This window comes from Enhydra lutris, unplaced genomic scaffold (assembly GCF_002288905.1).
Source record: "Enhydra lutris kenyoni isolate GAN:26980312 unplaced genomic scaffold, ASM228890v2 scaffoldscaffold5, whole genome shotgun sequence".
NCBI classification, from domain to species: Eukaryota; Metazoa; Chordata; class Mammalia; order Carnivora; family Mustelidae; genus Enhydra; species Enhydra lutris.
The window spans coordinates 50,212,436-50,356,614 of record NW_019154089.1 but is presented as its reverse complement, the minus strand read 5'-3'; the positions used below and the strand labels follow the sequence as shown (position 1 = coordinate 50,356,614).

Genomic DNA, 144,179 nt, shown 5'->3' with positions numbered 1-144,179 from the left:
CCCAGCCCCTGGCAAGGGTGGTGCAATTCTGTCTCAGGCAAAGACATTTGAGAATCACTACAACAGGCTCCTCCCCAAGAAGATCAGCAAGAACATCCAGCCAAGACCAAGCTCACTGATCAAGGAAAACAGCAGAATTCCAGAGGAGGGGAAAGCAAAACATAGAATTCATGGCTTTCTCCCCATGATTCTTTAGTCTTACAAAGTTTACTAAATTTTCTTAATTTTATTTTTTTCTTATTCTAATTTTTTAAAACTTTTCCTCTTTCTTCTTTTTATGTTTTTTAACTAGTTTATCTTAACAATAATTTCTTTAAAAAAAATCTTTTAAACCTTCATTATTATAGTCATATGTTATCCTCCATCGTATCTAACTTTATTTTTTATATACATATAGGGTTTTTTCTTCTCAAATATATTGGGATACAATTTCATCTAATAGATCAAAATATACCCTAAATCTAGCACCAGGCTTTGTTCTAGTCTCTGGCCTGAACAAATTATCTCCACTTTCTTTTTCTTTCTTTTTCCAACCAACATATCAATTACTTTTTTAGAATTTTTTTTAAAATTTTCATGTTTATAGTCATATTCCATCCCTTGTGTTTACCCTTATTTTTGTATATATATAAGTCTTTCTTTCTTTTAAAATTTGGGAAATAGTTTCCTCTAAGACACCAAAATACACCAAAAAATCAAGTGGGTGGCTCTGTTCTATTCACCAGTCTAATATATATATATATATATATATATATATTTTTTAATCTTTAAAAAAATTTTTTTAATTTTCTTTTTACCCCCTTTCTTCTCCCCCCGATTTGGGGTCTTTCCTGATTTGGTTAGCATACATTTTCCTGGGGTCTTTGCCACCCTTTTCATATTTTATCCTCTCATTCATATATTCTTATCTGGATAAAATGACAAAGCAGAAAAACTCACCACAAAAAAACAAAACAAAACAAAACAAAAAACAAGAAACAAGAGGCAGTATCAAAAGCTAGGGACCTAGTCAATACGGACATTGGTAATGTCAGATCTAGAGTTCAGAATGGTGATTCTCAAGGTGCTAGCTGGGTTCGAAAAAGGCATGGAAGATATTAGAGAAACCCTGTCTGGAGAAATAAAAGTCCTTTCTGGAGAAATAAAAGAACTAAAATCAAGCCAAGCTGAAAGCAAAAAAAAAGCTATTAATGAGGTGCAATCAAAAATGGAGGCTCTTACTGCTAGGATAAGTGAGGCAGAAGAGAGAATTAGTGATATAGAAGACCAAATGATGGAGAATAAAGAAGCTGAGCAAAAGAGAGACAAACAACTACTGGACCACAAGGGGAGAATTCAAGAGATAAGTGATACCATAATATGAAACAATATTAGAATAGTTGGGGTTCCAGAAGAAGAAGAAAGAGAAAGGGGGGCAGAAGGTATATTGGAGAGAATTATTGTAGAGAATTTGCCTAATGGCAAAGGGAACAAGCATCAAAATCCAGAAGGCAGAGAGAATGCCCCTTGAAATCAATAAAAATAGATCCACACCCCGTCATCTAATAATAAAACTTACAAGTCTTGGTGACAAAGAGAAAATCCTAAAAGCAACATGGTACAAGAAGTCTGTAACATAAAATGGTAAAAATATTAGATTGGCAGCAGACTTATCCACAGAGACCTGGCAGGCCAGAAAGAGCTGGCATGATATATTCAGAGCACTAAACGAGAAAAACATGCAGCCAAGCATATTATATCCAGTTAGGCTATCTTTGAAAATAGGAGAGATAAAAAGCTTCCAGGACAAACAAAAACTAAAAGAATCTGTAAACACCAAACCAGCCCTACAGGAAATATTAAAAGGGGTCCTCTAAGCAAAGAGAGAGCCTAAAAGTAGTAGGCAGGAAGGAACAGAGACAATATACAGTAACAGTCACCTTACAGGCAATACAATGGCACTAAAGTCATATCTTTCAATAGTTACCCTGAATGTGAATGGGCTAAATGCCCCAACCAAAAGACACAGGGTATCAGAATGGATAAAAAAAACAAAACCCATCAATATGCTATCTACAAGAAACTCATTTTAGACCCAAAGACATTTCCAGATTTAAAGTAAGGGGGTTGAAAACAATTTACCATGCTAATGGACATCAAAAGAAAGATGGGATGGCAATCCTTATATCAGATAAATTAGATTTTAAACCAAAGACTATAATAAGAGACGAAGGACACTATATCATACTCAAAGGGTCTGTCCAACAAGAAGATCTAATAATTTTAAATATCTGTGCCCCTAACATGGGAGCAGCCAACCATATAAACCAATTAATAACAAAATCAAAGAAACACATTGACAATAATACAATAATAGTAGGGGACTTTAACACCCCCCTCTGAAATGGACAGATCATCCAAGCAAAGGATTAATAAGGAAATAAAGGTCTTAAATGACACACTGTACCAGATGGACATCACAGATATATTCAGAACATTCCATCCTAAAGCAACAGAATACACATTCTTCTCTAGTGCACATGGAACATTCTCCAGAATAGATCACATCCCGGGTCACAAATCAGGTCTCAACTGGTACCAAAATATTGGGGTCATTCCCTAGCATACTGTCGGATCACAATGCTCTGAAGCTAGAACTCAAATCACAAGAGGAAAGTTGGAAAGAAGCCAAATACATGGAGGCTAAAGAGCATCCTACTGAAGAATGAATGGGTCAACCAGGAAATTAAAGAAGAATTGAAAAAATTCATGGAAACAAATGATAATGAAAACACAACTGTTCAAAATCTATGGAACACAGCAAAGGCAGTCCTGAGAGGAAAATATATAGCAATAAAGCCTTTCTCAAGAAACAAGAAAGGTCTCAAATACACAACACAACCCTACACCTAAAGGAGCTGGAGAAAGAACAGCAAAGAAAGCCTAAACTCAGCAGAAGAGGAAATCATAAAGATCAGAGCAGAAGTCAATGAAATAGAAACCAAAAAAACAATAGAACAAATCAATGCAACTAGGAGCTAGTTCTTTGAAAGAATTAATAAGATTGATAAACCCCTGGCCAGACTTATCAAAAAGAAAAAAAGGACCCAAATAAATAAAACCATGAATGAAAGAGGAGAGATAACAACCAACACCAACAAAATACAAACAATTATAAGAACATATTATGAGCAACTATATGCCAGCAAATGTGGAATCTGGAAAAAATGTATGCATTCCTAGAGACATATAAACTACCAAAACTGAACCAGGAAGAAATAGAAAACCTGAACAGATCCATAACCAGTAAGGAGATTGAAGCAGTCATCAAAAATATCCCAACAAATAAGAGCTCAGGGCCAGATGGCTTCCCGGGGGAATTCTACTAAACATTTAAAGAAGAATTAATTCCTGTTCTCCTGAAACTGTTCCAAAAAATAGAAATGGGATGAAAACTTCCAAACTCATTTTATGAGGCCAGCATTACCTTGATCCCAAAACCAGACAAAGACCTCATCAAAAAAGAGAATTACAGACCAATATCCTTGATGACCAGAGATGCAAAAATTCTCACCAAAATACTAGTCAAAGTATCCAACAGTACATTAAAAGGATTATCCACCACGACCAAGTGGGATTTATTCCAGGGCTGCAAGGCTGGTTCAACATCCACAAATCAATCAATGTGATACAACACATTAATAAAAGAAAGGACAAGAACCATATGATACTCTCAATAGATGCTGAAAAAGCATTTGACAAAGTACAGCATCCTTCCTTGATCAAAACTCTTCACAGTGTAGGGATAGAGTGTACATATCTCAATATCATCAAAGCCATCTATGAAAAACCCCAGCAAATATCATTCTCAATGGAGAAAAACTGAGAGCTTTTCCACTAAGGTCAGGAACACAGCAGGGATGTCCATTATCACCACTGCTATTCAACATAGTACTAGAAGTCCTAGCCTCAGCCATAGACAACAAAAAGAAATTAAAGGCATCCAAATCAACAAAGAAGAAGTTAAACTATCACTCTTTGCAGATGATATGATACTTTATGTGGAAAAGTAAAGACTCCACTCCAAAATTGCTGGAACTCATATAGGAATTCAGCAAAGTGTCAGGATATAAAATCAATGCACAGAAATCAGTTGCATTTCTATACACCAACAACAGGACAGAAGAAAGAGAAATTAAGGAGTCAATCCCATTTACAATTGCACCAAAACCATAAGATATGTAGATATAAACCTAACCAAAGAGGCTAAGAATCTATACTCAGAAAACTATAAAGTACTCATGAAAGAAATTGAGGAAGACACAAAGAAATGGAAAAATGTTCCATGTTCATGGATTAGAAGAACAAATACTATAAAAATGTCTATGCTATCTAAAACAATCTACATGTTTAATGCAATCCCTATCAAAATACCATCCATTTTTTTCAAAGAAATGGAACAAATAATCCTAAAATTTATATGGAACCAGAAAAGACCTCGAATAGCCAGAGGAATGTTGAAAAAGAAAGCCAAAGTTGGTGGCATCACAATTCCAGACTTCAAGCTCTGTTATAAACTGTCATCACCAAGACAGTATGGTACTGGCACAAAAACAGACACATAGATCAATGGAACAGAATAGAGAGTCCAGAAATAGACCCTCAACTCTATGGTCAACTAATCTTCGACAAAGCAGGAAAGAATGTCCAATGGAAAGAAGACAAATGGTGTTGGGAAAATTGGACAGCCACATGCAGAAAAATGGAACTGGACCATTTCTTTATACCACACACAAAAATAGACTCAAAATGGATGAAAGACCTCAATGTGAGAAAGGAATCCATCAAAATCCTTGAGAAGAACACAGGCAGCAACCTCTTCAACCTCAGTGGCAGCAACTTCTTCCTAGAAACATTGCAGAAGGCAAGGGAAGCAAGGGCAAAAATGAACTATTGGGACTTCATCAAGATCAAAAGCTTTTGCACAGCATAGGAAACAGTTAACAAAACCAAAAGACAACTGACAGAATGGGAGAAGAGATTTGCAAACGACATATCAGATAAAGGACTAGCATCCAAAATCTATAAAGAACTTATCAAACTCAATACCCAAAGAACAAATAATCCAATCAAGAAATGGGCAGAGGACATGAACAGACATTTTTGCAAAGAAAACATCCAGATGGCCAACAGACATATAAAAAAGTGCTCCACATCACTCAGTACCAGGGAAAAACAAATCAAAACCACAATGAGATACCACCTCACACCACTCAGAATTGCTAAAACCAGCAAGTCAGGAAATGACAGATGCTGGTGAGGATGCAGAGAAAGGGGAACCCTACTGCACTGTTGGTAGGAATGCAAGCTGGTGCAGCCACTCTGGAAAACAGCATGGAGAGTCCTCAAAAACTTGCAAATAGAGCTACCCTATGACCCAGCAATCACACTATTGGGTATTTACCCTAAAGTTACAAATGTAGTGACCCAAAGGGGAACGTGCACCTGAATGTATATAGCAGCAATGTCCACAATAGCCAAACTATGGAAAGAACCTAGATGCCCATCAACCGATGAATGGATAAAGAAGATGATATATATATATATATAATGGAATACTATGCAGCCATCAAAAGAAATGAAATCTTGCCATTTGCAATGACATGGATGGAACTAGAGGGTATTATGCTTGGCAAAATAAGTCAATCAGAGAAATAAAATTATCATATGATCATATCCTGATATGAGGAATTTGAGAGGCAAAGTGGGGGATTTGGGTCTAGGGAAGGAAAAAATGAAACAAGATGGGATTAGGAGGGAGACAAACCATAAGAGACTCTTAATCTCACAAAACAAACTGAAGGTTGCTGGGAAAGGGTGATTAGGTTATGGACATTGGGGAGGTTATGTGCTATGGTGATTGCTGTGAAATGTGTAAGCCTGAAGATTCACAGACCTGTACCCCTGGGGCTAATAATACATTATATGTTAATAGAAAAAAAATTTTTTTAAATAAAATAAATACACAAACAAAAAAAGTACTGTGAGGATTATACCATACAGAGAAGTGAAATCTATCACAATAATAAATCAAAGAAAGGTGTCAGGGAAAGGACATATATTGCCATAAATTTTCAAAATTTTATGGGAAGTTGCATAAAATCAACTTCATACCTCCCTATCTTACCCTTACACTTTCTTATTCTATTAAATCCCAATGACCTTAATCTTTGTCCTCATCATGACTTCCAATCCCTATTCTTTACCTGTACTAGCATTATTTCCTTTCTTTCCCACTCAGTAGGACCCTGTGGCCACACCATAGAATCACAGATGCTACAGTGCCAGGGGTAGAACATTATCCCCTACAAAACCTTCACCTCTTTCTTTTTTTTTTTTTTTTCTAGTTGAATTACTTGTACTTTTAAAATTTAAATTCAGTTTAGTTAACATATAGTGTATTATTAGTTTCAGACATAGAACTGAGTGATTCATCAGTTGCATATAACACCAGTGCTCCTTACATCAAGTGCCCTCCTTAATGCCTATCACACAGTTACTCCATCCCCCCACCCACTTCCCTCCAGCAACCCTCAGTTTGTTTCCTAGAGTTAAGAGTCTCTTGTGGTTTCCCTCCTTCTCTGTTTTTATCTTATTTTATTTTTTCTTTCCCTTCCCCTATGATCATCTCTTTTGTTTCTTAAACTCTACACATGAGTGAAATTATATGGTATTTGTCTTTCTCTGATTGACTTATTTTCCTTTGCATAATACCCTCTAGTTCCATCCACGTTGCTGCAAATGGCAAGATTTCATTCTTTTTGATGCCATAATAATATTCCATTGTGTATATATCTATAGATATCTATAGATATATATATATATCTGTCTATAGGTATATATGTCTATATCTATCTATGTATCTATATATAGATGCTTATCTATATATGTATTTATATATCTATGCATCTTTTATCTATATCTATATATAACACATCTTCCTTATCCATTCTTCTGTCAATGGACATCTGGGCTCTTTCCACAGTTTGGCTATTAGGGACATTGCTGCTATAAACATTGGGGTGCAGGTGCCCCTTCAAATCACTATTTTGTACCCTTTGGATAAATAAGTAGTGCAATTGCTGGGTTATTGAGCAAAACCCTTATACAGAAGGAGAATTCAGACCTCCAACTTATTTTCCTGCAATAGTCCTCTTACCATGATCCTCTATTTCCATGACTGATGTTGTTTGTCTCACCGAGCTTCATACTATGTGAACACCTGCATTCAATTTCTCCAGCTTCATCTTTTTTCACTCATTGCTGCAACTAATTGCTTAAGAAACTCATTAAGAACATCAAGGGCCTCTAGTGCCATTTTCTGCATCCAACCTTAGCCTGGCTTCCAGCATGGCTCCTCACTTTGTTCATATGTGTAATTCCTTGGTAGGATTCATAACTTCAATCTCAGAGACTTACCTTTTAGTTTTCCTATGTCTTCATTTGTCCATGGTAGACATTTGTAAAGCTTTTTTAATTTCTAATATTGGAACATCCATACACCTTCCTATGTTTGGGGAATTTCCCATTGTGGTAACAGACTTCTAAAATAGCCTTCAATATTCCTAGCCCCTGGTGTACACATACCTCCCAGTTTTTCAGATACTAATACTGCAAACTCCTAGTTATTTGAATACTGATTTCAGATGTAATTAAGTCCCCAAATCAGCTGACCTTAAAATAGTGAGATTATCCAGGTGAGCCTGACCTAATTACACCAGCCCTTTAAATCTGGGTCTGGAGATCAGAGACAGAATGTCAGAGAGATTTGAAACATAAAAGAGGGATTCAATGAGAGAGAAATTCTCCATTGCTGGCTTTGAAGTTGTGGGAAGGGTCACAGGGCAAAGAATACAGATAGTCTCTTATCCCTGAGAGTGACCCTTAGCTGACAGCAAGGAAACAGAGACCTTGGTACTACAACCACAAGGAACTAGATTTTTCTACAACCTCGTGAGTTTAGAGGAGGATCCTAAGCTTTAGATGAGAATGAAGTCTGACCAACACCTTGATTTGAGTTTAAGAAGACCCTAAGCAGAGAACTCAAGGCTTCTCACTTACAGAAATATGAGCTAATAAATGAGTGTTGTTTGTGGTAATTTTTAATGCATAACAAATTTGTGATTATTTATTATGCATCAGGAAAAAAAAAACAACCCTCTAATCAATAAATGTAGACATTTGGTTAAGGTTTTTTAAAAAACGAGAGGCCCAAAATGAAATAACTTGTGCTAAACCTCAGGTCACCCAACTGAGACTTCACTTTATTATAGTTTGGGTTCTCCTAGAAATGCAATCTAACTCAGTAAGTCAGGAATCACCTGATGAGCCCTCGTTAGGTAATCCGCCTGACGGAATCCTGCTGCTCCTTAAAGGAAAGTAACTTTGCAGTAACCAGCCTGCTCTCTGGCTTCATGTAACTTCTTTTTTCCTGCTCCTTTGTGCCCCTAAAAGTCTTTCATTTTTACTGCTCCCCAAAACTCTTTTCTATCTCCTGGACGGGAGGCTGCCCAATTTAAATCAATTTTTGTTCAAACTCTTAAAATGTTTAATATGCCTTGGTTTATCTTTCAACAGTTCTAGTATCAGAAGAGGGAACAGAGTAGACCCCAAGGGTCCCCAGGAGCCACAGAGCGACCAAACAGACATTACCTGTGGAGCCCTCGCTTCCTCCCTGCATCCGGAGGTGGTCTGGCTGGGACACCGGCCAGCGTCAGACTGGGTCCGACTTAGAAACTGGTCCAGGTCAAGCTGGGTCCAACTTGGGATCCAGACTGGGTTTGGGGTGAAACCAGGTCTGACTTAGAAACCAGACTGGAGAAGCTTAGGCTAAGCCCCATGCCTCCGAACTAAGAATTCTAGTTTGTGCTCTCCGACAAGTGCAATCTTAACTCGGTCAGTCAGGAATCACCTGATGAGGGCTAGTTGGGTAATCCGCCTGACAGAACCCTGCCGCTCCCTACAGGAAAGTCGCTTTGTAATAACCAACCTGCTTTCTGGCTTCATATAACTTCTTTGTTCCTGCTCCCTTCTGCCTCTAAAAGGCTTTGGTTTTGTACAGCTCCTCGGAGCTCCTTTCTGTCTGCTAGATGGGCTGCTGCCCATTCGAGCAGATTTTTGCTCAAATCTACTCTTAACATTTTTAATATGCCTCAGTTTATCTTTTAACCACCTTTCAGAGGCATTTGTGCCGTACCATTCTGGCTCCCCCAGTGGTGTTAGTGGCTGCTGCTGAAAATCGAGTCCCCCGTGTAGACATGGTGGCCATTCGGCCGGCCCGCTGATAACGAACACTAAGAGCCCACGTTCCCTAGTCTTCATCGTGCACAATCTGTGGCACTGAAACATGTGGATCTTTCTCTTCATTCACTTGTTCAACAAATTTTCACGGACCACACCAAACACTACTTTTTCCTAAGCATTGATAATAGAGTGGTTTAAAAACCGGCAGGGTCCGGGCCCTGTCCTCACAGACTGTGGGAGCTTAAAACGTGTCCCCAAATTGTTTACATTTCTCCCATCCAGCCCTAGAATATGAGTGGCCTTAGTAAGTCACTTCTAATGAATGGAATGCTGTCAAAATGCCCCCCGAAGAAAGCAGTGATAAACAGCCATACAGCTCCTCCATGGCTTGCTCTGGGACCCATGTTCTCAGAGCCCAGTCCCCGTGCTGTGAGGAAACCCAGGCCACAGTCTCATACAGATGTTCTGGCTGACAGTCCCAGCTGAGGTCTCAGCTGATAGCCGCTATCAACCACCAGACACCGGGGTTTTTGAGATGATTCCAACTCCCGTCCTTGTCTGCCTACAACTGAATGAGAGACTCAGTGATAATCACCCAGCTGAGTCTAGTCAACCCCCAGAACCACGAAAGATAATAAAAACAAAAGACCTTTCTTGCTTATCTTATGCCACAGAGGTTGAGATGGTTTGTTTTCCAGCTATAGATGAGTTTACAGACTAGTGAAGGAATGAGCAGATATTAAACAACTATCAAAAAATAAATAAAATTTAATTATAAGGGTACCTTGAAACTCTTTCACTTGCTCACGAAAACCTTATCTTACCCTAGCTCTTCTCTCCACTCTTCCTGGCTTCCCTGCCCTTCTGAATGACATCACTGTCCTGACGAAAACCAAGACTGAAAATCTGGGGGGCAGTCCTGACCCATTTTCTTCACACCCATACTCAGTCAGGTCTCCTATCCTGTTGATTCTATTTCCAAAAATGCCTCCTAGCTGGCTCTGTCTTTGCAATCTCACCACCACCAGGGCCCAGGGCAGGCCCTCGAAATCTTATCCCTGGTTTACTAACATGACTTCTCCAGTTCCTCATTTGCCTCCTACCGAGTCACTGCTGTCCCATCGGTTCTTAAAGTTCATCCCCTGTTTTTCTCCATAGAGAAATCTCTACTATCTCTTCACTGCTGGAAAAATACAGCACAAATGTCTCAGGCCCTTCGTGAGCTGCTGCGATCTATCCTATGCTCTGGCTTGGCTCCCCACACAGTTCTGTTACTGCACACTACACTCCAGATAATCTAGACTTCTCAATATACTCCCACCAAATCCCCTCTTTGATGTCACTGAGCTCTCTATCCCTCCACTGGATTTGGTTTTTGTTTTTGTTTTTTGTTTTTTTTTTCCTAACCCGTATGTCCAGAGTCTACCTCCTATGATCTTCCCAGGCTCCTACAGCAGGGATTGTCACTAGTCCTATGGCCATCTAACCATGACAGCGGTGTCTATGATGGTTTGCAGCCCACCGTCTCACACAACCACAGTGAGGAGTTATAACTGAACACAAGGCTAGCTAAACACTACGGTTCCCAGCCTTCTAATGCAGCTTGACCCAATCCCATGACTAAGTGCTGGCAAATGGAATGTAACGAGAAACAGCATGTGCCACATCTGGGTCATACCTTCAAAAGGAATATGCATGCACTCCACAGGCCCCCTCTTCCTCTTGCTGGCAGGGATGTGGTGAGAGCAAGATCCATGTCTTGGCCTTAGAGATGAAGCCACATGTTGAAAATGACAGAGATACCCCTGCAGCCCCAGACCTCCAGGCTCTATACAGAGAAATAAACCTCTATTTTGCTATGCTGTTGAATATTTGCGTTGGGTTGTGTTTGTTGTTGTTATTGTTGTTGTTCTAACATCAGCTTAATCTACGCCCTATCTATAGGATAGCTAATCTTTAGATTGAAGGTTTATTGTGGGGTAGGCACAGTGCGTTACATCATTTAGTCCTCACAATGATAATATGCAAGAAATAATATTAGAGATAAGGAAATTAAAGCTCAGAAAGGGTTTACCAGTTGCCCAAGGCCACGTGGTGAGTAGGTGATGGAGTTAAAACTCAAGCCTCAGTCAGTTGACTTCAGAAATGACACTTTTAATCACTACTTATCCCTTGGCTCTGATCCATAGGCTTAAGGGCACAGACAGACCCCACTGAGGTTTGCCAAGTGTCCCCATAAGCACTTAGCAACATGCTTTGCGTGTAATAGATACTCAACAAATGTTTGCTGGATGAATGATGGATTGGTTTTAGGAAAACGGGCTTTTTGAAAAGTTCCTAACTACAATAATAGGATTCAGTTAACTGTTTCTGGTTACCCGGCAGCCCAGCATATCCCTTTTTTATACAGAACACTCTCCCAGATGCTTAACGCCAGAGAATTTCCTCCCTGAAGAATACCGTATATCGAGGCACTTTGGGTCCATGTCTGTACCCGTCCTACGCAGAGGAGAGCCTGTAAGAGTATAACAGGCAGCTGGGGCAGCGTTCAGCTTGTGGCAATCCTCTGTATTTATTTACACAGCTGTTCTCCCCCTCGTTCGAGCTGAAGACTCTGGCCCAGAAATCAGAGATGGAAATAAAATTAGGGGGCTTTTTGAAGACTGCTGTGCAGTATCCTGCATCCTAGGCTCTCAGCAGGGATCTGGGGTCCAGGGACTTTCAAAGTCTTCCTTTGTGCTGGGTTAAGGGTACTAGTACAAAGTGAATAGTGCTGGGAGCTTCAGGCTGTGGGAGAGGTTATTAGAAAGTACTGACATCCTGCTGTGAGGCCTGAATATGTCCCCTTCCTCGGGGCTGTTATCTGGAGCTCTTCGGTAGAAAAGGAATAGAACAGAATGCCCGAACTGTCCTAGAGTTGCCTCCAGCCCTCCCCTGGGAAGACTTTGAGCGATGAACACAAATCAAGAGGAAACTGAAGAATAATTTTTTAAAGGATCTTTAAACAGCCAGTCTTTATTTTTTCAAGTGGGGGGTACTAAAAGACGAAATTAGAGCCAACTTTCTTTCTAATTAAGTTCCATGGACCTCCCAAAAGACAACACAGATGCTCTGATGAACATTAACAAGCTCTTAAGCGGAGTGTGTTTGAACTTGGTAGCACAAAGATAGAGAATGGTTTTTAAAACTAAAAAGAAGGAAAGAAAGACATGGACAGAAAATTCACACACACACACACACACACACACACACACACACACACACACACACACAAAGACCATAAAAGCCTGTTGTAATCCTGACTTGCATTAGTTCTTTAGGAGGTTATGCAATAAAGCTGAATTCCTTTTCATCAGCACATTCAAAAATAAATTCACTCTTCTCTTCTGATTCCAGTAATGACCTACACTTAACGATTATTCTTTCTCTTCCCGGGGGTACCTGCCATATTAAGATAGCAATACAAAAGTAAGTATTCTTTTGTTTCAGAGCATATGTTTGGGAATAAATCCCCTGACCTGGAATGCCACAGAGTCGTGTGTCCCAGGATGGAGCGGAGCGCACGAACTGGAGGGCTAAAGGGAATCTACCATAGAGGAACGTGTGGATTAGGAGGAGCTCCGTGTCCTTGAAGAGATAGGTTCCTCCAAAAGATGGGTCCATTTTAGCACAGCCAGATCTCATGGGGTAGTAGAACAGTTATAGGGTAAATAATTAGCCCTGAGTCATTCTAGCTTTAAGCTTAGCAAATCAGAAACGTTGCTGGGTCTTCCTTTCCTGGTTTTAGGATCTATACCAATAATCCCATAGACACTGTCAAGGTCTGGAAAACACCCCATGTAAAGGGAACTAGGTGCGCAGGTTGGCATCACTTTGGGGTTACTTAATTAGAGGTAAAAGAGTCAGACAGAGCCAAACTGGGTGCCAAGGAAGGTAGATGATGCTGTCCTAGAACAAGTCCCACTGGAGAAAATTGAGCTCGGTGTGAAATGGCAGCAGGAAGCCATTGACGTTTGAATTGAGGATTATTTGTCTGTGAGATGATATTAAAGATCATTTCTAAATCATTTCAATGAAGGAAAAAATAAATCAATGGAGAAATTTATCTTTATCATTTCTCTCATGTTTATGTAGGAGTGAGAGAATATTCCAAAATAAATAATGTAGGGGATCTGTCAAAGGCAAGAGAGGCTTTGCCTATGTCATCAGCCAAGCTAGAAGATGAAGGTGTCTATATCACTTCTTAACATCTCTGTTTATTATGTCTCTCGTCTTAAAAAGGGGGATAATAATTTACTCCTACCAGCATCAAATTATTGGAAGGGAAAGCTTCAGTTTCCTTTCCTATGGGGGTGGGGGTAACTTTTAAGGCCTCTTTCCAACCCCTTAATCACTCCTTCTTGTCCTCTGACAAATTTGGGAAGAATAAAATTGACCTTTTTGATTCATTCCTTCCTTTTTTTCCCTTTTTTTTTTTTTTGGAAGTGAGCAGACTATAACAGGGCATTGGTTCCAAAAGCTTGCCTGGACGACTCCCACCTCAAAAGGTTACCTCTGACGCAAGCTATCTGCCTAGCTCTGAAGTTCAGCTCACAAGCGTATTTGGAAGTATACTTAGCTATCCCACTCAGCCTTGGTCTCTTTATTTCTCATCTGCCTCTTTATCTCTTTTCTCAATTTGTTCAAAATGTGGACAGTGAAAAGTAATGCTATATAATGAGCTCCTGGGAAATCCCAACAAAATAATTAGATATTGGAATATTTAAGTTAATTTTAAAGTGTACGTGGAAAGAAGCAAAAATAACTGAGACAATTATGAAAAACAAGCATAGTAAAAATGAAAAGGGTTTTATATTATAAAGCTACCATAATTAAAACTGTGGTGTTAGCACATTGACTATGCAGACAGATCAATGGATCAGACCAGAAAGGCAAGAAATATGTGTGGAAATTTAGTAGTTATAAAGATGGCATTTTAAATCAATGAAGAAAAAGATCATTTAATAAGTTGTGTTGGGGTAGCCATATGGAAAAAAAATTAAGCTGGATCCTTTATGGAAGATAATTTCAGGTAGATTAAATATTTAAATTCAAAGAATGAAATAATAAAAATACAAGAAGAAATCATTACAGTCTTTTATAATCCTGCAGTGGGGAAAAATTTTCTAAGTACCATAAAAACCTGCTGTAAGCCACAAAAAGAAAGACTGATCATTACAATTTTATAAAAATCAGAATTTATGTATAACAAAATCCATAATAACCATAATCAAGAGATAAGTGACAAATTAGTCAAAATATTAGAAATTTAAGTCACAGAAGAAAAGCCAAAATTTCCTAACACATGCCTTTTATAAATCAACAAGAAAAGACTAACAAATCTAATGATTCTTAAATATATGAAAAATGCCCAGTATCATTAATTAAAAGAAAAATATAATAATTCTACAATGACTTATCATTGTTTTACCCATTAACTTGGCAAAATTAAAAATCTGCATAAAACAATGCATGGAGAACAAGCACTATCAATACAATATTGGTAGGAGTTAAAAACTGGCAATCCTCTACCAAGAATAATTTGATCATATCAGTTACAAATGTATATACACTTTTATCCAGAAATTCCTCTTCTAGAATTGTATTCTTTCAATATATTGTATATGTGTAAAATGACATATGCAAGGTATATTCACTGCAACACTGTTTATGGGAGCAAAAGATTGAAAACCATCTAATTATCCACTATTAGGGAACTGATTATATAAATTATGATAGATCTCATTAGAATATAACCTCTGTGAGCAAAAGAATTTGTTTTGTTCATTAATATATCAGAGTTTAGAAAAGTGCTTCACATATGTTTTCAATAAATATTTGTTGAGTATATACATACAATAGAATTCTAAGAAGTAAAGGAGAATGAAGAATTTTTTTAAATGTAGGTATGGAATGATGCCCAAAATATATAGTAAGAGAAAAATAGGAAGGGGAGAAGCAATGTGTATTATATACTATTTTGTGTGTGTATAGTACATGCATTTGTTTATATGTGCACAAATATTTCTATTTTGGGGTAGTCGATCTTTTCCTCATTTACTATGTCTTCAGCAACTTTACTGAGATATAATTGCTATATAATAATAAATATGTGGGGCTGTTGGGGTGGCTTAGTCAGCAGAACATGCCAGTCTTGATCTTAGGGTGGTGAGTTCAAGCCCCATGTTGTAGGTAGGGTTTACTCAAAAAATAAATTAAATTTAAAAAATAAATATGTGTACAAATAAACATCTTTATAAGGATACAAAGGAAACTAATGACATTGAATGCCTCTAGAGAGGGAAATGAACAATCAAGATTGGGTATGAGTAATGAAACTTTTTAAAATAAAAAGTTTTATGTCTTTACATTTTCAACCATATGAATATGTTGACTATTCAAAAGATTAAGTAAAATTGAAGATATGAAGACATAAGGGGTAGTTCACTATCTTGGTTGTGGTAATGGTTTCATGGGTGAATACATATGTCAAAATGTATCCAACTGTACATTCTTAATATGTAGAGTTTATTTTGTATCAATTGCTAACTCAGAAAACCTTCTAAAAATGGTACATGAAGAAAAGATTGAGTCTTCAGTAAATGGTTTTGGAATATTTGGCTACCATTTTAGGAAAACAGATTAAAAAGTTAGGTCCTTATACCTATTGACGTTAAAGGTAAAATAGGCAGTTATTTTACCAGCAATATGGATTTATTTGGGACGAGCAGAGGAATTACAATCCAAGACCTATAAGCAATGGCAAACCACAGGCAAGTCCAGAAGAAAGTTACTTTACTGAGAAAAGGCAAAGACAGGGAGGGGATGTGTTGAATGGAAGCCCATTAGAGGAAAGCCAAATCTAGGGTGGTGACAGTTTCTCATTGGCTGAACTCTGGTATTTTCTTATTGGCTGAGCTTGTTGCTGGGGGACTTTTTTTTTTTTTTTTTTTTGGTGACTCCTGCTGGAATAGGAAGGAAAGTAAGCCTCTTCTTGTTGGGGTCTGCAACTGACAGCAAGTGATAGAGTATGAGAGCTCCCTTTCTGGGCCTCCCAACTTTAAATGAGATCTCCTTTATTCCATTTCACACATCATACCAGACATAAAAACAAATTCCAATTGATTAAAGTGCTAGATAAAAAAGCAAAACAAAAACTGTATAAAAATGTTAGAAGAAAACATTGGAGAGTGAAGTACAGTACTTTTATACAACTTTGGAGTGGGGGAGGTCTTTCTAAGAAATACTCAGAACCTGGAAGCCATGGCAAAAAAAAAGTAACAATAGCAGACTGTACTATCTAAAATTTAAAACCTCAGAGGAGACAAGATGTTGTGAACAAAGATAATGTCATTGACAAAATCCCTAAGGTATCCAGTAGAAGATGATTACTCTTTCTCTTAAGTCATGTGGTGCTAAGAAGTGAGAAGTGTATGGAAAGAATGCTAAGACACAGATTCAGAGACATCAGAGGTCCTCCACCTTTCTGTGCCATTGTCCCCTTTGAAGTCTAATAATGTCCCTCCTCAAAATAAAGTAAAGAGTATAAGTACCTAAATAAAATGCAAAAGATTACAAAGGGAACCAATTACACTGAAATACAATTATATGTATTTGTGCTTCTTTACCAACAATAAAAAAGACATAGTGTCAGGTCTAATAACTATACAATTTTGAAATCGTGAGAAGCATAGATAACATTTTAAGATATCTGAAATCATTGTAGGGCAATGTGATAATATCTGTGATTACTATTGGTATCAAATAGGGTACAGGGTACAATTGATAAGAATGTGATTTTTTTGGCCCACATTCATAATTGAAGAAACTGCTGAATTTCAATTCAAAGTTAATGAAAATAAAGATGTAATTTTTTTTCCCATCCAAGTTCTCAGATCCCTGGGTTCTATCCCCAGAAGTCCCTTTAGAAGTCTCTTCAAACCCTAGGTTCAGAATTCCAGCGAAAGACCTTGACATAACTGCAAAAGATAAAGAAATGCAAAGTCTCGGTCAAGTGGTCTAGCTCCCCTGTGGTCACTGAAAGACTCCAGCTTGACTTGAATAGTAGATAAAGAAACTCAGCCCCTGGGAATTGAGTTATGTGACCACCCTACACTCTACCCAATAAATTCATGAGGGAGAGACTCTAAAGAGTACCTTGGAAGGGCAGTCAAGGGTTGAGAAGCCACGCTGTGATATCTGCCGTTTCAATATCATACCTGGCCAAAATTTCTGGTCAACGTGCAACAGTGATTAGCTGGAAATGCATAGCAGCAAACATTCCAAAATATTCCTTTGGGAAAGCAACCTTGAAATTATTTGGAGGACAAACTATTTGGATTCTATACTTGTGTTAAGTTGGTTTGTTGTTGTTGTTGTTGTTGTTGTTGTTTTGGGGGCAGGGGCAGGGGGGAGAAGAAGACAGAATCTCCAGCAGACTCCATGCCCAGCACAGAGGCTGGACACAGGGCTCCATCTCGCCACCCTGAGATCATGACCTGGGCGCTGCGATCAAGAGTCACACACTTACAGACTGAGCCATTTAAGCGCCCTGATACACCCGTGTTAAGTTTTTTTTTTTTTTTTTTTTTTTAAGATTTTATCTATTTGTCAGAGAGAGAGCACAACCCAGGGGGGAGCGGCAGGCAGAGCAGGCAGAGAGAGAAGCAGGCTCCCTGCTGAACGGGGAGCCCCAGTCAGGACTCAATTCCAGGATGCTGGGATCATGACCTGAGCCAAAGGCTGATGCTAACGACTGAGCCACCTAGGCATCCCTACTTGTGTTAAGCTTTAAAAGAATTTGTGATTATGTGATACTGTAAGTATATGTAATGTTTAGTATATTTAGTATATATATGTAATATTTAGTATATTTGACAACACTTCTGTTTTTTCCTCTCTTACCTTGCTGTCTCTCTTCCAATTCCTCCATATATTTTCTATCTCTAGACATTGGAGAGCCCTCAGGTCCAGTCCTTGATTATTTTTTCTCTAGTTACAGTCATACCCTTGGAGCTGACATCCATTCCTTTACTGTTGAAACGTACAATAGCTTTATACTATAGCTAGATGTTGATAATACCAAAGTTAATCTCAAACCAGATCTTTCCCCTGAATTCCTTCTTTTATATCTAACAGCCTATTCAACATCTCCATTTGATTATCTCAAGTTTTGATTACTTGCCCTGACCACACCCCACACAAATCTATTCCGGATCTTCCCCAAATCAGTAAATTACAACTAGTCTTCCAGCTTCTCAGGACAAAAACCTTGGTGTCATCCTTTTTGAAGCAATAAATGCTTATAAAATTTTGGCTAACAATATGAGGCAGAATAATAGAGATTCCATTAGATATAATTCTAGCCTTTGCAATAGTGTTTGGTGTACTAGCACATAAAATGCTAAACAAAATAACCTCAACTATTCAATTTTCAGTTATTCCATTCCATTTCAGTTATGAAACTTCTCTGTCTTCATATGCTCTCACGCACTCCCTTGGCATGTTTATACAGAGCTGAAGCTAAAACTCTTAATTCCAGAGCTGAAGCTCTTGTGTATGACAAGTTCAAAATGTGGAGTTCCAACTTTCTCTCTCTCTTAGATGCCACTGCCAACCTGGACAGCTCCACTTGGAGATCTGAGAGGATCCAAAACAGGACTCTTCATTCGCTTACACCTGCCCTGATCTTGGGCTATCCACCCCATTTTAGTTAAACTCTAATTATTTGCTTCCGCAAGCCTAAAACCTTAGTTCCATCCTTCACTACTCTCTTTCTTTCATACCCTTTGTCCAATTTGTCATTAAATCCTGACAGTTCTTCTGTCAAAAATACAGCTTTGAACGTGAGTGGCCTGGGGTGGAATCCCAGTCCAACCACTTAACTAGCTTGTGACCTTGGCTGGTTGCTAATTCTCTCTGAACCTCAATTCCTTCATTGGTAAAGTGGGAATAATAAAATTTAGCAACACTAGGGTTGTTGTGACAAGTAAATAAGGCAAATGTAAGGCATTTGGCACAGTGCATGGCACATAGAAAAGACTCAACTAATGGTAGCTATTTTTATTAGTAGTAGTATTACCACTAGCAGAGACCAAATATTCTCACCTTACACTAATCTATTTAAATAAACTGGGAGAGAATGGGCTAGTGAAGAGATTCTGCCAGCTCTGCCAATTCCAAGGACTCCTCTACAAAGAACAAGAACTCCTCTATAAAGAATAACCATTTTAGGGGCACCTGGGTGGCTCAGTGGGTCAAAGCCTCTGCCTTCGGCTCAGGTTATGATCCCGGGGTCCTGGGATCAAGCCCCGCATCGGGCTCTCTGCTCGGCAGGGAGCCTGCTTCCCTCTCTCTCACTCTGCCTGCCTCTCTGCCTATCTGTGATCTATGTCTGTCAAATAAATAAATAAAATCTTAAAAAAAAAGGAATAACCATTTTACAACAATGCTGCCTAATAGACATAGAATGTGAGTCACATATGTAATTTAAAATTTTGTATTAGTCACATTAAGAGAAACAAAAAAAAACAGATAAATTGATTTTAATGTTTAATATAATTTATTTAGCTGAATACCTAAAGTATTATCATTACAGTGTGTAATCAATATAATTATTAATGAGATACTTTACTATTTTTCAGATCAAGTTTTCAAAACTCAGTGTATTGTTTATCCTTATAGCACATCTCAATTTCCTCTAGCTGCATTCAAGTCCTCAATAGCTATATGTCACTGGTGGCTACCATATTGGAAAACACAGACTTATAATATTAGATTTTATTTTTTTTTTTTTTATTTTTTTTTTTTTTTAGATTTTATTTATTTATTTGTCAGAGAGAGAGAGAGGGAGAGAGAGCAAGCACAGGCAGACAGAATGGCAGGCAGAGGCAGAGGGAGAAGCAGGCTCCCTGATGAGCAAGGAGCCCGATGTGGGACTCGATCCCAGGATGCTGGGATCATGACCTGAGCCGAAGGCAGCTGCTTAACCAACTGAGCCACCCAGGCGTCCCAATATAATATTAGATTTTAAAACATTGGCCTCATGAATGAATCAAATCACACAAAGCTTTCACTGAATGTAATTGGGATTATAGGACAACATGTTTCTCTGAAAATAATTAGAACTTAAAGTGAACACTGGGTTCTGGTCTTGGCTCTGATATTCACTTGGTTGATATGGGGCAAACCATTAGTTTTGCTGTGCTTCATTTCTCACATCTGTCCCAGGGCTTAGCTAGGTCACAAGGCCATAAAAAATATGACCAGTCCCTCAGTCCAGTCTGTCTCATCACCACCCAACTCCCTAGACCTAAGCCTGAGACCTGAAACACGTATGCCCACACATCTTACCTATCATGGAATTTACTAGAATGAGTTGGCCTCTGTAAGATTTATTAATTGAGGCATCACTAAAACTTGGGTTCTTAGAGTTTACTTTCTGCATTTTATCTTTTCCTCAGAGGTTATGCCAGCTTATGAGAGTGTTATTCTTAGAATTGGAGTACTTTGAGTTACCTGATTTGGTCATTTTCCTATCTCACCCTGGGAACCCACTCGGGGTCCAGATGCTGGCAGTGGAGACAATGAAAGGGAAAGGCAAAGGGGAAGCCAGAGGAAGGGCAAACCTAGTGGCTTATCCTTGATGTGCCCCACTGCTGTTGGTTTCGTCACTGAGATTTTATTCAAACAAAGGGTTAAAAAAAATTTGAAACCCAGCCCTTATCTGACCTTTCATTTGGAGGGGAGGACCACAATATTTGCCAAGGTTCACACACTCCCACCCCAGTTTTAGTGTATTTTTCTCCAATGCCATATTATCTCCCTTCATTTCACCTATTGATATTAAGGGTTTTTTGTTTTGGTTTGGTTTTTTGTTTTTTGGGGTTTTTTTTTTTTAAGAATTGACTGGACTTAATGCAGTTCTAATAGAAACACCTTTCCACAACTGAGACCTGATGACAAGAACAAACTGGTCACCCTCAGTTCATTTCACTTCAGCATGTGTGATCTTGTGTGGGGAAGCAGCTGGGGGGAAAAGGAGACTTGCCTTTGCCTCTTCTGCGACCCATAGGTGAACGCCTCACCAGGAGACAGCAGTTCCCCTGCCCAGCCGAGGAAGATGGGATCCATGAGCATTCTGGTGGCTTTCTTCCCTGGTCTTTCTACTCAGAATCAATTCATTGACATGGTCTTAGCAGAAGATAGACTTTGACCCAGGCACACAGCACTAATCTTGAATGTATGTTTTAAAGCATAAAACAACTTTACTCTGACCTTACCCCAGATTGCTATAACAGCATCCAATGACCAAAAATGATTTCAGCAGCTAAGGTTGATTTGTGTTCAAGGCCCAGACAGTTTCCACCATTCACCCTGTTTTCTCAACTCAAAGCTGCATTTTCTCTTGCTTAAAAAATTTGCATATTTTCTCAGTGCCTGTTTCTGACTCACAATAAACAATGCCCAGACCTCCTGCCAAAAAAATGTCCAAATGCGAAATAGTTGCTATAATAGTCGTTTTTGTGATGGCAACTTTAAGCTGTGTACTTTTAAATTATAATTACTTTTTTTTTCCTTACAAAAGATGTGTATCTCTCTTGATTGCTGTAATTATGATTCTATACCAGCAAACAGTTATAAAAGATTCATGTCATCGCTGCGCTTCATAAAACCCATGCCCTTCAATGAGTTTCCTTGGGGGACTGTTTATGTGTTTGCGTTTAATTTGTGGCAGAGAAATCTAATGAGAAGCCATAAATCATTGAGAGCATATAAAAATTTGTGTCTTTAACTGAATAGGCAGAAGTGGATAAGCCAAGCCCATTATTGGCATGACACGATCTAGAATCATAGAATGTTAATAGGCGAAGCAACTTGAGAAAAATAATGTAGGCCAACCTCATCCTGCAGATGACATTCAAAATTGGGAAGGGAAAAACATGTGGTTTAGTGACTGAAAACACATGGGAGCAAGACGGGGGACCCAAGTTCTAAACCTGGACCTAGCCCTAAGGAGCAACAGCAGAGGCCAACCTGACTTCATCATTCATCCTTGTTTTCAAGGACGATGGATGGAATCCTTGGATCGATGAGGTGCCTCAGGGCCTACCTGAGAAAGAGAAAGGGAAACACTGAAATAGACCATGACATGCACCTCCCACCCATCTAGTCAGAGCAGCCCCACTTGGATCTATTTCATATTGTCAGGACTGAAAAAGAAATTTATTGGCTCCCCCCCCCATTTTTAAAGTTTGATGTTTATTAATGTCCTTTCTCCAAGTCTTAGGATTAGAGAAGGATCAATATAATCTCTTAAATGTGTGGCCATGTTGTCCATTTCTTCATGCAGCAACTCTTCACTGAAGACCTTCTGTGCTGGTTACTGAGTATGTGGTATACATAGGCTCTGCTCTCAAAGAGCCCACAGTCTAGAAAGGGAAAGTTGCAGAACAGAATGGTAATCACTCTAGAGAGGTAAGCCCAGAGAGCCCTGGGAGCAGATCGGAGGTGCAATCAATCCCTGTCAGGGATTGGAGGATGAGAAGGAAAGTGAAGAGGATGTGAAGAGGAGGAGGAGGTTTTTAGGATTAACTTTCCAGAAGAAATAACAGGTGGTAAGCCTTCCTCTTAATGTTCTTTACTTTCTTTTCTATCTATCTCTCATACAAGCTACAAGGAACTTCTTTTGGAAAAAAAAATGAGAAACTAAAGTTCTTTTTTTTTTTCTTTTTAAAAATATTTTATTTATTTTTTTTAAAGTAGGCTTCACACCCAACATGGGCTCAAACTCACAACCGCAAGGTCAAGAGTTGCATGCTCTACCAACTAAGCCAGCTGGGCACCCCCAAGAGACTGAAGTTCTCGGAATTGTTGTGAACTCTTGTCACTCACTGACTGTAATCCTGGGCATACTGCTTAATCCCTAGGAAACTCCATATCAACATCTGGATATATAGGACTAGTAATAATAGAATGTACCTTAAAGCATTGTCACAAAGATTAAATTAGATAACACACATAAAAGTCCTTATATACAACTAAGAAGCACTATATAAATGTTCGCTATTATTGCTAGCACTCAGCCGAAGGCTTTAATTCCAATTAACTTACATGATTTTTCTCAACTAAACCAAGATTCTGGTCCTTCAGAGGTTTGGCAACTGGGAGCAACTGGGAAAAAAGCCATTTCACAATATGTCACCATTAATAGCAGCAGCAATTGTGAAATCATCATTAAAAAGTGGATCGTCTTTAGTTTTAGTATGAAGAAGATGTGTTCAATTTCTTTAAACCACCATTATATCCAATTCTTAGCTAACCTATGATCAAATGGTTGGTATGATTTCTCACGATGAGTGAGTCTCTTAGAGGACTCCCCTTTTTCTTCTTCCCCCTTACGTTGGGATTCTCTAGCCTTCTGCCATTGCTCAAACCACTTCCAAAGGTCAAAACATGAGAGTATATAAAAGGAAACTAAAACTAAAGTGGGCAGGCCAGGAGCGTGGGGAGTACACACCTCGTCTAATGCAGGAGGTCTCACTCAATGCCAGTCTATCCCTTGAAGAGCCTCAATATTGTGAGATGGTCTGTATTTTTAAAGTGGGTGTGAAATCTCCCAAATTGGTAAATGCTTCTCTTCCCCTGTACTTCCTAACTCAAGTCTTCTTCACTTGAAGGATTTGCATCAAGCCCAAATTTAAAATCAATCCTGCGCTTAAATCCTGTGCCTCTGTCTTACCTGGGAGTAGAGTTCAAGTTCTTTAATTTGGTGTTTCGGATCCTCCGTCAATGTGAAGCCAGGCACAGCTCCATCAGGGAGCTCCCCTTCTCGTAGAGAGTCCTGGTAAACAGGCCCTAACACAGAGTTCCCATAACTCCCTTGGGGTTCTCCCCTTGCCCACTGCATAATAATTACAGTTGTGTGTTCGTGGGCTCCTTGAGGAAAGGGACTGGCATTTGCAGCACAACGATTTCTCAAGGTTTGTTGAATGAATGAATGCATGAATGAATGATTATGGAAAAGGTTAATTATAATCCAGTCCTAGAGCTGGGTTTTTCAGGCTTCATCTAGGTTTAAAATAAGTCCAATCGGGTTAAAAATTCCCACTAACCAGAATTCACCACAGATTTTTCTTTTTGTTTTGCTTTTTACCTTCAAGTCTTAGAAAAAATTCAAGATAAAATGAAAGACCAACTACCACAAGTTCTACTTCTACTCTAACTACAACTCTAGCATTTCTGCCCAGGTTAAATCAGTTCTGGCTCATGTCTTCACATTCTATAATTCCCAATTATAGGAGATCCTAAAACGTAAGCTATTTGAATCAAGAATGACAAACTCTCTCATGAAACATGAAATTAAAAATAAAAGTAGAAAACATTTGGTAAAGGTTAAAATATTTTCTAATCCATTTTCTTCTTCTCATTCCAAAATGCCCTTATCTTGAGTGCTGAAATTTGATTGTTCTGTACTATGTTAACAGCACTTACTCGTTAATCATGAACCTTCATACTTCAGACCAATGAATGGAAACAGTTCATTTAAAAATACGTTAGACTTGGTGGTTGTTACAGTGACATTTTTTTCCCTCAAAAAATAAAAAAGAATGTACGTATGGCATAGAATGTTCACAGAAGATTCTTGGAAGATTTTTCAAAAGAAGCAGTGTTTTGTCCCATGAGATTTTTTTTTTTTCCACTCTGGAATACCAAAATTAATAGGATTCCCTGGCTCGGTGTCTCCTACCCAGAGTAGCTTTAAAAGAAATCTGGCCTATAGAGGCTTGTTCATAATTTCTTGATCTTTCACTTATTTCATATTTCTATGAAGGAAAAAATGTTTTGACACTTAAGGGTCTTATTTATGAAGTAAGGGAAAAGGTAAGTAGAAATGTGTGTTGAGTAAACCTAGGCTGCCCCAAGGGCATTACGGTTAACAGCTTTCCTAAAGAGAAAGTGGTGCTTAAAAGAAGTAATTCCCAATATTTCCCCCCACACTAAAACCTTATAATTCAGATGAACTCTTTGCATCTCATTTTGTCAGTAGGTTTTTATTACAGCCAACAAAACTTTCAGTGGTGAATTACTTCCCTTCTCAAGGGGACACCAGACTCCAATAATGTCTGCGCAAACTAAAATAATGAAATGGTTTTTAACCAAGCCTTAGGGATTAGAAAAAAGGAAAAAAGAAAGAGCAGTAGGGCCTTCTCATCTCTATGCGAACCAAAGTATGTTTTTTCTAGTCCTTTTTCTTGTCTATGAAAAAAAACCAGAATTTAAAAACGGAAATGCCACTTGGCTTGGAGCTCCATTTAAAATCATTTAAAGATTTCTCTCTTAAGCTCTCTTAAAATACGTGTCACTTCCACAAGAAATATGGACAAATTAGTCTTAAACCCATGGCTCAGATAGGACTTAGGGCAGTAAATAAGTGCTTTCGAATGTATTCATGGTGTCAAGAAACGACATCTGCTCCATGCACCTAGGCCAGAAGCACACCATAAAAACCAATAATTTTGTTTTAACACAGAAGGTTGAAAAGCATTTTGTTTCATACTTCTACATTATGCCATCCATTTATAAGAGCTATTTAATGTTTCCTACATATCAGGCATAGGACTGGTTCTTGCCCTCAAAGAACTTATAATTCAGTTGAGAAGCCAAAGCTTAACATGGTTTTAAAAAGACAGGATTAGCAGAAGACAGGGTGTAATTAAGTGTTAAACAATGTGGCCCAGATGCTAAGTGACCTAGGAGATCACAGGAAGCGGAAGATCCCTGAGGGCTGGGACTGTCCAGACTATATATTTTCAATAAACTCTTAAAATTATGCCAAGTTTAAAAGTCATTATGATTTGTTAAACAAATGATGCTCATTTGTAATTTTAAATCATTTACGCGATTGGCCAGTGCTTTCCAGTTCAGAAGGGCATACACGAAAAGGTTGAAGCTGACATGAGACATTATCGTTAGACTCTCCCTGGGATTGCTAATGAGGGGAAAAACACACCTTCCTGTCGGATGACAGACACAAGAACTAAGCAGATTTTGCATGGAGAATACGAGATTTAACGATGAGGAATACAGAACTCTGGCTGTAATTTTTGGTATGGGTTTTTGTTTCAAACTTTGTTCTTCATGCTAAACAAGTTCTAAGTTTTAGAGCTGAGTCAGGGTTTAAAAAAACTTTTTTTTTTTCATTTTTAAAAATCTATTTCCACTACCTATTTTCCTTTCTAAGAAAAGTGGGCTAAAAGTCCAATGAGAATTTTCTAATTCCTAGAACCAATGGGGAGGGGTGCTTTGTGGGGAGGAGACACTGAGCATCCTTTAATACTGAAGCATCTATCTGTACAGCAACTTATCTCTTGAAATCACAAACCTTCCAGTGTGCATTTACGCTCCTGGTCTTAAAATGCTTTTTACTTTATAGCTCAGCAAAGATCCTGGTCTCCGTGCTCTTCTTACCTTTCTAGGCTTTGTAATGCAGGCAGCTGGAGCTAAATTAGATTTGTTGTAAGAAGAGTTTAAACTGCTAACATAGGGACATGCCTCATCTTGTGTTTTGAGTAACTTTAGGCAAGTTTGCAGAGTTGTAGTAAGCATTTCTCTCTCTCCATGCTTGTCAAGCTCTGGGTCTTCCCAAGAAACGTCATTTATTTCTCCCAATTCTAAAAAGAAGGGCTCTTTATAATAGCTGTACAACCAGGCAAAAGAGCACACACTCTCGTGCTTCCTTCAGGGGAGGAAACCTGCACTAATGTGAGATAATTACATTTGGTCTTAGCAAAGTCTCTTTTGGAACATTCTAATCAAGACTTCCAGCTTTCTGCGCGTGTGTGAGCTTTATTTTGCAATTCTTCCCGGTTTTGCATTCCTAATGAAAGTGAACTGACAAAGCGTGAAGTGGTCTAAGAAGCAAAACAAAGCCAGCAAGCATGCCTCTGGTGAGCCAAAATTAATCAATATTCCAGAAACCTCGGGTTTGCTCCCCTCCTTCGCAGCGGTGTTTTCATTTTTCCCCACTCCCCCTCTCCCGGGCGCAGACTCCTCCCCTTTTCTTAAGTTGCGCTGGTAGTAACTCGCAGTCCCAGAGCGCGTGTCTGCCCTGCTCCCGGCGCTCGCTGCTCCGCGGGACCCGCTGCGGAATCCACCGTGTCACTGCCGCCCGCGGTCCCTTCCGCGTTACAAAACCAGGAAAGGTAAGTCTGACGTCCCGTGTTCCTGCGGGGCTTCACTCCTCGCTGCCCTTCCCCGCCAGTGCATTTCCTTTCGCAGGCGGAGTAGCGAGAGTCAGCAACTAGCCATTTTGGTAGATAAAGTCCACGTTGGTCCTTTAATGTAAGGAGCGCGTGGTGTCTGTGCCGTGTCCGCTCCGAATTTGAGGTTGAGTCATTCGGGCCGGATTGGGGGTAGATTGTGGTTCCAGAGCTAGGAAAAAAAAAAAAAAAATCAAGGCTGAGCTGGTCTGCTTCAAAAATGACTGGAAAGGGAACCAGAGATGAGTGAAAAGAGGAAAAAAAAAAAAATCTGGCCACCCCTCCTTCCCTTCTCCCTAAACTTCTAATCTGCTGTGAAATCTCAAGCAAGCTGCGGGTCGTATGATCACTGACCCCAACCTGCAATTTTATTAAAATGTCAGAACTGTTCAGGCGAGTCTTTTTTTCCACACTTGGATTTGCCAAAGGCTTCGGAGGAGTCTGCTAGAGCTTCCCAGTGACCTCCCCCACAGCCCCACACGCTGGCTGCTGGCGTTGCCTTAGACACACGTCCACAGGCACCACTGATTTTTACTCGGATTGATCACGGGAAATATTACGGATCACAAATCTTGGGAAACGGGAGGAATCCTTTGATTTCTTCAAAACAACTGATTTCCACCCAGGAGAGATGGACTTAGATATATTTGAATAACCTAGGAGCACTTTAAAGAAACTAGAAACCACATGCTGTAATGTTTGGAATGAAAATTGGATTCATCTCCTCTGTTGTAGAAATCCTAAATTTTGAAATACCCAGAAGTCGCTGATGGTTTCCTCAAGAGACTCCAGATATGATTGCCACAAAGACAGATACTACTTTCTGCTTGTAATAAAAATGAAAATGAATGACGATTTCAGATCATGCATAGACGGGCTCCGTGATCTTTGCTCATTTCAGGGAAAAAAATTTTAAAATGACTTGTAAAATTGTCAAATATATTTCTGAAGGCCTGTGCATATATTCTGTTTTTTCCTTAATGAGGAAAATTGTTACTTTATTATATATAGCAGAAAGCTCTGACGGTGAAATATCAAGATCTTAATTCATTTTATTGACCTGGTTGTGCCTTCACCACGTACAGGACACAAACCATTAAGTAATTATTGAGTGCTTCCTGTGCGTTCAATTCAATTAAACATTTATTGAGGGTGAACATTGTGCAAAAAGCACTTGACTAGTTTGGGGGGAGATGAGGGGATGGGGACTGCTCAGTCACACTCAGGGCTCTGATGAACCCTTTTATAGCCTCCTTGGAATGGGAAGAGGCAGATTTTTTTTTTTTAATAGAACACACAATTCTCCTATCTTCTTTTTTTTGTTGTTTAATTGCTTGTATATTCTGAACTTACACACATTTCTCACACGTGGTCCAGTAAAATATGCATATCCCAGGCCTGCAACCTGGCATTGTGGCTCTCTCTAGCCTTTGATTCCTCTTAGATGATGCAGTGTACCAACAGCTTGCCCTGTGTGGGGCCGCACTGATTTCTCACCCGGCAGGCTGTAACTCTTGTCTCTTCTCTCCCGGTTCTAGTTGTGTTCTTAACACCAAAGAGGTCTGGCTTTCCGGGTGTGATTCCGAGACACTGAAGTGCAAAGAAGAGACTCTCCTAGAGAAGTAAAATATGACTAAAAGCAATGGAGAGGAGCCCAGGCTGGGAGGCAGAATGGAGAGCTTCCAGCGAGGGGTTCGTAAGCGCACACTCTTGGCCAAAAGGAAAGTGCAGAACATCACAAAGGAAGATGTTAAAAGTTACCTATTTCGGAATGCTTTTGTGCTGCTCACTGTCACTGCAGTCATTGTGGGTAAGTTATTTGATAACAACCAAGAAAAAAAAAGAAAAGGATCTCGTTTCTCTGGGGCGTCAGGCTACCTGAGCATATTATCAGATGGACTGATTGTAGCTATTCAAAATAATAGTCCAGGCTTGCGTCTGAACTGGAAGACTTTTTTTCTCCCATTAAAGGACAGTCTGTTGGCATGTTTGGAGCAATGTATGGTGAACACATGGGAATCTGAAAGAAGCATCATTAGGCATTATGCAAATCAATTGATTGTGTGGAGAAGAGAAACAAATGTTTTCCCATCTCGTGTAAGGATGGAAGAGTGATAATTTAATCATTAGAGCAGTTAAATAACAAAACAAGCAGGCATGCGAGATTTGGCCACAATATAATCATTCTACTATGTCACTTTCACATTAGTTTAGTTTAATTTCACATTAGTTTCATTAGTTTAAAATTAGTTTTAAACTAATTTATACAATTAGTACACCCAAAATGAGGTACGGGTTCCTAACAGTAATTCTCTTCTAACTGGTGCTGACTTGAAGCTGAGTATTGTGCCTAGAGGTAGAGGCTGAGTCTATTCCGTGTTTGCACTCCCCCATCCAGTGACTGGAAAAAGTAAATTGAGAAAAATGTTGACACAGATCGTTTTCATTCATATCTTGCCATAAATAGCCATCCCTTTTCTGACTTTTCAGCCTCTTACAAATGTAGCATTGTTGACAGCAGTCTGTACTAATAAAACATTGTTCTGTTTGACTTACTGATATCTGAAATTAACGCTTATTGCTTATGGGTAGCATTGATCCTAAGATAGAGCTGAAGAAACAACTTACTTGGACTCTTTGACTGAACCAATATGGAAATCCTTAGGCTGGTAAATACATAAGCCAATGCCATTGTTGTAAAACCTATCTAACATAAATTTCTACTATGTAGCCCAAAAGGGGAAAGGGGTATTGTGTACAGTTTTAATCTCTACCTTGGAGTTTGCCAAGATCTCCATCAAATATAAAGAGGTAATGACAATAAAAACTAAGAAAGTTTCGTAGCATGTAAAAATAAGTAGAACTTTATCCCAAAAATTAGGATTCCTAAATTGTAGACAAACAGGAAGAGAACAGAAGAATAGTTTGTCACAAGACTTTAGATATATTCCATTTCAGCTTCTTCGGCTCCTTTTAGTAATTGTTGGTGATTAAGGACCGTTGAACTAATTTTGGAGATGTTCAAAGTGAAAAGGTCCTGATTGACTCAGGAAAGCAATGGCTTGCTTTAGTAGGTTCCCAGGTTTGTTGTGGGTTTTGTTTTGTATTATTTTATTTTAAGATTTTGTGTATTTATTTGAGAGAGAGAGAGAGCGCACAAGCGGGGAGAGGAGCAGAGGGAGAAGCAGGCTCCCCACTGAGCAGAAAGCCCAGACTCAAGGCCCTATCCCAGGACCCTGGGATCATGACCTAAGCCAAAGGCAGATGCTTAACCGACTGAGCCATCCAGGCGCCCCAGATTCCCAGATTTAAGCACATTCCTGGGGAAAGTATTTCAGCCCCGTGTCATTGTCTTGGAAGTTAAATGGTTAATGGTTGAAGGATAAATATTAAATGGTTGAATGATAGTCATCAAGCCAAACAGTAGCTGCCACATAATAATAGCAAATGTTTATATAGTATTATTCCAACCACTTTCTAGGTGTTTTACCTGTATTAGCTTACTCAATCCTCAAACAAGTCTGTGAGTGAGCAGGGGGGTATGATTAGTATGGTCTTTATTTTATAGATGAGAATAGTGAGCATGGAGAGATCAAGCAACTTGCCCATAGTGATGCAGATAGTAAATGCTAGAGCTGAAAGTCAGGCTCAGGCTATCCAGGCCAGAGCCCATTCTCTGAACCACTTTGCCATCCTGCCTTCCTGCTCTGTGAACTAGTTGGTGTTTTGTGAGAGATGCCGGAAGAGAAACGTTGCGAAGTCTTCGTAGAGGCCAGTTAGCAAACAATGCTAGATGCATTCCCATACCATTGTCATTTACTATATGATTTACCCAGTTAAATCCTCAGAAAACTTATAATTCTCCTATACATGATTAAGCCACATCCCTCTCGTTCATTGAACAAATACTCATTTATCCTGCAATCCTACACCCTTAATAACAGAGGTCAGCGATACTGAAGTATGTTCGGAAAAGATGCAGAAACACTTGGGGGCACCTGGGTGGCTCAGTGGGTTAAGCCGCTGCCTTCGGCTCAGGTCATGATCTCAGGGTCCTGGGATCGAGCCCCGCATCGGGCTCTCTGCTCAGCGGGGAGCCTGCTTCCTCCTCTCTCTCTGCCTGCCTCTCTGCCTGCTTGTGATCTCTCTCTGTCAGATAAATAAATAAAATCTTTAAAAAAAAAAAAGATGCAGAAACACTTGTTCAAAACGGTGTTCAAACACAGGAGTTCGATTTCTAGGACAGCAATGTTTCAGGTAAAGAATAGAGGAAGGGAAAGTAATAACACCTGAACATGGGAGGCAGATTGGTGGAGAAGCAATTTCCTAATTGATTACAAAGACAGATCTCTAATAGTAGGAAGATAATGCCAGGATTTAATAGTCCATTTTCTCTACGAGTTCTGGGATCCTTTCCTAGCCCAGTGAGGACTTTCCTAACATTTGTGAGAACCGCAATGAGTTGGCTGGGCTGGGGTAGATAACTTGGCAGGATGTCCTCATGGTTGGCTTTACTAATGGAAACTGAAGAGGTAGAAGTAACAAGAAGGCACAAACAAAGAAACACATAAAAAGAGCTCATTGACAGTCAGAGAGACCACTGAGTCTACACCAAAGACTTGGAAAGGCAAATAGACAACTTAGTAGCAAACAGACTAAGGAAAGAAGGAAGACTCCTTCAGTTATCTCTTGGTGTGTCTTCCATTGAGGGCCCAGTGGAAACAAAGGCACCATTTAGCTTGTCATTAGGTACCATGTCTACATCAGCCCTAAAAGAATAAAAAGAATATGTCTGGACTTCAACTCTGTAATCCGTTTGCTGCAGCAATAGGAAAAAACTGGGTAGATGCTAGCAAGGAAGAAGAAAAGTTATTTTCCCCAAAGAGGAGATGAGAAGAACCAAATTCTTAGGTTTGAATCATTTTTAATTAAAAAAAAAAAAAAAAGACCTAATGTCTAAGGTCATTTCTAAGTGATGTCAAAGTCTGAATGTGCCATGCTCTTACAGAGCGACATAACAGGGCGCAAATTAGCAACCTAAGAGAAGGCATTGCCAAGTGTTAAGTCCCTTTAAGAGGGTTCATTATTAAAGCATTAGACAAAGTGTCTCCCAGGGCTGTTGCAGACATCTGTCTGACAAAAACCACACTGAGGAGAGTGGTTACTATCTTTCTCCCTCCAGGAAGCACTTTCTCATTTCATACTGTGGTAAGTGGGATGAGAGTGGCTTCAGACACCTCGCTAAAAGAAAGGGAAAGTCCTTTGTTGTGCTCAAGTCACACAGAATGCCCATCTTTCCATGTCCAGGGAACGAATAGCACAGTAAAAAATGAAATCTCAGGCTAAACATTTTTGCAGAAATGGGTCATAAGACCAGCTGCAAGGAGAAGGAAATTAAACAGCATCGCATAGACTCGGAGGGTGGTTTTACTTGAGGGAATTCCCGAACACAGAAACTAGCACCTTTCTCTGTGGTTTGTCTCTCACACACACGCACACACACACACACACCTTTTTCATTTGGGTTGTCCTTTATATGGGTTGGAGAAAAATTGGTGATTTTTCAGAAAAGAAAACATACTGACTAAATGTGTATAAAGCATTCCCACCATTCCCTAATACTCTTCAGCAATGAATGTCAGTTGCACTATAATTCAGTGACGTCAGTGATATCTCTGAAGGATATACAAGAAACCGGCCATGTGGCTGCCTCTGGGATGTGGGAGCTGGGTGTTTGGTAATGGAATAGAAGGAATATTACTTTCCTCTAAATAAGTGCTTGTATGATTTGAATGCTTTTACCACACTCGTGTATTGTATACTCTTATCTTCTGTCTACTAAATAAATGTGTGGTTTTTTTTAAAATTTTATTTATTTATTTATTTGACAGACAGAGATCACAAGTAGGCAGAGAGGCAGGCAGAGAGAGGGGAAGGGAAGCAGGCTCCCTGCCGAGCAGAGAGCCCGATGTGGGGCTCGATCCCAGGACCCTGGGATCATGACCTGAGCCGAAGGCAGAGGCTTTAACCCACTGAGACACCCAGGTGCCCCAAATGTGTGGTTTTGTTTAAAGATTCAAGGCTATTCAGCAGTTTAACCAATACTGAATATTGGGTATCTGGCCTATGCTATGCCTTGGGGAGTCTCTGCCCTTAGGTCTTTTAGTAGGAAAGATGGATAAAATGAAATGACAAAGGAATGGCAAGGTTCAGAGGTAGTAACAGGGAGTTTTTAAATTTAAATTTAAAAATTAAATTTAAAAATTTAAATTTTTAAATCCCTAAACATTTTTTAAGTGAGATCATATTATCCATATTGTTCCATATAATATATGGTTTTTGTGTTGATGCTTTAGAGGTTGTGCTTTCTTATTAACACCCATGTCGGGGGGTGGGCGCCTGGGTGGCTCAACCAGTTAAGCGTATGCCTTCGGCTCAGGTCCTGGTCCCAAGGTCCTGAGATCGAGCCCCACGTCATCAGGCTCCTTGCTCAGCAGGGAGCATGCTTCTTTCTCTCCTCTCCGTCTGCCCCCCAACTCATGCACTCTCTCTCACTATTTCAAATAAATGAATAAAATCTTAAAAAAAAACAAAAACAAAGAAACACGTGGGTCCTAGATGTATCCTGTGGTGGGAAAGAGTGTGGGTGTGGCTTTTGATGAAAGGTATGCCAGCTGTACGATTTAATAGCTGTATGATCCTAGAGCAGGCCTTGATCCTTGAGCTGCTCTGAGCCTCGGTCTCCTCATCTACCATTACACCTATTATATGCATCGCAGACCCTTACACCGTGTGCCAAGCACTGTTGTAAGTATTGTTCACACAGGAGCTCGGTTTAATTCTCAGAACAAGCCAGGGAGGGAGGTATTCTTATTCTCCTGTCCCAGATAAGGAAGCCGCTAAGAAACTTCTCCTGCAGCTGATGCCTATTGACTGGGACTCAAATCGACCAATCGTGGTCCTCCTTTTAGACTCTTATCCACTCTTCTGAGAGCTGGTCCCTGCCCTCGGGACATGTCCCTTCCTATTTTATGACATCAGTTAGCTAAGGGTGTGTTCTGACCCAAGGACAAGAGGGGACGGAGGGGTGACATTGGGACCGCAGTGCTCGAGGCAGCCCTGCGTTCGGTCGGCGGCTTGCTCCCAAGCATTAGCGGAAGAGCGGGACGGCAGGCCGCTGCTCCGATTTCTGACTTGGTGACTGCGGGTGCCAGTGCTACCAGTGCGGGTAGAATACAGGAAGAAGACTGTGGCAAGAATGGGAAGGGTGAAGTGTTGATTTTAAGATGCGAATGCCACAACAGACATAGAGTTCAATAGGCTCTCTCTGCAGGGAAATTTTGAAGGTATTTTGATGTGGAGACTGAACCAGGGTCTGTCTTCTAGTAGGTTCTGTCTTTGAGTTTTAAACGAATGATGATCGTGAAGCAAGTTGTCCTCCTGCTGAAGCTACTGTAAGTGAGACTCTTCTCAGAACAGTGTTAACTCCAGGGCCCTTCTCTGTGAATCTCCCAGAAATGCCATAATGGTACTGTGTGCCTTGCACACATACACACTATCTAGCCAAGTCAGTTAGTTCAGTCAGACAGCTTTAGTGATGTGGTTAGCCATCAGCTGCCGCCCTGAAATGATGCGAAATGGGACCAAAGGGGCCGATGGCCGGAGTTAGGGGTGCGGGTCCCATGTGGCCCCCGTGTGGGCAGCCTGTCTGCTTACCAAGAGACAGGCATCTCCACACAGTTGAACAACAGGAATCCAAAGAAAGGTGAAAGATTTCCAGGCTGGGATTTATGGTTTCTTCAACACTCCCCAGAAATGAGAAGAGAGAGCTTCTGGGGTAGGCCGTCCCCTGGTGCTGTAGAGCTCAGCTCCTGGGGCCAGGCTTCATGAACTCAGAAGCCATGGATCCACCATGCCCTGCTCTGGAGAAGGGACACCAAGGTAGAGTGTAGGGACTAGTGATTTTCTTCCGTGTTGTTTTCTCCTCCGGGGAGCAGAAATACAGAAAAAAAATGGTCAGGGACAGCAATAATAACTCCCTGACATGTGCTCACGGCCCACTTGGATCCTGGCCCTCAATTTCATTCTCGAATAGCATTTCAGGGAGCTGCCTCCTGTCGTGGGGGTGTCGTCCAGGACAGTGTTGGAGAGTGGATCAGAGCTATGGGATCTGGAGTCTGACAGTTTAGGTTTATGTCCTCAGTTGTGGAACTGAGCCTCGTTCCATGTAAAATAGAATAATTGTAACACCTCTCTGCCAAGATTTATATTCCAGTCCCGCCACTTACAACCATGTAACCTTTAATAATTTCCTTGAGGGCTTGGCAGGTAGAATATCCATAGAAACTATAGACCCCTCAACTTTTGCTTGCGTCTTTGCTGGGACACCAGGTGAAAATATACACTGATTTGATGATGCAGTCTGCTAGAGACCTGAGAGCCAGCGGGGTGGGGAAGACAGGCCAGCAAGGGGAGAAGATGGCCCCCTGGTTGAGGTCTAGGAGAAGTGGCTTCTATTTCCTTGGCTAGAGAAGAGGGCCAAGAAGACTTGTAGGAAGAGATTTAGTGGTTTGTAAAGGGCTTTGAAAGGCTGAGATGAAAGGCTGTAGTAAGTGATACTGCATTATCTGTCCCTCACCCACCTGGCCTCCTGAGCCAAGCAGAAAGTAATCCCCCAGGGACAGTACTTATCACAGTACTGGCTGCTCAGTGGAGGGTGTGTGGGACAGTAGACCCTTCCCTCTGGCTAGGAGAGCTGCTGAGAAAATGTTTTCAATTTTTTTTTTTTTTAAGTACACAATTTTGGTTCCTACCACTTGAGACCAATCTGATACTTCCCCACCTCCCTGGTTTCTCCCTTTTCTCCAATGTGTTGGGGTCTGCTGCCCATTACCTGCCACCCCTATCAGAGTCAGGACGGGCTAGTCGAGAGGTTCTGGAAATCTGGGAGGAGTGGTGCTCGTTCCTAAGAGAATTGGTACAGGGGTAGAGGACTTAATGTCACTCAAAGATCATCTCTGGATTTTACTTTGCTGTTTTCTTCCTGTTCGTTCAGATAATGAGTAAACCAAACAGGGAACTTCAAATTTGTTTCTCTTTTAAGTAGGTTATCCAATAAGCAGGTGTGTTTGGAACATTTACCTGCAGTAATAAAACCTTGCATCGTTGAGGTGCTCCAGTTTACAAAGAGTTTGCCCCGTGCACTGTCTAGCAGAGCAAGTCCAGGGCCAGTCAGTCCTCCCGAGCAGTGGTCGCTGTTGTCCGGAATGCCTGTGAGAAAGCACCGAGAGTCTGAAGGTTCTGATTATCGACCCATCTCTGCCATCAGCTCACTCGCTTTATGATTCCGGACACAACTCCGGGCCACAGACTTCCTCTTCAGCAACTCACGTTTGGACTAATGTCTGCTTCCAACCCCACAATTCTATCATTTAAAATCTGATTCGCCTGCCTCTAAAGCAGAACGTTTGGAGTCAAACACACCCTTGTTTTCTTTCCACTCCTTGACGCTGTACGATTGCAGGGAACTTTATCCTAAACCTTGATCTCCCGACTCGTCTAGTCAGTCTGTCCCGTGCACAAGCAGCCACCTTCTCTCCCGTTAAATTCTTGAGGACTGTCACATTCCTGCACTCTGGGTGGGGTAACCCGTGTGGGAGCCCACAGATGAGGTGTGCCCCTGCCGAAGGCACTTCTCCCGGGCAGTCTTCTGCCCATCCCTCATAAATCAGAGGAGAAAAGCTGCGAGCCTCTGTTTTTGCTATAGAGCCAACAAGGCAGGAAAGAGCCTACGCTTCCTGGAAAAGGCAACTGGAATTGAAGCACCATCCTCTCCTAGCCGTGCATTCCAGGTGTTGGAACACTTGCTATTTATGGAACACTGGGTGCTACCATTCTTCAGCTGTTTGGTGTGGCAGGTGAGAGATGGCTCATTGCTGTGAGATGAGGAAACACAACGCCAAGAGCACAAAAGTTTAGCCATTGTGTTCGCCCAGTATAAAAATGAAGAATTTTGGATCAAGCTTCCGTGCTAACAAAGTTGCCCAGTGCTTGCTTACTCCCTAACCCAAAAATATGCCCATCAATCACTATGCCCAGTCGAGAGAGGTCCTCAAGTGGTTTTGAAGCCAAAAAGAGGAGAATAAAATCCCCAAAACCAGATAAAGGAAGATATTCCCTGGATGAATTAAGACAAGGGGGGGCAAAGTACTCCTTTTTCACTCCGTGTATCCTATCAAAGATTCAAAAGTAAGTGGAGGAGCAGCAAGTTAAAAGGCACCCTCAAGTTTTGAATTTCAAGACTGAGTCCCCGTCTCCAGAAAGGGCACCTCCATTCTTCTTGTACCCCAAAGAGACTTCTCCAGTTCTCCAACAATGATTGCCGGCCACAGCCCACTTCTGCTTCCCAGAGAGAAAACAATGGGCTATTAGTGAGAGACTTTCCATTCAGAATCTTGTAAGATGAAGCTCATTTGTCCCTAATGAGAGACGGACAATTGCTGTCCTTCTCATCCTTTTAGACAAATGCATCCCTGGAAATTTCATCTTTAAAGCAAGTAAGGCCAAACCCCAGCGTCCATGTGCTTGCCGCTGCCTTCAGCTTGTTGTTGAATGTGAATGGTGAAAGATGGATCGAGAACGAACTTGTGAGTCTTTTAACAGACTGCCTATAACCACAGCTGTATTCTTTCTTTCTTTCTTTCTTTTTGTTCTCTTGGATTTGCTTTTTTAAGGCAAATGAAATAGCCATATAAAAAAGCTGAGATTCCGGGGACACCTGGGTGGCTCAGTCAGTTAAGGATCCGCCTTCAACTCGGGTCATGATCCCAGGGTCCTGGGATCGAGTCCCATATCCGGCTTCCTGCTCTGCGGGGGTCTGCTTCTGCCTCTGCCTGCCACTCCCCCTGCTTGTACAGTCTCTCTCTTTCACTTTCTCTCTTTCTGACAAATAAGTAAATAAAATCTTAAAAAAAAAAAAAAAAGCTGAGATTCCATAGACTTCCCAGGGCTTCTGTCAGTTTTGCCATTGCAATGCTTTGCACAGTAGGATGGAGGATGAAAGAGCATGTTACCTTTGCCTAGTGGTTTACAAGGTGAATTTGCAGCTTTGGTGCACTCGTTACTGCAAGGGCTAATGCATGGAAGCCGACGTAATCCTATGATGACTGAGTGCAAAGTTTTTTCAGATTCGCTTCCTTGTCTCCAGAAAAAAGAGAACTATTTGGTCAGAAAGTGATCCACTCACTAGAAATCCGAGCACAGCTAGTGACTTTCCTCTCCATGGCCCAAATTAAGTAAACTCATTGTTAAAGCAAATCAAAGCAAGGTTGAGGAGAAACTAACCCAGACCCAAAGGGACTTTTTTAGAAAGATCCAACCATCTAACAGAAATAATGTAGACTGGAATTCAGTCAGATTTTTTTTTTGATCAAGTTTCGTTTTCAGTTATTTAACTAATCTCTACACCCAACGTGGGGCTCAAACTCATGACCCGGAGATCAAGAGTCACATGGTCCTCAGATGGAGCCAGGCAAACAGCCTGAATTCACTCAGATTTTTTTTTTAAGCGAGCCAATTTTTTTGCTTATTTATTTTGTCATTTTATTTATGAAATACATTTACATTGCCCAAAATAAAAAGTTCAAAAGGATATAAATACCTTGTTATCAGTTTCTCGTGTGCCTTTAGAATTATTTTATGAGTATAAAAACAAGTACATACCTGTCCCTTTTTTGCCTTTTGTATACAAATGCTGGCATAATGTATATAGCCTGCTTTACACCTTGCTTTTTCAAAGATCTTTTTTTTTTTTTTTTTTTGGACAGAGAGTTCACAAGCAGGCAGAGAGCCAAGCAGAGAGAGAGAGGGGGAAGCAGGCTCCTGCCGAGCAGAGAGCCCAGATGCAGGGCTCAGTCTCAGGACCCTGAGATCATGACCTGAGCCGAAGGCAGAGGCTTAACCCACTGAGCCACCCAGGCGCCCCTACACCTTCCTTTTTTAACTATACAATATACCTTGGACATGGTGCCTTATTTGCTCGTAAAGAGCCTCATCTCTCTCTCCTGGGGGTGTGTTAGATGGGTGTACCATCATCCCTTTAAGCAATTCCCAATTGACGGGCATTTAGATTGTTTCCAACCTTAGATATATTTGTTAAATGGTACAATGAGTAATCCTGTACAAAAGTTATTTTCCCCAGGTAAAGTATATCTGTGGGATACGTCCCCAGAATTGTAACCGCATTTACAGTTTCTACTCACTCATAACCCTATTTTATTTTTTACCAGAAAGGAATGCAACAGATGCTAATGATCTTAATAGAATAATTTTTATTTTATTTTTTTATATGATAACTTGTTTTTTTTTTAATTTTTTATTTTTTCAACGTAACAGTATTCATTATTTTTGCACCACACTCAGTGCTCCATGTAATCCGTGCCCTCTACAATAGCCACCACCTGGTTCCCCCAACCTCCCACCCCCCGCCCCTTCAAAACCCTCAGATTGTTTTTCAGAGTCCATAGTCTCTCATGGTTCACCTCCCCTTCCAATTTCCCTCAACTCCCTTCTCCTCTCCATCTCCCCTTGTCCTCCCATGTTATTTGTTATGCTTCACAAATAAGTGAAACCATATGATAATTGACTCTCTCTGCTTGACTTATTTCACTCAGCATAATCTCTTCCAGTCCCGTCCATGTTGCTACAAAAGTTGGATATTCATCCTTTCTGATGAGGCATAATACTCCATAGTGTATATGGACCACATCTTCCTTATCCATTCGTCTGTTGAAGGACATCTTGGTTCTTTCCACAGTTTGGCGACCGTGGCCATTGCTGCTATAAACATTGGGGTACAGATGGCCCTTCTTTTCACTACATAGAATAATTTTTAAATGACAATGGATTGGACATTTGAAAGACCTGCAAGATTATCTGCAAATTTAAGTGCCATTTCACATGGCCTGTGCTAGTGCCATTTTAGGGAGAAGGCTGCAGGCTTTCAGAACTCCTGGGGTTCTTCTGCCAGAGTTGTATTCTCCGAGTTGCTTGCCATGTGGACATGTCTGCATCAGTGACCCAGGGCTGGTTCCTCTGGGCACCACTGGTAGAACAACGCTGGAGCAGGTATTTCCCACCTCCAGCAACAGGAAATACCAAAGCACAAAAGAATGAGCCAAGCCCGGGCCCAAATCGCTGAAGGATGTGGGAACAGAGGAGTGGGGGAGGGTTGAAAGGTTGCCTCCCACAGAGTAGCTTCTCTCCAGGAAATGCCTGGAAGTTTGGGGTGAAACCAAAGACCGGGAGCAGCAGACCCCTTGGGCAGGTAAATTCACCATTACGCCCTTGCCCTTCTTGTAAAAATAAAGTAAAGGAACTTTATGCCACCGGCTTCAAGAGGCTTGCATGAGACGGACTCATGACTGCTCCAGCTTGGGCTACAAGCTAGCCAAGATCTAAAATAGAAAGTTCTATTTGATCCCTCGAATAATTATTGCCTACCTGCCATGCTAACTGTGACGGCCAAGTTGACAAAGCACTTTTTGACGTATTAAACAATGCCTTTCTATGCCTTATCAAGGACCTTAGAATTCATGAGAAGAAACAAGATTCATAATAAAACGGCTAAGATTTATTTTATGTATGTATATATAGATAGATAGATGTATATATATGGTTCTTTTAAACTCAAAACCTTTCACCAAGAATATTAAAGTTCAAGAGGATTTTAGATACTGCCTATTCTGATCTATGCTTCCCATTTTGTGGACCAAAAAAAAAAACTCCAAGGAGATGATGTGATTTGAAGAGGTGGGCTGTGGAAATGGACAGACCTCGGTTTGCAACCCCATTCTGCCAACATCAGGCACTGGCCCTGTCGTCTAGACCAAGCAGCTTCCTCTTTCAAGAGTTCAGTCTCCTCCTCTGTGAGAGGGTGGTATTAAATCCTGCAGGTTTGATATGACGATTCAGTCCTTTAAGGCAGGTACGTACCAGCATCATTTGCTGGCAGCGTCAGACCCAGAGCCTCATCTCTGAAATCTCAGTCCATGATCTTTCTATAGCCTCACAACTGCTCTCCTTCATATTCAAAACAAAAACAAAAACAAAAACAAGACTTGTGGGAGAAGCAGGAATCAGGAACTTTCAGTCCTCCTTTGTGAATCTACAAACCTATGCAATATGAGAAACCGTGGTTCGGTTGAGACCCAGTTTCACAAATCATGAGAGAGAAATCACGGATTGGAGGAAGGGGGGTTCCTGCGGGTGGGCTACTGGGCTCACAGAACACGTGGGGAACGGGATTTACTGTGAAGCACGAGCTACAGGATTCCTCCGAACTCCTCCATTCGGTAAATGCGTGCAGCTGTGAGGCAGGGGCGGGGTGGGGGGGCTGGTGTTGGATGGGGCCAGCACTGTGGGCTCCGTCATCTGAAAGAGAACTGAGCCACACTGTCTGTTCATCCGCAGTATACTGAGCACCTACTATGTGTCAGGCACTTTTTCAGGGGCTTAAAATATGTCGGTGAACAAAAACAAATACCTCAAGAAAGAAACACCTGGATTTCTTGGAGCTTACATTTGAGACAAGAGAAAGCAAGCACACAAAATTAGAAAATTATATCGTGTTTTGGAAGGTGATAAGACCTCCTCAAACAAAGTCACCAGAGGGAGAAGAAAGTTCAGGGTGAGTGGCATTAAGAGGACACTGGAACGACGTCTGGAAGTAAACCTGGGAACTTCTGCAAAGAGTGTCCCCGGCAGGAAGCAGAGCCAGTACCAGGCTCATAAAGCAGGATCGTGTCTGATGGGGGAGCAACCATGAGGAGGCAAGGTTGAAACAGGGCGGGGAGGGAGTGAGTTCTGAATATGGTAAAGCTGGGGAAGCAGGCCAGGTGCAGCCATCACATGGCTTTGGGCTTTTACCCAAGTGATGTGGGGAGCCATGAGTGGACAGAGAGAAACAATGCTCTGACTTGGGTTTTGAAATACCTCTGGGTTGTATGGGGGTGGGGGTGGGGGTATTTGCTCTAGGACGGCAGTGGAAGCAGGGAGACGAGTTGGAAGGCTATGTAATAGGCCGGATCAAGAAGGAGTGTGATGTTTGAATCTCGGAGCATTCTTCCTTTATAAATTGGGGGGGGGGGGGGGTTGGAAATGAAGCCTAGGAAAGATCACATGAAAAGTTAAAGGCAGCGTTAGGACTACAATCCCAGCATCATTCTTCGCCAGACAACCATAGAGCATCTTCTCTATGCATGTGTCTACACCACACCAGAAGCAGCTTGACAAAGAGGCTGAAAGACCTCTGCATGTTGGACAGCCCACCTGTGGCGCGTGGGTGGGACCCGTGACTTGCTTCTAACCAATAGAACCTGGCGAAGGTGGCGGATTCAGTCCTGTGCTTTTGTTGCCTCCTACGTTGATCATTGTAGCCTTGAGACAAAGTAGTGCTGGTCTTTTGTTGTTGTTATTGTTGCTACATAAATGAAAAGATCCTACCCGGGAAATAGTAGTATTTGGTCGCATGAAACCAGTGTGCACTATCAACAGAAACGTTGAAATCATTGTTTTCCTCGAGCCATCTTGCATACGAGTGGACAGCATGGTGTGCTTTGTGGCTAAAGATCGGCAGGCCGAGCTTATTCTGGGTAGGAGCTTGAATGTCCGCTGACTGGTTTGCAGTGTCAATGTTAGAAGCGCGAGTTGGCTCACCCTGGGTGGACATTTGGTAGTTTTCATAGGGTGGCCCCAAAATGCGAAGTCTTCCTCTCAAGATCAGTGCCACTGTTACTTTTAGATTCCCTTTGGATCTGAGTTGTTTGGGGGCAACTTGTCTTTTTCTGGAGAATTTTGTACGGTGAGCAGTAATTCTAGAAGGAATTGTTTCGATTTCTTGCCAATCTGTTCGTGATAGTTTGGAAATACGGTAGGGGAACTTGAGTAAAATTTTACTATTTCAAACTCCAACATTTATCAAAAGTTAAAAGTTGAATTGGTCCAAATTTTATTTCAAATTGTGCCTCATTTTTCTGCTGTTACATATTTTCTGGCTTCTTCATATTTTCATTCATTTTATCAGATTAAATATGGGCCAAATTCTTTAAAGACGTCTTTAGCTTTTGACTTGCTGTTGTGTGTCTGGCTTTCAAAAGGAAGCCTGTGGTGGTGTGTTCTTTCTGAGGCTCTAATGTGTACTTGGTGTCTTAGTTTAGAAAAGCGAAGTGATATTTAATCTTCCAAAGAAGTGTTTGTTGTGTAGACTCTCTAGGGAAAACATCGAATCCCTGAAGGACTCCCTTCTTGAGCTTTTTTTGTATTAGGAGAACATCTTTAAACAAAAATGCATCTTTGTTTATCGCAGTCAACCAGCACGGTTCATTTTGATCACCTTCAATGTTCCAGTTATGATATTTCCTAGATTCCAAAAATCTGATAAAATACCAAAACAGGAATGATAGAAGACTGTTGACTGAGAATGAGCAGTCCGTGTGGAATCGTGACATCTGTGTGTTATATAATGCCACAAGATGCAAACTGAGAAGTTGACTTCAGCTCTAACTAAGCCCATGGGGAGGCTATTCTGATTTTTCTGGTCACTTTTGCAGAGTAATCAATACTAAAGGATCTGTTCTTTTGCATTAAAGATCGGGCCATCAAGGTTTTTATTAGCTCTGGGAACCTCAATCAATGCACTTCAAGGACGTGCAGAGTCCTCTGCTCAGCAGAGGCTGTGAGAGCAGCTTCACCACAATGAAGAAGGCCACCCTCGCCCTGGGACCTCTAGTTGGTGGGAAGGGCAGAAAATAGAGGGCTTTGAGAAGTCTGAACACCAGGATGTGAGGATGTTTCCGGAAGACTTGTTTCATCGCTGGGCTGTGTCATCAGGAACCTGAACTGCTTACCCCCAAAAACCAGTCTTCGCCTTCAAAGCGGTTGCTCCTCGGCCGGCTGACCTTACCACCAGGGCTTCACCTCTCATGCCTGGTAGAGCAAAATCCAGAAAACAAAAATGTCTTTTGTTTATTCATTCAACAAATGAAGTGAAAAAAGCTGGATGTTGACTTCATTAAGTAACACCAACAAAATCTTTGCTCACCTCAGGCCCTGTTATTAGTTAAACTAATTCGAAATGGAATGAAAAGGGAGGCAAGATAGTGTGTCCTAAACTTGGGCGCTTTAAGTTAGTACCATGGCTGTTGAGAGGTGAGGAGTACAGCATAGCGGGTGAGAGTCTGGGCTCTGGAGCTGGACAGCCTGGGCGCAAAGCCCACCTCAGCCATTCACCTGGCATTGGGGAGGCAGCTGGACCGCTCTCTGCATTGATTGTGGCCCCACCCTGTACCAGCAGTGAGGTTTGGCAGTTGACCCTCTCAGTGACTCCAGTTCTTCGTCTGTGAGGCGTGGGTAATACTCGTCCTGGCCTCAGTGGTTCTGTGAGGCAGTGTTCTCGTGAGGGATGGGTATCCTGCGTGTAGTCGATGATGGCTAGCGATTGTCCTTAAACATGGGGACCTGAAGCATGTTTTCGCTTAATGTCCTTTCTGGCTTTGTTACTGATGGTTTCCAAGGATTACAATGTGCGAAGTGGGCTGAAGCGGCAAGCTATTTTAATTAATAAACTTTATGCAAATTGAGTTCAATCATTCCATCAAAAGGGATTCAGTGGAACCATTTTCAACAGTGACTTAGTGCTATGATAACCTTATTGTGAGATCCTCAACAAGTAAAGGGACCTGTGATGGGTTTCAGCATGTGCTGGGTGTCTCTGGGACATCTCTAGCAGATCCAAAATCATTACTCAAGGGCTTCCAGAGTTCAGGGGTTGGAAATGCTAAAGACCCAGGAGCAGACTGTCCTCAGGCCCAGGCTACAAGGATATGTCTGTGTTCAAGAGGCATTAGAGTATAGTAGAAAGTGCTCTGGCTTTTCTTTAAAATTCCCAAGTCAAGCCCTTACTAATTCTGTTAGCCTTGAGCAGGTTAGCAAGCTTCTGAGCATCAGTTGGTATATTCATTTTTTTAAAAATAGACGTGATAATAGCTACCTCATAAAGTCGTGATGAGAATCAGGCCACCATGGAGCCCATTAAGGGCTCAATAAGTATTCCCCTTCCCCATATAATCTCCTCTTTTTTAGGAGTAGAAATGGCTCACTTGGTAAACCCAGAGATAGTAAACAGAGCAAAGCTTAGTCAGGGGCAAAACTGATTCAAGGAGTATTTGCAATGTGTTGTCACTCTAAATAACTCTTCTCTTCAAAGCTTTTGACCTGAAACTATCCCTTATGAAGAAATAAATGGGGACTCCTATCTGCTGTCCCTACTATAAAGAAGAGCTTTAAGAAAACGGGGGTTCCATATTGGAGAATGTAAAGAAACTGAGACATTCTAGAGTAGCTGATGCCAGGACTACGCTTCCAAACAAGAAGATTGTTGACTGGAAAAACAGAAGAAAAATATCATCACCTCTTGAGACTTTGCCCCTCTCCCTGGCTGTTTTCCTGCTGCTCGGTTAGACATCTACCTGGTGGACTGGAGTTGAAAGACATCATTCACCACTGCCCAGGACTCATTCACTGAGTGGGCCTACTTTCCCTCCTAGCGCCTAGATGAAAATTGGCGGCACTGATGAATGTGGAATTGGACAGGGGGAGAGGAGAGAACGTACACAGAGCTCCCAGGGAAAGAGATTCTGGATATGGGTGTAGAGAGAAGAATACAAGGTTAGACTTTGGGAAATGGGATCTAATGCACCTAGTATTTAGAAATTTAATCCCCTTCCTTCATCAACATTGGCTTGTCTCTTGCTCCTAAAACCTGTATCATTGGGTGAGCAGCTATTCTACCATTTTCTTTTTCTAAATGATAACTTAAATAATTTAATTAATAAATAACTTCTGGACTAGTCAGGATCCTACCCATCCTTGGAAACAGTGTTGTATTTGAGTAAATACATTTCTAATAACAAATAGCCAACTTAGAAATGAACTTGTAAAACCAAGCCCAGTCTTAAATTGTTATTTGGAAGATATCTAAAATTCCTAGTATCTTGATATGGTCAAATTCCAGATGACCAAAATGAGTTTCTTGTATTTATTGTGCACATTTTACATCATTATAAGTGAATGACAAGTGTTTAAGTGCATTTAAATAAAGATCAGAAAACAGTCAATTCCAGTGAAATTACATTTAATTGGAAGTAAAGTAAGGTTCATAAATATTTGTTTAACTACTTATTATAAGATGAAGCAGCTATTTCAGTGTGACTTGGTCTTTGTTTGAACAGGCGGGAAAGAAATAGATACTACCAGCACCTTTTGTAATGCCTATGTGCTGTTGATGATACTGTGTGGAATAATGCACACTGAAAATTAGAATTAAATGTCTTACCCCAAACCAAGTTCAAAGAAGATTAAAGTTTCAATATTTTAAAACAAAGCTAGCAAACAATCAAAGAAGGAAAAATGAATTAAAAGATTCATCTAAATTGGGAGGAGGAGGGAAATTAAAGTTTATAACTCTTGAAGAAATCACCTAATATAAAAGGTGTGCAAACCTTATTTAATAAAAATGCAAAACACCTGTATATTTTAGAGTAATATATGGCCAGCAAATTAGAAAAGTAGAGCAAATATCTTACATATAGACAAAGAGTAATTATCTTTATTATGCAAAGAATTTATAACCAAATACGCACGCGTGCACACACACACACACAACACACACACACACGTAAAGTCTTCAACTATTAAGATTTAGTAAATGCTTGGAGAATATATAATTATGAGAAATTGTTGACCTCATTAGATGTTAAGTAAATTGAAAAGAAATAAAAAATACATACTATTTACTCATCAAATTCTCAAATTTTGTCTAACAGTTTTTTATGACAAATCTCTAAGCTCCTAGAGGTAGATAATACTAAAGCCTTTTCATTCACTAACAAAGCATTAAACTGAGGGGCCAACCCACTGGGAAAACAATTTGATAACATTGATCAAGGTCATCATAGTTTTTAATGCGCTGGTTTCCTTTCTCTAAACTGCACTAAAGAAATATTCCTAGTTATAAAACAGCCTTCATACATTCATCATGGTGTTCTTCATGAAAGTGAAAAAATGTTAACCAACCTAACTATTCAACAACAAAGGAAGTATTGAGTAAATTTGGTACAATCATTGGATCTGATACCAGGAGGCTAAAAGCAATGCTTATGGCGACTGTATATGGAAAAGTATATTCTGTGTGATTTCCATACATTTAGCTCTGTATGAGAACATTCTAGGAAGAAACTCACAGAAGCACTAACAGTGGTTGTTTGGCTCTACTGGAGAGGTTGGAAGTCTGTGAGGTGGTCAAGAATGTGAGCTTTGAGTCCACATGCCTGGGTTTAAATCCAAGCTCTGTCACTTGAGTCACTTTTTGACTTTGGTATCGAATAGCTATTGGAATCTGGCAAGTTCGAAGTTCACAGTGATTCAGTTTCTCCATCAGTGCAACGGTGGTAAGATAGTTCCAACCCCTGAGGAGTTTTGTGATGGTTAATTATACCAACACAAGTAGCGCATTGACAATACTTGGCGTATGGCAAGAGCTCAGTGAGCATTAACTATTTGCCGTTTAAGTGGTAGAACCAATAGGGGCAGGCTTTTGCCTCTCTTTTCTGTGTTTCCCAGATCACCTTTTCTCTCTTGAACATATTATTGTTGCATTGGGAAAACACGATAAATATTTTCCTAAAGACCCTGAAAACCGGATCAGCCAGATTTCCTAGTCACATAGATTCAGACTCTTACTTGGAATATCATCACAGCACATAATCAAAGAATGGATAGATACTTCATGGTTCCTGACACCCAAGAAATGAAAGGAATTGCTGTAACAACTGAAATGAACTTTGTGCATTTCCTTAAAGAAGAAGCCCATTTCATAAGAAGTCAGGGTGATTCAGTTTCCTTTAAAGAACTGCTTGCTTCCATTGGAAAAACATGTCTGCTCAGTATTCTCTCTCCCTTCCCCAGCCTCTAACTTCTAGATAACTCAGTGTTTCTCTATAACTCACATGTTTTAGTAATGGCAAGACAGAAGTTTTGAAAATATTTACAATATTGGGATAAGTACATTTTCTTGGGCAAGGAAAGTAAATTAGGGAAAGGTGGGGAAGAGAGTAAATTTCCTCAATGTATTTGTTGATTTCCGAACAGTTCAAAAGCTATGGTGCATCATTTAATTTACAGATAAAGTTATTTTTAAAATATATTTTAAAGTTTCAGGAGCAGAAGGAAAATTAAGGGGAAAGTTGCATTCTCCTTCTCTTACTCCCCCTAAAGTTTTCAGGGAAAATTTTTGGAAAAAAATGCCTCTGCTCATTTTGGAGTCTTCTTTTGCCAGCAACTAACGAGTCTGTACAATACAGTTGCCAAGGTAATACCGAGACCATGTAGACAGAAAGCATGGTGTGCAGACAGGGAGATGATGAAAATGGATTAACAATGTGAACAAGAGGAATTTTTTTACTTGGGAAAAAAATTAAATTACACCACCCTTTATAAGTGATTATGCTAGCAGTCCTAACATCTGTTGTTACAAAGGAAATTCATTATGAGGGGTTTTTTCTATATTGCTTAGTTCATGGTTACATGATTTGTCTCCTAGTTATGCCCCTATCTTTGTAACTCTGTACTGAGCCATGTCAAAATGGATTTCGCTGCATTCAAGTTAGACAAAGAAATTTTTCATTTGCTGAAGCCAGTAACATTTTTTCTCCAAGGCCTGCTGACAGCCCTGGTTTCAGCCAGACCCTTCTAGACTACAACCCAAGAGATAGGCATACCCCTTGCTCTTAAAGCAGCACAAATATTTGCTGCTTAAATACATGTACTCCCATCGGACAGGAGTGACCACCAGCCAAATCATCCCTCATTTCCCCAGATCGTTCCTCATTTCCCTAGGACTATGACTAAACTTCAGTTTTTAAAAATCTCAATTTTCTCCGTTTTCCCCCTACTTCAGGTACCATCCTTGGATTTACCCTCCGACCCTACAAAATGAGCTACCGGGAAGTCAAGTACTTCTCTTTTCCTGGGGAACTTCTGATGCGAATGTTACAGATGCTCGTGTTACCACTTATCATCTCCAGTCTCGTCACAGGTACCATGTGCAGTGTGGTTCTTTTTTAAGTCTGCTTATTGCAAAAGATCGCTTAGAAAAGCAAACACTTTAGGTTTCTGCTGGATGCATGCTCTGTTCTAGAAAAAAAAAAAAAGTCCCTTCAGAATGATGGAAAGGAGGCTTTAGTAATGCATGAATGATTATAACTCTCGTATTTTACCAATCACAAGAGGAAACAGATTTAAACAACCACGTAATCTGGTCTGCCTCGCTACAAGAGGCACCCTGCTAAACACGACACAGCCAGCCTTCTCTGACCACAGCGATCTAGTTGACAACAGCGTACAACAGGTCTGTTTTCTCACCCTCTTATCCCACCCAGATAACATCTGGTTGGACAGCCTATTAGCTATTGATGCAAGAATGCTTGTTCTCAGAGCCACCAGGACTTGAGCGGGAGCCTTCTTGGAAGCCTCATCAAGAGGTAATGCCCACACCACACTCACCAACTCTGCTGCCACCAACACTTTTATCTTTTCCTGGTGAACCCGCATGATGTCATTTCCTTCTCTGGTTGTCCCCCACCCCCGTTACCTTTTACGCTGGTGGGAGAACAGGGAGGGGGTGGAAGAGTTCCCCATCTAGATATTTTGTCCATTGACACTTGGATTTTCAACGAGTGGAAGATCTGCGGGGTAGGAGCTATTTTCTGTGGCAGTAAGCTAGCAATTGACTCCTGCATGGGAAGTGCTTCAAGAGTCATTTGTGTCTTGTGACTGGTGAATGCCAACGGAGCCAAGAAGTTGCAAAAAAAAGTTACTAGACATTCCTTCCTGCCCACTCTTCTCTTTCCCCACAGCACATCTCTGACATGAAGAAAGAATGTCTATAGACACTGTCCCAGCAGGATGGTTTCTGGGTTTGTAGCTAAAGCCCAAAACTCAGGTACTACTGACCCTGGTCTATTTTCCACCCTTGGCTCACTGTCCCTCCTTGGCCATGTCACTCCCCCTCTATGTGAGCTGGCTCTGAGCATCTTTTCCCTTCCCCTCCCAGGGAGTTCTCAAGGATATTTATAATCTCTTTTTAAGATCTCTGTGTAGTAAGAACTTCATAGCACAACTAAAAAGTCATGGGGCAAGATTCTGACTACTACATGCCTGGGAGGGCTAGCCTTCCTTGGACAGGAGCTATGTCAACTTTTCCCCCATGGCCTCGTGGATCTCTACTGGCTTCCACTTGTTCAGGTCTTTAAACAAGTGATTGCCTGTCCACGAGTCTCCCAGTGGAGGAGGAAGTGCCCATAAAACAATCATGGAGGCAAGATGATGGGGGGTGCTGTTACCAAAGTGCCCTGGCCCATTGCTGACCAGGGATAACCATAGCAGCCCCAGCTTTTATCATAGAAGCTAGATTGATGTTGATGTGAGCTCACATTCTCATTTTATTATCCTCATAGTGATATTTTTCTGGGAAGCAAGTTCTTGCAACAGCACTGAGAGGACAGAATGTACTCACATGCACCATTTTATTTAGTGGATCAGGCTGTCCCTCTTCCCCATCCCTCCTGGCTGGCATCTGACTTGAGTCACTGTGATCTTCCTGGACACAAACTTGAGGGGTTCTGAATTCCTTTCTACTGTCTCTTCGAGGGTGGGACCAGGGTTCAGAGGTTTCTGCTTTCTGGTAATTGTGCTAAAAACCCACTGTGTCACTCTAAGAGGAAAGCCCTCATTTGGTACAGTTAGAGAAAATACTACTTCCCCTTAGTAGCAATCTTACTTGACAGTTACCTCAAAGTGGATTTTCCTGATGTTTCCTAATACTTAGTATACCAACTTTATTGAAGGAATACAAGCTTTCATTGAATAATTTTGCAGGAAAAAAAACCACTATGATGCAATCCCTTTGCATGGTGAAAAAGAAATTTCTGGGTAAACCGTGGAAAAACTAAAACATTTATAATACTGAAAGGAATTATAAACTGCAAGCAACCAATATTAAATGAACTTTTAAAATGTGACCTAATTGCAAGTTGGAGAAGCTGCCACTTGGGACCATGAAAAGAGTCTCAGCCCTTTTCTGGGACTGTGTTAAGACAAGGGACATAATTTAGTTTGCCAAAGATCTTTTTAACATGTTAACCTCAAAGCAGTAATTTCCAAGCTACATAGTATTTTGGATAGTTATGATCAATTACAATGAACAATTGATTCAATAAGACTTTCCTTCAGGGTTTTAAATACAGTGATTCCAAACCAAAAAGAGGTTGAGGGATATGACCCAATGGGAACGAGGCGGGGGGAACTTCTGAAAATTGCATGCACCCCTGGAGGACCCCCATGTATGCTGGGAGATGCTAGAGAATGTGGAGAAAGTGTCGGAGAATGTGTTGCCTAGGGAGGGAACCAAGTCAGAACTGTTATTTTAGAATGGAAAAGCAAACTCAAATGCTTCCCATGGCCAAGCAGGGGATGAATAACTATGAAGCTGCCCTTTAAGGCTACTTTTTGTGTTCTTACTGTGATAGAGGCATGGACACAGAGAAATAGTTTGCTTTGACAGGAGAAGTAACAGGCACAAGCGTGATGATAAGTGGAAAGGGATCCAGCCACAGAATAGTGTAGACGAGAGACAACATTTTTGCCATGTGTCAATGCGGCCCAAATCTGCTGACTTTTCAAGAGAGTCCAGAAGCCTAAAAATTGTTAAGAACCTCCAGATTTTCCAACCTTGATACAATTAACAGAACAAAACACTGCAAGCCAAACAAAGCTCATCAACAAAGAGTTGGCCCAAACCAACTCTTGGGCTACCAGTATAGGCACTCGGGTTTGAACGTTGGTGCTATTCATTGTAAGGTGCCTGCTAACTGGATGCACCCATAGATCACTGGGTTTCCCTTATGGCCCTCTTCAACTATTGGCGGTTCCATGCCAAATCTCCACTCGACATATTACTAAACACCACATTTATTGCCACCTAAGCAAATAGTGATTGGAAAATGTCTCCTCTCCATCTTCTGGGTATAACCATATTGTGTCAGAGTTGTGCTGATCTTTCCCACACTTGGCAGGAACACCAGAATCAGAACTCAGGGCTCATGCTCCCCTAGAAATATTTCCCAGGAGGAAAATATTTGACAGACTCAATGCTTTCAAGTCAAAAGTCCCAGAGTTTCTGCAGACGGAAGTTGAAATGCACAAAGCCCTTATTGCATTTGTTGGATTAGGTATTTTGTTTTGAAAGATTCTGCACATTTAATCGTATTAAAGTCCTATTTAAACTCAGAAATCTAAGTTAGATTTTCGTACTTGAAACATCCACATTTGTGAATTGGAGCTCTAAAGCTCTAATAAGCCATGTTCTCCTCTTCCCAAATTTGAAATTCCAGTCTTTCCAAATATCCTCAGTGTGTATTAACATTCCAGAGCTGCCAGAGAAGCTGGGAGCAAGCCGATGGCTGGATTTGTACTCAAGTACCTGTGTTTTTAAACAAGAAGAGTAAGTTGGTGCCAACACACCACTCAATAAAATAGAGGTTTGGCGCCGATCTCTATTGATTTGGTCAGCCCAGGCAGCTAAACTAGGTATTTCACGCCAGAAATATGAGTTGGTTTGGCTGGCTTAGCCTGATTGAATTTACTAGATAATAATTAAACTCCATTTCAGGTTGTGCCGTGTAGACATAACTATCACCTCCTCCTTCATCTTTTTAGAAAACCTAGTACTGTCTTCTTTCCTCATCTAAATGTGCATTCCTCCTCAATTACTTACCTCAGCCTGTGTCTCTGGCCTTCAGGAAGTGGGGAGCATCACCTGGCCAGCGATCTCTGTGGAATTGGGTATAATGAAAGTAAAAGGGGACAGGTGGGGGAAGGCCAACAGCAGTAGAGTGGGACCAGTGTCTGTGGCCCATGGCAGGGCACTCTGGACTTGAGGTTATAAGATGGACAGAGGTTATCTTTCAACATTCATTCATTCATTCATTAACAGCTATTTTCTGAGCTCTTACTATGTCAGACACTAAGCTAGGCACAAGAGAGACATGAACACAAAGATACAATCCCCAAGAGGAAGTGTGTTGGTTAGACAGGGAGAGCTGCCCAGAAATCACACGATATTTTAAGCAAATCCCAATTCCAGCCATGAGGGAGTAAGGCTGGCCTTCTGTTAGGTGACCTCTGTTAGGTGACCACAGGCTGAACTCCTCTGAGCTACTGGTTTGTTGCAGTTGATACAGCAGTTGGCTCAAACCCAGCCAGTGTGAGTGGAGTGTTGGGTCCAGGTTGGTGTCCCAACCCCGTCATGTGACATCTGGAGTACCTGGTTCAATTCTGGAAGTGGGGTACAAGGGAGGGCAACCAGGGCAACAAGAAAGACATTTGATTTTAGGAACATGATCCCAGATCTGACCTTCTGAGTCACGGCACCTCCATCCCAAAGTTATATGGCTAATGCCCCTATTCTCATTTCCTTAAAATGTTCTTGAAATCAACATACTTTTCTTCCAGTGCTTTAAATCATTACAGAAATTTCCTGTTACTTGTCTTGTGAGGGAGATAATAAATTACAATGTAATAAAATTCTGGATTGCTACTATTGCCTGCCAAAGATTTTGAGAACCTGACACCTGTGCTCTCATTGTTTAAAAAGGTGCCTGGTGGGGAGAGGGGGTGGTATTGATGAGGTGTTAAATGCATTTAGTACCACAATAAGACTAGTCGCTCCTGTAACACAGGAACTGAAAGAGAATTGAAAAGAATGACTTTCTTACTATGTGATTTACTGTTCGTTAAAGAGGGATTTCTGTCCCACCAGAATAAATGAATACCACTGTATTTACTCCACTTTGGAAACACTATGCGATCCAACCAGCCTTGCAGTATCTCCTCCAAGTCATTGTCCAGCTTCTGCCTAAACATTCCCAAGGGCAAAAGAACTTTGGAGCCCTTTTGTCCTTAGAAAACTAATAACTCTATTTATATCCAAAATCAAACAAGTATTTTTAAGTCCAGAAAAACAGAACATTACCTGCCTGGCTGTACTTCCTCCTCTGTGTGACAGGCTCTGTGGCGTGTTACATACTCCTTAGGCAGCGTCCTCCCCAACCTATTGACCAATGTAGTTGGTGGAACATAGAACTTAACCATCATTAAGGCCAACAAGCTGCCATCACCGACAAGGTCCCTTTGCCTTTAAAATAAAAGAACAGTAAGTGTTGTACCTCAAAGTATATCCCTCTGGCTTCGGAAAAATAGCAGTTACAATAAGAATAATCTAAAGATTTGTCATTTCTTTGAACATGAGAGGGCAAAAAATGAGCTAGACAATTCCTAATCGATTACTTGGACATGTAAAGGGCTTATGAAGGGCTTCGAAAATGAAAGCCAAAATCACGTAAGAAAAATGTAATATTTTAAACTATTAATTGTCATGGCCCTGGGGTATAGCTAAGGCCTATTTGAAATACTCCAGGCATTTACATATGAGAAAAGAGACTGTAGATTTCTCCCCTTCTCCCCATGCATACATTTTATAGAAGGAAAGAAAGTGTCTGTCTTAGGTGGGGAGGAGATGCTTTGGGCCTCCCTTTCATTCTCTGTAAAATGAGGGGATAACAGCACCTTTGTCATGGGTACATCCTATGGTGTGAGGATTTATGACTGGCACATAGCATGTGCTCAGTTAGCGGGAGCTTTTGTCCGTCACAGTAACATCAGTAAGAGCCGTCCTGGTGGTCCGCTTTGTATAAATACAAGTTCTAGAGCAAGAGGACACAGTTTCCATTCAGAAGCACGGCACAAAGCCTCCAGACTATACATGTCTCCTGTGTGTGATCCTTGCCGCGATCACTTTCCCATTAAAGGTAAATTTAAGAAACCGTGAAGTTAATCAAGTAATAACACGGGAGCCAGAAAGAATTCCTTCTTCACCACTGGAGGGGATTGGTTTCTGCCCTCCAGCGTGGGATGTGTTTGCCTTATCCCAGCTGCAAAATTCTAAATATTTTCATTGGTTATACAACTCCGCAGTCTTTCCTGAGAGACTCGGGCCCAGTGTGTGTCACCCCGGAATCCGTAGGACCCCGGGTTCCACACAGTGTGAGTAGAGCCTTCCCCGCAAACCAAAACTCGAGACAAACTGAGTCTCTGTTTCAACACGCATCTGATCTTCATGGTGGCCTGGAAACAAGCCCTGCTTTATTTTCTCTCTAGAGCTGCTCAAAAACCTGGGAAGAGAGGCAAGGAATGTCCATCTGGAGAAGGAGGGGGTGGGATAAAATGGGAAGACTATCTGTGGGGTAGAGATCATCTGGCTTTTTTTTTTTTTTTCTTTTTTTGCATCACGTTGAAAGGAATCTGGGTAATTATTTTTTAAATTTTATTTTAAAAAATTTTAGTGGATTTGGGGTTTTGTTGAGATGTAGACAGAATCATATAAGTCTAGCTATTGCAGAAAAAGTCTACCTTTCTATTACAGACAACTTCATTTGGTAAACATTTGTAGAGACTTTTCACGTACCAGCCACTTTTCTAGGACCTGAGGATACCACAGTGAGGAAGACAAGGCCCCACCTCAAGGAGTTCCAAGTCTGGTTGGGAGATAGGCCTGGGACTGCACTATGACAGGGTAGTGGTGACCCAGGTAGGGTGAGCCCAGTGGGAAACAAAGGACACAAGGAGAAATGTGACCATCCTCTTCCAGATTCTCCAACGTTCAGGAACTCCTGCTCCCTAGCAGGAAACAGCTCTGTTAGCGGGAGATGGAGCATGTGCCGTGGTGTTCCTCCTCGTTTTCCTCACACCTGACTCTCCCCATTCAATGCAATAAGAGCCAGGGGTGGGCCCTGAGAGTTTCCCAGCAAAAATCACCTCCCCTCCCCGACCCTGGAAATGTGGCCTCTTGGATGTGAATTCTGAGAGAAGAGCCTCCTGACAGGGTTTCAACCACAGAAACTGTCGCTTTCAGAAGGGGGAGCCAGGAGGAGACTTGAGGCTCTTCTAGCTGGAAGTCACACAGAGGTGATAGGGTGCAGCCTGGCACCCACAGCGGGAACCCCCACACACACACCCCTGGAAGGTGGCTGTCAGCTGCCCCCTGAACATTCCACTCTCAGACGGTCGGAACTGTAGAGAAGTCTGTCTCCTATAAGTTCCTCCCAGTGTTCCTATTTGTGCCATATGGAGCAGTGGAGAATGACAGTTTTTCCAATGATCCAAAGGACACCTAAACATAAGCTAAGTGTCCCCGGTCTTCTGGGCTCTTCACGACCCTGATTGCCACCCCTTGTACCCCATTCCCAAAACTGAACCCAGGGCTCCAGATGTCACATGATGGGGTAGGACACCTTCCTGGACCCAATCCTCTGATCACACTGGCTGGGTTTGGACAAGCTGTTGTAGCAGCAGCAATAAACCACTGGCCCAAAGGAGTTCAGCTTGTGGTCACCTAACCCCTCAGAACTGAATGTTTCTGGAAACATGTTTGTGGTGAAAATGGAACAGTTCTTGAGTTGAAAGATCAGAGGCCATACGCTCAAGACTCTCTGTCAGATGCAACTTTCCAGAAGGCTTGGGCATGAGTCGGGAACTCTTATCTGTAAATTGCAGAAGCTTCAAATTAGCCTGTGCTTTCCATCAGTTCTGCTTTGTAGGAAATTTTTTGAAAGCTTCCTCAAAAAAATTAAAAAGAAATTTTAAAAGCTTCCTGTAAAATTAAATCACTCTTTAAGAAAAATAAATGGTTCCCCCTTATATTACCAATTTGGTAATTTCCTTCAAAGCACTGTGGCACTGTAGGTCTGTGGAGGGTGCTGGGAATAGATGGTTTTGTTCTGTTGGTGCCATCATGGCTTCTGGGAGAGTAAGTTACCTGATGAATTCTGACTGGAGATTATGTTCAAGGACTGGAAGTGGTGGGTGGGGCCTAGGGGCAGGGCTGCTTCTACAGTGAGCTTCTACAACCTTATGCACCACTCACTTCTGGAGGCCATGTTCTGAGAGTCTGTACTGTCCCATTCAGGATAATTACACTATATGGTGCCCAGACATCACCTCCCCTCCCCAAATTCTTCAGTTAATTGATCTGAAATAGGGCATGGGGGTTGATGTGTCTCTATAGCTCTCCAGGTGATTTTATGGTGTACCAGGGTTAAGAACCACCACTTCACAGTTTTTCTAGAATCATTCTTTGGGGCTATGATCACTTAGGTCAGGTCCTTATGAGTTCAGATACTCCCTCTTCCAGGAAGCATTCTCTGGCTTTTCCCTTGCCCCTACTAGTGCATGCTTCCAAAGACAGCATTATTTTCCCCATATGATTTTAGTTAAAAATCATTTACGTAAAATGAATGTTTATCATTTGCATGAGCAAAACAATATAGAAATACATAGAGCAAAACATGAAAGTACTCCCAAACACACAGAGACACCCAGTCTATTGATTCTGATTTGAATGGACTTCTCCTAGGAGAACCAGTTATCCTGAAAATGTTTGGGAACCTGTGTCTGTTAAAAAAACACTTGTCTGGGGATGCCTGAGTGACTCTGCTGGTTAAGCGTCAGACTCTTGATTTTGGCTCAGGTCATGATTTCAGGGTTGGGAAATCAAACCCTGTGTGGGGCTCTGCACTGGGCATGGAGTCTGCTTATCCCTCTCCCTCTGCTCCCCCCCACCGCCAATAAAGAAATAAAATTTTAAAACAAACAAACAAACAAACAAATAAAAGACTTGTCTGTGTCCCAGAAAGCCAAGAAAAAAGATGCCAGAGTGTCTACCAACAGAAAGACATATACGTGCATATACACACACATATACACAGAGATAGAAAGAGAGAGTTTCTATAGCCAGACAAGGCTTTCTGTGACAGTGTCATGGATTGTATGACTGCAGGCATGCTAAGTACCCCCATCATCCCTCTGTTCCGTGTTTAGAGAGCAACTCATGATAAGCAGAAAGAAAGTTTTGGGGTGGTGTTACTTTCTGCTAGAGGATTGATCTGCTGGAATAATCCAGCCAGTTTTGAATCTGGGTAGAATCTAGGGTTTTAGGCTTTAAATTTCTTTTTAGTGTCCTCATGAAGACGATGTTTGCCTCATAATGTCAGATCCCCAGGCTGCAAGCCAGTGCATGACCCATGATCACTTGCTTTAGGAACCCATCAATTTCTACAATACCAGTGTAACACTGTTTTCAAATGTCTGCTTCCTGAACTTCCTCATGTGGGGAAAGATGTTTTGCCATTTGTGTATTTATTTATTTTCAACAATTGCTTGGGTTTCTACCCGAGTTTTCTTCAGAGGAAAGAAAATTCCCCTGAATTACTAAGGGGGTTTCCTTTCACAGGGTGTTGGAGGAAAGGTGGCCAGTGTCTGAGTTCTTTGATTCTGGAGACAAGCAACAAGTCAGAAGGAGCTGTTGGCTAATGTTTTAGAAAGTATTCCATAAGATCAAGATGACTATAAGTCTCCTAGATCCAGCTTGCTAAAACAACATCCACATTACCAGAACTTATCAGTACTTTCCAGCAAAAATATCTGTATGTATACACACACAGTCTTGTTTCGTCTGTAGTATCCCTGGGCCGCCTCCCTGACCTATACTCGGTCCCACTACTGGACTATTTTGAAGCAAATCCCAGGTATTTCATTACACTTCTAAAAGCAGAGGACACATAAGATGGTTATAACATTTTAAGATGATTTTAACATATTTTATGTTTCTTTAATGGCCTATACCACCTGCCAACACATACACGCATACCCTAAGAGCTGTCAATGAAGAAGGTTTTGCCAAGCAAGCATTTTACTTTCTTTCCATTTGGGTACAATCTTTCTACCAGTGCTTTACATTAACTACCAAAACTCTTCTGCAAACAGAGCATGAATGTCTTTAGTAGGGGATGATCTCGTAGATGTTTACGATATGAAACATCGTGGGGGCACAGTTTTCATTACAGCATAATATGAGTGTGTGTATGTGCACACAGAGCTTTGTATGTTTTTTCTGTTTTCCCAAGGTCCTTCTAACTCAAAGTCTGTCAGTACCTCATCTGTTGATAACTCTTTTAATGTACAACTTTTTCAGAATTTGTTTCTGTACTAGATTATTTCTAGTTAAGCTGTAATAGAAATGCAATGTACTCAAGGGTGTTTGTGCTAAGAGGTGAAGTTTCATTATTTTAAAGCTATCTACCAAAAAGTATGTCACAAAAGTTTCCCAAATTATAATATAGGGATACATAGAAGAAAAAAAAAATCCTTAATATCAGGACACCCAACCTACACACTAAGTATTTAAGAAAAAATGGAAACATTAGTGCTTCTCTATTGGAATCTTGTCATGTCCTTTTTAATTTTAGAATTGAGTTTGGGAGTCTTATCTTGGGACGTAGGCTTAATGACATGTCTGCAAGCATCCCTTTTTGACAAGGATCCCAAACACAGTTTTAGAGCCAGGCAGTGTAGTAGTTTTTAATCATATTTAGAAATAACAAAATGAAAATTCATAACACTTTTATGGGTCCATTAAAAAATGTTTATATATTAAATTCTGTATGATATAGGAGCACATTTGCTATAAGACAATATGGCTCTCATGCAGTATAAGGGCAAAACTATAAACATATTTCCATATATAAGCTGTTAATCTAAGCATAATTGGCAATTTTAAGTTCTCTAATACCATTTAGGTATAGTATTACATAGTTTTCAAACCCTTTTATCTACTACCATTCAGATCAGTAGAAGTCAAGAAAGCCTTAAGAAAAATTTATGGTGGGGGCACCTGGGTTCCTTAGTTAAGCGTCCAACTCTTGATTTTGGCTCAGGTCATGATCTCAGGTTCATGAGATAGAACCCATGGGGCTCCATGCTGGGCATGGAGCCTGCTTAAGATTCTCTCTCCCTCTCCCTCTGACCCTACTCCACCCTGGATGACTCTCTTTCTAAAAAAAAAAAAAAAAGAAAGAAAGAAAAGGAAGGAAGGGAGGGAGAGAGGAAGAAAGGAAGGAAAAGAAAAGTTTGCGGTGGAAAATTTTTTAATTGAGAGAATTCAATCCATTGACTTTATTCATTGCTTTTCCCTCTGAATTGAGCACCCAGTGTCACTTGCTTTTAGTAGAAAACATTTGGGTTTAGCTTAACAGAACACAGATGTTCAAAGGGAACATAGCTTGCAAGCCTCTATATAACTTCCTATTAAATAAACATCTGAACAGTAACTTAACAACTACCAAGTGAGGTCAAGTGCTTGAAAAGTGCTGCATACATCACATAAGCATGCTTCCCTTATGTGAAAGAGTGTTACATAACAGCATGCATCAGACTTTAAATTGCTAGAAACTCTTGCTGCAGCACTTTGCCATCCTCTGCTAATCTCCCCTTATTCCTGAGAATAATAGGAGCCAGGGCGCCTGGCTGGCTCAGTTGGAGGAGTGTAAGACTCTTGATCTTGGGGTCATGAGTTTGAGCCCCACATTGGGCGTAGCAATTCATGGATGGATGGATGGATGGATGGATAGATAAAATGATAGAAGCCCTTTTACCATAGAGGGGGAGGTTCTTTTATTTCTGTGAAGCCTCTAAAATTATTCATTGTATTGATAGATTTAGGTTTATCTTAGTTTTTTTTTTTTAAGATCTTTGTTTTTTTTTGTTTTTTTTTGTTTTAAGATTTTACTTTTAAGTAATTTGTACACCCAGCATGGGCTCAAACTCATAGTCCCAAAATGAACAGTTGCGTGCTTTACTGACTGAGCCAGCCAGGTGCCCCATAAATATGGTTTGTTTGGATTTACTGGTTTGTTTTTGTTTTTAAGTAAATTCTATACCCAACGTGGGGCTTAAACTCATGACTCCAAGATCAAGAGTTGCAGGCTCTACTAACTGAGCCACCCTTTAAGAAGGCACTTGAGATATAATTCACATGCATGCAGTCTACCAAATTATGTGCATAATTCAATGGCTTTTAGCACATTCAGAGTTGGGCATCCATCACCACAATCCACACACTCCCTAATTACCCCATTTCCCCAGCCCCAGGAAACACCAATATATTTTCTTTCTCTATAGATCTGTCTATTCAAGACATTTCATACGCCTGGAATTTTACAGGATATGGTTCTTTGTGATGGGCTTCTCTCACTTGGCATGTTTTCAAGGTTCATCCATGCTGTCACACGTCTTAGTATTTCCTTCCATTTTATGTTCACATGATATTTCATTGTGCGGATGTACCACGTGGTATGTGTCCACTTATCAGTTGGTGGACATTTGGGTTGTTCACTTTTTTTTTTTTTTGCTATAATGAATAATTTTGCATAAACAGTTATGGGTGTGTGTTTTTATTTCTTTTGGGTATATGCCTTGAAGCAGAATTGCTGAATCATATGGTAACTCGGCTTAATCTTTTGAGGAGCTACCAGACTATTTCCCAAAGTAGTTGCGCTATTTTACATCCCCACCAGCAGTATATGTAGATGTAATGTACAGACTAATTATAAGTCATTCCTTTGTGTTCATTAAAGGAAACCTCCAAAGACTCTTTGGTATAAGCTGAATTGAAGCCACTGAACATGTCTTTAAAAAAAAAATCTTTATTATTAAGGGAAAACTAAAGCTTGTTAGGTCTTTCGAAGTTGCTATCAAGTAAGGCAGCCTTAGGGATGCTGCCAGACACAGGATGGATTTTGTTCTGACCAAGGAACTCGGGAATTATGAAGAACACAGAGTATTACATGAACTATCCTTGATAATAAGGAATGGACTTTTTTTCACTAGCAGTTGGTTTCCTCTGTTTATTTTGCTGTTTCAGATTATCCTTTCTGTGTTGAAATCCACAAAAGGGGCATAAGATTAAAATCCTCAATAAATAAACAAACAAACAAATGTTAGACATTGTTCAGTAATGTCTGCCCCCTGTGGTCGGACAGAACCACAATCTGGTATTTGTCGACTTTATTCTTCAGCTCTGTGATTTGCTGTTGGTGGCTCAGGGCCAGAGTGTCCTCTCCAAACGCAAGCTGCCTGAAGGCAGACAGCGTGTCTCCTCTCTGATTAAGCTTGGCACCCAGGCTTCTCAGGAGGTGCCCCCTAGTCAGGCTGTGTAGCAGTTTGCCCACATTGACAAAGACCATTTAACCTCCCAACTGGGACAGGGGAGTTGGATGTTAGAAGGAAAACAATTTGTGGCATCATATTTGTGGCATCATATCTGTTTAAGGAGAAAATACCGCTGCATGGTTCCTAAGTCTTTGAAAACTTCCTATTTCCGTATTTCTTATTATGAGAAATTAAAATTATATTACTCACAAATAATGCTCTAAAAGGAATTTTTGAGGAAGAAAAGAAAGACTCCTTGAAACTTTGCAAGTACAAGTAATTCCTTCCTCAGTGCAGTACAAATATTACTAACAAATAATGCTCTAAAAGGAATTTTTGAGGAAGAAAAGAAAGACTCCTTGAAACTTTGCAGGTACAAGTAATTCCTTCCTCAGTGCAGTACAAATAGTGTCTATGGGGGAAGCAGAGACCCCATGTTTATTGTGCTATTGGGATATAAGTGTTAGGGATAGAATTGATCCCATGGGATGTTTCTCATTGAAATCATCTCTGTCCAAAGCCCGAAGTGTATCTATTCTAATGAAATATACATCCCACATGACACCACATTATAGAATACATATTTGTGATAGTTGTCATAGAATTAGACTGTGCCTACATCAGACTCACAAAGGAGATGCAAAGAAAGCTTCATGATTCTGCATGGCTAAGCTTTAATTTGCATTCGTCTTCTTCAGTTACCCTGTTGGAATTGGATAGTTCTTCCTTGGTCGTTTCAAGTAAGAATCTAATTTGATCATTTTCCTCTTAAAATATTTTAGGAGTCCTGTAAGTACTCAACAAACACTCATTGTTAACCAATTTCTATTTTCAGCCACATGCCAGTCATAATACAACTTATTAAGAGGACTTGAATGAAATAATGTAATTATTTTTAATGTACAAAAGGCAAAATTAGCTGCTATGAATTTCTCTGGAGCAAAGCGTACTCAATCCTTCCAAATAAATGTTTTCATTTTCGACATTCAATCACAATACACTCAAATTCAAATGTATCTTTGTTAAGTAAACATTTTCTTTGGCATTCACAACTCCCAACTTCGCACAGAAAAGAGTGAGAGAGAGGAACAGAGATCAAATATATTAGAGCAAATTTAATCAATTTTACCTTGGTACATTATTCCTGCCAATCTACCCATTGGTCTACTTAGCACAAAAGAGTACATATAAAAGTTAAGATTAAATCAACGATTCTTTCATGGAAGGAGATTTTTGTCAGCACCAGAAAAAGGCAGATGGTGGTCAAATTTTGACTGAAAGGCTATTTTCTTAACAAACATCCAGACTCCAATCATCCATTTCATTTTATTTTTACAAATGAAATCAGTTTTTGAGAAAAGGCAGCAGTGACAACCACTACTGTGTGTTTTAAAAGAGAAGAATTTCTTTTCTATCACAATTTATCACAGTAATTTCATGGCTTTTTTTCTTTCTTGTTTTTAATTTATCCCAACCCATACGTGGAGGAGGCTAAACTGGGCTCTGAGAACTATGGGTTTGTAGTGAGTGTTTAGAGTCCTGTTATCTGAATCACTATTATTTTCTCTAACATTATAGAATTAGGATAATGTAAACTATTCTGCATTTCTGTGTGATCTCTTGGAATTTTCTTTTTATTTATTTTTTTTAAGATTTTATTTATCCATTTGACAGACAGAAATCACAAGCAGGCAGAGAGGCGGGCAGAGAGAGAGGAAGGGAAGCAGGCTCCCTGCCAAGCAGAGAGCCTGATGCGGGGCTGCTCCATCCCAGGACCCTGGGATCGTGACCTGAGCCAAAGGCAGAGGCTTTAACCCACTGGGCCACCCAGGCACCCCTAGAATTTTCTTTTAATTAGGCATTAATCAACTTCTGACTTACCATTTGGTTTGTATTTATCCTTTTTATTTCAAGGACTAAACACATAGATGTGCGAGAAATAGTACTTTATTCTTCTAAATACCTTCCCATTATTAAGCTCCTAAAAATTTTTGCAGTCTCCATGTTGAGATGAAAATTTAAGAGATTTGCATGTTTAATTTTTTTATCTACATGTAAGACTATGACACTCTGAGCAACAAATTTAAGTTTCAAAAATTTAACTTAGAAACTTTTCAAGGAATTTGAGGTTTGTGTCAATAAGATGTTTTCTAATATAATTTAGAACACAGTTCTTAAATTAATTTGAGCCTACAGAATCTACCATTTGTGTCCCCATAATTAATCAGATCTTTGAACACTCTCCAAATGTACTCTGTACCATATTTCATACTGTCTCTCCCTCCCCTCCCCCCACCCAGGGCAGTCTGAGAGATTGGCTTTTACAGCCTTTGGTTACCCTTATAAGGTATTCATGGTTTGTATGGGCTTTGTTCACAATCACGGTGTTCTTGTAGGCTAAACCCTTTGTCCTTCTTGTGACACGGAGCTACGGATACCAGCTTCCTACACGTACAGATAGTTGAAATCCACATGCGAGAATGGCAGCCTCATCAGGAGAGGGGCTTGAAGAGAACTTCTTGAAGCATGAGCAGGCCCAGCATGTTACTGGTCTTTACAGATGGTGATTCTCTCTCTTGTTCCTTTCAACCCCATACATCTTTGAAAGATTCAATGTCAGAAGTGCAGGATTTGATCTCTCATGACTCCAACTGCATAAATGACCTGTGGTTCAAAGGTTACTAAGATTTCAGTAGAAGGAAAAATATGAAAACAAAAAACCATTCAAAAGAAACATCATAAGTATACACTTTTATGCCATGTATAATGAACAGCCCTAATTGTACAGTTCAGTTATTATAGTCTTTATGTATGTTTAATTATAAAAGTCACCAAGTCAATCCTGACTGAATGAGTTTATCTGATTCACTCGTGGGTAAAAGATACTCTGTATTTTATCTCTACAATGGAAAAATGGACAATTGGCTTAAATTCCTATTTGAGGGATTATCAAAGAAAAAAAAAACAATCCTATCTCTTCTGTTGGTTCATAAGATCAAGATTGAAAAGTGGCATAAAGAGCAGGACTCTGGCCTTAATGTAGCTTGTTATTTGTTAAAAAGAAAGATACTCCTATCTCTTTCAGGAACTTCATTCCAACAGATCTGTTCTAAAACATTTTCTGACTGTTGAAAGATGAACAGTATAGTTGAAGGTATAGTTCACCTTGAGAAAATAACCTAAAGGAATGTCCCAGATCAAAAGTTCTCAAAACTTTTCCAGTCCCAACATACTTGAGGGATTAAAAAAACACTCTTTTTAGTAATTAATAGTAGCTAATATAATCTCTGTGTTTGGTTTTTTGAGGGGGGGGTTTGTTTTTTGGTTTTTGGCCTTTTTTGGTATGGGGAGAGTAGAAGGAGCCATGTAAACTTGTGTAGTTTAAAAGGACCATAAAGATTTTTCTGATACCCTGATACTCATATCCCCCCAATCCCAATCCTTGAGAAAGATGTGCCTTCCCAACTGAGAATAACTGGGCATTTTCCAGAACTAATGAATTGGAAAATGCTTCACCGTGGATTGCTTTAGTGCATTTAAAATTTAACTCAAATATTTAGAATCATTGATTTCACTTTCAGTTTCTTTTCAGAAATACACTGCTGGGCAAACATGAATTCGAGTCTGGGATTATCAGTGTACCTTTCTGTTTTTGTCTGGGGCAACATAACTCTTAGGGTAGAGGCAGGTGGGGAAATATGATTAAATGTGAGGTGAACTTGTTCACTCTTTCTACCTTGACCTCGAGCTCTGGGCTGAGAGTGAAAGCCTTCTCTCCTTGATACAGGATCAGGACTTTCTGTGGTGTGAGGGCAAGTCTGGTTTCCGTTGAAGTCATTTATGTCTAAAAACAGAATTCTTTTCCCTAAACATAGCCATAATGCCCATTATTGTTTGTTTAAAAATTAACAGTAATCTCTTAATAATATCATCCAGTTGGTTTTCAAATATCCCCACTTCTTTTTTCTCCCTCTCTTTTTGTAGTTTGTTCATTTGAACCAAGCTACATCTTAGGTTGGATTTGTTTTGTATTTTTTAATCTCTTAATCTATAGGTTCTCTCTCTCTCTCTCTCTCTCTCTCTCCCCGCCCCCCAGCCTTTTCCTTGTCTCTCTCTCTCCACCCTCCAACCTTTGCAGTTTGTTTGTTGAAGAGACTAGATTGTGAATCCACGATTGTGAATTTTGCTGATATCTCTCTAGTGTTGTGTGACATCTTTCGCCTTTCCTCTGACCATGGTTTCAGGTCCAGAGATTCACAGATGCCAGCACTCAAAGTCTGTAGCAGAAAAAGGCCTTGAAGGGCCTTAGTAACTACAGCTTTTAGGAGCTGATAAAACTCCATTGGCTGGAGAGTATCAAGTTAGCCAGGACTAGCCTTTGGGGATGCGATTCTTCATTCCTCTCAAAATGGACAAGAGCTACAGAATGAGTCACCAGATATAAGCATAACTAGAACTGTATGCAAAATAAGCTTAAAGGCCCAGGAAAGACTTCATAATTCTAAGCTCTCCTTCTGGCTATAAAAGGGCCCACTGGTCCCTTCCAAGTTACTAGATTTTTTTGGTTTTTTGTTTTTTTGTGAGAGAGAAAGAGAGAGTGAGCATGGGGGTGGGGGGCAAAGGGAGAGGGAGAGAGAGACTCCCAAGCAGGTTCCATGCCCCACATGAAGCCCAACTCAGGGCTTGATCCCACAACCCCAAAGTCATGACCTAAGTGGAAATCAAGAGTCAGATGTTCAACTGACTGAGCCACCCAAGCATCCCAAGTTACTAAGATTTTGAAGAGCTGGTTCATTATTACGAAGATAGTGAGCTCATACAGAATAAATGTATCCCTGGTGAAAGAATATAAATATGGAGGGGGACTTAAGCAATTTTCAATTTAGAAAGAGCAGCAAAACTCTTAAAAAGGGGTGTTGTTTTATCAACACGAAATGTAGAAACCAGAAGCTAAGCCAGAAGCTGAGTCTCCTCCTCTGGCTCCTCCCCAACCCCGTCCTGTTGATTCTACTTCCTTAACTCTGACTTCTGACCAATACCTCTGGCCCCACCCTGGTCAAACAGAGTCTCGATCCTAATTTCTAACAATTTCCCTGCTTAGTCTCCCTGTCTCCTTTTTTACATGAAGACTGTAGAGTCTAACTAAAACTCAACTCCGCGCTTACGCCTTACATTGCTTTTGGGATAAAGGTCAGACTTGTGAGCATGTCTTGTATGGCTCCGGCTTACCATTTCCGTCCCATTTTGCACGGCCTGCTCCTGCCTTGACTCTTCTCCAGCCTCTTCACATTTCCCCCGCCCCTTACCCTCAGGTCCTTCCTGGAATGTCACTTCCTCCAGGAACCCTTTCCTACTCTTGCAGCATCACCAGGTGGCCGCATTGTCATTCCCGACTTCCTCCGCCCAACGGCCAGTTTGATGAAAGCAAGGCACCATTTTGTTTGGTACTCCAACCCCACCGGGCTTGGAGCAACAATCATTTTGTGAGATCCCAGAGCGTTTTCAGTTATTTTAGAAGGTCTCAGGGAAGCCTCTATTTTCATGTAAAACAGGGTTATACACTACATAACATTTTTTGGAGATGTGCGCACAGGAGGGACGAAAGGTCAGAATTCCAAGGTGACATCGCTGTTCCTGAGACTTACTACACGGCTTCCTTGAGCAGTGTCAGAACAGAAGAGCCAACATTTGGGCTCTTGACAGAGAAATATTGCACCCTACTGCCAATTTATGTGGTTGGCTTTTTTCTTGCTTGTTTGCTTTTGAAACAGGCACAGTGCTTCGCCACGCTATTCCTGGAAAGATTCACTGATTTCAATCTTTCAGTTCTCATTTAGCGGAATCCTGCTAAAGGCATGACATGCAAGCATTTCTGCCCTAGGACATGAGCGTGTGTCTGGGTTAAAACAGTGAGCATAACATGAGAGCTTTCTAGTTGCCAGCTCGTTCGCTTCCCTGATAGACATTTCCGGAGGTGAGGAAAGATGTATTCTGGCACCACCAGCTCCTACTGGTATGCACCCACATGCTTACACACACACACACACACACACACACACACACACACACACACTCTCCCTCAGTACTTAAATCATCTGTCTTCAAAGTTGGGAAATTAAGTTTCACTACAACAGAATACTGGCTCTTGGTAACTTTCAAGGGGAGAAAGGGTACCTTTCCCACCCCTGGAACTGAGTACAACGGCTTAAAAATAGAACAATGTGTGTTTGGTGTTTTTTCGTCCTCGGCCTCAATAACAGGTGTACAGTTACAAACACAAAGAGCTAGATTCACGGCTGCTGCACGCCTCTGGAGAATTCCCAGAGTTACCCAGGGAGCAGAACTGCGCCCAAAATGATCAGTAAAAGGAAAGTAACCCAATATAGCTGCGTGTTACTAACACTGCTGTGTCACATGGCTTGGTTATTCACCTCCCATAGTGGCTCCATGAGGAAACGCACGATAGAAGAAAATGTCACCAAAAACAATTCTTAGGAACCTGCCAACAAAATACTTAAACCTGCTAAAAGCTGAATTCGAGAAACTGACGCAGCTACTGTAAATTGCTTCAAAATGTACGGGGTGAGGGTCCTGAAAATTGCAACGGGTCCGCTGCAGAGCATAGGGTCAACTTCCTAAGCCAAATGTGATGAGTCAGATTGGTGTGCTAGTTTGCTTCTTAGTGCATTTTCTAAGAGGTACTTCTTAAATTGTTTTATGACCTCTTGGAAGCATTGACCTCACATGTGCTTTGGGGCAAATGCGTTGTCCGTTTTGCGCAGTGTCCGTGGTCAGTGGTATTAATGAATAAGGTCACACAATAAATTTACGGCATGAACGTGGCAACCCCAGCAGGCAACACGTCTTGGCAGCTGCTCACAATTCTTTCACGTTCCCTCCCTGAGGAAATGGTTCCTAATAGATTTGATCAGATGCTAGGTGTTTGGCAGCGTTGCGAGGGGTACTAGTTTTCCAAAATTCGGGTTATTTCATGTCTCTTAATTAGAATTTCAACAGCCTGGGGGCCTTCGATGTGTTCCAGGGTTCCCATAAATACCTCACCTCTGACTCCACGTTTACCCCTCACCAGTTCTCCTAACACGTTTATTGGTTCTGACAACATCACGACTAAATCCTTGGCTCCCAGAGTCCAATCTGGTAAACGTGCACGGGCAGATCCGATTTGGCACTAAGTTGCCCCTTTTCTCTTAAATGTGCTTTTCAAGTTCTCCCTGACGGCAAAGTTAAGTGTTGCCAAAGTCTGGCGGATGGGCTCTTACCACTCCTCAAATCCCCTTCTCCAGGGCCTCTCTCTTCTTCTGCCACACACCCATCCCTTCTTTCAGCACCCTCCTCCCCTGTTGAAGGCTCCACCTTCTCCCCCCACCCATACCCTCTCCCCCCAACCCCCTCCCCCCACTGCCCCGTGAGTCCTGAGAACAAGCACGAGGTTGTATTTCCATTTGTAGTTCCGGGCCTGGCATACAATAAGGGTTCAATAAATTTATCTCAAGCAAGCCAAAGGAAAGGAAAGTGTTCTTATTTTCTTACCAGCCTGCTTCAAGGTCAGCCTCCACTTCTGAGGGGGTTCGGATGTCCCCGCAGGGACCGCTAGGGAGCATGCAGAAAACTGTGCATACAGAAAATCCACAGTGGGTTGGAGGAGCCAGCGGAAATGTCCTCAGGCTTCAAAACCCCGGTGGTGGAAGAAGGCGTGTGTCTGTGTGCCTTGGGGACTGATTCCCCCGGGGTGGTTTATCCTGTGTGCCTCGCGTCTTTGCAGAGTTTATCTCCCTTCTTGAAATACTTTACCTTTCTACTCATTGGAGTATCCAGGAGGCATGCACCTGTGCGGCGGGCTCCGATATACCTTGGGCGGGGTGGGTGGGAATAGGCACAGACTGCCCCTGCCCGGTGTCCTTCATTCCCGCGGTCAAGGTCAAGCCTCGTAGAGCGCAAACACGAAGCAGTCCTGATGGCATCTGCCGTCTGTTCTCACGCTTCATTCCCTCGCGGGTCCTGATGGCGTCTGGGCTCTGCGTCGTGCACAGCGGCTCTTGTCCGGTTGAGGCTGATCATTCGTTCAGGACCGAGCTCCCTCCGTGGGCTGTGGTAGGTGCCGAGGAAGGAAGCCACCGAGCCGTCCCACGCGGCCACCAGAGCCTGGATCCCCTCCGCGAGGTTGCAGTGTTTACCCTGAAAAGTTGAAGAGGAGCCTGCTAAGGAGTGCAGAGCCTCTGAAGAAGAGGAGGCTCCGTGGGGCTCTATTTGTGCCGATCCCCGTTTGGTTCTTAGCGGCACAAGCTGCGGGGCGACCGGACTAGTTTCTACACGCGGTGCTGGGACGGACGAGCTGCTGGGCGGGAGCCGCTCTGGCTCATTTATGGAGCCGAAATAGTAGTGGTGATAGTAATCGAAGTACTGGCTGTCCGTGCCCCTCGGGGGACCCCAAGGAGAGCTCAGCCAAGGCGCTGGCTGTGAGCGTGCTTCGCGGGGACGGTAGGCGCTCGGCCGACCTTAGCGAATACCGCCGCTCGGATTCTGCTTCAGCGCCATGAACGTCCGCTCGGGAGGCCCTTTCGGCTTCCTTGCCGTGAGGGTCGGGGTCAAGGCCCTTCCTTGCCTGTGCATGTAGCGGCTGTCCAGAAAGGATCGTTTCCTCGGTGTTGGCCCGGGCCATCCGAGGCATCCTCATCGACCCCGCCTCGCCTTTGTCACCGAGTGGTAGCCAGTTAGCGCTCCTGTCGCATGTAACCTCACCTCCTTTCAGCGGGCTTGCTGCTTCCTACATCATGCCCACTGAGGCTTTTGCGCGTTTCTGAACGAGGAGACTGCTTGTGCGTGAGCCTGAGTAAGCAACTGAAGTCAGTGCATTTTCTACGTTGGAATGAAAAACCCACTTGGCAAGAAGTTCCCAACCTTCCAAGATTGGGAAAATGTGAGTTGTTAGAAACTTAGTTTCATGTTGGTGTGCTATAGCGAAGCTTTTAAGCTGTGTTGCATTAAGAGAAGGTCTGGTGAAGCTTTCGTTCTGCTTTAGCCTCACCACTAGACCGTGGTGTCATTTTGTACATCACATGGACAAATCTTGGTTTCTTGGCCTCACTCTCCAAACCTGGAGGTTCTCAGTCATGACTTGGCCCTGGTTTCAGCCATTTAATTTTGGCTTTTTGATAATAGACTTGGTTTCCAAGGTGGTTCGCAGACTCCCTGTGGGGTTGTGTTCTCTACAATCAAGTTTCCAGAGCACTAAGATGTGTGCAAATTAGAGGCAATGTTTCATGGTTTACTTAGCCTGGGACAGAGCCTGGCACGTGGTAACTAGTCAGTAATTAGCTAAATAATTTGTGGTTTACATATGAAGCAGCAAATCTATGAGGCCATTGGCATCATCATTCAAATCATGTTTACTCTCACCTTGAAGTGATAAAATGATCATCTGGATTGCAGATTTATTCTTTGATTGGTCAGTGACATTTTTTTAAATTTTGTCTGCCATAATAATGGCTAGCAGTTATTGAGTATAAAAGACATGCCAGGCATTGAACACACAATGCTTGTTATCCCTTCTGCAAAATTGTGGTATTACCATCTCCATTATACAGATAAGGAAACGTCCCCAAGGTTACCCTGCTGGCAAGGAGCTGAAACTGTGTTCAAACTCATATCCATTTGTTATCCAGGCTCCCTCCCTGTAGTGCCACACAGCCCCGGATGTAGTGTGGCTTCTAGATCATACTGGGTCAATTTATAATGCTGAAGTGCATCTGTTGTTGCCTTAATGTTACTGCTTGTGGTAACATCTTCTCTCCACATGAACCAAATATTTTCCACAGTTTTCCCATTCCTGTGCACTTAACTTCTTCCATCATGTGTGATTGAACATTTATTTGGTGAGGCTATGACTTGTCTGCTCCACAAGAGATCTCCGTGGGAGTAGGAACCACTGTTTGTCCATCTGCATCCCATCACTGGTTGCAGCGATGAGCTTGTGTTGGAGTAGATGTTATGTAAATAACTCATTGATCTGTGGGCTGACAACATTTGCTTAGTCTGACCTGCTGAATTTGCAGGCTATGTCAGTCATCATTCATTCAACCAATATCTGTTCAATCTGTACTCTGATAGCCACTGGGCATATAATCATCTATATGGGTCTTCATGTATATTTATAATTGAAGGACTATAACCTGGAAAATCACAAGCTGATGTGTTATCATGGAAGGAGTAAAAACAAAGAGGAATTAAAGGCATACATCCAGTAAGGAACTTTTTGATGACCAGTAGAGCACATTCAGAATTTTTTTTCCAGTGAACTATCCAATAAACTTTCCTGAAGCTTAAAATAATTATTGTTATTTCTTTCTCATATGAATGACTTATGTTTGTATTAATTCTTGATGTGTTTATATCTTTACTCAAATGATACTACATTCCCATTTAGTAGAAAAAGATACTTATCGGTGTATACCTTTCTAGATTGATAACACTGATTCTTTTAGGTAAAGAGAGTTGTTTCCTAAAGTTACAAAGCGAGGCTTACTGTATTCCCACAAAACAGCTTGTCTCAGGTACTACAAGGAATCTTTATATTGTGAAAATACTCCCTTCCTATAATAACATTTAGCTGTCGAATTCCTGTTACTATTGGTTTTGGTCATTCTCAAAAGTTTTGAGTCTTCTGTGATAGGTTTGACAATAAAATAAGACCTAATAAAATAGCAAGGTTGATTTTAAATTAGCTGAATGTTTATACCTAGAGTGTTTAAGGCCCCATATCAAGCCGGAAAGACACCTAGTGAGGCACTTGTGTTATACTTTTTTTAAAAGCTCTGTCCTGTTCATATTTTTATCAAAAACTTGAAGACCTAGGAGGCACCTACATTGGGTTTTCAGATGACATAAGCCCCAAAAGAATGGCTTCTACCACATATGCCTAAGATTGCGATTCAAAATCACTTCAATTGGCTGCAGTGCTGGATGGAAACCAACCAAATGAAGTTGAGAGGGGGATAAATGTATATTTCTGCTTTTAGAATCAAAAGGCATTTGCGCAATTACAGGATGGGGAAAGACTGAGCTTGGCACCAGTTCATGAGACTGAAAGCTTAATATGAACCAGCAGTGGGATGTGGTGGCTAAAAAAGAATGAATCTAGTCAGTTATAATTATTAATAGTTCACCGTACTCTGCACTGGTCACACTACATCGGGAGTGATTTGTTAATTCTGAGCACATTCAAGAGTGACTTTGACAAAGCGAAGTAGCTGTTAGGGTGTTGAAACCAATCCAAGACACATTTATTGGGCTCCTGTTTTGGGCAGGCAACATGCTAACCGACGTGGGGAATAAAGATACGAAGAGATGTTGCCAATCTATAGCCTCAAGGAGTTGAAAGAGTAAAGGAGAGCAAGACAGGTACACACATGACTATAAAACAAAGCAGAGTAAGAAGTCAGGAAGCACAAAAAAAGGGCTGTGGGAATTCAGGGGCTGGACCAAGGGTAGGATTTCCACAGGAAAGAAGGATGAAGGCAGAGGAAGCCTTAAAAGCAAAGATGTAGAGACAGGAAAACTCAAGGCTTGGCTAGGGAATCCTGAGCATACTAAGTTGCCTAGAAGAATGGGATAAGTCTTAGCAGGCAAGAAAGCTGGGCAAACAAGGTTTGTACCGGAGCATGAGGGCACTGACTGGTAGGCAGTGGGAGGGATTACAGGTTGGTGAACATCTGGAAGTCATGATACATGAGGATCCATTGGAGAAATGTTGAGTCTTTAGTCTAAAGAAAAGAAGTCCAAGGTCCCTCTGGTCAATGTAAACCAGACTCACTTTGTGTTCTTCCAGAAGGAAAATTTTATCTCAGGAGAAAAAGGTTATAAGGAACCAGATTTTGCTTCTTTCTGAGCTTCTTTCTGTTTTAAAATTCAAAGCTACCCAACAATGAAGGGCTGGCCAAGTTGATGGTGAGCGCCACTGTGGTTAGGCTCAGAGAAAGTTTAATAACAGATACTCTAAAGGAAGTGGGGGTGTGGGGTGGGGAGAAATGCTGCAGCTTCACCAAGAGACATGGGAGTTCTAGGAATTACCCCAGGCTTTTGAAGTGTGTAATTATCCATGGTTGAGTGTTCTTTCATTCTTTCTTCGGTTTAAGATCTCCAGTAGTATATCAACTTCTGAATGAAGCCTGAATGTTAGAACCCCTCCCCCCAGTTCAGTAAGATGTCGGACTAATTCTAGCACAGGCTGCCCAGTGCTTTGACATTAGCCACTCATCATCAATGCTTCCTGTGATCCTGTGCAAGTGATTTAACCTCCCCGTTTCCTAATCTGTCAATGGGGATTGACCATTGTTATCCCAACCTCGCAGGTTGTCTGGGAGGATTTAATGAGAAAAAGCCCTTGGCCTGTGCCTAGCAGGGTGGAGTCTGAGTTTAGGAACTGAGTTCTCACATTTTACAATTGTGTTCCAAGGACCCCTTCAGAGTTAAAAATATTTTTATAAAAGAAAAACAAACATATCATCATCATAGGGGCTAACTTATCTGTACCAAATATTATACTAAGGCCTCACACGTTAAACTCATTTAATCCTCAGAACAACCCCATGAAGTAAACCGTTATTATCCTTCATTTAGTGAGACACTGAGCGCGTACATATCTTGACTTGTCACAAGCTAGTCAGTGAGAGAGCCAGGACTCAAACCAAGCAAACCCTAGAGTATTACAACTATTTCCTTCAAGTACGGACCAGCAGATTTCCCTGTTTTCCTCCAATTCCATTCCAGATCACTCTGCTGGATAATTTCATGCATTGTATTTGTTCAGGGCTGTTTCAAAAAGCATATTTTGAAATCTTACTTATTATACTAAACACATGAGGGAGGCCCCATCAATCATGTCTTTGGTGGGACCGTTGAGAAGTTCTTCATAAAAGCTGAGTGAATGCATGAATCAGTGAAACAGTTTTAATTGTAGAAGCTGGACTATAGCCACTTTTAAAAGAAGCTAGTTACCCTTAATATACCTTCGCTACCTTACTCCCTCTTTCCGTGATTTGCGATGGGGCTGTGGTGGCTGTTCGAATCATTTGAAATCATTCATTTGAGGGGTGCCTGGGTGGCTCAGTCGGTTGAACATCTATCTTTGGCTCAGGTCATGATCCCGAAGTCCTGGAATCAAGCCCTGCATTGTGCTCCCTGCTCAGTGGGGAGCCTGCTTCTCCCTTTCTCGGTCCCCCTGCTTATGCTCTCTCTCTATCAAACAAATCTTTTTTTTTTTTTAAGATCATTCATTTGAATTCAATTTTGCACCCCACTTTAATTTCCTTGTTTATAAATCTTTTATCTCATATCTTTTTAACAACAATGTCCATAGTTCACTCCCCCCTCTCTTTTTCTCTCTCTTTTGTCTTTTGGGGATTTTTTTGTTTTGTGTTTTTGCCATCTAATGTTACCAGACTTTACTCAAGACCTATCCAGTAGTGTTTTTTCCATGTCCCGGTGATTGCATTGTTATCCACCCTATCCCCATTTTTCAAGTTAGAGAATTTTTAATAAGAATTTTTTTTTTTTACAATTCAATTCAAGCAACATCAGTCTCGATTCAGCCGAACACCATTTCCACTTCCTGTCTCTGCCACCTTCCTGGATCCCTGAAGTCTATTCAGGAGAAGTGGAGTTGGATAGAAGGGGCTTCCCATTGTTTTCTTTGGAGAATTTACAGGAATTTCTAAATACCCTTTGAAAAAAGCATCAAAATATGAAACTGAGAAGTGCATAGAAACTCCGTACATAGGTGTTAACAAAACTGAGGTAGAATAGGCAGAAGCAGGTCCCTAGGCTGGGCGGGGGGAGGGGAAAACTGCAACAGTCTTGCACCACTCCTGATGGTCTGTGTTGGGAATAACTCAGTTCCATTGTTGCCCTTGGCGCAGGGGGCAAAAATGCAGCTTTTCCTGTTTCAAGGAGAGAATGTTGTCTTACTACACTTCAGGCAGGGGTAAGGAAAGCCAACCAAGTCTAGAGTTTGCCACAGTCTTTTTCACTCGGCGGAGTGATACTGCTTTATTGTTTGGGTCAGGTAGCTGGGACCATAATCTCCCACTCCCTGGGTGCGACTATTCCTTTATAGATTAGATAAGAACAACTGATGAAGTTTTAAATGCTGAGAAAATTAATCAGAACTGAAAAGGGGTGTGTTGGCCACAGCCCAAGAAATATGCTGACTGAGATAAAAGCACCCACCGAACTTTTTCTCCATCCCATGCTTCTGTGCTGGGTAGTCTCCCTTCCTTGTCTTTCCCTCTTCTCCCTCCTTCTGTCATTCTCTCAACCCCAGCTCTGTCCCCAGAGACTTCATTGGCACGCTCTCTTAACTGGCCAGAACGTGGAGTAAAATTTTTTAAAAATTCTTCTTGTGTATTGTATCTGAGATCCTATGTCCTGGATTTAATTTAGAGAATAACCAAAGGGAATGCATTTTTTCGCAATCATTTCTTTTTTTTTTTTTTTTTTATGAAATATATCTTTTTAAATATGTAAATTTCAGTTTCAAGCCACAGACTTAACCTCAGTCCCTTTCCAGGTTCTCAGATTGGCTTATGGTTCCAGAATCTTTTGATGGCAAAGAATGGGGTGGATGTTGGGTTGGAACGGCGGGCATGGCTCCTTTGGCCCCAGGAATCTCTGCTGCTTCCCAGCCTCATTTCAGGACATGCAGACACACTCCTGTCTCAACCATTCTTCTGGGAATCAGGGCCAGGTCGAATTGGTTTTTAATGTCCATGTGTTGCTTTCAATTTCTCTGAGGCTTTCAGTTCCCTTTCTCCTGTGAGGGACAGGCCTTCCTTGGGAAGAAAGGGAACCCCTTGAGTCTGACATGTTCTGCAGTCAGCTTGAGATGCCTTTTGATTAACTTTGGACAAGTCTGGCCCTGTTGTGGAATTCAGTCCCTCTCAGCATTCTGCCAGCCAGGAAACGTGCTGCCTTGACCATCATCTTCCTAAGAAAGTCGCGTGGGACCCAGAACGTACAGGTCTTTTCCACAGCAAGTAATTCAACCCAAAGTAAAGAGGGCTGCTTTGGAAACCGCAAACCACTCAAACAGTGGTTGGTTGTAAATCATGATTCTTCGGGGAAAGGGGGAGAGGAGGGTTGGAGCTCTGGCCCTCAAAGAACTTCCTCTCATTAAATGAAAGCAATTTGCTGCTCTCCACACACTCTTTCTGCTGTAAGTGAAGTCACCTACTTTCCCTAGTCACATAGGTGGTCCTGGTGGGGGCCAGTTGATGGCCGGTTGATGGCCGGTTGTTGCCACATCTTTGCACATGACAGAGGTCTCTTCTCAAAGCCAGGCTTCACAGGTGTAACCAAGAGTTGGTCTGATCAGCCCCTTGTCTCCATGGCCCAACCCATGCTTTTTCTTTTAGCCGCTATTTTCTGCAGTCCTGGGTTTCTAAATCTTGGCGAGAGGACAGTCATTCCTTTGTGCTCGGCTGTTACAATGAGGTAACCAAAGAAAGGGTCTTGGTCTGAGGCTGTCAGCTGTTACTAATCACTACTCCCCAGCTCATCATGGGTCCCGCTCGCCTCTCCCTCTTGCTCTGCTTAGCACACATAAAGAAGATGAATTACTCCCTGGTTCCTCTTCAGAAAAGCATATTGTGCAGCACATTCCAATACCGTGAGCGAAGGGTGGGCTAATGTGAAGGGTGAATGGGTATCTAAGTCACCTCTCAGTGGGTCTTGTACCGGCAGCTGTGTGCCTGTGAGAAGTGGATCTCAGAGCTGGCTCTTCCAAGGTTTTCTTGAGACCTTGCTGAGAGAGAGAGGGAGTCCCCATGGTGGGTTCCCTGGCAGGGCTCTGCTAGGCTGTAATGAGAGTCTGTTCGATGGTTAAGACTAGTGTAGAGAAAAGCAAACTTGACCACTCAGAGGACCTCATCAAGCTGGTCACCCAGGAGAATCATTCTCCACGCCAAATGTCAAGGAAGCCACTGGTACTCTTTAATATTGGAGGTAGCAGCAGTTAAAGTTGGACCTCAGTTTCCCCTCACTGCTTCCCGGTATGAAAGTTCATTTTTCAGAGGACAATAGGTTCTCTCTCCTCAGAGAAAAGGGATTGTCTGCTGAGAACAAAGGGTGATTTATGTGAATTTTTATGCCACTAATAATATTGTCTGCTCCCCTGGGATTTTTTCTATTTAACAATCTTTCAAAACAGAGTGTTTCCCTTTTGCCTTTCCACACTTCATTTTACTAGTGAACAGTGGAACTCGAAGAAAGACTTTTGTTGACAGTTTTAAGGGTCAAATTAAAAAATCAATTTGCTTGACAAATTATATGCTATCACAAGCAATAAATTTGCAGAGAAGTGTCCTTGTCATTCTCATGCAGTATAACCTCATAAAACTAAATGATATTATAGGCGAATGAAATATCAAGTTTTGTGACATTATACACAGTTATATGGGAAGGAAATTTTGGCCAGGGGGAAAACCCCTGGGAAGATACTTGTGATTTAATTGACTGTGAATTCCACAAAATTGTTCTCAGCTGCTTATAGAGATGGTTTAACTCTTCTTCACTAAGAATTACCGATTAAAGTAAATGCCTCTTTGCTCAAAATTGCATAGTAAATCTATTCTCAAACTTTTCCCCTTGTTACAATGTCTACAGAATTTCTGTTCAGCTCAACTGACCAGATATTGGACATCAACACGCTTATTTCCTTGGTCTCCACTAGCCAGGTGAAATAAATTCTTGGGTGCTGTGGGCAGCCCAAGTTGTAGAAAGCAAGAATAACAGGAAGGAGAGACCACAGCTCATGGTTCCTTTTTAAAGCCTCTACTGTTAACTGAATGTGAGTATCTACTGGTGCTTGCAAACTACTTTCTTTTTTTACTAGAACCTACAAATAAAATATAAATGTATTCATATTGGGTGCCCCCTCCAAAAAAAGGAAAAAAGAAAAAAAAGGCGGGGAAACAAATACATTTTACACTGTGACCCAGCCACACACAATACATACACACAGCTGAAAAAAGTTTCACAAACTAATACTTACACCTTTACCATAGGAGATAGATACCCTTTGGTATTTTCTATTCTGCACTCTTCCATTAATGGAAAACAATACTAGTTGTAACTCACTGAACAGATTTCATGACTTGCATCGTAAGCACGTGTTAGACCCCATCCGTCTCTTCCATTGCCTTCTGTGTGTTTATTTTTTCACTTCTTCACTCAGTGTTCTGTTAACGTAGGGACAGAGAGGACTTCAGCAGTTACTTCTATGGGCTCATCTTCGAGAGTGCATCATGGTAGTAAACGAGAGAAAATAATATAGAAGTGGGAGAGAGAGAAGGAAGGGAAACGGAGGGTGCTCCTGGTGGTGAGGGGTAAAGGTGTGCCAGTCTTCTGCCTTCCTGACTACCCCGGGGACACCTTGCTGTGAGTGACACCTTCTCCCCCCACCCCCCTCCCCACCGTCTACTCCTCTCCCCTCCCCCCACCCCCAGCTCTGGAAATGAAGCTCCAGGTGATGCCGAGTCACTCTGACCCACCAGAGCTGTCTCTCATTCTCCAAGATAGAATGAACCTATTTTGGATAAACTGGGGGAAGAGCAACTGAAACTGACGAATCCGAGTTTCAGAGTATTTTAAAGAACAAAAGCAACTTGAGTACTTGTAATTCACAGTAACCTAACCTAAATGTTAAAAAAAAAAAAAAAAAGTGTGTGTGTGTGTCCTCTCCCCAACATAACAACAACGGTGATAAGAATGACTATTCAACACACGTTGATGGGGGGCCTTCCTGCGCAGGCGCAGTTCTAGCCACTGAGGCTGCGTCAGTGAGTAGAACTAATGGTTCGGCACTTTGGGCACTAAAATTCTCATAGAGACAGAATGATCGTAACTAGCATTTATCAAGAATCTGCTTTGTCTAGAGGCTTTATGTAAGTTTTCCCTAAGCTTGCAGTATAAATATTATTAGCTTCTTGTCTAGATGAAAAGGAGGCTTAGAGAAGGCAAATAATACTTAGTAAATAGCTTGTTTGTTATTTTTCTGCTTACTTAATAATAACAGCTAACATTTGTTGAATCCTTACTATGTGCCAAGCACTATGCTAAGTGCTTTCTCACTGGAAGTAGTCCCTTTAATGCCCGTGAAAAGCCAGTGAGAGAGCGGTCAGTGTTCCCATACTGCAGATGAGGAGACAGAGGCTGACAGAGGTCAGAAGGTCCCAGAGCCAGAAGCGGAATACAGGTATTCTTATCTCAGAGCCTAAGCTCTTCATTACTGAGCTCTAATTAAAAAAGAAAAGAAAAAAAAAGACTGAAAGAAAGAAAAAATGCCTGAGGTTGGCCTTAGCTTGAAATATTGTCTTTTAAATTAAGTTCTGAGGCTATATCCTGTGTATTAATTGTGACTCAGAATTGTGATACAATCCATGGCAATGATTTCTGACCTCTTAAAGATTCTTCTGTTTCAGAACCCAGAGAATCTTAGAATTTGACTTTTTACCATGGAGTCCATAAAGGGGCCAGAAGAAACTGTTTTAGTGAAGAAGAACATAGTATAGTTGAGACAGATTTAAAATGATATTTTATGCTCTCTCCCTCTGCCTCTCCTTCCCTCTCCTCTGAGCTTTTTGACCCTCTTGCTCACTCTCCTCTCTGAGGGGTCCCGTGTGCCCGTGCTCTGGCAGTGGGCAGTTGTTTTAGGATACAAGAGTTCATTTCTCAATCTGTAAATAGGAAGTATGTTGTATTTTTAGAAGTTAACTTTCCTTAAAAAAAAAAAAAAATCACCTTATAATCAAATGAATATGGCGCATGCTGGAGCCCATCCTTGACTTCCTTGTTGTCAGTTTGGCCATCTTGAAATTCTAGGATGGAGAACAGGCGGTTTCATTACATGAGTATCTGAGTAGCCTGTTGTGGAGTAGGAGTGCCTCTAAAATAAAACTAAACCTGAAACAGACAATATTCTTGAATCAGCAGTTGCCCTCCCCCCTTTTCTCTTCTTTCTGGGCCTGATCCAGTCCCTGGAAGAACAATGAAACACCACAAGAATGAGTAGAAAGACAATTCATCACAGAAGGCTTCTTCCTTAAATTTCGATTTTCAAAGTCAGAGACAGGAATTACTGGGGGAAGTAGAGTAAGACACGTGAATGGATAAGACATAGATTTTTAGCAGATGGAAGAGTAAAATCCATGCAAATAATAGAACATTGAGAACTTGACATTATTTATATGTTATCCTTTAATGCTTGGCTGAATGCATATTTCATTTATCCAAGAATTTACCAAATTCTTATATCAAACATTATACCAAAAGAAATCTAATTGACAATACAGACTTACAGGGTTCCACATACATATTTACGAGACCCTCCCTCCCTACTCCATCACTGCAATAAACACGAATGTGGTCCATATTTGTTAATGCCAAACTGATGACCGAAAGACTGTTTCTATAAATAAAGAAGTAAATGTGTATTTACCTATTTGCATTAAGAAACTCTCTTGTCATCCTTCCTCTCTCTTCAAAGTGACTGCGCCTAAAATACCCAGGTTTCTGAAGCTTAGTCTTAATCTTTTACATTCGAAAAATGTCTGTTTAATCCCTCTTAGATGCTTAACTCAAAGGTTTGCAGAAATGACGGATGGATTGCTTTCTTGATGACTGGTTCTTCTTGAAGGGTTGGTTTTTAGAAAGGAGAACATGATTCATGTACTCACAGCCAGCAAGTATCAATGATCCTCCATGCTCCATTAGAACTGCTCTTGGCTGTTTTTCTAGAAATGATGAGAAATTTGTACTAATCGATGAGTTCTCTAGCTAGTCCTTTTGGTGAGCAGCGTAATACACTTCCTCTGAAGGTAGGGAATGTTGAATAATGTGCTAGAGTTTTTCCAGTTACCTACCGCCATGGAATTTTCCTCCAGCTTGTCCATTAAAAGTGAGGTACCGGGGAAAGAGTGATTCCTTGAGAGTGCAGGTTCAAATTCTGCCACTGCCATTTGCTAGCTGTGCAACACTGGACAAATTACTTAACTTCTGTGATCTTTTGTATGTTCACCTTTAAAATTATATCAGTGACGTCTACAACCTACAGTTGTGATGAAATTAGATGAATATATGACATTGATTGGGGGTGGGATTTTGTGAGTGAATTAGGGAACTGGCACAAAAGTTAACTCAAAATATGTAAAATATGTAAGCACAACAAACACATCATTATAATTGGAAAACCAGTCATGGTACTTGTGGCAACTGTGCAATATAGTATTCCTTGGGTTTCAAGAGAGTCTTAATTCTGATGGCAGATTGTTTTCATAATAAAGATGTCAAGATGTCTTGAATGAATCTGGTTTAGCTAAACCCATTTCAAATGATGAAAAAGAGACCAGCTGAGATTAATATCTTTACTACTTGCTCTGGAATGTGTTTCTCAAATGTATGTTTAGACAAACACATAGTTGTTGTAACACACTCCCATTAGTACCTACACACCCAAGTGACCTCCTGTCTCCCTTGCCCCGGTGTTCTTTTCTTCCACGTATTTTGAAGTGACAAGGCTCAATTAAAATTTTCCCTTCCCAAACATTTAGGGCACTTCCTGCCCTAAGTTCCCGTTTCCACAAAGTGATTTAGTACTTTACCCTTGCCCCCAGACATTCTGATGTTTGTGTGTAGTCTCTGGTATAGAGCTTTGTCTCAAATTTCATGAGACTAAGGAACAGAGATGATCACCAAGTTTGAGTAAGGGAGAGGAAGAGAGACATGGCTCACATGACGTTTAGTCTTCTAGAGCTCATCCTAATGAGCTAGTCTTTTAGTGCTCATCCTAATCTTTTCCTGGTATTACCACTATCAGGACCGTTCTCTTTCAGGCCCTGTGTCTGGCAGACTGTCCTCATCCATCCTGTTCTTGCCCTCACAACAGTGTGTGACCTTGTTCATGGTGGTCCCTTCAGTTTTAGGAGCCTGTGTCAGAGAAAAGGGGAGTGGTCAGAGTTGGCAGGTGGTGGGAGGGGATGGAGGACCAGGAGCGGAGGTAGGCAAGCAACCCATGTGGGACACCGGGCCACCTCTCAGAAAAGGACCTACATGGGGAACTGGTTCATGAAGATCCTCTGCTCTACCCCCACACACTCCTCCTTCCTTGGCTGAAATAATAGCAGCTGTTGCTTTATTCTCTTGCAAAGGAAAAGGGTCAACATATAGAGGTTGGTGAGCCTCTCCTTTGACTATCAGTTCTCCTTCTAGACTCACTGCTAAAAACATGCCTTGGTGGTTGTCTTCAGCTATTTCAGAATTTTAAAAGTATGGAGAAAATACTTTTGTATTGGTTTTCATTTTTTAAATTTAAAAAATCCTATAAATAAGAATCTTTTTTTCTTCAAGTTTATAGCCTTGTAGCTATGGACCCTGGGAGAGCTCCCCCCATCCCTAGCCCTGTGGTGGGAGGGAGGGAGATTTAAGCCTCCTCCTTTGTTTGCCACTTTGGTTTCCAGTACTCTGCCTTGACCACTTAGCGCTCTCTCTGAATAGCTATAGGTCGGGAGTAGTGGGCAGGAACGTCAGAGAAGAGTTGGCGTGAGAACGGAACAGCACCACAGAATAGAAGGCAAGAGGGAAAGAAAACATCTTGGAGGAAGAAAATACTGCTGCCTGGTACCCCCTAGCAGAGATATCCGGCCTATTGTGCCCACACCACTTGCTGCCGAAGAATTTCAGGCTTCAGTGGTGACAAGCTCAGGCAATAATGGGAAAGAGAGTGGGCCCCTTCTGAGAGAAATTATTGCAAGCACAGAAAGCCAAGATATTTGAGATGTGATTCAGACTTGAGGATGAAAATGGGGGGATGGGACATTTGACTGAAAACAGCCCATTTTTAAGGTTGGCAAATAAATGGCACCATCCCAGTATTGGATAGTTAGCCCTGGGTTTCAAGAAACTCAGGGCAAGGGTAGGAGAAGCTAAGTTCATGCATTAAAGCCAAAGTTGGCCGCCTTGTTTGTGAGAGCTCCAGTTGGTCTCCTCAGTGGCAGAAAGTATATGAAAATTAGCGTCATAAGAACAAAGTTCAAGTTTCCACTCCATTTTACTTGGTGTTGACTAAGACCTTAGTCATTTATGTGTTTATCAGGTACTAAGTAAGTGCTTATTTTAAAAATTATAAATGATATTATTCAAATACAAATGAAGTTATAAATTGAAAGCCCTGGTGTCAATTCTCATGGGAATTACCATTATATCACATTTTGGGGTCAAACCCAGCCCAATCATGGATACTGTTTTTTTCAATACTTTACCTTACTCTAAATATGTTAGTATGAACAAAGTCACTACCTAAAAATTAAATCACTGGTAGAATCTAATACTGGTCATTGGAGTACAGTATAACCTTTTAATACATTTATAAAAAGGCAATTTTTAAGTAGTAAAGAAAATAAAATTTTAATTAGTAATGAAAACCATGTTATGATTGGATTATACTATAATTGGATTTTAGTGTTTTCATGAGATTAGGGAGGGGAAAGAAAGAAGAAAAGTGAAGAAATAGCTAATGAAACAGAACAGCCCATATTATTATCATCTGATCTTTTGAGGGGTTTGTGTCATGTCCAGTTTTTTACTATCCCAAGAGACATTAAGATATGTTCCGTTTGCTAGAGCAGGAAGGGAAATCTTGAAAGTCACACCTCCTTTTTTACCTAGGATAACACCTCGCCTGAGGTAGACTTTGAAGATGTCCTGAAAACGAGGGGGCGAAGATGTTTAACATGAGATAAGGTACTCCATGCCCAGGGGAGAAGGTAGAAACATGAGAAGAACCCCACCAAACAGAGAATTTTTTTTTTTTTTAAACTTTGATGAGATGAGATGAAATGAAACCCCAGAGAAACTATTTGAGAACTTTGGCTTTATAACCCAATGTCTTATTTAAATGCAAATTGCTGATAAGTTGTTAGGTGATCAGAATAATGGCTTCTATTTTGCATAAAAACATGAAAAAAAGACTCCCAAGTACATATATAAAATAATAAGTCTTTTCAAAAGTGTTAATGCTAGTTTACCAGTGTGAGTCACCACAGTGACTTGAGATAGGCTTAGGTTATCCTGTCAGAAATTTTTTTTGAGTAGCTCTTCATACACGCACTACTCACTATTTACACTCATAGCTTCCCCAACCAGTAATAACCTAGGAAAGAATTTGATTGCCCTTTTAAATCATTAGAGAGCCACATGAAATCAACTCTTGAGGCAGGAAATGGGTGATCAGGTGTTTGCTGCCACAGCTGATGACTGGCCATTCTTTGGCTTTTTTCTTTCACCTTTTATGATGCCCTGATGGAATTTGATGCCAAGTTCTCATAACTTGTATAAAATCCCATTGCCGGGTTGGAATGAGGGTAAGGGGGTGTTGAAGGAATGACTGTCCCCATTACCTTCCTCTGGAAAATTCTTTGGACTGACTTCCTGAAAATCTCCTTCTGTTTGCCTTCACCAGGAATGGCGGCCCTAGATAGTAAGGCGTCAGGGAAGATGGGAATGCGAGCAGTAGTCTATTACATGACTACAACCATCATTGCCGTGGTTATTGGCATAGTCATTGTCATCATCATCCATCCTGGGAAGGGCACAAAGGAAAACATGCACAGAGAAGGCAAAATTGTTCAAGTGACAGCTGCAGACGCCTTTCTGGACTTGATCAGGTACGTCCTTGCAAGCCCACCCCTTTGGGTATATTCTGACTGCCCAACCCCTCTTTTGGGGGAGCTAGTCAACTGCAGATCAGGTATCTAACTGAACCAGCCTTGCTGGCTTGAAGTGAAGGTCACATCTTCATTTCTTTCTAACAGAAGTTACAGCTTTTGTTTTCTGACCTAATGGGAAAGAGGTGAGAAGAGCAAAGAGGGGATATAGATTTTGAGTCCCTTGCTTTTAGGATTCAGGATCTGATCACTCACTTCTCCTCTCAGCTGTGCAGCTTACCTTGGAATATTAATAAGTCTTACCTTATTGTCTTGCTGTTTAAGGCTAGTTTTTATTCAACTGTAGCCTGTTGATTGGACTCTTCTAATGTAGAACTTGTCATCGGTATTATCATCCATTAGGCACAACAATTTCTGTCCAGAAAGGCCTTTCAAGATCGTCTGGTCATACCTGTTCTAACATCTTCCTTTTACACTATTGCCGAAGAAAGGATTTGGCAGACCAGCAACGAAAGATTAAAGGATGGCTTCTTTAGCATTGTTTTATGTACAAACTACACACTGATTGCAATGAGTCTTATCTAGTACTTGAAACAGATTTGATGGTAGAGTCATCTCACACAGAACTATGAAGTAAACCCGAGTTTGATCCTGGCGCCTTCTTCATTGCTCTCTCTACACACCAGCCTTTGTGTCAGTCAGATCCTGGCAGGAAGCATATTGCATATTCAAAAGGATCAGTGAAAGGGCTTTGGAAAAGTACAGGCAGCGTTAAGGGAACCTACAAGGCATGGTGAGGCACCACCAGCAATTGGAAGCTTTAAGGCTTTTCATCATTTTTTCCATGACCTTTACCATCAGGTAGGTTAGGTTAGGAGTATCGTATTATATTCTCTTTCTGTAGAATTTCTACTCCTTGTTTGAAGAATTGGGAGCTTGTCGTTACAAGTCTGGTTGATCCGTCAGAGTACTGTGTGTTTCTGCCTCTCCTTGCCCCAGTGGTAGGTGTATGAGTAGCCCATCCCCACCAGTCACTTGGCTCAAGCATTTTTCCTGAAATCTCCTGAACTCACATTTCTATCAAGATTTATATAGATAGACCCACAGAGCATAGATAGGAAGGAAAAGGAAACAGGATGGTCTAGGCGGTAAGAAGAAAGGGACAAGAGTTGATGACCTTAAAACATGACTTTGATAACCTACAACTGCTGGAATGTTAGGCTCTGCAACTTCCTGGGCCATGTTTCCTACTCCCATAGTCTCTCTCTCTTTTTTTTTTTTTTAAATGAACCCTATCAATTTTAATTACTGAAAATGTTTCAATGTAAATCATATTTTCTCTATCGCACAATACATCTTCTACTACTAGGAGTACCAGATCATTAAAGATTCCTGTTTATATTTCCATGCTACATAGAATTTCATTGACTTTAAAAATAAGCATTTTTTCATTTTTTTCCATGGAATACCTGTTTTAAAATGTCACAAGTAACTGGTGCAAATGAAGCTTTCCAGTGGAGTACACAATCAATAAACACTTGCAGATTTCCACAAGAAACCCAGCACTATGTTCATTTCCGTATTCCTCTTTTCCAGTCTACATTTTGTTGGCCCAGTAAAGGCTTCCCCGGCCCAGACCCTCCCCCACACACCCACCATTGTACTCCTTACATACAGGGGAAATAATGAATGGCTCTCATGACCAAATGCAGGCAGAAAAAGAGGCAGAAAGGGACTCGAACAATTTTTGGGTGCGAATATCACCTGGGGTAATGCAGAACGGTCTTCCTCTTTTAAGAGTCCCAAGTTCTCCAACTAAAATTCTTTAAATAAAAGTACCAGCCTACCCCACTCCCCCTCCTCTGGAAACTACAGGAAGAAATGATTTCTGTTTAGATACCGACTTTTCCCACTCTGACTTCTCCGGCCTCCGAGGTTGCAGACACCCCTATCCCCACACCAGATACCTCCGCCTCTACGTCCTTGTCCCACAGTCTTAAACCTTGGAGCTCTAATGATAGTTTATTCCAATATCCTCTTCAACAGATGAATCAGCAGAGAACTACATGGGTGTAGTGCCTTGGCCAAGTTCACCCAGCTGGTTAGGGACTCCCCAGCTAGATGGTGGCCCCTTGAATTCCACCATGAACCCAGACACTGCTCTGAGAAAGTGCCAAACCTTGCCACATGGACCACAAGTTTAAATTTTGTGAGCCATCTCCCCATTGGTCACCAAAGAGCCTCAAAAGCTCCAGCAATTCAGAATCAAGAGCCCATCCCCCAGCTGGCCTTTGGGAGGACTTTGTGGAAGATAAAATTCCAGTCTGACCATGACATTTGATTCAGAACAGTTGGTCCATGGACACATGGCATAGTATCAAAATGGGTATTATTAAATAAGAACTTAGTTAACCAGAGTGTTTGTAACCAAAGGTGTTTCCATGCTCACTTTGGTTCTTCCCGGGAGCAATATTTGATGATATAATGACCAAATTTTTAAAATCCCATTGTCTGAAAAAGGACAGATGAGTCGAATTTGAGACTTCCCTGAAAAATATGAACTACGTGGGCCCCACACAGGGATGACCATATGTCCCACGTCAAGTCATAAAATCCACCAAAACCTTTCTTCTTATCCATTTGCTGCTTAGTTTAATACAGTCTTTAACTTAGACACAATGAAAAAATATTTAAGAAGCAAACTTATTATTTGAGAAATTTTTCAAATGACCATTATTTTCTTTGCAGGAATATGTTCCCTCCAAATCTGGTGGAAGCCTGCTTTAAACAGGTAAACACTCTGTAGCCACTAATTCACTTTTGAAATTCCTCTTGGCATACCACATAGAGCGGGACCCTCTTGTTTATTTTATTTTACTTTTCCCACTTCTCTGCTATAAGAAATACTTTTTTGCCAACCAGCTGGAAAGCACTAGGGTTTTCTGAGGAATTTGCAGGGAATGGGGAGGTCTTACTTTGTTTTGAAGGCTTAGTAGTTGCCAGATACTCAAGTCTTGCATACAGGTAACTCTGAGTCTCCGTTAATTATTAAGAAGGCCAATCAGGACACTCCCTTCTTCTCTCCGCCCACCCCCCCTCAACATTCCACATACAAAAGCCCACCAAGCAAACAAACAGTATAAGACATATTTACAACTCAGCTTTAAAGATTAGGGAGATTATTCAAGTTTCTGGGTTTAATTAAAAAAAATCGGTGGGTTGGCTTTTGAAAGTCTACTAAGGGCCTTATGGATTCTGAAGGAGGAACCATATCAGAAACGGCATCATCATTTCTTAAATGCCTGCTATGTTGTATTTGGTCCTCACATGAATGGGATGGCTATCATTGTCTTCATTTCATTGATGAGGCAACTCATCTATGATAATTCAGAAGGATTATTTAATAATCACAAGATCTCACAAGTTATAAATGGTAGATCCAGAATTCAGATCCATTGCATTGACTCCAAATTCTATCCTCTTTCTGCTCCTACATTCTGTGAGGTCCAGCTCCTTTTAGCCCAGATACACACAAAGCTTGGCTCTCTGTGTTATGGATACAAACACATTTTACTGTTTGGGGGTGAAGTTCATCCTAACTTCACCTGAATAAAAAAGGTTTGTTACCCAAAATATTAAAAGGAATACAATTAGACATTCTGGGTTCAATAATAGTTCCCAAACATTTCTCCAGATGGTGTCACTTCACCCTAGTTGTAATTCCCTAACCCTTCTGCTTAGGATCTCTAAAGCAAACAAAATAAAACCCCAGCCCCATGGAGGACTAACTTGTACACATTCAAGTCATTCTTTGGTTCCCCTCCCTTTTTTTTAAATTCTTATTGACTATTTTTAATAGGTAATGCGTGCACACACTGCAAAATTCAAACAGAATCCTTTCTTTAAAAAAAAAAGTCTAAGAAGTCAAAATCAAACTTTATTCAAAACCTGCAATAATCATAAATAATAACCCCCTTTCAATCTAACCAGCCCACGCCAGCACCATGGGGCTGACTATTCTAGTTAGTCAGCTGGCACTGGGCAACATCAAAAATGCTGATTTCTAGCAGCACTGGGAAAAGTGCTGACTCGAGCAGATTTATTATATTTGGTTTTGGATTGCATTTCCAGGATTTTGAAAGGGAAGCAAATGTATCTTCCCAGATCTGTTTGTCTTAGACCAGAATGCAAATGAGGTTGCAATTTCTGTAGGCTACAAACTGTGTCTAGGGGGAAAGAGTTGGAGCCATAGGAAAGGCTAATCAGGATTGGAAATCTCCCCTAGACAATCCATAAAATGCATAAGCATCCCAGTGAAGTAGAGATTTGAACATTGATTGGAACAGGAGACTTAAACGGGCCAGTTTCCTTGTTACTTAGGATTACCAGCAGTATCAATGATTGGTCAGAGATGTGTCCATAGTATTGACAGCTGGTTATGCCCTTGTTTGAGAGTAGTGGTTTCCCACTGGACACAAAAGTCTCCCCTTCACTCTTGGTAGCAAAATGGCCCAACGCTTCATGTACAGCTAAGCGTTCTTCCCCTAGACTATAGATCCAGGCAACATCCATACATAATTACTCTCTGATCCTTTACTACCATTAACATAAAGGCCAGGCATTCTACTCTCATTAAAATCATAGATGGGTGGGCTTAATTTTTTCATGTGGTCGTAGTCAAATACTCCTTGAGTCTTCTGTCTGGGACATCTATGTAGAAGCTGTTGGGAAAAGACTAATTTGAATAAGAAGAGAAATTCCTTTATAAACTTGAGAACTGGACTGTCATCCTCAACTATTAATCAAGTATCTATTCTTAAGAATTGATATTATCAGAAATGCCTTGAAGATCATTGTTTGGGAATTTTTAATTTTTTTTTTAATTTCACTAAGGCTTTTTTTATTCTAGTATAGTTAACATACAGTATTATATTAGTTTTGGGTATGCCATATATTGACTCGACAGTTCTATACATTATTCAGCACTCATCATGATAAGTGTACTCTTTAATTCCCATCACCTATTGTCCCCATCTCCTATCCCCCCCCAACCCCCTGCTCTGATAACCATCTATTTGTTATCTATAGCTAAGAATCTGTTTCTTGGTTTGTCTCTCTGTCTCTTTTTTTTTTCTTTGTTTTGTTTCTTAAATTCCACATATGAGTGAAATCACAGGGTATCTGTCTACCTCTGACCAACTCATTTTGCTTAGCATTATACTCTCTAGATCCTTCCATGTCATTGCAAATGGCAAGATTTCATTCTTTTTATGGCTGAATAATATTCCATTGTGTATATATTTATCTTCTTTGTTGATATGTGTATATATATATATATATGTATATATATATATCTTCATATATATATGTGTGTGTATGTATGTGTGTGTGTGTATATATATACACACACATATATATATACATATATATCACATCTTCTTTAACCATTCATCTATTGATGGACACTTGGTTTGCTTCCATAATTTGGCTCTTGTAGATAATGCTGCTATAAACATAGGGGTGCATAGGAGATTTTTAGATCTTTAATATTAGCTGAAATCTTCAGCTAAGTCTAATCCCCAAAGGGCTTTGTTACTGAGCACCATTAGCCAACATTAGTTGGCTTTAAAATTTACAATGTATTCTCATATATTCTGCTTAATTTGATCACAACAACCCCGTGAGGTAGAACCACTGTGGTTATTTCTGTTTCACAGACGTCAATAAGACCAAAATGATGTCTGGTTGATTTGTCTATGATCCCATACCATGACAGATAGTAAAGGGACTATATGAATATTTAGATTTACAGTTTTTTAAAAGCCCATTTTTAGCCATTATACTAGGGTTTCAGAAGAAAGCAAAAACACATGTATATTTCAGACTCTTCAGCCAGATACGTCTTTCCTGCTATGATTTGTCTTGTGTTTGAGTGTGTGTGTATCTGTGCTGGGGAAGTAGTAGAGGTTTGTCACAGATTACACAGATGCTAGCTAGATACCTTCTATAACAGTATTCTCTGAATACGAGGTTAATGTATGTCATTAGAGAAAATTGGGACAACAGGCAAGAAAAAAGAAGAAAACAAAAACCACCTCTAATCCCTGTTGTGCCTTTTCTTTTTTAAGTTTAAAACCAACTATGAGAAGAGAAGCTTTAAAGTGCCTGTTCAGTCCAATGAAACGCTCGTGGGCGCCGTGATAAACAATGTGTCAGAGGCCATGGAGACTCTCACAAGGATCACAGAGGAGTTGGTCCCAGTCCCAGGGTCTGTGAATGGGGTCAATGCCCTGGGACTAGTTGTCTTCTCCATGTGCTTTGGATTTGTGATTGGCAACATGAAAGAGCAGGGTCAAGCCCTGAAAGAGTTCTTTGATTCTCTTAATGAAGCCATCATGAGATTGGTAGCGGTGATAATGTGGTACGTATTTCCATTTGCTGTATATGCCATATACAGATGTTTATTGCCATTAGCATGGGTTCCGTACCAAGGAAGGTGCCACCAGGCGGGATGGCCAATGGCAACAATCTCACTTGGGTAAGCACATGAAAATCAACAATTTTCGGGGCCTGTAGTGGCCTTGGAGCCCATCTGCAAACCTCTCTTAATAAGTTTGCTTCCTTGTTTTTGAAAGGTGTCTACTGCTTTTCTCCAGGGCTGGTGGGATCCCATTCCTCATTCCTTCATTTTTTTATCTATTTGGTATTCAGTTATATATTTCAATATATACTTATTGAGTGTCTACTATATACCAAGCATACAATGCCACACACTCTGGACATAGAAATGAAGAAAACAGACAAGGATGTCCCGGAACTTCTATTCTTTTAAGGGATATAGAAAAATAAACAAATCAACCAAATGCTTTAGTAACAAATGCTGTGAAAAAAAATAAATAAAACACCGGATTTTATTTTATGCGATGTGAAAAAAAGTGACTGGGGAGGAATCACAAAATTTATCTTGGATTTTGGCCTCTGAGGAGGTGACTTTTTTCACTGATATCTGAATAACTAGAAGAAAGTAGCCACACAAAGTGCTAAGAGAAGAGCATTCACAGTAGAGGGCAAAGCAAACATAGAACACCCTTGACCATCAGAAAAAGTGAGATCTCCTCTCCTCCGTTTTTATCCCTAAGAAAGAAATGTAAAATCATGGCAGTCCAGCTGCCTGCCCAAGGGACTCATGGGGAGGGTTATAGAATGCCAGTCCACTGTTCATAACAAAACTTTAAGAAAAGTTGAGAGTAGAACACAAAGGAAACGATTAAATCCGCGGAGGAACATTGACCTTGGAAAGTAAATTCTTGCCAGCTGGGAGAGAGCACTTTGATTGGTTTAGGCCTCATGTGGGGGTTGCTTTCCCTTTATCCTTTACTTCTAATCCAGACTCCTTCTTGGCACTGGAAGGAGGAAGGCATCCATTTCTAAGAAAAACACTCACCAACATGATTAAAAATACCCTTTGTCTTTATGGCCATGAAAGCCCAGAGAAATCCATTTCTCAGGAGCTTGTACGAGGTGGATATGAACTTGGGCATGAAGGCTGATCAGAATGTGATCTCCACAGGAGCCCTTGTTTGAAATCCTGGAGCCCCTCCTTTGAAATCCTGGCAGAGCTGAAAGTGGACATTTATCTTCATATTATTAAAATGCCTCCACCTTTCACCTCTTTTATGAAAGAAACCCATTCAAGGCTGCTGAATGAACCTCACATGTAGCTTTTCAAGCTGTACATTTGCCTGCACATTCAACATTGAGTTATTACTTTTCTGAAAACAGGTACTCTTATAATTTCCTGGCCTGGGTTTTGAAAGGAGTTTTAAAAAGAAGCATTGTATTTTCAACTTGAAATAAGACCTCCACAGTTCTCAGCAGATTCTTCTCCTTAGGGGTGATTGGCCCCTCTGTGTTTGGTAACGTGAGTTTGGTTGCATCTTACCACGCACATCAGACAAAGGAGTTGAAAGAGGGGCAGAGGGACCTTTATGCGACAAAAGTTGTTAGACGTACGAGTTATTTTATGTTTCACTTGTTCCTTCTTGAAATGTGTGTGGGGAAGATCACAAATGCCAGTAGCAGCCTATGGGTGATAATTACTTAATCAGAATACCTATAACCTGATCATGGTAGTACGTACATGCGCATTATTAATTTTAGTAGCTTTGAATTTATTATACAATTGCCTTTGATCTGTGGCAAATGGTACTAGTCTTCCATTTGCACTAAAACATAAAATGTATTCTTTTTTTTTTTTTTTTTTTAATTTCTTAAGTGAGTGAGGGAGAGTGACGGAGAAGGAGCAGCGGGAGAGGCAGACTCCCCGCTGAGATGCAGGCTCCATCTGATCCCAGGACTCAGGGATTGTGACCTGAGCCAAAGGCAGATGCTTAACCAACTGAGCCACCCAGGCACCATAAAATTTATTCTTAGAATAAATTTATTTAAGAGTTGATTTGAAGGGACACCTGGGTGGCTCAGTTGGTTAAGCAGCTGCCTTTGGCTCAGGTCATGATCCCAGAGTCCTGGGATGGGGTCCTGCATCGGGCTCCTTGCTCAGTGAGGAGCCTGCTTCTCCCTCTGCCTTTGCCTGGCACTCTGCCTGCTTGTGCGCGTGCTCTCTCTCTCTCTCTCTCTGACAAATAAATCATTTTTTAAAAAATCTTTTTAAAAAAGTTAATTTGAAGACCAATACTAAGTAATATTGTAAGTGGTGTGTAATGTGGGAGGAAAATAATAAAAACAGACTATGATGAAGAGAGATGACTGCAAATCTAAAACACTGAAATGGCATTGTGCGCATCTTGCTTTAACTTGGAAATCAGGCTCTGCTGTGGGAAATGCTCCCCAAAGTCTGGATATTGGTTCAGTGGATTCTGGCTCTTCAGAGTACTTAGAACAAAAGGCAGGGGCAGTTGGGTGGCATCTGAGGACCACAGAAGTGACCCAGGTGGGGTGAAAGGAGAGTGATCTAGAAAAAGAGGTGAGTTTAAAAACCTCTGTACTGGCCCTTCTTCATAGCCTCGGGAGGAAAAAAAAAAAAATGTGACCTGGAGAAATTCTGAGTGAGAGGAAAGCCTTTTTATGTACCATTTGTATATATATATATATATATATATATATTTTTTTTTTTTAAAGATTTTATTTATATTTGACAGATAGAGATCACAAGTAGGCAGGGAAGCAGGCTCCCTGCCGAGCAGAGAGCCTGATGTGGGACTTGATCCCAGGACTCTGGGATCATGACCTGAGTCGAAGGCAGAGGCTTTAACCCACTGAGCCACCCAGGTGCCCCACCATTTATATTTTTTAAAGAAAAAAAAAAAAAAAAGAACTTCACAGTTTCTGCAAGTTCTAATAGTATCCTGGGCACAAGAGTTTTGGCAATCAACTCTGTCATATTTTCTTGCCACTTGGTAGTTTCTGTGGAATAGCTCGTTGGAAATCAGACTTCCAACCGTGCGTGTGTTGCTTCTACATAGGTACGCCCCTCTGGGCATCCTCTTCCTGATTGCAGGGAAAATTGTTGAGATGGAAGACATGGGAGTGATTGGGGGGCAGCTTGCCATGTACACGGTGACCGTCATCGTCGGCCTGCTCATTCACGCCGTCATCGTCTTGCCCCTCCTCTACTTCTTGGTAACGCGGAAAAACCCTTGGGTTTTTATCGGAGGGTTGCTGCAAGCCCTCATCACAGCCCTCGGAACCTCCTCCAGGTATGGATGTCCATTGTGTGGCTCACTTCCGTCAGAAAAAGCATCTCAGACTTAACTTTGATCCAGAATCCTGGTAGTGGTAGTGAGGGGCTGGTGGGGTCGTGGAGGGGGAGGGGGGGAGCTGAGCGGCGGTTCTGGGTTTTAAACTTCCAGACATTCGATTTGGCATTTTCATGCAGGTGCGAATCAGACCTAGTTGGGATGCAGGGAATGATTGTCGGTATACCCTTTGGGGAGACAGATGGAAATCAGCTATTCCTTTCCTGCCCACTGTCATCTCTCTCTTCCAGTTGACCTGTGCCCAAGGAAAAGATGGCGGAGTCACTCAGCACAGGTGTGGGGAGTGGGGAATAATCACACTTCTTCACAGAAGAACCCAGGAGCAAGAGAGCTGCCAAATAACCCAGGGAGGCAACCCATGCTCTTCTAGCCCTGTTCCCCTATTTATACAAGTGCTGACTTAAGTTCCCTTTAAATTAGGACTTAGGAGAGGAAGGAACTATGTCCAAAATATCAAACACATAGTCATGGTCTAACAGATCTGGACGGTCAGCTGACATGCCCTTTTTTTTTTTTTTTAACCATGCTCAGTTCTGCTACCCTACCCATCACCTTTAAGTGCTTAGAAGAGAACAATGGCGTGGACAAACGTGTCACCAGATTCGTGCTCCCAGTGGGGGCCACCATTAACATGGATGGGACTGCACTCTATGAGGCTTTGGCTGCCATTTTCATTGCTCAAGTTAACAACTTTGAGCTGAACTTTGGACAGATCATTACAATCAGGTATGAGGAAGGTTCTATACAACATTTTCTTAAGAATGACTTTAAATGCTGACACGGTGATCAAGGATTGGATGAAGAACCTGGTTGGAAAGAGGATCAAACATAAACAGAAGTTTGGGGGTTTGTGGCAATAGATTTATTTTTTATATTTAGATATTTTATTCATTTTTTTTTAAATTACAGATGTACACATTTATTAATAATGAAATTCTAATAATATAGAAATGTAGAAGTTAAAAAAATGTAACTTCCCTGCCACCATCACCCCCCCGCCAATCTTTCTACAGGTCACTTCTGTTAATGTTTGGGGTATAAAGACCTTTTCTTACACCTAGACACACAAACACTTTTTAGTAATTAATGGAACCATGCCATGCATACTGCATGTCGCTGGATTAATTTATTTATCAATATATCAATATCAATATCAATTTATCAATAAAACATCTAGCACTTTCCTTTAAAATCTACAGAATACATAGTATGGGTAATTCCTTCTAAAAAATGTCAGATTATACTTCAGTTTTAAAAGGCATTAAAATATGTTAGCTGTTATTGCCAGTACTAAAAAATTACACTTGAAAAACTGGCTTAACATTTTCTCTTGGGTTAATTTTTAGACAGTATAAAATAGATGAGAGACCCCATTGACAACAGGTTGAGAATTTTGTTTCTATAGACTGTTTTTTTAACTACTATATTTGAGGTGTCTAGTGAAAGGTAATTTTCCTTCCCATACCCTCCCCTAATTTTTTAGTTTCCTTCTCATGAGGCAGCCACTGCTGCTTGCTAATTTCTTTTATAGTCTTCTGAGGATAGCCCGTGAATAGGCATGTGTATATGTGATTATAATCCCATTTTTTGCTTACTGAAAGTCAGTTATACACAACAGACCAGTAAGTAAGGGAGACTTTAAGCCTCACAAGCCAGATCAGACTCTTTTCTTCTGTGTGTGTGCGTGTGCATGTGTGTGTGTGTGTGTGTGTTAATTATTAGCAATTTATTTTGGATATCAAAATAAGTCAGATTTTTTTCATATCTCATATATATATATGTCTGTGTGTGTGTTTGTGTATACTCTATTATAAAAATTATCTTACAAACAGGAAAGTTGAAATAATATTACAACAAACATCTACCTAGACCCAACAATTGTTAGCATTTTACCATTTTGCTTCTTTCTTTCTCTGCTTTCATTACATTTTACATATACATAGTCCAGCATGCATCTCCTGAGAATAAGAATAATTTTTTACAAAACCACAATAGTAAGATTCTTTAAAGTACTTCCAGAATATCCAACCTATATCCAGATTTCCCTAGTTGCCCCAAAAATATCTTTTATAACTTATTCCCTTAGACCAAGGTAAAATCCAGATTTATGGCTTGCATTTGGTGTTCATGTCACTTTAGTCTAGTTTTAATCTGTCAATTCCCCCACTTTGTGTGTGTGTGCATAATATGTCTATCTAGAAGTTAATTATGTTAGACTCTGTATATATATTTGAGCTATTGAAAAATAATAGCTGTAGGATGTGTTAGGATATTTAAAAAAAAAAAAAAAGAGGCTGGTCACAGCCAGATGTGATTGGCCCAAGGGTTCTGGGACCCCTGAGCACAGTCTAGCTACACTGGGGCTGGGAGAGCAATATCTCAGCTCCCCATAACCCATTCTTGGGCATACCTTGGCATACTGGTTGGAAAAGCCCTGAGTTCCAAAAAAGGCTCAGTTGCATGTGACAGAGTAAAATATTATAATAACAATAAGAGTGACTTTCTTTCTCTTGTGGAGGAGCTGTGCTCCACAAAACCCTCAACACTTGTAGGTGTCTTATACAGTGTAAGGGACACAGGCTTTGATTCCATCATCCCTGTGGTATTACCCTCATCCAAAAGGTCCAGATGGCTCATCACCACCTTCAAATCTTAGCCAGTGGGCAGATTTGGAGGAGGGCACAGCCCGCAAGACACTTGATCACTTTCATCCATATCTCAGTGGCTAGAAACTTAGTCTAAGCTCCAAGGGAGGCTGGGAAATGTAGTCTTTATTCTGGGCAGCCATAGACCGACCAAACATTCTAGTACCATAGAAGAGGAACTATATAAGATATAAAGATCCATAACAGTCTCTTCTACAGACTCACTTTTATTAATTCCACCTTATATCTAAGTAATATTTTACTCTTTATAAAACATTCTCACATCAGCCATCTCAAATAGTTATTTAATGGAGTTCTAGACAAGGTTGTATGCCTTACAAATCAGGTCTATACTACCTCCATAAAAAATATTTATAGTGGTACAGAACTTTATTCATAAATCAATTTGCTTTGGAATTAATAAATTTGATTTTTTATGATTTTTTTATTTATCTATTTGACAGAGAGAGAAAGAGACAGTGAGAGAGGGAACACAAGCAGGGGGAGTGGGAGAGGGAGAAGCAGGCTTCCCCACGCTCAAGGAGTCCAATGCGAGGCTCGATCCCAAGACTCTAAGACCATGACCTGAGCCAAAGATAGCCACTTAACAACTGAGCTACCCAGGCACCCCATGGATTTTTTTTCTGACCATATTAGTCATACATGTTCAGTATCTTTACAGTCCTCTAGTTGCATAGAGGAATTATAGGAAACAAATTGTTATTGTAACTATACAGTATTTTAGACCTTATAAAATATTTTCAGGTATGTGAAAAAGTCTCTCAGCACCAATGTCTTCCTTTAAAAATGTGTATAATACTAAGACCAACTTCCTAAGGGTTGTGGGGAGGATCAGATGAGGTAAGCCATGCTTAGCATATCAGATGGCACTAATAAGCCCTTGATAAATATTAGTTAATATTATTGTTAGCTCAGTGGGTCTTTTTTTTATCGTCTCCTTTAAAGTTTTCTAAAGTATATTTTCTGTTAACCCAGCAGCTCGGACGCTGCCACCGCCACCGCACGTGGTTTGTGGGGCATTCTCTCTGTTTGGGGGGACTCGTACAAATGTCTTATGTTTGGGAACTTCTTTTAACAGCATCACAGCCACAGCTGCCAGCATCGGGGCAGCTGGGATTCCTCAGGCGGGCCTGGTCACCATGGTCATCGTGCTGACGTCTGTGGGTCTGCCCACCGATGACATCACGCTCATCATCGCTGTGGACTGGTTCCTGTGAGTATGCTCGGCCTGCCTTCTGGCTGGCTGTCACGGGGCCCCCCTCCATTATTCTGGGGTACCAGGCAGCTTGGCCCACCTGCCAAGAGGGCTCCACCAAGAGGGGCAGCATGGCCTGTGAGTAAATTGTCCTCACCCCCTGGGCCCTGCCCTTATCTAGAGACCAAGCCCCAGACGCCAAGTGCACTCACACCCTTATCAGCTCCCGGGCCCCATTGGCAACTACACTTCTCACTCCATAAAGCCAGTCAGCGATTGGGAAACTGGCTGTCTGCAAAGGCATTTTCTGAATTGCACAACACATCCCGGCGGTGGCCAGAGCAGAAGGACAGGCCTCACACGCAGGCTTGGTCCCTCCTCCTTGTGCTTCCCATTGCAATGGTGTGATGCAGTGCAGATGTTCCCCCTCAGAACCCAGCAGGCAGGGGGTGGTCATGCAGTGGGAAGAGCACTAGAGTCATTAAGTAGAATAGACCTTTGGCTCTGCGGAAAGTTCCAAGAAAGGTACCCTCCATCCCCTCAGACCCTAATCTCAGGGGGCCCATTAATCTTCCATGTTCCCCATGCCCTTCTAGCTGACATCTTTTCTCTCATAAATTCCCTTTCACTTGCAAAAAAATTTTATCACAGTCTGCCCAAAATGAACGCCTAGAAGGATACAGTAGGTGCTGGGGTCAACTGTAAGTTGCCTTCACTGGAAGGATTATGAAGAGCTGATGGGTGTGTTCAAGGCATGATAAGCAGGAGGAGGATAATCAGTTAAGAGCATGAGTGCCACAGTCACTTGGATCTGTGTTTGCATACCACCCCTGTGTGACACTGGGCAGGTTCCCCAGCCGTCCTAGTTTCCTCTTCTGTAACATGGAGAGGATAATGCAATCCACCTCCCCATGATGCTTGAGGATTACGTGTCGCAATGCCTGGCTTTCAGCCCACGGTTAAGCCCACAGTTGGCACTCAACTGCCATGAGGACTGTTAGAGGATAAAGCTGTGGTTCTCAAAGCTTTTATCCTCAGGACCCCTTTACACTTAAAAATTACCGAGGACCCAAAAAGCTTTTATCTATGTGGGTTATAGCTATCAATATTTATCATATTAGGAAAACAGAAATGTTTTAAATGTTAAATTCATTTAAAGTTTACAATAACAAATTCATTACATCTTGACATGAATAACATTTTTGCGGGGGGAAAAAATAGCATTACAAACCAGAAATTGAGGGAAAAGAGTGATACCATTTTACATTTTTGGAAATCTTCTTAGTGTCTGGCTTAATACAAGACAGCTGGAGACTACTTCTACATTGAATTTGTTGGGGTATCTCTTGTGCTGTGTTGTAGTCTTTGCAAAACCCCACCTAGGCATTCATCAGAATGAAAAGAGCCAAACCCATCTTGGCGTTATTATGAAAATAGTTTTGACCTCCAGGGCCCTGGGAATCTGTGGTTCACAATCTGAGAATGACTGGTAAAAAGGAAGGTGAATTGTAGGAAAGAGAGGCAAAGAGAAATTTTAAATAGAAGGAGAAAGGGAGGGTTCTTGCCCTAGAGTACTGTTGGTACTCTAACATTACATTCATTCATAGTAACTGAACATTGGTCATCCGAATGGATAAGGAAGATGTGGTCCATATATACAATGGAGTATTACGCCTCCATCAGAAAGGATGAATACCCAACTTTTGTATCAACATGGACGGGACTAGAAGAGATTATGCTGAGTGAAATAAGTCAAGCAGAGAGAGTCAATTATCATATGGTTTCACTTACTGGTGGAGCATAAGGAATAACATGGAGGACGTCAGGAGAAGGAAAGGAAAAATGAATTGGGGTAAAGTGGAGGGGGAGACAAAGCATGAGAGACTGTGGACTCTGAGAAACAAACTGAGGATTTTGGAGGGGAAGGGGGTGGGGGGTTGGGAGGACATGGTGGTGGGTATTATGGAGGGCACGTATTGCATGGAGCACTGGGTGTGGTGCATAAACAATGAATCTTGGAACACTGAAAAAAATAAATTAAAAAAAAGTAAAATGAACATTGGTCACCTATGTGCCCTTATAACTCAGTAACTACTGTTTAAACATTCTATGTCTGTTATGTAAGCTCGTGGTTAGTGGATACACCAAGCAGAATTTTAAAAGATGCCTCTAAAGATTTAGCAGCCGGTTCAAAATATGAGCTGAAATCATGTGATGTTCACAGGAGCCCGGTTTTTTCTACCCCAGGGACCGCCTCCGCACCACCACCAACGTGCTGGGAGACTCCCTTGGAGCCGGCATTGTGGAGCACTTGTCGCGACACGAACTGAAGAACCGAGACATGGAAATGGGTAATTCGGTGATCGAGGAGAATGAAATGAAGAAACCATATCAGCTGATTGCCCAGGAAAGCGAGACTGAGAAACCCACTGACAGTGAAACCAAGATGTAGACTAACACAAAAAAAAAAAAAAAATGTTTTCTTGAGCAGCAGGTGTTTGCAAACCATTGTAAAATGTTTCCATCTGTTACAACTCATTCTCTCCAGGAAGCCCCTTACCTCCCTTTTCCTGCATACTCTGATAGGATTGGGAAGTATTCATCTAAAAACAAGGGAGGATTTTGCGAGTCAGATCAGGTCTTACAGGTTTATGTGACACAGAAAACTGTAAATGTGATTTTTTTATAAGCTAAAGAGTCAAACAAATAGTGGACTAAAACATGCTTTTAAATCAACTTTCAAAAGTTAAAAACCTTTCAGAATACAATTCAGTTTTAGTATCAAAACAACTTGATAAACTACAATCGGTTATCAATAGGAGAATAGAAGGGGTTTTTTTTCCCCTTTCTCTTCTGATTTGTGTCCTGATTTTATTAATATCAGGGCAGTATGAATACACAGCTAGCACAGCTGTAAGAAGTCACATAAAGTGAAATTTCCATGTGACCATGGCAAGTTACATCTCTTCTCCAGGCCTCAGTGTTCTCACCTGTAAAATGAGTGAGTTCCCTGGATGCCTTTATGGTCTCTTTTAGCCCAGATATCCTGTGATGTCATGAAAGAGCCTGCCCTCTATTCCCCCTTGGAACATCCTGTAGCAAGTATCATTCCATGGAACATGGGACTTTCAGGAAGGACACTTACTGGAAACGAACCTTTCTAAGTAGGGGAGGGTTGGCTGTATGGTTTACCAGGTCCTGTGACCAAAATATCAGCTATGCAAGTCACCAGGCTGGAGGCCATTCCAGGAGTGGACTAATCCGTGAAACCCTGCTCAGTTCTTCCCAACAGGGGAAGTAGTCCCTTCTTTTCTACTCTTCCCAAACAGAAGGGACTGCTCTGGGAGGGACGTCTCCCACCACTCCTCAACTGACTGTAGACTTTTAGAAAGTAAAATGTAAGACTAGCCACTAGCAAGGCTGCCATGGTCTTACTATAGAACACTAAAGAGCCAGGTAGGAAAGAACAGAGCATGGTTGACATTATAGAGAGGATTTTAAAGCACCAAGATTATAGATCATCTTTAAGGAAGAACTTAAAACAGAGAGGTTCATTTTTTTTTTAACCTGAAATACTTTTTCTCTTCAGTTCAAAATCATCCCCAAAGGAAGTTTGCCTATCAACAGAGAAGGTCACTTCTCATATATTTTTTAAAGAAGTCAAATGAATGAGCTCTCTCTCTAATAGAGGGTCCGTGAGCTGGGTGGGTGGTCTCTGATTTGAAAAGGTTTTTGACTATAATCAAAAGTTCTTAGAACGAGAGAAACAAGATATCTCTTTGTGTTGGAATTCCACTTATCAGATCATTCAAAACCTTCAGCTGGAGTGAGGTTTGGTTTTATTTTGTTTGTGTCCCTGAGAGAAATGGTAGAAGATGAATCAGTATAAAGACACTGCCGATGCGGTTCTAAGAAAAAACCAGAAGGGGCATCAGCTGCAGGCAAGGCAGCTCCCAGGTTTAGAGGAGATTGATTTTTTAGCCCCTAAGGAGTTCAAAGACATGGAGTAGGAGCTATCAGACAATACCAACTGTGTTTGAGTTTCCGTCCGAAAATGGTAGAGAGTGGACTTAATCATGCTAACAGACTGAAAACCTAGACGTACACCCTCCGACATACAATTAGAGAGATTTTTTTGTATAGCTCGTGAGCGTTCTCTGTGTACAAAAGTTAACATTAGGCGGTGGTCAAGTAAACGTTTAATGCCGAGGCTCTTTTTGGGAACTACACTACAAAAGTTAATATCCGTGGTTGTCATCTCATGACACCGGTAGAGGAAAACATTAATCATGTCAAATTAATTCTGTTACACAGTGTGATCTTTTTTTATACTAACCATTTCTTACGGAAAGCAAGCCCTCTAGGATGTTCCTCTCGCCAGCCCATCACAGGCTCCGCATCTGGGTGTACCCAGTGGGGACTGAGAAGCATTACTTTGTAGATGTATTTTCAATAAAGAAAAAAAAATTAGTTTTACATTATAATTTTGTATGTTGTTGTTATTCTTCTGCCTGAAGAAAAATCCATGTTCCTTCCACAGAAGTATTGTAGTGAGCTCAGGGCAGTGCTGGGAAAGGCTACCATGCAGATTTTTCTAGATGATACTAGGTAACATCATGGAAGGACCAGCTGAGGGAGCCAGTCGTAAAAAAATAAGAGAGGACAAGGGCCCTCCCTGCCCAACTCCTAGAACCAGAGCCAGAAAGGAGAGTTGGTAAAGGAAGCACTTTGCTGTATAGGGCTGCACTTACTTATCCACATAAATTTCTCAGATAAATTGAATCATTTCCATATGGGGATTGGAAAAGTGTAATGCCACCATTGACTCTTCCAAAAAAGTAATTTCCTGTCTGGCCTTCAAATTAGGTAGATGTATCTATGTGATTAGTGCTGTCATTTGTGAAAAGAGCAGAGTAAGATCTCAAGGGATGTTTCAGAAGCAGTCCCTGTCCTAGTGAAACCCTTCTGTTCATAAAGAACAACTTTTAGACTACCGCTTTTTCCCCTCAAGCTTTTTAATAAAGAATTGGCAGACGATAATATGGAATGCCCACGTTGAAGTTGTGTCTGGGGACTCTTTAATGTGACCCTCTCTTCCTGTAGGTAACAGAGGAGAGGCTCTTAAGTAGGGTCTGTAAACCCTTAGGTCATCCATGCGAAGACTTTAGTGAGTTTGCGTAGCCCTTGAAATTGTAGGGAAGGTTTTGTGTATTTGCTTTTTTCCGGGGTAGACATTTTGATTTCCATCTATTTCTCTGAATGATTTTATTTTTAACTGAAAATAATATAAAAATTTATTGCCAAGACTGTGAGAGACCTCAGTGAATGGAGAGATATGCAATAGTCTTGGATAGAAAGATTTAATATCATAATGAAGTTAATGCTCGCCAAAATGATCTTTAGACTCATTTACTTTTCAGACTCCGAAAATATTGTCCAGAGAAACACACAAAGGGAAAACAACCAGGAAGAGGCAAGTTAACACAAATGTCAGGGTAGTCTGAAGGATCTTTCGACCAAAAAATTTACAAATCACTGTTTGACCAGTACATCCTAACTTTTTTCAAGGCATCTGTAAGCTTCAAATAGTTGATTGCAGAAGTGGAAGGAGACTGCTCACAGCCTGAGGGAACGGAACCAGTCTGGCCACCTTGAGGGGACCCATATCTGTAACCTGTAGGACATTCTGGACACAAAAGCATTCAGGAAAGTGCCACAAAAGATCAGCCCGCTGCCGGAAAGTGCTTCAACAGCCTTTTTCTCACTTCTGTGGCCCAAGCTGGATTTTGCCCCCCACTCCTAACCCCTCCACAGTGCAAGCCTGGGAAGCCGGTCATCTGCCTCTGGGAGGTCTGTGGAGATGCCCTTACCGTTCAGGGAGAGAGCAGCTCTGTCAAGGTGTGACTGTACGACCTGTTTGAGGTGGGGGTAGGTGGGGTGCAGAAGATGATGGGGAAGGAACAACCGAACATTTTTCAGGCTAACTTTTTAAAAATGTTTCTGATGAGTAAATATATTTCTAACGAACTTTTTAAATCCTACACTTGGAGAAGTTGGGAATCTGTGTGTTTTTCCCTTTCTCGTATTTATCCCTTCAGCACCACTGTCTCACCCCCAGCAGGATTCCCTTTCCCAAGTTAAATAATTTCACTCTCCAAATAAAACCCTTTTTTGTTGTCTTTATTCATACACACCATGTTGAAAACAGAGATTTTAGTGCTGTTAATTGCGCGGGTCTGAAGGGAGCTTAGAGGAAGGGCTCTATTCTCTCTGCATGCGAGCCCAGGGAAGAGCATCCTGCGGGGGAGGGGGCGGGGGGGGCGCAGGGGCCCTCTTTCCGGGCTGCTGCTGGGCACTTGACCGAGGCTGCTGTCAATCATCCGGCCTCCGCGGCTGCACGAAGCCTCTGCTCCCACCCGGGTGGTCCCCGAACTGGGGCAACAATGACCTGCTCTGTGTGGCCTGTTCCCGGGGACCAGAACAGTTGGGAGGTGTCACGCCGAAAGCAGGCTCCGAATGAATAAGCCGATGGAAAAAGAGCAAGGCAGCAAGAGCGAAGGAAGCTGATGGGCAGCTTCTAAGAGGGAAAGTGGGAAATGAATCCCTGGGAGAAATGAAGCTGGGGCTGGTTGGGGCGATACCCATGACAGCCAGCAGGGGGAGCCCGGAGCTCTTTGCGGGGAGGCGGGGGTTGGGGGGCAAGGGCTAAACGTCCTCCTGAAAAGAATTCGCTTGATAAGCACATAAGGAATTACAAGGTCTGCAGAGCACAAGGAGGATAAATATGAGAAAGCCATCAAGCTGTTAAAAATTTTTTCAGTGCACCCATTTCCCTTTTCTCTCTAGTCACCCTGCTTCTCCAGTAGTCTCTCCCAGGAACCCCTTCCTTTCTGGGTGTTACTCTCCCTTTTGTCTCCTTGTGACCTGCCGCTCTCCCCTCCCAGCGCTTTTTTTGCTATCCTGTTCTAAATTCTCATCTTCAACACTTATTTTTCCCAGGCACATACAAGAGCCTCGAAAGCGGGATGGTAACATTTTCCACCAGATTTCCCTCATCACAACCGCAAAACTCTTGTCTCAACTGCAAAACTCTTGTCTCAACCTTCAGTCTGGAAAGTCACATTTACTGAATCTGCACATACAAGTAGGGTGGTCAGATAAAATTCAAGACATCCAGTTAGATTTGAATTTCGGATAAGTAACAGTGTTTCAGTATCAGTATTAAATAATGATGTTTTAGTGTAAGTTCATCCTGAAATATTGCATGGGGCAACCTGTATTTTTGTTAATCTAACAACCCTACATATAAGCGAAATGAAGAATTCAAGACAATTTATGTTTGCCTCCATAAAGTGATGCTGTAGAGAAAGTTTGTGTGATTTTAGTAAAAATGATTGTCCTAACTTTAAAGTTCTCTCTACAAACAAAAATACTGCTTTAAAAGGCAGTCCAGATCTGGGACATTCATTTCCCATTGTTTATTTGCTCTGGGGACATTATCACTTATTATGTGTTTGTAAATCTTGTGGCTCCCTTTCAAAAGCCTGATCAATCACCTTTAAGAATTCACAGACCAGTCTTGGGATGCCTGGGTGGCTCAGTCAGTTGAATGTCCTACTCTTGATTTCAGCTCAGGTCATGAACTCAGGGACATAGATGGAGCCCCTTATTGGGCTCCCCGATCAGCAGGGAATCTGCCTGGGATTCTCTTCCTCTGCCCCTGCATCTCCCACTCCACAATCTCTCTTTAAAAAAAGAAAAAAAAAAAAAAAAGACTTCACAGAGCCACCTTTTTTTTTTTAAGATTTTATTTATTTATTTGACAGACAGAGATCACAAGTAGGCAGAGAGGCAGGCAGAGAGAGAGAGGAAGAAGCAGGCTCCCTGCTGAGCAGAGAGCCCGATGCGGGACTCGATCCCAGGACCCTGAGATCATGACCTGAGCTGAAGGCAGAGGCTTTAACCCACTGAGCCACCCAGGTACCCTCACAGAACCATCTTAAATATATTAAATACCATTTCAGATATCTATGCTTAAAATATTTTAAGATTCACATCTGTTTTTCTTTTCTTCTCATTCCTTTTTTTTTTTTTTTCCTTTTTCTTACTCCTTCCTCTTGTCCACCAAGCCCTGCCCCAACATAGAATATTTTCTGTAATCCATTACAGGGCTGAAAATTTTTTTCCAATGGTGGACACATTTTTTTCATTTGGGGTGCTCCTTTTAGGAAAGTGCCCATATTTTTTTCATACTATTCAAAGACCATCACTTTCTAGTCATTGTAAATTTGGGAATGAGGCATTTTTCAAAGTTTCTTCAGGGCACTCCAGCTTCCAAGGATAGGCATCATTCCCACAAAAGCCCCTTCTTTAAACCACAGGCTGAGGCTTATGAAAAGCAGGGCCCCACAGATACTGCAGAAGGACAAAACATGCCCCTAAAAACCATAAACTCTTTCCCAATCATCGCATAGGCTCATGTTAAAGATAGCACTGAGTCTCCAGGAAGATGGTGTCAGATGACAATTTGTGAATTTCTTTTTCAACTCTGTAGGTTCAGGGGATCATAAAAGGCCTGAAGGCAGCCAGCCAGGAGCCTGCAGACATGGCAGGAGAAAATAAAGACCATCCAGGGATCAGCTTAGCCATGAAAGGAACTGATGATGGGTCTGCCCTTGGGAGAACTTAGCACTCACAGACTCTGTCAACAACACCAGTCTGAAAAGTGTCACCAAATTCCACTGCCTTGGCACTGTCGGACCTCTGTGAAGCATTGTGTCATTTAAGTTGATGGTGAGCTATTAGCCAAAGAAGTAGAAAACAAACCCGAGAAAGTCCACATGCGAATTAGAAAACTAACACAACTAGACTAAAAATAGCTTCATGCGCCCTAAAACCTGAAGGCCTTCCGCTTCAGAGCGGAGGTTCCCTGCAGACTTGTACACAGTGCTGGGCTGAATCCACACTTGCTACAGCTGAACCCTCCAGCATTTTCAACAGGGGCCCTGGGTCATCTCCATTAACCCGGGAACATCATCTATTAACTTCGTGGTAACGATGGTTCTAGAACAGGTTCACCGGGCAGGTGGAGAGAAGAGCAGACTTAGACAAGAGAAAGGAATTTTATTCTCTCGCTTGCTTTCAACCAACTGTGGGACCTTGACCTTGACTTTTGCCCTTGGCTGTACATGTGGGGAGTTGGATGAAACCCACAATCTTCAAAGTAATGTCCCTTTCAAGTTTCTGTATATTGGCATAATATAAGTGTCATAATGGGGTTCTGTGGTCAGTTAAGCTTGACAAATTATAGATTAAACTTAAGCTTCCTCGTTGTCAATGAATATAATGATACCTTCTTCATGACGATGTAATGAGAATTAAACAGATAATAATAGAACACCACCAGCGTGGTTTCGGGCACTTAGATTCTTAAGATGTTTAGGACAAAACTGGCTCAGTGAAGGAGGAAGAGGGTGGCGGGGGGGGGGGGGGGGGGGGGGGAGGGGGGGGGGGTTTCCCACCTCCATCTGGGCCCACTGTGAGCAGGATGGAACTCCCCCGGGAGGCCAAGAGGCCAGGAGGCCCTAGACCTACATCGTCTGGGAGGGGAGCTGTGGGGAGGCCCATCACCCCTGGAAACTGGCACCAGGAGAAACCCGCAGGCCTCCGCACAGAGGGGTCTGGGCCTCTGCACCGGGGCGGACCCGCAGGCCTGCCAGTCTCCTCCGTGGGCTTTTGTTCGGCCCCGCTCTCCCAGCAGCACCACACTGCATGGTGGTTTTGTGAAGGGCACAATTCAACACTCTGAGGAGACCACCCAGCTTCCTCCTGAGTCTCCCAGAGAACAAAAGTGCCCCTCTGTGTGCCAGGGACCTCCCCTTCTGCCAGGCCTCCTTCCATCCTCCTCCTCCCTGCCAAGGGGAAATGGAGAGGCAGTCAGGCCCTCACTCTGTGGGAACCCAGGGGATGGCTTGCTAATGAGCAGTCCCCGGCCCGGCCGGGACAAACATGGTACCTGGGATGCTGCTGCCACCCTGTGGCAAAGGTCTTTCTCTGAGCTCCTCGTGGCTACTCCTGACCAGACTGTGTGGAAACAGCATGGACCTGAAACTCATCCCTGATTGATTCAAGCAAAGGCCATAGAAAGAGAAAATAGTTCAGAAGTCTGAAGCAAAAACTTGAAGTATTCTGTGTCTCCAGAGTGATCCTCCAAGTGTGGTCCCCAGACCAGAAGTTACTAGAGCTTACTAGAAATGCAAATTCTCAGATTCCCACCCTAGACCTACCTAATCAGAAACTCGGAGGCTGGAGTCCTGCTGCCTGTCTTAACAAGCCATCGGGGTGGTTCTGAGGTACACCAGAGGTTGAGAACCACTCGTCTAGAGTCCAAAAAGAAACAGACTTTGGCATTGACAGACTGTCTTAATCCTGGCTTTGCTTATGAGCTATGTGACCTTGGCCAAGTCGTTTAACCTCTCCATGCTTTGTTTTGTTCAATAATCATTCCTGTTTTCAAGGATTATTGAAGATTAGGTAAGAAACAAAGGTTAAGTCACTGACATTGGGGCACCTGGGTTGCTCAGCCAGTTAAGGGACTGTCTTAGGCGCAGGTCATGATCCCAGAGTCCTGGGATTGAGCCATGCCTGGGGCTCCCTGCTCGGAGGGGAACCTGCTTCTCTCTCTCCCCCTACCTGCCCCTCCCCCTGCTTGTGCTCTCTCTCTCTCTCAAATAAATAAATAAAATCTTTAATAAATAAAGTCACTGACATATATACATGCTCAATAAATGGTTTGGGATGTTATTATAATGGGGTCATAAATTTGTTTGCACTACACTAGATTATCCAGAGAAAATGAAGTTCTCTCCTTTATTTAACATTTATTTATAGGGAGCCAACATAGTGAGGGGTAATACAGACCCAAGAATGTACAAATAAATTCCAATAAACACGCACTGTAACAGATTAGAAAGTATACTCTCCAAAAGTCATATGTGGAAACCCTAACTTCTTTTTTTTTTTTTAAGATTTTATTTATTTGATAGAGATCACAAGTAGATGGAGAGGCAGACAGAGAGAGGGAGGTGAAGCAGGCTCCCCGCTGAGCAGAAAGCCTGATGTGGGGCTCGATCCTAGGACCCTGGGATCATGACCTGAGCCGAAGGCAGAGGCTTTAACCCACTGAGCCACCCAGGTGCCCCGAAACCCTAACTTCTAATGTGACTGTATTTGAAGAGAGGGCTTTTAGGAGGTAATTAAAGTTAAATGAGGTGATAAGAGTAGGTCCTTAATTTGACAGGATCAGTGGTCCTCTCTCCGTGCACACACACCGAGGAAAGGCCCCACGGAGCCCCAGGGTGAAGGCTGCCATCTGCAAGCCAGGAAGGGAGCCCTCCCCAGGACCCGAGCACGTGGGCACCCTGAGCTCGCACGTCCGACCTCCAGAACTGTGATAAAAAAGATGTCTGTCGTTTAAGTCACTCAGTCCGTGGTATTTTGTTATGGCAGCCCAGGCTGACTAAGACAATGGGTGAAGTTGCAATCACTGTTATAAAGAACAAAAAAGCTGGAAAGAGCCCAGAGAGCTCTCAGAGCACTATTTAAATGGGGTGCTCAGGGAAGGATTCCCAAGGAGGCTTTCTTTTAGGAAAGACCCGAATGGAGTGAGAGATCAAGCCCAGGGTCCTCCAATGACCTCAGTGTGTAGAGCAAACTGTGTGGAAGGAACAACCTGGAGGCCAGGAGGAAAGGACAAAAGGGAGGGTCAGAGAGGGGTTGACGGAGAGCCCCCTGGCAGCGTCTTGCAGCCCTCTGTGAGGACTGTGGGTTTTATTCTAGGTGTGATGGGATGCCACTGGGGGTTTGAGAGGCCAGAGATCCTTTATTTTATCTCTAACACATCTCTTTGCCCTTCAGGATTAACAATCCTAGCTCTTGCCCATCTAAATAGTCTCCTTTAGGTAACTCGACTACCTTCTATTTAAATGCTTGGCATCTTTCAGGACAGTCCTCTGGATTTCCCATTCCCTTCCCTCCTCTCCACACTCTTCACCCAACTCCAGAACTCATTCCCATGAAGGCAGGGTCCCTGTCAGACCGGCTGGCTCTCAACCTGATATCCACACCACACAGAAAATGAGAGGGTTCTCAGCCATGCAAACTCTACCCTCTTTTGTGCAGAGCCACCCAAAACAGGGAAGGAGAGGGGTCAGAGCTTTCTCCCACATGTGCTCCTCAGCTTATAGAACACCTGCTCTTGGGGTCCCTTGTTTTCCAGCCCCCTATGGATGGAAGAGAGGTTTTTGCCACCCACTTCTCTTCCTGCATGAGCCTCACAAAGGAAAACCCTATGGTCTTTTTCACTGGCCTGGATCTCAATAAGCTAAGGAAGGAGATGAGGGAACTTAGAAAAGCTCTCTTCACAATGCCGGTTGTCAACTCTATTGCTCTGAAATAAGACTCTATTTTTTTTTTTATTTATTTGACAGACAGAGATCACAAGTAGGCAGAGAGGCAGGCAGAGAGAGAGCGAGAGGAGGAAGCAGGCTCCCTGCAGAGCAGAGAGCCCTATGTGGGGCTTGATCCCAGGACTCTGGGATCATGACCTGAGCCGAAGGCAGAGGCTTTAATCCACTGAGCCACCCAGGTGCCCCAAAATAAGACTCTATTTTGAGAATCACAACCCAAATACTATCTATTTCTTACTGTAGTAATTTCCCTAATTTCTTGAGACAGATGAGGACCCTTGGCTGGGTCCTCATCTATATAGAAATCTATTTAGAAAAGCAAGAGAGAAAAATCACATCAATTTTTCCCATCAAAATATTAGATAGTAATTATTATTATTATTATTACAAAAATTAAGCCCAGGGACAGGGAAATCCTCACTGGGGTTCTTTATCATTTGATGGATTTTTCCTGTGTCTCTTGAAAGACTAATTTTTTTTTTTTTTTACTTGTACTTAAGAAATCCTTATTTCTCTCTCTCAGATTTATTCATTCATGAAGTTACAACTACTTTGGGCCTTTATGTCTGGCCTAGGTTTTTCTCCCATTTTCCCCTCTCTTTCCCCCATTTGTCTCTCTCATGAGGTTGTGACTTGCCCCAGGTTACACTTCAGGGTCATCCTAGACCTCTTCACTGCATTTTAGAGGCCCCATGAAGCCCCATGGGGAAAGACTAAGGTACGGTGCTTGGAAAAAAAGTTGAGGAGTTCGAGAGCTCAGACACCATCCAGAACCCATCTCATGGCTTCTAGCCCCTGTGGAGTCAGATATTTCCCCCAGGCAAGAGCCCTCTTGAAGTGGAAAGAAGACGTGAAGTAAAAATGAGGGAAATGTTTTTCAAATTAACTCCTCCCACCCACCCACCCCCCAAAATCAAGGAAAACCCTGACATAGGAACAAGGTCACCATTTATTAGGTGTTTCCTGCCTAAGGGAAATCCGAGACTGGGATGACCATACAACCCCTCAGAGGCCCTTGCTGGATGATATCAAGGAGTCACTCCTAGCAGAACAGAAAAGACTCCCCTACCCACCTGTCTCAAACTCTTAGACTCCAAGCAGACATCACCTTGCTCCCACCTTGTCGCCTTGTCACAGCTACGCACTTAGGAGACAGTGAGCCACCCGAGAGTGCCTCCAGCAACCACCAGTTCAAACCACGCTCCTCCATTTATGTACTGTGTATCCTTGGGACAGTAATTTCACTTCTCTGAACCTAAGGTCTCCTCCTCTGGTGAAGTACCCGCCGCATCGGGGTGTTTTATGGGGATTTAATTAGGTAATACTTAGCTGACACCCAGCACATACACGTGCTCAATACGCTGTAGCAATTTCTGGGGCTGAAAATCAGCACAGCAGGACAGACTGACCCGCTCTTCGCTGCTGTGTCCCTTCTGATTAGTCGGCATCCGTGCTTTAGCGATGGTAAAGGAGCTTCACCATCACCTTTGGCTACTGTTATACTGATGTTACTACTACGTTTGTTTCACACAGTGTGTGTAGGCTGGCTTTATCTGGAGAGAGAGAGAGAGAGAGAGAGAGAAGGATCCTGCCACAGGATGGCAGCAAATAACCTCCGAAGTCGTTTCCAGCTCCAAAATTTCACAAGTCTGAGAAAACACTCTCTAGCTGGAATCCAGCTGGGCAGAAGAGGATTGGGTTGTCACAGAAGCCCATTATCGGAGCCAGAAGCATCGTTCTCTGCTCATTCCCATCCAGGCAGGAATCCGCAGGAGTCTGGGGCTCTGTTCCTGAGGCTCAGACGATTTGTCCACATCCCTGCTTTCCTTCTCTTTAATCTTCTGCTCCCCCTTGATTGCATGCAATCGCTGTCTTTCTCTGTGCCCGGAAGCAATGCCCCCCACAGGCCAGGCTCGGGATCCTGGAACGTTCTCTTCAAACCTGGACTTGGCAATTCAGGCTCCCGCTTATCTGCAGAGGATCAGACCACAAAGTCCTGGGTCTGTCGACTAACCGACCGCACATACGTATGTATTGAACACAAGCATATCCAGGTGGTGAAGAAGGGAGGTGCCATGAGTGCTGTGGAGATGGACCACACCTCCCTCGTACAGAGTTGGAATCCTGGCTCTTTATTTCCTCACTGTGTGACCTTGGGAAAGTTTGGCCCCCTCTCTGGGGGTCATTCCTGTCATCTGTAAAATGGAGATATACCAGCATCTACCTTGCCGTGCAGGCTGCAGGCTAGGGGATCATGCAGACATAGAGCAGCTACTCACCAAACAATAGGCATTACCATAAAACAGAGTCAAGGAATTTATGATCTCATGGGGGAGGAGAGCTAGAAATACATCACGAGAAAACAATGCCAGTGGTAGTATGGATTCTTGGGCCAGGGGTTCTGGGTCCCTTCCTCATGTAACGTAGCTATGAAGCTCTCACAGACTTTAAAAAAAAAAAAAAAAATCTATCTAAGCAACTCCATTAAAAAACAAATCACAATACCCCAGTGATTAGTATCTGTTCCTCTGAATATCAAAAATTCCGTCTTTCCAGCTCCTTCCTCAGTATGTCCAGGGGATCATGGCTAGAGTTCTCTTGATGGGATGCCTGACCCTTAGTCTCATGCTCTTCCGTAATTGTGCAGTAATTCAAGAATATTTGGGGCAACTACTGTTTACCAGTCAAGCACAGTTCCTAGTGAAGAAAATCATTAAACGAGTAATAATATCCATGTAATCTGTACGAGGAGAGACTCAGACAGAGGAATTCCAGGGAACGTATCCCTGTAAAGTGGACACGTCTTCCTCTCCTGGAACCTCCAAGAGGTTTCCCTCACTCTGCCTCTGAATGCAGTGACGCCTGCACTCAGGGTTACTCTATCCGTAAATCACTGTTCTTAGCATGAATCCCCCTTCCACAGCAGAATGCCCTCATTTAGTTTAACCATAAAGTTCTCTACCCACATGGAATATAAAACCCTTCAAGCATAGAAGGGGAAGGCATATCTTGAAAATCTCTTATGTACCAGGCACCTCATAAACAGTCCTGTGAGACAGCATTATTACAACCATTTTATGTAGGAGAAAGTTGAGCTTTCAGAGAATAAACAACTTTTTTTTTTTTTTAAAGAGAAGGGTGGTGGGGAGGGGCAGAGGGAGAGGGAGAGGGAGAGAAAGAATCTTAAGCAGGCTCCACGCCCAGTGCAGAGCCCATCACGGGACTTCAGCTCACAACCCTGAGATCATGACCTGAGCTAAAAATCAAGAGACAGGTACTTAACCGACTGAGCCACCCAGGTGCCCCAGCAAATATATAACTTAAAGCAAAGTTGCAGCTGGAGTCCAGGTCCATATCCAAAGCAGTGGCTTTCTCCCTTAGAGTACTCTAACCCTAGAAATTAACTCTGATCAAGCGGTGCAAACCCGGGGCTTCATCTGAAACATACTGGGGGATAATCTCCTAGGTCACTGTTTTTCAAACTGTGGGTCATCAGTTTGGTGGATACCAGCTAGCTTTTTTATTTTTTTATTTTTTTTTTTATTTTTTCAGTGTTCCAAGCATTTTTTAATGGAAGGATAGAAGAGAAAATATCAGTGCCTTACACGTTGTGTTGTTTCAGGAAAGTTTTATTTGAATCATGTGCAGATACAGGCTTGCATCCTGCATAAATTACAGTTCATGATTTAAAAGTTTAAAGGTACATTTCTAAGACTTTGCTGATCAATAATCAATCAATACCTTTTTACTTCATGAACTCAAGGTTTTAAGTGCCTTTTGGTTTCCACAACTGACCACCCTTCAGGAACTTTTATTTTCCATATGGAAATGTTTCCTTAGGAAGTGACGATGTGGACTTTTATGTTAAAGATCCAAGTGCTCTACCACTACCCAGTTTCCAAATTCAGTTCTGGGCTCTGTTAATACACGTTCCTCTGACCTAGCCCTCTACAGTCTCTCAACATGTGGATGTATTGGAGGATGGATTCCACAATCAGGTTAAATTTCTCTTGGAGAGTCATATCTGATGGTGCTTCTTGCCCAAATGATAAATTAAGTCCAGTCTGCACTTAGCTCTGGACACACAATGAAGGGACGAAAGTCCTTGTTAGCACTGACATCTGGTGGTCATCCAGGGGCCAGCACCGCAGTATCTTGAACTCAGAAGTGTTAACCTGGGAACCAGGTAACAATCCTAACTGTAGCAGAATTAATTCCTCATATTCCACATCCCCCCACCCCCCCACACACCCGCATCACTTCCCTTCTTGTAGCTGGACACAGCAGGGAGGAGGAAACAACAGGAACTTAGAGGCAAACATAACCAACGGTCCCTTGCCCATCACAAGATCCTGGGTAAAACTCTCAACCTCATCTGCAAAATGGGGATAAGAAAAAAAAACCCCACAGTGGGCATGGGGGTGTCTTATTTTATTCAATGCTCAAAACAACTCCTTTGGTGGTAAGTTCCAGTACTTATTAAACATTCAAAAAAAAATGGGTTCTGCCCCTTTCATCATTTATATAAGGCACTCACCAATTGTCCTATAAAATCTAGATTCCTATTTCCTTTCTATCATTGCTTGCTGCTTCCTCCATACTCCATTAAAAGAATAGCAAAGCTTTATGGAGAGCTTGCCTTGTGCCAGGCATTGTTCTAAGATTTACGTGGTTAAATCAAGTCCTGTCAGCCCTCTGAAATGGAAACTATTATCCCCCCATTTTACTGATGAGGAAAATGAGGTGTAGTGAATTTAAGTAGGTTTCCCAAGGCCAGAAGCTGTGGGACTAACATGTTTGTTTGCTCGCTTGCTTGTTTGAAAGCGGGGAGGAGCAGAGGGAGAGGAAGAAAGAAGCCCTAAGCAGACTCCCTATCTCAGGACCCTGAGGTCATGATCTGAGCAGAAACCAAAAGTCAGACACCTACCCAGCAGCCACCCAGGCACCCACTGGAACTAAAATTTTTAATTCAACAGTGTGGGTCCAGCAACATACTCTTAACCTTTCAGCCAAATTTGGCTCTTTGCCACCCTTATAATAATAGCTAATTAGTGAGCGCTTACTACGCGCTGAGCTCTTCATATAGATGGTCTCATCTAATCCTTATTAAAACTCTGTAAGATAATTATTATCATTACCCCCCATTCTACAGATGAGAAAACTAGGTCAAATAACTCGCGTGAGGTTGCAAAACTAACCAAAGGTGAAGTTGGAAGTCCAATAAGATGATGCGATTCTAGAGCCTTTGGTCTCAACCACACTTCTCCTTTAGAGCTTCATGTTTTCCAGCCTCCCAAACTGCTTGGGAGCTCCCGGGCAGAGCAGTCTCTGCCTGCAGAAGATACTCCCTCACCATGTGGTCATGATGGGGTTAGTGATCATGGCCAAGTGGGTAACGGGAGTCTGGTCCAGCCTTCTTGACTGCAGAGTAACGCAGCCACAGGAGAGAGAAATACAGAAAGCCCAGGTGACTGTCAGGGTGTGTCTAGTCCAGTGTCTGAAGGCAGAGTGACAGCAGAACTGAGACTAAACAAGTCCGCAATTCACCAGCATCATCTTCCCCTTGATGGATTCCAAATGGCCCGTGTTAGCCCCTGTCTGAGTACTACCCTCTTGCTCTTTCAGTGCATCTCTATCGATGGGTTACAGTCATTCTCGGTGAGACAATTTCACAGAGACTGCCCTGAGACCTATGGACTTCGGGCATCCTGGATTCCTGACACTAACTATTGGTTTTCCCCCCACCCCTCGACCTTCTCCACCACCCCTCCCCATCTACCCCCCCTCCCATCCCCGTTGCTGTGGCAATCAAAAATGCCCTCCCACATTTCTAAATGTCCCTTGAGAAGAACCTTTCCTTGGTCAAGAACCAGTGTAGCTGAAAGGTGGTTTTACTCTAGATGGAATATAATTGCCCTGAATCAGGCATTCCCAATGTTTATGGAATTTTGATATTCCATCTCTTAACACCCTTGCTTGTCAGTTACCTATCATCGTAATCTCCTCCCAGCCTGGCACTGTGTTCCATCTTGTAAGATACATGATCTTGTAGAAGATCCTATTTTCCTTCATGAAATCACAGAAACCAGACCATTAATTTTGTACTGCCTTCTGGGTCTTTCAGCAGTGCAGTTGATTCGGTGTGTCTATATTTGTATGCAAATTATATATATATATATATATATATATATATATATAATAAACAAACATGTACAACACAAAAACAATTCAATGACTTTTTTAAAAATTGAGAACTTCATGATACTTTTGATATAAGAGGTCCCCCTCACCGGGGTGTTACGTAGAAAAAAAGGACAGTTGGGAGGAATCATTGGCCCCAGTGCATGGGGACAGCCATCGGACAACCCAGTCCTGGGGTAGTTGTTTTCTCTTTGTTAATAAGCTGTATTATTTTCTTTTTGCTGCTGCAACAACTTACCATAAACTTAATGGCTTAAAACAATTCAAATTTATTCTCTTACAGTTCTAGAGATGAGAAGTCTAAAATCAAGGTGTTAACTGGACTGCATTCCTTCTGCAATTTATGTTCTTGCCTTTTTCAGTTTCTAGATGCCATCTGCATTCCCTGGCTGGTGCTCCTTCCTGGCATCTCTCCAACCTCTTACTTCCATCGACATATCACCTGCTGCTCACTCTAATCTTTCCTTCCTCTTGGAAGGACACCTGTGATTATACTGGGTCTACCCAGACAATCCAGCATGATTTCATCATCTCAAGATCATTAACAAAGTTCCTTTTACCACATCAGGTGACATGTTCATAGGGTCCTGGGATTGGACGTGGACTTCCTTGGGTGACCATGACTCAGCCTGCCGTAGACGCCAAGACCAGGTTTCCTCCCATGAGAGGTTTTCCAGCTTAAGGCTCTTCTTCTCTAACAGAATGGTACTTGGAAGCTCCATAAAGCCCAGGCTCCATATCCATGAAACAAACCTTTATTCTCTACAGTCAAGCAGGATGGCATAGTGTTTTAGGATCAAAGGACAGGACTTCTGAGCTGGCCTTTGTCACCTTTTATCCACTGGATCACTAAGCTTCAGTTTCCTTGCGTGTGAAATGGAAACACCACCTGCTCTCAGGGTTAACATGAGGATTGGAGATCGGCTCTGAAAAGGGCCTGGAACATGGTAGGACCTCCAGGAGACCCTCTTGGGGGAAATGCACCGGAGCTACCCAGCAATAGCACTGTCATGATGAGTCTGCCCATGGTAGGGATGAAGGGTGAGGCAAGGAGGAAGAACCCAGAGAAAAGAAAATGTTAGTCACAGGACAAGAATGAGGTCAACCTATCCTTCTTTTTCTACTTGACCCACCTTGTAATGACAATAAAAATATCTTTCTGCTTTTACATTACCCATTGTTAACATCAAATATATAAGCACTAGACATCAGGTCTGTGTTGGGAGCAAATTGCTAGCCTCAAGGGGAATGCCTTCCATGCTTTGAAGATGGTGCTGGGATTTGGGAAACTTAGAAGTTAGGTTGAATATTCAACATTGCTCATACCCAATTGGACTGAAAAAGCAAAAATCCTTAACTGATTCGTGGTCTCAGCTGTCTTCTCTGTAGAGGATTTGGGGGGAAAATGCCTCTCTAACTGGATAGAACACAGAGGAACCTCAGAAAATTCCATTAATGAATATGCCTTTCATCTTTATATTTTGAAGGATAATCATGTCTTTAACTCAGAACTTGTGTCTAAGAAATTGGTGTCGGCACATGAAAGAGTTAAGTATGGGATTCTGTTACGAAAAAGACTTGCGAAACTCTACTATTGTTTCTTTTACATTCTTAGGCACCGATCATTTTAATCAGTGATAAGATACCTTGTTTAAAACCATTAGCTTTGGCAAAACATGGATATGCAGAACATTAAATTTGAAAAGTGGTAGTTTTCTTCTTCCCTGCCACACATCTGAGATAATAGAGATAAGAAAAGTAGGTGGAAGATGATGCTACGTAATTTCAGGGCATTATTACAGAGTGAGGCTGGTGAGGTTTTTGTCCTTTTGACAAATTGAAAGAAGCCGGCAGAACAAATCTTGTTTCAGGAGTGCATTTTCACTTAGCTGTCCTCTAAGTGGAAATGCATTACCCCTAGAAAGAAAAATCAAAGTTCTTCAACTGACGAAGATAAAATGGCAAATTTGGCTCCCAGCAATACATGCTTGACAGCCACTTGAGTTCCAGGAAAAGAAAACAAAAAAATTAAATTTGACAGAAATGAAGAGGAGGAAAAAAGATTTTTTTTTTCCATTTAGTGTCTCAATGCCTTTGAAGAGATTTTAGGGCAATTCAATAACAGGCCACTTAGATGTCTCCCCCACTTTCTCCTATAGACATGAGTGCTATTTCAATGAAGCTGCCCCCTCCATATACAACAGGTGGTGTCTACACGTGTAGCCCATGGATTGATTGCATGATGACTTGCTCAAGACAACCTAAGAACAACTGTGAGCAATGACCTGTCTGGAAATGAATTGTACAGCTTTCCATCAGCCCTCATTTCTGGACTCAAGAATGCACTTCTTCAGAATTCTTGCAAAAGTCTGTTCTCCAATCTGAGCTTCAGATTGAGGAGTTTATTCCATGTTTAGAGAACTGGGCTATCCAGTATAGTAGTGGTTACTTAATTTAAATTGATTTAAGTAAGTTATTTAAGTCAATTATTTAGATTTATTAGCTGATTTTACTTAAAATTAAATGAAATCAAAAATTCAATTCTTCTGTTACATTAGCCACTTGGGTAGTCAGTAGTCCTATGTGGCTAGTGGCTACCATGTTGGACAGCACAGATACAGGACATGGCCATCAGGGCAGAAAGTCTTATTCATTAAGTTATCTCTGAGCTCAGGACACCATAGGTTGATAGTGAAGGCAGGGGGAGTGGGAGAGATGGTGTGAAATGAAAAAAGTTGGAGAGGAAGGATTGTCATGGACTCCTATAAGCAACCAGAGGGGAATTCAAGTCAAGAAATAATCGCTGAGTGCCTACTCCATGAGCACCAAACATGAGAGAAACAAAGATTAATAATGAGATGTATTTCCTATCCTCAGGAAATTAAAAGTCAGACCAAAGAAACAAATATGCATTACAAAACCACTTTAACACAAGTTATGGTGCCAAAAGGAACATATCATGAAAGAGCTATGGGGGCACTCAGAGTGTTATCAATGGAAATTAAAGATGAGAGTATTTAAGTGACTGAAGGGTGAAAGAAAAAGGAGACTACAGCATAGGAGAGGACCCTCAAAAGGAGATAACAGGGATTGGAGAGAAATGTCAAAGTGGAATCGCTGACGAATACAAGCCTGGTATGGAGCCAGGCTAGTAGAAGGTGTAGATTCCTAACATCACCAGACGCCATTTTGTATTACCCATTACTATGTTTCAAAAGATGTTTATCATTATTACCTGTGTTTTTTTCTTGAAGCAATTTCTACTTTATCCTTGTACTACGTTTTGGGTTGCTGAACTCCTTCTGGATCAAAGGTTTCATAATATTATCAATAAGAAGGGACATTAGACATAGTCATTCATCCAATAAATGTTTACTGGGGATCTTTTCTGAACTAGGGGAATACAGTGGTGGATTAAACATATGGTGCTACCTTCTCTTGTTACTGACATAGAGATTCCAATAACTCTCCTTTGAAAGGGCATTTGGGAGGGGATATTGGGATGGAGCTAGATGGAAGGAAGATGGGGAGAGGATAGGAAGAAGGACACAAAACCATACTGTTGTGGTTTTGTGAAATTTGGCTACGAAAAGGCTTGTGATAAGATCATTCATGGAAGTAGCAGGAGCAAGAAAAGATTCATTTCAACATGAGAAGAGCCTGTAAATTCAGTTAAGAAATATTTCAAACACCTACCATGGCCAGGCACAGGGCTTACATTCCACAAGAGCATGTGTCCCTTATGTTCACTCAACAAAGGTGCAATGAGTTCCTTTACACTTGGTTGGACACCGTGGAGGGTTCAAGTGTCTACAAAATAACCATGGCCCATATATGAGCACAACTACTGTGTTCGAAGGCAAAAGCAAGGGGGAAATCAAGTGAGAAAAGTTGATCAAAAGGACCAGTTCCAGGGAGGTATTGGTACGATGGCTTATGTGCCCAGTTGGGAAGATTTGTTTTGGACCAGTGAGGGGAGACAGCTCTTCTTTTCATAGGAGGTTATGCCCAGTTGGTACAAATTTTCTATAAAGTAATTGGGGAAAATATATCAAAAGCCTTAAAAATGTCCATAACCATTGACTCAATAATTCTACTTCTAGAAATCTTCTAGAGAAAATCATCAGTACAGGGTCAAAGATGAGAAGCCTATAGTGGTGATTCTAGAATATGGACTTTAAGTTCAAATGCTGGCCACTCCACTTTACCAATAAAATTACCTTGAGCAAATTCCTTAACTTCATGTTCCACATTTTAAAATAGGAAAAGAATAGAAATTTTTAAATAAAATAAAATAGGAAAAGGAGGGTATGTGCTATGGTGAGTGCTGTGAAGTGTATAAACCTGGCGATTCACAGACCTGTATCCCTGGGGCTAATAACACATTATATGTTAATAAAAAAATTAAAAATTTTTAAAAATTAAAAAAAATAAAATAGGAAAATAATGTTTTAATGTTTGTCTATAAGATTATTGTGAGGCTTAAATGAACTAATATGTAAAACACTTGACACTTGGTAAGCACAAAAATGTTAAAGACTTATCATTAAAGCAAATGAAAACGGAAATATCAAAAGTCCCTAACAACAGCATGTGACTTCTAGAAGCAGTATGTAGCCATACAAAATGTGGCAGAAACTGCCTGCTGGCCCTCAATACCTGTCTTCTCCTTCTAAGGAAGGAGAAATGAAAGAAATGGAAACACTGGTTTTAGCTGGACAGAGAGTCACCCGGAATAAACACGTTTCCCTTCCTTCTTTGAAGGAAGGAATCATGTGAAAGCCACATGACTGGTCTGGCCAATAGGATGTGAGCAGAAAGTGAGAGGCATACTTTCTGGATTGCGTCATTAAAGCTTAGAGCTACGTCTTGCCTATATTCTTTCCCTTCTTTCTCATTTTCACATAATGGTGGTGATGAGACATCTTGGATCCTACAGATGGGGCCACCTCTGGGGATGGCAAAACACTACAATAAAGGAACCTGATCTTCTGGGCACAGAGAAAGGAATTCCCATCTTATTTAAACCATTCTTATTTTGTGCCTCTTTCACAACAGTCAAACCTGTTTCCTATTTGCACACAGAAATATTATGCAACATTTTAAATGATGCTTTAAGAAGCAGTTTGAATGTCACAAAAGAATGTTTATGATACAGTAGGTAGAAAAAAACTGGATACTAAATTGTATATATAATACGATCTCAGCCATTCTTTAAAAAAAATTCAGGGTTAAAAACACTGGAAGGAACTATGCCAAAAGAGAATTAAGCTTGAATATTTTCCTTCTACTTGTCTATACTTTTTCAAATTTTCTGCGGCATACATCCAAATGTTGGTAATCAAGAAAAGATAAAGATTCTAGCCCCCTGTATTTCTGACAAAGTTGCCCCAACTACCAGAAATACCCCTTTCTCGGGGCACCTGGGTGGCTCAGTGGGTTAAGCCTCTGCCTTTGGCCCAGGTCATGATCTCAGGGTCCTGGGATCAAGTCCCGCATCGGGCTCTCTGCTCAGCCGGGAGCCTGCTTTCCGCCTCTCTCTGCCTGCCTCTCTGCCTACTTGTGATTTCTCTCTCTGTGAGTCAAATAAATAAATTATTAAAACAAACAAACAAACAAACAAAAAAGAAATAGCCCTTTCTCTTCCACGCTCGTGAGCCATTTCATTCCTGCCCCTGTGATATCGTCGGCAAGCGCCATGTCTTATGTAACTTTGTGTTGCATAGAATTTCACCTCCAGCAGACAAGAATTTGATGGATAAATCACAATTAGAAAGGCTGAGATGTTTATAAATAAAACTAACTTACAGCAATATCTTGGTTGGGACGCCTGGGTGGCTCGGCGTCTGACTCACCTGAGTCAGCACCTGACTCAATTTCTTCTCAAGTCATGATCTCAGGGTCGTGACATGGAGCCCCTTGTGGGGCTCTGCACTGACCTTGGAGCCTCCTTAAGATTTTCTCTCTCCCTCTGCCCTTCCCCTCTGCTCTTGTGCTCGGTCTCTCACTCTATCTCCAAGAAAAAAAAAGGCAATAATTTGGCTGCTTTATTTTTACATTACCTATGTTACAAGCAAATTAGTCACAGGTTGCCTGGGGCTGCCTGGGAGGCTCAGTCTGTTAAGCCTTTGACTCTTGATTTCAGTTCAGGTGATGACCTCAGGGTTCTGGTCGAGTATCTAGCCCCACATGAGACTCTGTGCTCAGTAAGGAGTCTGCTTGAGGACTCTCTCTCATACTCCTCTTACTCTCCCTCTGCCCTTCCCCCAACTCACTTTCTTTCTCAAATAAATAAATCTTTTTTAAAAAACAAGCAAATTAGTCACAATCCTTTGTATTTAGTTTATCTTCCAATATTAAACTTAAGAACAACACAAAATTTATTGTAGCTGCATTTTAAGCTTTACACATTTTTCTTTTAAATATTTACAATCACCCTATAAAGCATGTGTTATTATCCCCATTTACAGATTTCAAAACTGAGGCTCAAAGAGGTTATTTGTCCCAGATCACACAACGAGCAAGTGATGGGGCTGAGACTGTAACATAGATCTTTCTGACTTTACCATATTGTCCTACATAACATCTTTATATCCAAGCATTTTATTTATATACATGCATGCTTTTAACCTTTTAACATCATAATCGCAGTACTAGTAGTAGATAATACCCATGCAGTACATAGTAAGTTTTAAATAATGTCCTGAATAATATTCGTGTATTTATATACACACACATATATACTCTTTTAATCCTCACAATAACCTCCAGAAGTATTTTTATTATACTAATAATATATTCCCTTTTTTATTAGCTAATTTGTAACTGCAAAAGGAAAACATGCCCCACTCTAATCATGGGAAAAACATTAGACAAATCCCAATTAAGAGATATTATACTGACTAGTAGCCAGTCCTGCCTAGTACTTATAAAACTGTCAAGGTCATCAGAAACACAGAAAGTCTGAGAAACTATCACAGCCAAGAGGAACCCAAGGGGACAGGACAACTAAATGTATTGTGAGATATTGGATGGGATCTTGGAACAGAAAAATGACATTAGGTAAAAATTAAGCAAATTCAAATAAAGTATGTAAACAGTGTATCAGTATTTGTTCATTGGGATAAATTGTGAAAAATGTACCATACTAATAATATAAGATGCTAAAAATAGGGGAAACTGGATGTAGATATATGGAAACTGTACTATATTTGTAATTTTTCTGTAAATCTAAACTCTCCTAAATTTAAAAGTTTTTCTATATACTTTCTGTATGTATGTATTTATTTATTTACTTATTTAGTTACAATTCCGGTATGGTTAACATGGTATTAGACTAGTTTCAGGTGTACCATATGGGGATTCAACAGTTCTAAACATTACTCAGTGCCCATCATGATAAGTGTAATCTTCATCCCCTTCACCTCTTTCACCCAGCCCCCCACCCCCCACCACCTCCCCTCTGGTAACCATCTGTTTGTTTTCTATATATAGTTAAGAGTCTGGTTTTTGTTTGTTTCTTTTCTCCCGTTTGGTTGTTTGTTTTGTTTCTTAAGTTCCACATATGAGTGAAATCGTATGGTAGTTGTCTTTCTGTGACTTATTTCACTTACCATAATACCCTCTAAGTCCATCCGGGTTGCTGCAAATGGCAAGATTTCTCATTTTTTATGGCTGAGTAATATTCCATTGTATATACATGTACCACATCTTCTTTATCCACTCGTCTATTGATGGACACTTGGGCTGCTTCCGTAATCTGACTATTGTAAATAATGCTGCAATAAACATGGGGATGCATGTATCTTTATAAACTAGTGTTCTCATTTTCTCTGGGTAAATACCCAGTAGTGCCATTGCTAGATCACACGGTAATTCTATTTTTAACTTTTTGAGGACCCTGCATACTGTTTTCCACAGTGGCTGAACCAGTTTGCATTCTCACCAACAACACATGAGAGTGCTTTTTCTCCACGTCCTCCCCAACACTTGTTGTTTCTTGTGTTTTTGATTTTAGTCATTCTGACAGGTGTGAGGTGACACCTCACTGTGGTTTTGATTTGCATTTCCCTGATGATGGGTGATGTTGAGCATCTTGTCATGTGTCTGTTGGCCATCTAGATGGCTTCTTTGGAGAAACGTCTGTTCCTGCCTCTGCCCATTTTTAGTTGGACTATTTGTTTTTTGGGTGTTGAATTGTCTAAGTTCTCACAGAACTTGGATACTAACCCTTTATTGGATATGTCATTTGCAAATATCTTCTCCCGTTCAGCAGGTTCTCTTTAGTTTGTTGATTGTTTCCTTTGCTGTGCAGAAGCTTTTTATTTCAGTGTAGTCCCAACAGTTTAGCTTTGCTCTTGTTTCCCTTACCTCAGGAAACACATCTAGAAAAATGTTGCTACAGCCAATGTCAGAATAATTACTGCCTATGCTCTCTTCTAGGATTTTCATGGTTTCAGGTCTCACTTTTAGGTCCTTAATCCATTTTGAGTTTGTTTTTGCATATGGTGTAAGAAAGTGGTCCATTTGTCCCAACACCATTTGTTGAAGAGACTGTCTTTTTTGCATTGCATATTCTTGCCTCCTTTGTCAAAGATTAATTGACCATATAATTGTGGGTTTATTTCTAGGCTTTCTATTCTGTTCCATTGATCTATGTGTCTATAAAAAGTTTATTTTTTTTAAAAAAAGGAATACATGCATTTGAAAAAAATGTCAAACATAACCAGATTATATAAAATGCAACAGTAAATCTGCCTCTTATTTTAGACTCTATTCTCTTGGTTCATTCCCCTTCCCAGAAGCAGGCATGGCTGCCAACTTCTTGTGTCTCCCTCTCTATAAGCACATATTGGTTCTGACATATTTTTGATAGAAAGATCTATATTTATGACTTAAGAATCTAACTCACTAGATTCAAGTTAGGTAAGGTATTAGGTTTCTATGATTGCTGGAACAAATTACCACAAACTTGGTGGCTTAAAACAAAAAAATGTATTCCCCCACAGTTCCAGAGACAAGAGATCTGAAATCAGTATCGCTGGGTCAAAATCAATGTGTCATCAGGGCCATGCTCCTCTTTATGCTGAAGAGCAGATGCTGTTCCTTGCCTCTTCCAGCTTCTGGTAGCTGCCAGCATTATTTGGCTTGTAGCTACATCCCTCCAATCTCTGTCTTCATGGTTACATTGCTTTCTCTTCTTCCTTTGTGTACGTTACAACTCCGTTTCCTTCCGAAAAGGAGTGTGCTCTAATTATGTAGGGCCCACTGGATAATCCGGGATTCTCTCTCCTTCTTCAAGATCCCTAACTCAACCACACCTGGGAAGGAAATCTTTCAAAATAAGAAACAGTCACAGGTTCCAGGAATTAGGACCAATTATCTTTGGGGGCTTTTATTCAGCCCATTTACAGTAAGTTATGGATTTTTTAATATTAAAGCCTTCATTCACAAATTAATGACAATAAGAATCCAACTATCTTCCAGCTCTTATTCAGGTGGACAAAACTAAGAAAGGCTAATCTTCTGATGAATCTCTAACATCCCTATCAGTTACCCTCTGAGGGACTTAACTATATTCCCCTGAAGCTCATCTTAAAAGATGTGGGATGGTCTCTGGTAATATGCAGCAGGTAATTTAAATTCAGTGCCTCAAGACACTGTTTTCAACTTCCTTTCCCACCTCCCCTCTTGCAAGGGTAACTTAACTCCCAGGGCTACTGGCTCCTTCCGGCCTGTTGCATCAGTTTCCAGCTGTGGTTGTTGCAGCCTCGGTCGTTACAGCAACCTGATGAAAGATCTGCAGCGTCTGATGCAAGTCTCAGCTCCCTTGGTGTCCTCTCGCCCAACTAGCCGGCTCTGTCCCCCTGTGAGAACTCGGCTGCCTGACTGGGGAACATGTGCCAGTCCCCAGAGCTCCAGATTCTGGCTTTGAAAGCAAGCTTAGGTCTTTACATGGGAAGCAGAAAAACTCTGGAGAACTCTGCACACAGGTGGGTTCGCTAGGACTGTGAGGAAGGTAGGAAGGTGATGTACACACCAGGAACAGGAAAGAAACAAAACAAAAACCCCAGCCTCGGTAGACCCGCCTTGCTTTCCTGATTCACTGGCTCCGACCCAAAAGGTCAGATGTTCCAGAGACAGCGTGGAATGTCTCGCCTGTGAAATACCCAGTAGAGAGACTTGGTACTTTTGTTTTTCTCGTATGGCTAAGTATTGAAAATAATGGTTAATTTTGAGCCTACTAGGAAAGTTTAATTCAAAACTTAACACTTTCCTACATTATCGGCTCTAAGGCACCCCTACCAGTATTAAAACAAGCACAGGCAAGGAAGCAGTCACATTTCAATACGGAACAACAGCTCCCAAGACTTCCACTTACCACCAGTGACTACTGCTCAGGGAAAGGATTAAAAGTATATGTAAAGCATAATTCCAGTTCCTCACAGCCCACCTGCTAGCTCCTTTCTGTAACCAGCATCATATTCACCCATGTATTTTTTTTTTCACCCATGTATTTTGAGCCAAGCATGAAAGAGTCAAGAATGCCAATAACGTTGTTATTTGGAGTGCTGACAAAGGAATTAACCACCACGTCTGACCGGGCTCACGACACAGCTATGCCCACCCTCCCAGAGTCATGTATCCAGGGTACTTCGCAAAGTGCCTGGCAAGTGGCAAAGGCGAGATAAATAGCAGCTACCACTATTATTAGCACAACCGTGGGGCCCCGCAGGGAAACTCCATCCAGTATTAGGCAAAGGGAGGAGGAAACATAAGGAGAAAGGCACAGTCCGAGGTGGAGGGGCGGGGAAAACCAGGAGAGAAAAAGAGACCAAGAATTGGACAGACAAGTTTTACAAGTTTTTACAAGTTTTTTCCTCAGCATAACTTCTACCCTAGAGGCACCGTCCAAAATGACCTTTTTTTTTTAATCTGATTGTTAAATGCTGCCAATTGAGCTAAAATGGTATGTTTTAAATTTTTGCCAGAAAACATTTTTTCAAGATTGGAAATTCAGTTAGCTATATTTAGTTTCTTTTTTTTTTTTTATTCTTTCTTCTTTTTTTTTTAAACAAAAACAAAAGACTCAGGTGATCATGCTTTCCACCTACTCAGTCCTGAGATTAACTCCTGGTGTGAGGTAGTTTCACGGACCATTTGCCTATTTCTGGAATACCTGGAAAATTGCCTGGTTGGATAAAGCTCCCATCTGCTGACCCAGGCAACCGAGACCTCCCCTGATCAACATAGCGAAGTGAGTGATGTTGGCCTCATCCCCACACCGCTCCTTCGATGTGGAGGAGTAAAATCCGCAGCTGAAGGTCCTCACCAGTCTCTCAAGGGGGAGAGGGACACGAGTGTCACTGCTCCGTATACTTGCACACTTATTTGTGCCCTGTATTAGGGCTTGGATGTTTTGAAGAGCTTGTCAGCAAGACAAGTACAATTACAAAGACAAGTACAATAATATTATGACATAATATAAATTAGACTAAGGAATCAGCAGCAAGGACAAAATAAACAAAAATAGAAAGTTGAGACCGAGGAAAGCCCGAGACAGCTCACAGAAAGCCTAGGATTGTGCTTCCATTTTAACTAGAGAGAAGTTCTCAGGCAGCCAGAACGGCAACCCAGGAGGCACAGCCCATGAGGCCAACCACAGGCTGGAAAGAAGGGAATGGAAGGAGCCCCCGGAATCTCAAGGTGGACTAAGAGCATACAGAAAGGTGAGGCCAAAGATCCTGCAAGTCTGGACTGGGGATAGCCAGTGAGCCAGAAATATCCAACTTGATTTCCATTCCTGCAACCTAACCCCACCCTGTCCCCTTTCAGTATGGCCGGATGACTAGTTTCCAAAGACCCTATGTGTAGAGACCGTCCAAGACGCTGGTTAAGGGTGCTTCCCTGCTTTTAAGATCAGATGAGTAAGTGGTAAAAATAAGCACCTTCTGGATAACTGTGGCAAAGCCAGAATTTACTCAAGAGACTGGGTCTACTCTAGCACGGCAACAAAGATATGCTAAGGTTGTGACATTCTATGCAGAGGCTCATGGCTCTGACGCTCTTGGCATGGACCCTGCCTAAAGCAGGAGTTACCAATCATTTAGCAAGGTCAAAAAGAAAAAAAGATTCTCAGAAATACTCTCATGAGCAAAAGCTTCGCAGTGAACCTGGCCGGATAAAGTAGCTGCACAAGGTGCCCCTAGGGAAACTACATGAATTAGCCCGCAGCAGCAGTTACCAGATACAGAGCGATCAATTTTGGAGGACATCTGCCAAAAGAATAATTTTCATTTTAGAATGGTTAATGTCAAATGGCTCTTAGAAAGAGAAAAACAATGAGTTCGCAGGACCACCTGTGTGTGGTAGGACCCTCCTGGTTCCTAACAAGAGGCCACAGATCAGTAAACTGGAAGGTTTGCATGTTTGCATTCTCCTGTTATCTTCAGCCAGGCATCCAGGTGATTGCACAGAAGTTTCAAATCATTGAAATATGATTTTGCACCTGGGTGAAAAGTAACAAAACCAAACAATCCCTAATTACTATCTAATTTCTTAGCAGTCCATTCTGGCTAACCCTGCCTCTTACAGAAGGATGAATGTACAGGGTACCAGGCTTCCCATCACATCTAAGTTAATAGTATGATAGTTTTTGAGTGACTTGGACCCTCCACTTGCCCCTTCTGATTCAGAAAGTGTAAGAAAGGAATCCCTGGGATGTCTCTTCTCCAGGGTTCTTGTCTCTTGTTATGATAAGCAGAATAAGCAAAGATATCCACATCCTAACATGAGGAAACTGCGAATATGTTGGGTTAAGTAGAAAGGAGGAATTAAGGTTGGAAGTGGAATTAGGAGGCTAATCGACCTTGAGAGGGGAAGACTAATGTGGATTATCTCATCAGGCCTGATGGAATCACGGGATCCGTAAAAGTGGAAGAGGAAGATAGTCAAAACCAGGGAGAGGACAGCATGGGAAAGTCTCAGCCAGCCTTTGCTGGTTTTGAAGATGAAAGGGGGCCCAGAACCAACCAATGCAGACAATATCTAGAAGCTGGAAAAGGCAAGAAAACAGATTCTCCCTTGGCGCCTTCGGGAAGGAAACTGGCCCTACAGATGCCTTGATCTTAGCCCTATGAGACCTATTTTGGATTTCTGACAGTGAGATGGTAAATTTGCTACTTTGCTAGTATTTTATTTCTCCCCAGCTGCAACTCCTATATAACCTGAAAATTCACCTCTCTCTTGGAGCTTCCAAAATACTGAGTCCTGAGTCTCACACCCAGAAGTTCTGATTTCATTGATCTGGGTACCGCCCAGGAATCAGGAACTTTGAAAATTCCCCGGATGATTCTTCTGTGCAGGTGAGTTTGGGAACCGCTGTCCAGAGGCTGGGACATACGTTTCCATTTCCCCTCTGTATCTCTGCAGTTTTTGGTCTCCTAGTTTACAGACCATACTGTTTCTTATCAAAATCAAAAGCAGATGAAAGAGGAAGACATAAACTGACATGTAATTCTCTCCAGAATAGATAGGGTGCCTAACCAGCAGTAATAAAGAAGCCACACCTGACCTTTGCTTGCTCCTCATGCAAAGCGTTGGCCCAGGACAGTGGCCTCCTAAACCCTTATGCATAGAGATCAGGTTTTACTTGAAAAGAACAGAATCCATTGTAGCTAGTTTAAGCAGGAAAAATACGTATTACAGGCTACTGTGAAGGCCTGTATCATTGGGAAAGTCAAATAAATAGCATCCAAGTCGAGCTTAAGGGAACAAAAAGCCACGAGGCAGGAGTGAGCCTCCAAAGGAGTTTCTGCCTCTGCCATGATCAGGAAGCAGCGACAATGAGGAGGCTGCCCCATCAGAAAGTTGCAGCAGGCCTGTGCACACACCGTCAAGAAGGCGGCCCCAATGCTCTGCCTCTTAGTACTCAAACCAACTGAATTACTTGACACTGGTGCCTATGGCAAAGCTGCCACAGGAAAAGAGCAAAAATCCATTCCCTACCCCCATGACTGTGCTTTTTAGGAAAAAAAAACAAACGCCTCAGAGCATAGCCTCCACTCCACTTCTGTCTTCCAGATCTCGTACAAGTGTGTTTCATTGGCCCGACCTACATGGCCCCCAAAATCTTAGTTCCAAGAAAGTCTGGGGGAAGTGGATGTTTTACTTTATAACTTGTACAGATCATGAAAGTTCACAGAAGAAAGCCTGAGTGCATGCTAAGCACCAGTCCAGCAGAAAGGCCACCGGCTCTTCCTCCAGCTCCTCCCCTTCCATACTGGTATTCTCTGCATTGTTAAACCTCCAAATGATAATAATGTAACTGTCTGTCCCTGTACTAAAAAAATGTACTCCCCTGCCCTCAAAAGAGGACACCCAAACTTCCATGAGTCTCTGCTTCTGTCTTTGAGTGATATTCCTTCCTTCTCCAGTTTTTCAATTCCATCTTTATTGTATATAAATTAACTTGGAAAATTAGCCACCATCGGTAGCCCATACATAAAATTGACAGGAGGGGGCAGAAAGGAAATGACTAATTATGTAAAGTATATATATATATATGTCAGAGCAAGGAAGAGATCGTTAGTAGTGAGGACAGTCCCAGTTTCAGGGACAAGCCTTATAATTCGTGTCCCCCAGAGCCTGTTGTAGGTTACTTTTGCCCTCAGTCAGCATCATAGTTGGGTCAAATTATTCAGCTAGTGGAATCACCCAGATCTTCCTTCCTGGTGAATCTGAACACTAGGGGATCCTGAATATACTTGATTTCTGTAGTCTTTCATTAAAGGTATATATTGAATATACACATTAAATATATAAATTTAACTTTTACCACTAGGCAGGGCACTCCTATGAAATGTCCCAGAGAATCCCCTCAATTCCAAAAATACTTCTCTCTTCTCCCATCGTATAATGGCAATCCTATTTCCTCTTGATAGCCGGGCTCAATCACCCATCTGACCTGATAATGACCCTTCTTTTGCCTGTCGGTTCAGTTGCCGATGGTGCCCAAATGATGAGGGGCAGTCTCAAATTTCAGTTTAATGGAACAAATTTACATCCTGTGCCTCCTGGTGCTTTCACTGAAGTTCCAATGTTCGTTATGTGATATTCCTGCCAAAAATGCATCACCTGAATCTAATTATGAGGAAGCACTGTCAGGCTGTGAAAAGAGGGGCTTACAGACATCCACAAAACAGATCAGTGAGTCCAACTTCTTTTTTCGCAACTAATCCTCAAAACATGCCCTATCGAAAACAAACGTGAAGATAGGTGTGACCGTCCTCATAGCTCAACTCACATATTTCTTTCACAGTCCTTGACACCAGTCCTCCTATCTTTTTCCTTCCAAATTTCTAACCATCCCAGCTATTCCAGTGCCCATTAACTGTAACCAATGCATCTGTATCAGCCTGGACCTCTGAACTTCTTTATTTTCAGGTCACATTGACAGGTCCTTCCCACTGAGATATTTTTTTTCCCTACTGTCCTTCAAATTCACCACTGAGTGTGGCTATCATGGTATAGAAGTTGACTTTCAGTCAACACAAATATATCATGTGGAACACATCCATAAGCCAGGCTTGATCCCCCCCACTCAATTAATGTATTCATTGGGACCACCCCAAGAATCTATAGGTATTGATTAAGGGAGAGGACAATGCAACAATAGGTGATACACTGGGAATATGAGCTTTGTTCAGGCAATGTACTTGTGTCTTCAAGACCACTTAATAATGAAGTGTTGAAGAAGGAAGAATGAGAAGACCCATTCTTATAGCTTGATTAACACCAAGCCCATGGACAGCTCAGGTCACACGATCACTTGGTATTCCATGAACAGCCAGGCCTATTTCTCAAAGGAAGCATTTTTTTTATTACATGTATCAAGTGGAATCCTGATAGATCAGCCATCTATTCATTCCTGGAAGCCTCATGATCAGTTAACTACTCATGATCAATCAACTACCTAATTAGTTATCCCAGCTCTATTACCAGAAGCTGCTTTGACCTTGCATCTCCCATTTAAGTTTTGCAACATGTCCTTGACCACTCCAGGATCTCAACAGATCCACTGCAATCAAAATGCCCATTTCAATAGCAACATCTCTCAGCATCATCCACTTTACCCCTGATCTAGAGAGGATTCCACTGCAATACTTTTCAAGGATATATTTCTCACAATTTCGTTTATCAGTGTCTTGGTGAAGAGTATCCTCTGAGACTCCTGAGTGAGTTACTGGGTCGTATATGAAATACCTACTTTAATAGTCTTTTCTCTTAAGTGTTTAGATTCCTCCCCCTACATTACACCATGGATTTCTGACACCTGAATTTCCTTCCACATAGGCCACCATTGAGTCCCACTTCCAGTCATTCAGCCAGGCCAAGAATTACAACCATTATCAGTTGTACAACTAGAACAATGAACCCAGAATCTCTAGGGAATGCACCCACACCAAAAAATTAAACCAGATTTAAAGTTAAGTTTCTTCCTCTACGGCCTAGATTCTCATAATCCATTCCCATACCTGCTCCCTAGGTTTTTGCTGGTATAAATGAGCAAAGTCCTGCAGTTTCTTGGGTATGTAAACAATTGCCTCATAAGCTAGACATTGTACTTGTCCTTCTGGGGACATGGTGTTTGACTACTTACAGATCTAGAAAAATGAGTGGTGGGAAATAGGGGCAGGAAGGAAATGGACACCCCCTTGCAAGGAAACTATCTCAGTAAGGTCATTACAGAGTCTCTAAGCAAGGCTGGACCAGCCTCATCAGACCAGGAAGGACAAGATGCTTCTACTGGAAATGGAGGTTCAGTGGAATTCGGGGATCTCGGTAGGTTCAACTGAACCCACTAAACAGTCCCAATTCTCAGGGTCCCACTCTTTCCCAATCAATACCCAAAGTTTTACATAAAAGACCTAGTGGTTCTTTGAATTTAGATTATCTTTTAATCATTGACCCACAGGATCAAATGGTATTTGTTGTTAGTATGCATCAGCCCTGCAACTACATGAAATAAATGATTCTTCTAGAAAGTCAGGGAAGCTTCTCGGTCCTCTGATCATGCCTTATGCCAGTAACTTTAAGATCCTGAGCATATCATTTTCTTTCTTGAAGTTCTCCAATGTAGGTAAAACAGCCACCAAAATCCACAGACCTCATATTCCTTAATCTCACCATGATGGTCAGCAGGCACTCTACAAAAATCTTTGCCTTCACTGGGCATTTCATTCCAAGTGATCAATATTTTAAGTCACTATCTCACCACTCCTTGTCTTATACTGCCAATACTCCATATTCTGACAGTATCAAAAATCATGGCTACTTTCAAATCCCATCAAGTCAGAAAAAACAAATCCAAATTTCCATTTTTTTTAAGAGTCTGTTGCCTATAACCCTCCTGGTACCGATCACAGTCATGGACAGGGTTCAGTTCCATGAAACATAAGCCATTCTAGCAAGTTGAAGAATGAAAAAAAAAATTATAGGGCATTAAAAAGCTCACTGAATCATTAGAAGAGTCAAGGATTTAAGTTGACTTTTCAGAAATGGCTCCCAAAACTATATAGTAGGACTGTACCACCAAGAGAGCTCTTGGTTCTCCCAAGATTAGGAAACTCCCATCTCCTAAAGAAAATGCCTGCCAAAGTCCAGAAGTCACCACGGTTGGTTGACCCTCATGGACAGGAAGCTGGTGCCACAAAAACCAGACATGCTTTAATCCTCACTTGCAAAATGAGCTTTTCTATAACTGTTTCTTGACACCCACAAACTTCTGCTAATGCTGCTGCAGAAAATTCAAATACCTCTATGACCAAACTTTTAAAAGAAAAAAATAAAAGCAGCGAAAATATGGCCTTTGCCTAATTTCTACCTTCCAAACATTGCACCAGGGCAACAAAATGGCAGGACTTAAATCACAGCTGGAGCCCTGAGGGCAGGGTAGTCTGGGAAGTGTGGTGTTTGGCTTTCCAGCCACTACAGTGCAAGAAGGCCTATTAGAAGGCAGGTGGAGTAGACAGTAGGAGCAGAGCTAGTAGCAAACCCATCACAAACCCCAAATACTAACCTCTAGACTTAAGTTCTGACAAAGAACTTTTGTAGATTTAACTGTTTACAACCAGTGAGTCTGCTGCTTCCATTTCTTTATGTTCTCCACATGCCTATATAATCCCTCAACAGTTATAGATAAACTAAAATTTCCAATTGATTGAATGATTAGTTTAGGATCTATTGTAACAGAGAAAGGTGCTTATTTTTATTTTTCTGACTCATTGCTAGAAGTCACTGGATAACCTCTCCTCCACACAGCTGCAGCACAAAATATTTGCTGTTTATCTTGACGAGATGTCAGAAGGTTTTCTGAATCATCAGAATAATAATAAATTACATTTGGTAGCATTGTAGATGAAGTACATTGTACAATAAACTCATTTCTGGAAACTGATATGGGGAACCAATACACCCCTTTTTTTCCATTCACGTGAGAAAACAGGGAGTTTACTGTCTCAAGGAAAGTCACACTTTTGTGGCCTCTTGCCTTGAAGTCAATAATATGCCTTACAGAAGAATCCCAGTAGAGAAGAACAGTGTATCTTCTCCAAGATATCCCCTTTCTTATCATGCATTCAGTTGTCTTGAAACTCCCAACATCTCCAGAGTAATTGTTTTGCCTGAAACAGAGAACGTCTTTGTGTTTCTCATAGGAAGAACTGACCCAGAGAACTATAGCCCCCTCCTTCAAATTCTGCTCTCAGCACCAAGACCTATTGGTTTGTGGTATATAAATACCCAATTCACACAGTGTGCCAAGTGTTGGCCAGAACCCAAACCTTGCACAGCGCCCTGCTCAGAATTTGGGAGGGCAAAAGTCAACCTGTCCATTCCCCCTGTCTTCAGTCAGGATTATGCAAAATTAATCCCAACCTACAAGAAACTGATCGTAACCTGGGAATGGAAGAAAAACTTGAAAGAAAAAAAGCAGCTTATGAAAAGTGAAAAGGTTTCATTTCAGAAGCACCAAGAAGACCTTGACAAGACCCATATAGTCCCCTAAATGATTTTTCAATGACTGTTGTGTTTTAGTCACAAAGTTAGGGATCTAGGAGGCAGTCCGTTGCAAGCAAGAAGAACAACACGTTGCCATGAGCAGACCAGATGTCTCTGCAAACAAAAATGGAAAGATAGGAAATGGAGCTCATTATTGTAATAATTCCTCCTGAAGTACTAGAATAATTGCCTCAACCTGTAGCGGAGACTTATTACAGTTTAGTAGCTGTTCTGGGCATGGACCTTTAGAGCATTTTCAGAGTAGAAGAGTCTTCCATTCCACATCCCTGCTACAAACTTCACGCTCCTTAGCAATGCAGGTGTAAGCCCCTATACTTTCTTTCGTTAAACACAGATCCAAACTTTCCTGTCTAACCCTAAAACTCTAAAAACTCTCAAGGCTTTTCTATCAAGGAATGCTAGACACCCTTCCCCTGTCCCCTGAAGGAACTGGAACAGGATGGAAGATAATGGTTCCAAAGGGAGGTGTTTAGTATGGCTTTATTTTTAAGAGCAACCATAGATAATGGTTTAGTTAATTAATTTGATGTCATTTATACTCCTTTTTAAGGAGTCAGGGAAGGAGTAAGAATAACCTCTCAGGATCTCTTGCTAGAACCTTATGTGGCCCTCAAGGAAAGCCCAACTATGTCTTGTCCCTTTGTGGCACCAGCCTGGCATCACTAGTGATTCCCTCCCCAACATGTACCAATGGAGGCTTCTGCATATGCCTGCCTTTCTGACCTAATTTGTGCATTGCATTCTCCCTCTTTTAACTGTCCTACCCCCCAACACACACACACACGCGCGTGCGCACACACACACACACACACACACAAACACACGATCCTTTATCATGACCCCAACATAGTCTTAAAAAGTAACAGCAATGACTTCAGGGGCACCTAGCTGGCCCAGTTGGTTAAGCATCCAACTCTTGGTTTCAGCTCAGGGTCAGGAGATTGAGCCCTGCATGGATGCTGCGCTGAGCACGGAGTCTGTTTAAGACTTTCTCTCCCTCTCCCTCTGTCCTCTCTCTCTCTCTCCAAGCCCCTAATACCACTCTCTTTAAAAAAAAAAAAAAAAAAAAAAAGCAATGGCTTCGGAGTTAAATTGTGTGGGCTCCAATTATGGCTCCACCATAAGCAAAGTGTTGGAAAAGTCCAATGCCTCAACTTCTTAGTCTGTAAAATGAAAATAATAGCATCTACCACAAAGAGTTGCTTTTGAAGGTTAAATTATGAATGCTATTCAAGTGCTCAGAAAAATATCTGCATAAGGTGGTACCCAAAATATATTACCTCTTATTATTATTATGGGACATAGATATTGAGTATTTTGAGTATTTACATTCCTTTCCTGTCCTAACAAATAGTTAAGTACTACATATTGGCTATGCCCACATCTCCCTTCAGAGGAGAGTGGTCATGGGTAGTTCTTTCTTTATTAAGATACTATAGTTGGCAGTCATGGATCCAAAAATGAGTGTCCAGGACTGATGCGACCGCATGTATGTAAGATGAACGTAAGCAAGACTCATCACCAAGAAGACAACTTGGTAGGTCATCATAGATACTACCTAATGGGAGTACTTCACTCCTATTGAGTGGTGACAACCCAGCTCAATCAGAACTCCCCTCTTGGAGAGTTGGAATGCAAAAGCACACAGCAAAAGGAAGCAACAGAGCCCTCTTGGAAAGACATTGAAAAGATGACCAAAGCACTAACAGGGCAACCATATTCTGAATGGCGATTATCTACTGAGTATTCATGAAGCCAGCTGAACACTTAAAACTGGGAGGCAGAGGATCCAGTGATGGCATAGGTGCTGGGATAATTGCCCACATTACTTTCCTTCCAGTGCATCTGTCTGTTTTAAAACCTATTCCTAACCTGTGCTTTTCAAACTTCAGTGTTAATAGAAGCTTGTGAAATTTGTTAAAATGTAGATTCCTGAGCCGCTTCCCTAGAGATCCTGATTCAGTGGAACTGGAGTGGAGCCTGAGACAGAGAGAGCCACTATTTGTGGCTACACAGGTTATCCACTGTACTCCAGGTACACATTCAGCGTGACAATGATGTGAATGCCTCCTGAGAGTTGTGCAGTGCACAACCTGCCGGGCTAAATGCGGCAGCCATGACTAGTCCTCATGTAAGTGGCTCCAAGTTCACACTAAGAAATACTGAAGGTAACTTGGATCTGTTCCTTTTTTGCCATCTCAAAGAATCCTAACAAATACTAGTTTCCTGCTGATCTACCCAGGTCCTAGTTGCTATTCATACTTACAAGGTAGCTACAGCTGGGCAGGACTGAAGCAGAGAGGGAAAAGGATAGGCAGAGAAAGGACCACTGCATTTGTGTCTCATTATACACAGAAAGCTTCAACAAGAGACTTGAAATCTAGTCTAAATATATGTCCCTTCTGAGTGTTCCTGGCTGTGAAGCAATTGGAATGAAATCAAATACAAAGAGTGCGGAATGAATTGCTGATGAAAACCTTACAACACCCTGAGGCACTGGCATTGTGCTTCCAGCTCCTTGCCCCTTGTTGTAGACTTGTTTTCCAAGCCTCATTCATTGGTGAGGGTTTCAGTGTAGTTAGAGAGTAGGAAGATGCCATAAGCCCCTTTAAAAAAAAAAATGTGCTTCTGGAAAAAGGATTTTTTTTAAGTTTTTATTTAAACTCCAGTTAGTTAATATATAGTGTAATATCAGTTTTGAGTGTACAATATAGTCATTCAGTACTTCCATACATCACCCAGCGCTCATCACACAAAATGTACTCCTTAATCCCCCTCACCTATTTAACCCATCTCCCACCCACCACCCCTCTGGTAACCATCACTTTGTTCTCTATAATTAAGAGTCTCTTTCTTGGTTTGCCTCTCTTTTTCCCCCCTTTGCTTATTTGTTTTGTTTCTTAAATTCCACATATGAGTGAAATCATGTGGTATTTGTCTTTCTCTGACTTATTTCACCTAGCACAATACTCTTTAGCTCCATCCATGTCATTATAAATGGTAAGCTTTCATTCTTTTTCATGGCTGAGTAATATTCCATTATATATATATGTATACATATATATATATATATATATATATATAGCTTGCCTCTTCTTTATCCATCCTGAGGTCTATGGACACTCAGGCTTTTCCCATAATTTAGCTATTGTAAATAATGCTACAATAAACATCAGGGTGCATGCATCCCTTTGAATTAGTATTTTTGTATTCTTTGGGTAAATACCCAAAAGTATGATTACTGGACTGTTGGGTAGTTCTGTTTGTGAATTTTTTTTTAAGATTTTATTTATTTATTTGACAGAGAGAGAGAGAGATCACAAGTAGGCAGAGAGGCAGGCAGAGAGAGAGGCGGAAGCAGGCTCTCTGCTGAGCAGAGAGCCTGATGCGGGGCTCGATCCCAGGACCCCAAGACCATGACCTGAGCCAAAGGCAGAGGCTTAACCCACTGAGCCACCCAGGTGCCCCTGTTTGTGACTTTTTGAGGAACCGCCATACTGTTTCCACAGTGGCTGAACCAGTTTACATTTCCACCAATAGTGTGTGAGGGATCCTTTTTCTCCACATCCTCCCCAACACTTGTTGTTTCTTGTGTTGTTGATTTTAGCCATTCTGACAGGTGTGATGTAATATCTCATTGTGGTTTTGATTTGCATTTCCCTGATGATAAATGATGTTTCCTGTGTCTGTTGGCCATCTGGATGGTTTCTTTGGAGAAATGTCTGTTAATGTCTCTGCCCATTTTTTAATTGGATTATTTGTTTTTTGGGTGTTGAGTTTTATAAATTCTTTATATATTTTGGATATTAACCCTTTATCAGGTATGTCAATTGCCAATAACTTCTCCCATCCCATAGGATGTCCTTCAGCTTTATTGATTGTTTCCTTTGCTGTGCAGAAGTTTTTTATTTTAATGTAAAGTTTATTTTTTTATTTTGTTTTCCTTGCCTCAGGAGAAATACCTAGAAAGAAGTTGCTATGGCTGATGTCAAAGAAGTTACTGCCTTGTTCACTAAAGAAAGGACTCATCATCTATCAAGTGAGCTCAAGTCAATAGGTTTCATTCCATCAGTATGTAACACAGTTACATACTGAAGGAATGAGAAAAAAAATTAGAAGACTTCAACCCAAGATATTCAAACAGAGAAGTGTCTCTTGTGAAGAAGAGGGACATTATTAAAACACATAAAGAAACTGGAGGACAATCAAGAGAATATGTCATCAAGTACAAAGTACCAAGACTATACGTGATTTAGAGCTCAGGAAACCAAGAGACCAATGAGGCTACATAATGCCACATGTAGGCAATTGAAGAATATTCTAGCAACTACTTTTGTAAATCATAGAGGTATCTGAGATTTGAAAGAAGAAACACATTTGCTCATTTTCCTATTGACCGGCATTTCCTTTGATCCCAGCACTGGACTTGGTCATGTCCATTTCCCATCCTCTGAACCTAATATTTTTTTAAAGATTTTACTTATTTTTTTGGCAGTGAGAGACGTCCCAAGTAGGCAGAGAGGCAGGCAGAGAGAGAGAGGGAAGCAGGCTCCTCACTGAGCAGAGAGCCCGATGGGGACTCAATCCCAGGATCTTGAGATCATGACCTGAACTGAAGGCAGAGACTTAACCCACTGAGTGACCCAGGCGCTCCCTCTGAACATAATATTTTACTCTGATTTTCCAGAGCACACCTCATTTCTGCTGTGTGTTTGCCTCAGCTTCTCAGGCACCTGGTCTGGGACACCTATGGGAACCACCTAGGACTTGCAAGATTCTGGCAAGGTAAGGGAGATAACATGTGAGGGCAATCCTTGACCAGCTGGGGGTGGAAGCCTGCCCCACTTGTGTCCCTTGAGTGGAGGATTGATGAGGCATTTTTTAATGGCTCTCAGTCCCAGAAGGAGCAGGCCCCAGTTTCCCACAGCTATGACCAAACTTGATAACACATTTTGCATGAAATGGCTTCCCCTCTTGCCCTGTTTTCCCTTTTCCCCATTCCCCACTCCAGTTCTCTGAGCTCACTTCCCGAAGGACCTGCATATAATCTCTTGTCCTAATTCCTCTTTCTGGAAGGAACCCTGGTTTAAACAATCTCCTAGAGAGATAATGGTTTCTGATTTCTGGTATTTTATGTTCAATTTACAGAGAACTCTGACCCAGACCTTCTCCCCCAAGCACACTAAAATCTGGAAGGTCTAAATCAAAATGTACTGTGTACTCGATTTGAGGTTTTGCCAAAGGTTCAGGATATGAGGACAAGTTGCAGAAGGGAGCATTTTATATTTCCCAGATCCCTGTTATGTGCCCCTACTGTGCTATATGTGTTTGTATATTATTGATACATACACCTAACAAGGCAGGTAGAATTTTTTTTCTTAAGAAGAAGAAACTGCTTGGAGAGAACAAGAAGTGACAGAATCAGGATACGAATTCAAGTCTAAAGACTCCAAAGTCCATTTTTTGCCCATTCACCTTGTATTTTCTCCCACATACTATTTAACACCTCTTTCTCAAGTGTTTCAGTGGTCTTCATATTTTTGTTGTTGTTGTTTTAAGTTTGGGAACTAGAAATTAGTGATCTGCCTCAATGAGACAGCATTTTAATCTCTCCAGGTTGTGGGATGAAGTTGGTCCTTCAAGCAAGAGTGAAAGCTCAGGACGTAGAAAGCTGCTGCTGTCTGCACGCAGGAGCCAAGGACTTCAAGCCAGCTTCAGTCTGGCTCTGAGAAATACAAAGCAGCTGTCTGACTGGTAATGAACACAGAATGTGAGTCAGGCAATCATGGCTCTGGGCTCAGTGCTAAGCACACAGTAGGTACCCATGAAATATTTGCCAACTACCCGTAAGCTCAGAGCACCAAGGCTCCATTTCCCTCCAAGTGCTCACTAAAAGTAAACTGTGGAGGCCACGTACTGCATATCTATGCTCTCTGCCCCAAGCCCCACTTGTACCTTTTACAGGTCAGACCCCAGAATAACAGGGATCTAAATATGTTTACGGAAGCCACACAGTAGCATTTTGAGACTGAGAACACACCCCCTCCTTTGTGATCACATTGCTTCTGAAACACAATTCACAGCTCTTTGAGCTGTCACTCTTAATATCGCTCCTACAGGATGAACTAGAGCCCCACTGCTTTATGTCAGCCTCTGTGCTCTTCCCACTTTTGTGTTTATTTACTAATTGGCCAACTCTGGTTGTTTCTTACTGATTCACAAGTCAGCTCAGAAAAAGTGATTCAAGTGTAGGGTATTGAAGACTTG

At 41.6% G+C, this 144,179-nt stretch overlaps 1 protein-coding gene across 3 annotated transcripts; it reads left to right on the top strand.

Annotated features, from left to right (window-relative positions):
* The first annotated feature begins 27,426 nt into the window (after positions 1-27,426).
* Positions 27,427-104,642, top strand: LOC111140916 (solute carrier family 1 member 3). 3 transcript variants are annotated; one of them, XM_022493175.1, is made up of 10 exons: positions 27,427-27,524; positions 29,120-29,391; positions 49,594-49,731; positions 86,323-86,527; positions 89,276-89,318; positions 92,656-92,948; positions 96,010-96,243; positions 96,835-97,029; positions 100,048-100,182; positions 102,412-104,642. In XM_022493175.1, the coding sequence occupies exons 2-10, from the start codon at positions 29,211-29,213 to the stop codon at positions 102,614-102,616; spliced, it is 1,629 nt and encodes a 542-aa protein (XP_022348883.1). In that variant the 5' UTR covers positions 27,427-27,524; positions 29,120-29,210; the 3' UTR covers positions 102,617-104,642. The 3 variants fall into 3 exon arrangements, with proteins under 3 accessions (XP_022348883.1, XP_022348884.1, XP_022348885.1); XM_022493176.1 differs by lacking the exons at positions 27,427-27,524; positions 49,594-49,731 and having other exon boundaries at positions 29,211-29,391; positions 102,412-102,849; XM_022493177.1 differs by lacking the exons at positions 27,427-27,524; positions 89,276-89,318; positions 92,656-92,948 and having other exon boundaries at positions 29,211-29,391; positions 102,412-102,849.
* Positions 104,643-144,179: the final 39,537 nt, after the last annotated feature.

Bases quoted from the DNA above. Each gene is read 5' to 3' on its own strand.
- LOC111140916 (XM_022493175.1), top strand. From the start codon at position 29,211: ATGACTAAAAGCAATGGAGAGGAGCCCAGGCTGGGAGGCAGAATGGAG. The intron at 49,732-86,322 runs GTACCATGTGCA...TGCCTTCACCAG, and splicing joins CATCTCCAGTCTCGTCACAG to GAATGGCGGCCCTAGATAGT. The intron at 86,528-89,275 runs GTACGTCCTTGC...TTTTCTTTGCAG, and splicing joins GCCTTTCTGGACTTGATCAG to GAATATGTTCCCTCCAAATC.